The 144,179-nt window shown below is 40.7% G+C and overlaps 1 long non-coding RNA gene across 1 annotated transcript; it reads left to right on the top strand.

Moving 5' to 3' along the window:
- The first annotated feature begins 39,408 nt into the window (after positions 1-39,408).
- LOC125113966 (uncharacterized) lies at positions 39,409-126,660 on the top strand. Its single transcript, XR_007131652.1, has 3 exons — positions 39,409-39,497; positions 119,979-120,064; positions 124,745-126,660. It is a non-coding gene; the product is annotated as an uncharacterized LOC125113966 (long non-coding RNA).
- The last annotated feature ends 17,519 nt before the right edge of the window (positions 126,661-144,179 follow it).

Here is a 144,179-nt window from a genome sequence, read left to right as displayed (position 1 = left end):
GCAATTATAATACAGCCCTGCTTTCTTCCCAAGGTTTTTCTAAAGATCAGGCTACTTTTGTTGAGCATTGCCCAGTCTTTGAGGGACGTCATTATCTATTCCAGTTTAGTGCCTTTTCTACTCTATCAAGTAGTCATCTTTATTTAAGAGAAAGGGCTCTTAGGTAATGGGATTCAAGTCTTTCCATATAGGTACTAAAATCGTGATTCTTTTACACCCCAGTTATTCATGTTTTCCTCAAGATAATCTCTTCAAAGAAAATTGTCCTCTAGACCTTTTTCTTACACCCATGGAGGAGTCACCATGTCGTCCTGTGCCAGGAAAAACAACAGAAAGTCAAGGGGAAGCATGTGGTTTAACCTGACAATTCACTTGTACAAATAGACTCTGCAACAGGAAAAATGAAGCCACATCGAGATAAGTTCTAACTTAAATTCCACCCAGAAAGATTAGTTGTGCCCCAAGAGGGTACCTTCACTTGGGGACCGATTCCTCGTATTAGTCTATCAGCGTTACCATCATAAATCCCTAGAGATTGGGTGGTTCCAAGAATAGAAATGCATTTTCGCATAATTCTGGAGGCTAGAGGTCTGAGATCAAGGTGGCAGGTTGGTGTCTTCTTAGGCTGGTCCCCTTGGCTTGCAGATGGCTGCCTTCCCTCTGTGCCTCGCGTGGTCCTCCTTTGGGCTGTGTTTCCTGTGTCCCAACCCCTTCTTATAAGGATATCAGTCACACCGGATTAGGACCCATCCCGTTGGTCTTAGCGAACCTTAATCACTTCTCTAAAAGCCCTCTATTCAGACACTGAGGATTGGGACGTCAGCCTATGGGTTTGGCAGTGGGGGGCCGGGGGACATCACAGCCATCCCTAATGACCCCTTACCCAATTCTCCTGGGTAAATAACCTCCAATTCCTTTTTCACCAGCACTAGGAGTCTCCTGACTCACTCAACATGTGCTATTGAACACGAGATAATCCGCCGGATCGCACATCCAGCTCAAATTGTGCTGATGCAAAGCAAAGACATGTGCACACGAACAGTCATCTCGGGAAAGCAGAGGGAACGGGAGATGCTCCTTTCAAAACGGATCAGTTTGAAAACAAGTGGAAATTATGTTTGATGAGAACTTGGAGCAAACTCATTCCATGCTGAACGGGATTTTATTCTTGGCAACACCCAGAGAGAAGGAGTTGCTTGATAAATTATTGAGATATTGACCCAGCAAGCATCCGTGTCAATTACACTCAATGGGCTCAAACTCACCTCTGAAGTCTGTCCACAGAGGGTAAACCACAGCGTGGAGACCAGGCACAGTGACCCTGGTCACGGCGCCTTCCACTTAAAAGCAACAGTGCCTCTCAACACCTCCCTCTGCTATTTACAGTGACCAAAGACAAGTGTATTTACTTTCACAGATTGTCCGGTTGGGTTCCTTTTTCTGTCTACTTATTGACATTTTATTGGAAAAAAAAAAAGATCAAGCTTCCAGAGCTCCCTCTCTCAGGCCATCCAAAGCAACCACTTCTATCATTTTGCAGTTTCCAAACAGCAGCAGATCAGAGAGCCTTTATTCTGTACCCCAAGGAACAGAACAAGTTGTGCTTTCTCATATGTATATATATATATATATATGTACATTTTCCCCAAATATTAAAAAAAGTCTGTGTATATACACACACTTTTTTTTTTAATTTCAAAGAAGAAATGGAGGAAAAGAGAAGAATCAGTCTTCAGGTTATGCAGAAATTATTCAGCACAGCAAATAAATCAGCCTGAATTCTAATAAACCTCTTTTTTTGGCTGCACCTAAACGAGCTTGCACACTGATGGTTGTGGCCCTAAACTTGGTAAGAAATTGCCTAACACATCAGGTAGGCCAAAAAAGCACCCATAAATCAATCTTTACTAAACATAAAGTGAGACTTGGCAAGGCTGAGGAAGAAAAGGAAGAAGCCGAAACGTGTGCAAGAAATTTCCACATTAAAAACTCATCGCTCTTGCCTGGGTCCTGATGCAATTTGAAAGGAAACAGACAATTCTATAAATTTAGCAGAAATATTTATGGTAGAGTATACAAGTTCACCCAAACATTCTCTCCCAAGTTCTTTCAAAAATCAGCATTCCCTAGCAAAGGGGCTGCTAAAATAAATTTATTTTTAGTGCATTTCAGAACGTTCTGCATTCTAACCGCACGGAAACACAAGAAGGTCTATCCTTCCCACCTCCTTCAAAGAACACTTCAGCTGGGGGCCTTGGCCCCTCCCTCCTTCTTTATGCCCCACTTTAGAGGGAAACATGTGGTTTGGAATCAAGTTTCTTAGACTCAAGGTCAGTTGGTCAACATTTCAAAGGCAAGGTCAAACATCAGGTTGCAGCTTGAAGAGAAAAAAAAAATATATAAGGAATTTAAATCAAAACCATTGGTTTTAAATTCTGGCCCAGAGCAACCTCCATAAGCTCTAGATTTTAAGGATGCAATATTTGGGGGAAAACATATATGCGTTTGTATGGAGACTATATAAAAGAAAGATATAAATTATTTTTGCATTGTACTTGGTTATTATAAAGTGGCGGATCAAAGGGGAAAAGGCACGGGAAAAGTTTAAAGCATTTATTTGTTCACCTATTTTCACACTCAGCAGATATTTATTGAGAGTTTGTTTTGCGCCAGGCAGGTTTGCAACAAGTGAAGTCTCTGACCTCAGGGAGCTCAGGTGATGGTGAGAGAACCAGATGTGCCAGCTGGCGTTTGTGCCTCCACATAAATATGGGGATAGAAGGATGCACAATTGGTGAAATAAGAGACCCAAGGAGGAGAAATTATCCAGAAAGGAAAACGTTAACAGTATAAAAACAGTATTTTGTTTTTAGTTATTCAAGTTTTTAAAAGATTTTAATGAAATAAAAGAGAAATAAAAACTAAATTTCAGATGACCAAAGGGGGAACCCTAGGGTCGGGGAGGGATAAATTGGGAAGATGGGATTAACATACACACGCCACTATGTATGAAATAACTCACTAACATGGACCTACTGTATAGTGCAGGGAGGTTTACTCAATGTTCTGTAATAACCTATGGGGGTGGGCGTGGGGAAAAACGGATACATGTGTATGTGCAGCTGATCTACTTTGCTGTAAACTTGATGCTAGTACAACACTGTAAATCAACTATATTCCAATACAATTTTTTTATTTTTTGTTTTTTTAATTACTCAAATGAATTTATCACAATTTTTAAAAGAATGAATAGTTCCCTTTGGAATTTCTCCTACAAATATCATGTTTGCATACCTCTCACCGAGGACCTCCCTCGTTGCTCTGCGGACACACACTCACATTTTTACATTATGTTGTGGAGCGTTTCTAAGCGGGCCTCCTAATTCTTTCCTTTCTTGGACCTTGGGCCCTGCCGTACTCCTCTGGGCTGGAAGGTGAGTGAAAATTGTGACTGCTCCTAATTAATAGACCATGAAAAAGGTGATGAGATGGCACTTCCATACTTAAATTTCATGGGATGAGAACCTGCCTTGCTGGAAGATGCTCCCCAGGGCAGACTGAGATAAAACAAGCTGCTGTGTTGTTGTAAGTTAAGTAAGTTGCTCTACAGAAAGGCCCACGTGACAAGAAAGGGATTGCGGCCTCTGGCCAATCACCTGCAAGAAACTGAGGCTCCAAGTCTAACAGGCCACAAGGGACTTAATTCTGCAACAACCAAGGTGTGCCTGAAGTGGATCCTTCCCCAGTTGAACGTTTGGATGACACTGCAGCCCTGGCCAACACTTCGATGGCAGCCTTTTGAGGTCCTGAAGCAGAGGACCCAAATAAGCCCCATCACAGAAAAAGTAGTATCAGAAATATGTGTTAAATTGCTAAGTTTGTGATGATTTGCTACACAGCATGAGATAAATACTACCATATAAAATATAATTTATAAAAAGAGGGTATTTAAATACACAGACTCTCTCCTATGGGGATGTTATTCAATTTAGTAAAAATATTAAGGGCAACCTTTTCAGGGGAATGTGAATACCATAAGGAGAGATATACATCTTCCTTCTCTTAGTGTCTTTGTTGTTGTTGTTAGGGCCACACCTGTGGCATATAGAAGTTCCCAGGCTAGGGGTTCAAACTGGAGCTGCAGCTGCAGGCCTACGCCACAGCCATAGCAATGTGGGATCTGAGCCCCATCTGCGACCTACACCACAGCTCACAGCAACACCTGATCCTTAACCCACTGAGTGAGGCCAGGGATCGAACCTGCATCCTCACAGAGACTACAACGGGTTCTCAACCCACTCAGCCACAATAGGAACTCCCAGGGCAAGCACATTCTGACCTCAGAGTATACATATTGCCCTCTTTCTGGCTAACTCCTGGGCATCTGCGGATGGTAAAGTATTTCTCTCAATGTCCTATATCTCCTTTGGCATAACACGTTTCTGCAAGCAAAGTTCAGCTTTTCCCCCAGGGAACCTTGCAGCTGAAGCAAGGTGTGATTTTAAATTCCATGAATCCGACCAGTTCTTAACTTGCTTGTTTCCAAGAGAGAGAAAGCTCAGCAGTATGGTTAAATAAAGGTGAAACTCTATACCAGTAGCTGGCAAACCTGTAAAGGGAAAGACAACAACTATTTTACACTTTGTGGGCCATGGGGTCTCTGTGGCAGCTTCTCACCTCTATGGTGGTGGCATAAAAACAGTGCTAGACGATCTGTAAACAAATGAACGGGTCTGTGTTCTAAGAAACTTTAGTTGTGTACATCGATATTTGAATTTTATATCATTTTCACACATTAAGAAATATTATTCTTTTGATTTTTTTTTTAAAAATCTTTGAAACTGTCAACACATTCTTTACCTAGAGGACATACAACATCAGTAGGTAGACTGGATTTAGCCTGACCCCTGCTCTAAACCATCAGTTCCCAGGGGTGCTGTGTAACAACCCCCGGGACTTGTCATGATCTTAATATTTTCAAAATCAATGAACTGAATTCATACTTATTAAAACATTAGCATGGAAAGAATAAGGGGTGCTGGGTCTTTCAAGGAGGCGGTGAGGGAAGAAGGAAAATCCAGGGCGTAGACGGCATCTCCCATCAAACCCTCAGGGGCACTGCACTCACAAAGGGAATGAGCTGATTACTTCCTGTCATCCTTTTTTTTTTTTTTTTTAAGTTGGATTTTTTAATTAAAGTCTAGTTGATTTACAATATTGTGCCAATTTCTGCTGTACAGAAAAGGGACCCGGTCCTACATATACATATAATTCCCTTTTGTATAGTGTCTTCCGTCAAGGGCTGTCCCAAGGGACCGGAGAGAGGTCCCTGTGCTGTACAGGAGGCCCTCCTTGCTTCTCCATTCTAGATGGAGCAGTTTGCACCTCCTCTATTTCCTCCCTCTTAAAACCGAAGGGGAATATTCGATTCTATGTCAAATCTGAATCATTATGGCCACGTTGCCAGGGTAGGACGGAAAGAGTTCCACTTTATGATATTTGCTCTCAGGGGTACAGTGCGTTCTCTCAGTTCCCCTCAGGACTAAGGTGGGGTTTGGGAATGAAGTGAAACCCGCATTTGAGCAGATCACACGGACGAGCTGTACTTCTTGTGCCCAAGAATTTGGGTTCTCAGCCATGCTTTTCTCCCAGCATGTTCCATCCTGGTGCCCAGTTAATCAGACAGCAGGAGACAAGTGTGGGCACAGCCCTGAACGGGCAGGGGCTGTGCTGTTCTCCTGCTTGAAAGGTTGTTGCTGCCTTTTGGAAATGTGAAACTCGTTCTGAAATGCATGAAAAGACCTGTTAAACCTGGAAAAACATCACCAGCTACTGAGCAAACATAGCCTGTCTAAGGTAGATGCTTTCATGTTTCTTTCTGGGTCTCAGGTCACTCCTGTCGCTTTAGGCTTTGTCTTACATGAGAAAAGGAAATTGGTGGGGGAGGGAGGAGAAAGAGACAGCTCCTTTTTTATGGAAATCTTCTAATTAAATTTATTTTTTGTATTAAACCATAGTTGATTTATAATGGGCCAATTTCTGCTCCACAGCAAAGTGACCCAGTCATAACATATATATATACATTCCTTTTCTTATACTATCTTCCACCATGGTCTGTCCCAAGAAATTGGATAGAGGTCCCTGTGCTTATCCATTCTAAATGTAATGGTTTGCATCCACGAACCCCAAACTCAAACTGCCAGTCCATCCCCCTTCCTCCCTGCTTCCCCTTGGCAACCACCAGTCTGTTTTCTATGTTCGTGAGTCTGGTTCTGCTTTGTAGACAGGTTCATTTGTGCCATATTTTAGATTCCACATATAAGCGATATCATATGGTATTGTCTTTCTCTGTCTGACTTAACTTCACTTAGTGTGAGAATCTCTAGTTGCATCCATGTTGCTGCAAATGACATTCTTTCTTTCTTTCTTTTTTAATGGCTGAGTATTACTCTTAATAAAGGACCTTGAATAGAGGATCCCTCTGGCCCTAAACCTCCTTCTAGTTGTGAGAATAGAGCTGCTTCCCGTTCGCTTCTAGAATAACTCACTCCCAGATCTCTCTTCCCATTTTTAACGTGCCTAAGGCTCAGTAGTGCTTTCTGAGTGTTCATAAGTAGGGATGTTCCTTGTTCTTTTCTGGAGAATCCTCTGTATCGTCTTCTACTCTGGGCACCCACCCAAAACGCCGATATGAAGATCAGACTTTTTTTTTGGCCACACCTATAGCATGTGGAAGTTCCTGGGACAGGGATTAAACCCATGCCACATCAGTGACCCGAGCCACAGCAGTGACAATACAGGATCCCTAACCCTCTGTGCCACAAGAGAATTCCAGGAAGCTTGGATTTTTTTTTTTTTTATATGAAAGGAAGCTTGTTATATTTATTTAATTGCTATTCTAGCAATCCTTTTTATGGATTGATTTTGTTACATTAGCTTTTATGTGAATGCTAAATATTCATGAAATCAGAGAATATAAACATTTAATTTTAAAATTCAATTACTTTTTTAAAAAAAATTATAGTTGATTTACCATGTCGTGTCAGTTTCTCCTGTACAGCAAAGTGACCCAGTCATACATATATATATTCTTTTTCTCATACTCATTTTATCTTCAGAAGATAAGGTGAGGAGTTCAGATCTTAAGTTCCCCTCCCAAAGACTGAAATATTTAAAATAGCTGTCAAACAGACTCGGGTGACCGTGTCTTAGCGCATGCCAGAAGTTTGCCTTATAGCAATTACAGTGAAACAGGAGCAATGCTTTATTTTTGAGTGATAAGGGCAAAAATAAATAAGCAATCCTGGAGAAAAAGAAGCTCTAGGCAGAACTCTCAAGAACACCCTTTCATGATCTTTGATTCTGTGTAGACCTGTGCTCAGAAAAGATCTTCTAAAAGACAGTGGACAAATTTCAAAAAGCTGAAACTCTCGCTGGGAAACAAATGGAATCAGGAAGCCCTTCCTAAGGTTTATTTTCAACCTCTCTCACTGTCATTTTTAACAGGGGCTGTGTATGGAGACATTCGCAAATGACACCTAGCTTCAAATGGGAGAAACTTTGCCCTTCCTGAGATGAATGTTGCATGTGGCACACTCGTTACAGAAATTATTTTTGTCTTCATCTACCAGCTAAAATCCTGGCTTAGAAGCAGGATCCTAGGATCAAATTACAGATTCTTAAATAGACCTGGAAGGAACTTGAAGAGAGCTTAACTAGAGGATCACTGATCTTGGAAACAACACCCTAGAATGTCCTGGTGATATGAAGCAGCTTGCTCAGCTAGTTCGTGAACGTGCTAATTGGATCAAACACTGTGGGTGTGTTTTTTTTTTTTTTTTCCAGTAGTAGATTAATTGGGCTCCTTTTATTCAACATGGATGGGCCGTTATACACAAACAACAGACTCCTGGTGCAGGAGTAAAACAAAAGACAGGATTAATGCTGCCTTCCTTTTCCCAATGGTAGCAGGTGTGCTCTTGGTTCAGAGGGAATGGGACTTCTTTGTCTCACCTCTTTAAGCAGATGGCATGGGCTAGTAGTGGGGAAGGAGGGTGGACATTGTTCTCCAAGCCCATGGGTCCCCTACAAACTGGACCTTGATTTGCCTTTAATTATTAACAGGGAGCTAGTGATGCTAAAGGCAGGCCTCTTCAGGGCAACATCCATGGTAAGAAATGGGTGTGGTTTTGTCATCTTGTCGCCCAAGTATGTATGTACGTATGTATGCATGTATGTAAATATGTATTGTGTAAGTGTGTGCATGAATATGTATGTGTGTAGACCCAGCCCAAGGAGAGGTAGGCAATCATATCTGGGCTCCTGAGGTCCAGGTGAGCCACACATACTTAAAAAACTTAGTCCAACATAACTTTTTTGCTTTTTAGGGCTTGCACCTGCAGCATGGGGACATTCCCAGGTTAGGGTTCCAGTTGGAGCTGCAGCTGCTGGCCTACACCACAGCCACAGCAACAAGGGACCTGAGCCACATCTGCGACCTACACCATAGTGCACGGCAGCACCAGACCCCTGACCCCCTGAGCAAGGCCAGGGATCGAACCCGCATCCTCATGGATACTAGTCAGATTTGCTTTCTGCTACACCACAACGGGAACTCCCAAACATAGCATTCATACTCCACTTCAAAATGAACATTTTCCCTCAAATGAAACTGTTTTGTTATAATGTATTTGCAAGCATTGTTTTACATTTAAGCTCTGTAAATTCCAACGAATTTTATTTTCATTTTTTAAAGTTCGCAATGCCGTGCTCATTACTGAAGTATAGGTGATTCGCAATGCCGTGCTCATTTCTGCTTGTACAACAAAGTGATTCAGTTACACACATACACATATCCATTCGTTTTCAGATCTTTTCCCATATCAGTTATCACAGGATATTGGGTAGAGATCCCCATGCTGCACAGCAGGTCGGTCCCCGTTGATCACCCATTCTATACACAATAGTGTATAATCACTTTAAAGACAGTTTGCTGAGCAAAGGAACCCTCCTACCAAATAGGCAGAAGGAAGAGAAAGTGCCATAAATCAACCCCCCCAACTTTAAATTAATGAAAACAGGCAATACACTCTGTCACCTGTGACTCTCAATTATGTGGTCTCTCCAGGACACCAAAAGTTAAGTGCCATCTGACCCATCCTGTAGGCTAAAGCCTTGTTCTCACCCTTGGTCTTCATTCATTCATTCATTCTCTATCTTACTCCCTGGGCCTTGAGAATTTTACACAATGATGCATAAAAAGAAAGACAATAAATAGGAGGGAGAGCCAGGTCAAAAAATTAAGTATGACAATAAGGCCAAGGGTAATAATATTAACTTACATGAAAAAGGAAACCAAATCATTTTATATTAATATTTTATATTAATACTAGACATGAGTCATAGATTTGGTTCTAAGTTTTCTAGTCATTCTTGGATAAGCCACACGTAATGATTGCATGAATCTACATGAGGGTGTGTGACTCTGTGTGTGAGTATATGGGACCTTGTGTGTGTGAGCATGCATAGGCGTGTGTGCACATATGTGTGTATAACCAGGTGAGTACATGTAAGTGCCTGTGAGTGTGTGTTTTCCAAAGAAACACTGTTTTTCTCTCTAGATAGCTAAGGCGCAGGGTAACTGGTAGTCTTTGAATAAGTTTAGAAAAGACTGAGTTTTCAGTATTGATCTACCTACTTAGATTTCCCACTGAAAACTTGCCCCTGCTATATAAAACAATAAAAGACTTAAAACTTAAACCTTAAATAACTTAAATTTTAAAATCTGAGATCTGTGTTACTGCTTTTCTATGGAGCTTGATTTGCCTTATTGAAATATGGCTCATTCTAGGTAAAATAAGAATGAGCTTAATAAGTTGGGTTTATAGTGTCCAGGGCTTGGTGGCTATAAGAAGATATGATATAGAAGAGTTAAAAGTAGTTCAGGATATCCATTCAGAACATTTCTTACAGATCATTGCCATAATGATTAGGGCATCGTGAGTCGTTTTAGCTGAAAGATTACAGAAATTGGAATCATTCTGCATTTTATCTAAAGCCTCAGTTTCCTCATCTCAAACTTGGAAGAATTTGTATCTTCATTACTTTTAAAATAGGCATCCGAAATCTTTGCCTTGCCTCTTTTTACTGAGATGTTAAGTGGGCAACAGAATATGTCTTTTTTTTTTCTTTTTTTTTGTGCTGCACCTGTGGCATATGGAAGTTCCCGGACTAGGGGTCAAATGGGAGCTGCAGCTGTGGACTACTCCACTGCCACACCGGATCTGAGCCGCATCTGTGACCTATGCTACAACTTGCAGCAACATCAGATCCTTAACCCACCGAATGAGGCCAGGGATCAAACCTGCCTCCTTACGGACACTATGTCAGGTTCTTAACCCATTGAGCCACAACAGGGACTCCCAGAATGTCAGTCTTTATTGTTTCTGTTCTTGTCATTGTTTTCAGGACAATAACACTAGCACCAGATACAGTTAATGCATATGACTCTTATGGGGTATTTGCATTATACTAGACTCTATGCCTCAGATAATCTCATTTCATCCTCACATTAATTCAAAAAAATAGTTCTAGGATACTGTCCCAAATGAAGAAACGGGTTACATAACTTGCTAAGGTCACCCAATTAGTAGATACTTTCAAGGGTAAAATCAAGAACCAAAATAACTGCAGTTGGTTAATCCCACATTATTTGAAGCAATCCTTGACCACACATGGTCCACAGAAGATTAGAGAGTGACAGAGTTCAAGAGGTCTGTGGGCCTGTGGCTGCGATTTGGATGGGGGATTAGGTTAGTTCTGATACCACGGAAATAGCTAGGAAGTTGAAGAAAGCAGAAGACATGCATCATTTTGAAACGAGCGTTTCCCCCACGCTGAGCAGAGATACAGAGAACCCAAACTTGGAAGTGGAGAGTGCCATGCTGTGTAAGAGGCCAAGTATGCCATGTCCTGGGGAGAGCAGAGCGGGCTTTCAAATCTCTCGGTTTTAGGTACTTCTGTCGTCTCTTTGATAAAATAACTTAGTTCTTTGCTTTCACTCCTCCTGTAAAGCAGAGTGGGGTGGAAATAAAAGCTGAAGAATGAGAGGTACCCACTACCCATGATATTTAGAGCTGAAATGTAGAGCTGAAAATTATTGTAAATAAAGAGTGGTGTGGGCACAGGACGGCACTTGAAATGTCGAACTGATGTTTTTCCCTGTATGACAGAGATAGCAAATTGGCCAAAAACCTCAATTCATATGCATTTGTTGCCACTGTGTTTTTTCTTTTTTCTTTCTTTCTTTTTTTTTTTTAACCTCGACAAACGTACATGGATCCTAACCCTGAGCTACATGTTGGCATATGCACAAGCACATAGCTACAGACCTTCTAGAAGTCTCCAGAATCCTAGCTGCAAGAGGGTTAAAACGTTTGCTCCATGAGCCAACTTGCCTTTCTCCTCCATGATCTCTTTGGGAATATTTATCTTTTACGAGTTACAAAAAGATTCCTGGCCTTTAGAGGAAAGACAGGTGAACAAATTAACCCCTGTGGGATTATACTGGCTGCTTCTGGTCATGCTGCCTATTTAGACTAATCTTTTCTTTTCCTCCTCGTATTCCTAAATATGGGATCGGGTTTAATGAGGAAAACCATTATTAGCTGAATATTTATTGGGAAATCCAGAGGTCACTGCTACTCTTCCCTTTCCCCTTATTTCTGGATTGAAAGAAATAAAGACTGGGAAGCCCGATGATGTATTTAGGACACATCGTGGGTGTTAAGATGCTCATCCATGTTTGCTGAAGTTGTTTCTGTCACCTTCATCTATCAGCTTCAGCGTTTCTCACACATTTCAAATCACAATGGAAATAGCTGCAAACTTCACTGAGTAGATTCTCTACAGCTACATAGAATCCCTCGGACATACAACACCGTAAACCTAAAATTTAGGGTTCCTAAGATTAAGATCCTGTCTATTCTTTAGGCATGCTAAAATAAACAGAAAGGAGACCAAAATGATGATGCAAAAAATCCCATTTTTTAAAAAAATGTCTTTTCTGGCTTGAATTCAGCACTGGATGGAAATTCAGACTTATAAATCCCCTACTGAGTCACATAAGCTAATATTTAGGGAGATTTAGGGGCCTCCGGAGGGAACATGATATCGTTTTTTTTGCCTGAAGGTCTAAGGTCGGATGGTTCTGTACAAGAATTATATTCAAAATGATAATACCTGTGGACATCAACCAATCAGAATGGAGAGGGGCCATTGCTCTGAAGGGTTCTGGAAGACCTATGCTGTTCTAGATGCTATAACCATTTGTTTCTGTATAATGGAAGTCAGCCAGCAATCCAGCCAGGGTGGCTGGGGTATTGCAAGGTAGTCAGGGAACCCAGGACAATAACTATGTATGAAACGAACTGGATGTACTTCAATGTTTTAGCAAGAAATGCAAGTCTTCTGGAGCAAGAGTGTATGGAGAGTGTATGTAGCTAAGTCTCAGACAACTTTGCGACTTAGCTATATATACTCTCCTAGAATGCGACTTCTCTCCATAAAGTACTTTTCATCGAACACAAAATTCCTCAGTAGATTCATCTGAAATCTCCCTAGATTAACTCACCATCCATTCTATGGGCCTCTTTTTTTTTTTTTTTTTGGTTACAAATTTTCTTTTTTTTAATTTAATGAATTTTATTACATTTATAGTTGTACAATGATCAGCACAACCCAATTTTCTAGCATTTCCTTCCCAAACCCCCATCCCATCCCCCCACCCCCAACCTGTCTCCTTTGGAAGCCATAAGTTTTTCAGAGTCTGTGAGTCAGCATCTGTTCTGCCAAGAAGTTCATTGTGTCCTTTTTTTAGAGGCCACATGTAAGTGATAGCATAGGACGTTGGTGTCTCACTGTCTGACTCACTTCACTTAGCATGAGAATTTCTAGGTCCATTCATGCTGCAAATGCCATTATTTCTTTCCTTTTAATGGCTGAGTAATATTCCATTGTGTATATGTACTATGGACCTCTTCTTCTAAGAACTCTTCACTTCTTTGAAAAGAGTAATGGCTTTTCATTTTTCTCTTCTTTTCCTAACAAGGTGCTAGAGACAAGAAGCATTTGCGCTTTGGAGTGAGGGGTATGTGTTTTGATCAAAGTTACTAGCCATGTGTCTTAGCACATGTTTTCATAACTCAGAGCAAAAAGTCTGACTCTCTGAATAGTGTCTGCACAAAGTGGGTGTCCCATAAAGGCTTCATGTCACTCATTCATTCCATCTGTATGACTCTTACGTCACACCACAAGCATGGATCCCCAGGCCTTAGCTCCATTGTAACTTCACTGGCCAGTTCTTAGAGGAACCGTGTTTAGAGTATTTCATTCATTTCTGCCACGGCACCTAGAACAGGATCACTCACCCCGTTAATAATAAACAGCCACTGGACAACTCCCTTTGGCTTTTGTTCTTAGGATTTACTTTCTATCCTTTTAATCTGTTTTTCCTTTTTTCCTGGACGCCGTCCAGATTCTCAACATCCTTATAATATAAAGTTGTTAAAGTACCTTCCAGGGACACATGTGTAAAGAATAAAACTGGGTCACTGGAATCCATCGGAATATTTTAGAGTCTGATTTCCTTAGCTACTCTCCATAAATCTCACTCATCTAGGCTGACTGAGCCTTTATGTCCCTTGCTGATTTACTCTTCTTATGCACTTCAAATGTCACCACAGGAATCCCATGCACCCTCTCCCCATCCACAAACAGCTGTAGACACTGTTGTTACCCAAGAACTTTCTTTAATGACTGATTCTTTATATAGTCATGCTGAGAGGCAGTGCAGGACAATGGTTAGGGGTAGAGGCCCTAGGTCTCTGTGTGGGTTCAAATCTGTTCTTCCGTGGACTCGTTTTATGACTTTTAGAAATGTAATTAATCCCTCGAAGCCTCAATGTCCCCATAGATAAAGTAAGGCTAGAAAAATTAGCTACTTTACAGGGTCATTTTGTTTTTTTAATTTTATCGACGTATAGTTGACTTAAAATATTGTGCTTGCCGAGGGAGCGGCCCAAGAAATAGCAACAACAACAACAACAACAAAAAAGACAAAAGACCAAAAAAAATATTGTGCTAATTTCTGCTGCACAGCAAAGTGGTTCAGTTACATATATATATATATATCTGCATTATATGTGTATATATATTCTTTTTACTATTCCTCTCCATTATGGTTTATTGTATTATATTGACTATAGTTCCCTGTGGTTTACAGTTCAAGATTGTTGATTACCCATTCTGTATATACTAGCTTGCATCGGCTAATCCCAGACTCCCAATTCATCCTTCTCCAACCCTCTAGGATCATTGCAAAGGTCAAATGTTAGCAGTAGTTATCGCATGTTACCACACTTCCTTGCCCTTCAGTTTAAATTAATAATGCACACAATCCAGAGTTAAAGTTGCATACTCATGGAGTTCCCTGGTGGCTCAGTGGGTTGAGGATCCTTGTTTTCACTGCTATGGTGTGGGTTCGATCCCTGGCCCAGGAACTTCCACATGTAGCCACAGGGGGTGGCTTAAAAAAATTGAATAGTCAGATCATCTGGGAATTTCTGACACACACAAAAGGCTATCACAAGGATGTTTATTGTAGCCGTGTTAGCACTGTAGCAAATATTAGCCACAATCTAAATGTCCATTAATTACTAGACAAATGTCTAGACGTTAAGTGAACCAGGCATTTCCTACGCTGAAGATTATCATACAACCACTTAAATAAATTAAAATTTTCTAAGCTTATGTTGCTAAAAAAGGGAAGGCCAATTACAGAATATTATGCCACATAGGTAAAGATATTTGAAATGCAAACCATGTATGATATTTCTAAATTAATATATAGAAAGCAGTGTGGATAGGTCCATACTGAAGCAAAACTAGTGCTAATCTTTTGTGGAAGGCAGTGAAATGGGGTGAAGTAAAATATTCCTGTGGGTTTTTCTTTATTTCTGTACTTTACAACAGTTACAGCAAATATATTTCTTGTATAATGAAACATCAAAGTAAGAATAAGTGAAGCTGAAAACAGAAACCAAACCTAATGTGAGCAGTTTGGCCGTTTGGTTCAGTGGCATTGGAAGCTACTGACTTTTTTTTTTTTTTTTTTTAAACACTGAACTCTGTTTCTTTCCAGGATTGAGAGAAACATCATGAGAGAAAGTCAGTTTATTGACCAATGAGGCAACAGGGGCCGTGAACTCAACTCGTTTGAATCAATGGCATCCTTTCTTAAGCACGTTCATACAAACAGATCAATGACCGTTTTCAGATCAATATTAGGAGGACTAAGATTTAATGCTGGGACTCTTCATGCACTTTTGCAATCCAGCACCTGTACTTTAAGGAATTAAAAAAAATCCAGATTTACATAAATCTAAGGAAATCATCTCTGTCACTTCTCTGTCTATGGAAGAGACCTTACTCATTTCTGTGGTTCTTAGGTTTTAAGGTACTTGGAATCCATTCCTTTCTTTAGAATCTGGGACCTTCTTTCTCAATGGGGAACTTTTCCAAATTAAAAAAACAAAACAAAACAAAAAAACACTGTGTTTTGAGTTTGGGAAACGGTGACATTCTGACTTTGCTGATTTCTTTCCTTCGATTTTATTTTTGGAAAGAGCTGTAAAAACACACCCTGCTGTCGATCCCAAGCGTTCTAAGGCCAGCAGAGTGTTTATGTACAAGGACTGAGTCTGCGCAGCAGCAGGGGCATTGTCCTGCTCACACTGATAGATTGTAATCTATTTTGCGGACAGGAACTCTGGCCTTTGTTGTACTGAAAATTCTCATAAACTCAGACAAGGAAATGTGAGCCACCGCAATATGCAAGCCTCCTCTAGTGAAAACACCAGGTTTCCTGGGATCTTGCTGAGGTCTGAGTTAAGCATTGCCCCGCAGAATCAGGGGAGAGAAAAAATATTAATCTCATCTCCCATTCCCTGTCCAAAGTCTGTTATTGCTGCCATCCCCATATTGTTCCCTAACTGGGACGGGGCAGGCGGGCATGCTCGTGGTGTTAGTTACAGGTGGTTCATTCTGGAATTAGTGCTTGGCCACTGGTGAACCTTAGGTGCATCATTTCTTCCCCAAGCGATGGCCTGGAAGAAATGCAAAAGCACAAAGAAAGTCTGGATTTAGAACAACCAATGATGAGACTGGAAAAAATCCAAGTCTACCAATTCCAAATACTGGGGGAAAATATAGAATAGTGGACACTCTTATTACACTACCAAAAAGAGGGTGCAACAGACGTTATCATTTTGGAAAGTAATTTCATTAAAAGTTGAAAATGTGTACAATATGTGTGATAATATTAATTAATAATTAAGAATACCAATGCATTATATATTATTAATTTAGTGTACATTAATAAATAATGCTATTGATTGATATGAATATCACCAGGAATATTAAACATAGGTACAAGGAAACATATTTGTGTGTTTCTACAATGTAATCCCATATAGATGCTAAAAGGACACATGCAGTAACATGGAAAATAAACACATTGCTAATCTGGAAAACAACACACACATATAGATTTAAATTCCAGCTGTACTATGTACCAAGTATATAATTTGGGGGTGGTTTTGAATCTTTCTGAGTTTTAGTTGTCTTATCTATAAAACAGAATTCAGAGTAACTTCCTCAAAGTTGCTGTAAGACTTTAAAATAGCATGTCTCAGCAAAGATGATATGATATTACTTATATGTGGAATCTGAAAAATTGTACAAATGGACTTATGTACAAAGTGGAAACAGACTCACAGATAGAGAAAACGAACGTATGGTTCCCAAAAGCGACAGGAGGGAGGATAGATTGGGAGCATGGGCTTAACAGATGCACATTAGCATATAGAAAATAAACAACAAGGGTTTACCATAGAGCACAGGGGACAACATTCCATGCCCTGTAGTAAACTATAATGGAAGAGAGTCAAAAGAGAAATAGATGTATAAAAATATATATGTATAACCAAGTCAGTTTGCTTTCCACCTGAAACTCACACACAATACTGTGCATCAGCTACCCTTCAATAAAAGAGAAATAGCACATCTAAGAAGGATCTGGACTATGTAGAGATGCAGGGCTGTTATTTTTTCATCTGTAATATAATGCTAATGGAAGGGTGGCTAAATTAAAGAAGTGCGGTCAATGCGATAACGTTTTGATAAGGTAAAAGTTACTGTGCATCTTTAAGCAACTGTGATGGCATTTAACATGGGCAGTTATGATCTTACATTTCAACACCCTCACAGATCTCCTGAATCCCTATGTGGGAGCCCATTGTAATGACAGCATATTGCTCTCATTGGAATGTTGTTTGTAATGCCCCTTTATTGTGTAAACATTGCATCTTTGCAAATGCCACCGCCGATACATCTCAGTCTGTCTCCAAAGTAGAAGGACCGCATTACCCAGCCTTTATTTGATTTCTCCCCTAAACCAGGGATGGAACCTCAACAAACTAGGCATGCTGCTAGGTACAGGGATGCCGAGGAGATAGAAGATGTACTGTTTGACACCTAGTAGTTCACCATCTATGGCAGAGGTGGGAAAAGGAGGAACAACCAGAGAGGGGAGAAAAATGATACGGCAGGTGCCCAAGATGCACGTTGGGCAACAAGAATGAAAAGCAGCTGCTTTACCCTCTGATGATTCTCTTCCCTAGTTTGACTGAAATGCAGCCCCAAAATCTTCAGCTCGGGACCCAAGAATCCAGAATTCTCTTCTCACTCTAGCTAACTCATCATCTTCCCCACCTTTGGCCAATCCATTCTTCTTCTTTTAGTCTTTGGAAAAGGTGTTAGAGACACCTGGATTCTTAAGAATAACAACAGTAGCCATCTAGTCAATTATTTAGTGAGATGAACTAGACTCCTATATCCATTGGAAATGTATTTACCCTTCTAGAATAAGATCTTATCTCCAGTTTACACTTACCCCAATTTTCTATGATCTTCAATAGCATCTAGGTCAAAGCAAAAACTTTGTTTAACACTTTATTGTTCCCTAAATATTTTATGGTTTTCTTCTGAATTTAATTTTTTTATTTTATAGTACTGGGAAATTTTATTACAAGTTGCCTCCAGTGCACTTTTGCAAAAGGCTCATTTCTTAGACCTATGAAAGCAGAGAGTATTTCTCCTCCCCTGCCAATCCTATTCCTGTCCTGAAGTCCCACCATGCTATACCCAAGGCAGATGTAATGTTGGAAAACACGTGATTGCATTTTCTTATTTTGTTGTCAGAGTTTGCAGGGTGATTGAAATAGACTGAATGGAATAGCTTCCCTATTTGTGTCCGTGAACAAAACAGAACATAGCAGGAACAGTCTCTGCTAATATTACTATTAAAAATGAGCATTAAAAAAGTGAGGAAGTTTTTTTTTTTTTCCTTTCAGAGGCTTTGCAGAGATCTCAACTGGCCATCCTCTGAACTGCAAAAGAGAAAAGGGAGAAAACACGAGACTAAAAGTAATCCTTCCAGGTGCAATTTATTCAGTGCACAGCCACAGATCTATGTAGGTTTCTTAAAGTTTTCTGTTTATTAATTCTCTTCATCTGTCTCCACCAGCTTGCGGAGCTTTTCTATTCTCATTTCTCACTGCTGTGTGGGAGAAGAGCCGACTGTATTGAGCATGAATCAGCTACTAAAATAAGTGTCAGGGTAACTGGGATATGTCATTTGACCTTCAAATTCATTTTCTCTTGTCCTTATTTCATCCCTCTTTCTTTGCAACCTCTGCCTCTCTCTTTCCAATATACTTTTGCTAGAAAAACCAAAAAACAGAAGCAATACCAAAATGCCTTAGAAACCTATCCCTTCTGAGATCTCCAGAAACACCCATCTGGGAAAAAGCATGCTCTCACTTTTGTTGCTGCATAAACACAATTTGCAACCTAAACCCACCTGTATTTTTCCCTCTCTGATTTAGACAGAATCTCTGTCTCTCACTATTCCTTGTCAGAATGTTGCTTCAATTTCAAGTAAGGTGAGGATCAGGGAACAACACATACGTTTGTTTTACTTAGTCTCTTTGTAATATCAGATACACACATGGCTTACACTGGGCCAGAGCAGGCAATCTAGGTTGTGAGGTATTATTGCATCTTTAGTGTAAGTCATTTGAAAGCCTCAAAGATACCCACACTCCTCCTTTGAAATCCTCTAAGGATAGAGATGCTGCACACGCAGGTCTTGGCTTCAGAGTCTATTCACCCCTGTTGGAAAGAGTATCCTTTTTGAAGTGAGGAGACCGATGGGAATGAGGGCTTTGCTGTTGCTGCTGCCCTATCATTTAGGAGTGGGAACAGCAGATGGAGCTTAGAGTGACAGATATTTCAGGATGTGATGGGGATGGGCAGTCATCCAAAGCCAAAACAGAGGGGGCACCTGTGAGTCTAATGCTTCTCGATTTGCAGATTCAGCCTCTGTTGTAAAAGTGCTGCGGGAATAGCCGGAGTGAGTAAGAGAGAAGGAAAATGAAAGGGAGGGTGGGGAGGAAGGAAGAAGGAAGGAAGGAAGGGAAGAAGAAAAAGAATGACTCTCAGCTGGTGTAGAAAGGCTCAATACCTAGGAAAGGATACCAATTTTTGTTCTTTCATCCATAAACCATGAGTCCCTTTGGAGACATTATTCCTAATATATGAGGGGAGTGAATATGACAACCAGGACACAGGGATGTTTGTAATTCTCTTTCTCCCGAATCTGTTGAATGAAAAGGCAAAGACTAGCATTTGTCAAACACAGGTAAGGAAAGGAAGTATTCTTTATAGTTGACCTTTTCTTTGCTTCCATAAACCAAGGATTGGCAAGAGCCTCTCATACAGATGTAAAGGAAATAAATGTTTCAGAGAAAAAGCAGAATCCAGAAGACTCTTAGCTTGACTTCATCCCCAAAATAGGTGGGGGCTATATTTAAAACCTAGCACAGCAAACCCCCTCCCCAGTCACATAACCAGGATACTCCTCTGAAAGCTATGATCATTTCTCTAATTGCTCTATGACCCCCATACTTGGGGCCAATGCTGTCAGTTTGCCAAGGGGCAGATCAGACCTGTATTCCAATGAGTGTTTTGTTGTCAGTCGTACACTCATAAATGAAAGTGCACCTGCAACCTAAATCAACCCGATCTCGGTAAAGAGGCATAGGAAAAGTCAGTTTGTTTTTCCACTCTCTGGGGCCAAATGGACAATTAGAGGAGAAAACTTCTTTGTGTTGGGAGGGGGGTGTCTGTGACTATTTTGTGGACAAAAGGAAGACTTTGAAGACTGAAACACCAAGCGAATAGGGATCAATCCACTCAAGTGTGTTACTTTCTAAAAAAAAAAAGACATTTTTCTTCTGTTAGGCTCTAAAATTCCAGGGGGTAGGGTTACTCTAAAGATCGTCATAGCTTCGCCGCAGCATTTCACAAAGAACGTTCGCTCTTGGGCATCTATCCGGACAAAACTCTACTTAAAAGAGACACGTGCACCCGCATGTTCATTGCAGCACTATTCACAATAGCCAGGACATGGAAACAACCCAAATGTCCATCGACAGATGATTGGATTCGGAAGATGTGGTATATATACACAATGGAATACTACTCAGCCATAAAAAAGAATGACATAATGCCATTTGCAGCAACATGGATGGAACTAGAGAATCTCATACTGAGTGAAATGAGCCAGAAAGACAAAGACAAATACCATATGATATCACTCATAACTGGAATCTAATATCCAGCACAAATGAACATCTCCTCAGAAAAGAAAATCATGGACTTGGAGAAGAGACTTGTGGCTGCCTGATGGGAGGGGGAGGGAGTGGGAGGGATCGGGAGCTTGGGCTTATCAGGCACAACTTAGAATAGATTTACAAGGAGATCCTGCTGAATAGCATTGAGAACCTTGTCTAGATACTCATGTTGCAACAGAAGAAAGGCTGGGGGAAAAATGTAATTGTAATGTATACATGTAAGGATAACCTGACCCCCTTGCTGTACAGTGGGAAAATAAAAAAAATTTTTTTTTCTTAAGTTTAAAAAAAAAAAAAAGAATGTTCGGTACAGCAGGTTCTTAAACGTTTGTTGAAGGGATGTCTGAATGATTGACTGAGACACAATCCTCCATGAAAACACGCATTTCACCACTTGCTCCTGAGAAATCCTCTTCCAGTCCCTCCCCGTTTAGAGTTGTCAGGTCACACTGTCCTATATTTGGAATAATAAAGGGCTGTCAATGTGGCAGATGTCTGGGTTAGCAAAATCCAATTGCCTCCCTCTTTTGTAAATGCTGCCATCAAACAGTGGGTGAGTTCAAAATTAGATGAATCATCACCTCTTTTGTCACTTGGTTTGCCCACCTGCTGACAGGGAGCAATTCGCTCTTAATGAGAATCTCTCCTCATGAAGATAATACACTTCTCTCCTATGAGGAGCAGCTTACGGTTGACCCTGGGGCCAGTGGGGAGGGAATTGAGGGTGGATTACATCCTTATTTGATGCAAAGATAACCTGGGTTTGAAAACAATGGGCAGAAGTGGAAATTTAGCTGTGCCGGGTGAAATTTTTTATTTTATTATTATTATTCATTTTTTTTAACCAGTGAATAGAATAATGACCACAAAATTCAATGGGCTACTTCCTAAAACATTTAGGGAGTAAAAGATCTCATCATAGAATAAGGTCCCAATTCAGCAAGCCCTTCAGGATTTGATGTAATTCCTTGGCCTGCAGCCTTAGGAAACTTTATAATTCAGCCCCGATGGGCAGCCCCATTTTCTTGTACATGGCTCCCATTCCCCACTCTTTACAGCACTGTCTACACCTGCGTCCACTTTTCCTACTGGTTCATCAAACCTGTGCCCCAATCATCAGATTCATAAATATTTCCTAGGTCTCTGGCCATGACTATAATATCCCTCTCCTGAGTTTCATTACATTCATTTTCAACTTCACTTTATCATTTGCTACTTCTGAGGATTATCCATTACTGATTTTGTGAAGGAATAAGTGAAAGGTTTGCCTTGTGTCACAGCTGATTATGCAAAAAGCTTTATCATTCTCTGAGAGCAAAGATCATGCATTTTGGTTTTTCCTCATACTCAGGGCTTTGCATGATCCCTTTAATGAGGTGGGAATGCCATAACTACTAGATGAATTGAACGGTAAGGAACTGCTCTTACGCAGCTTTTCACGTAATTGGGGAAAAGATAAGCACGTTAAACACAATTGAGAGCACAGCAAAGTATCAGAATTAAAGCCACAAAATAATACTGGTAAAATCTTGAATATCTGAATCATGGAAAAATATAGTGTACAGAAGATGTTTCAGCTGCGTAGAGGTAACCAGGAAAGACTTTTAAGCTATCTTTTGTATTAATTCAGAAAAGATATGGTTGTCATTTCATCCTTAACCCGCTGAGCGAGGCCAGGGATCAAACCCACATCCTCATGGCCCCCAGTCGGATTCGTTTCTACTGTGCCACAACGGGAACTCCAATATATATTTATTTAATTTCAATAGTCTTTATTTTTGAAAACAGCTTTAGGTTCACAGCAAAACTGATCAGAAGGTACAAAGATTTCCCATATATCCATTATCTTGAAACATGCATGACCCCCCCCCCATCAACATTCATATCACTGTGGTATATTTTTTACAATTGTTGGCCCTCTGTGGACACATTATTATTTTCTGAAGTCCATAGTTCATCCTTGATGTTGTGCCTTCTATGTGTTTGGGCAAATGGAGAATGATAGGTCTATCATTATGAGAGCATATCGAGTGGTTTCCCTGCCTTAAAAATCCTCCATAATTCATCTTTTGACCCTCCCTCCCCTCCTGGAAACCCTTGGTCTTTTTGCTGTCTCCATAGTTTTGCCTTTTATCAAATGTCATAGAGTTGCAATCTTACAGTGCCTACCCTTACCAAATCAGCTTCAGATACTTAGTGAAATGCACGTAAGCGTCCTCCGTGTCTCCTCATTGCTTGATGGCTCATTTTAGAAAATAGCTGAATAGTATTCCATTGTCTAGATGTACCACAGTGGATTTCTCCATTCGTATACTAAAGAACCTTTTGGTTGCTTCCACGTTTTTGCAATGATGAACAAAGCTATGACACACATCGGTGTGCAGGTTTTACATAGACATACATTTTCTTTTTTTTTTTTTTTTGTCTTTTGTTGTTGTTGTTATTGTTGTTGTTGTTGCTATTTCTTGGGCGGCTCCTGCGGCATATGAAGGTTCCCAGGCTAGGGGTCGACTCGGAGCTGTAGCCACCGGCCTACGCCAGAGCCACAGCAGCGCGGGATCCGAGCCGCGTCTGCAACCTACACCACAGCTCACGGCAACGCCGGATCGCCGGATCGTTAACCCACTGAGCAAGGGCAGGGACCGAACCCGCAACCTCATGGTTCCTAGTCGGATTAGTTAACCACTGCGCCACGACGGGAACTCCAGACATACATTTTCAATGTCTTGGGGTTAATACCAAGGAGAGTGTTGCTTGATTGTCTGGTGTAAGGTTGCTTGGTTTGTTAAGACTAAAACTGTGTCCTTTTGCATTCCCATCAGCGATGAAGGAAAGTTCCCGTTGCCCCACATCCTCGACAGCATTCGGTGCTGTCAGTGTTTGGATTTTGGCCATTTTGACAGTCATGCAGTGGTAGCTCATTGTTTTAATTTGCATTTGCCTGCTGACATATGATAGGAAGCAAGTTTTCAGGTGCTTATTTGCCATCTGTGTATCTTCTTTGGTGAGGCGTATTAAGATCTTTAGTCATTTTTAATTGAGTTGTTTTCTTTTGGTTTTGAGAGTTTTTGGTACATTTTCGATAACAGGGGTTAATGAGATATGTCTTTTGCACATGTTTCCCCTGTCTGTGGCTTGTTTTCATTCTCTTAATAGTGTCTTTTGCAGAGCAAACGTTCTTTAATTTTAATGAAGTCCAGTGGATTGAGTCTTTCTTTTGGATCATGCCTTTGGTGTTGTATCAAAAAGGCATCATGAAGCCCAAGATCATCCAGATTTCCTCCTCTGTCATAATCTAGCTGTTTTAACATTTTCAGTTTTACATGTAGGTCTATGGCTGATTTTAGTGAATTTCATGAAGAGTGTAGGGTCTACATCTAGATTCATTTCTTTTTTTTTGCATATTGATGTTTAGTTGTCCAAGATTCCTCTGTTTTAAGCATTTTACATATATATTTACATATAATATACTCATATGTATATCATAAGCATTATTCCTGTTCTCACTGCCATCATGTTTAAAGGTTGAGCAACATTTTTGTCATCAGTATTGTGTAATGGAGCCGCTTTTGTTTCCTACCAAATGAAACAACAATTTTTTGCATGTAAAGCACTTGTATTTCAGATCATTTTCTTGAGGCGTATCTACAGAAGTGCCATTATCTGGTCAAAAAGTGTGATCACTCTAACATCTCTGATATATTTTGCTACTCATTTGCTGCTCACTGGTTTTTAGTAATTTCAAGGTTATGACATCTAAAGGCCTAAAAAAGATGATTTTCTCACATTGTTTTGCTTGTATGTATATTGGCCCTTTCTATCATGCTTGTTTGTTCATTGAATATTTTCCCTTGCAAAGACCTTTTCTTTTTTTTTTTTTTGCCCATTTATCTACCAGTGAATGGTTTTCCCTGTCAAATATTTTTATATTTTAATAAAGTTTTATAACTCCTTTCTTTTTCGATTTTGTAAAAATAGTTTCCCATTCTGCTCTTTGCCTTTTCATTTTTGTTATACTTTTAACATGTTATATATACATTTAAAATTTTTATACAGCAAATTCTAATTTTTTTTCTTTTGTGACTTCGGTCACTTATTTGTCTATTTAGAAACTTATCTCCCTTTCAGGCCTTTAACAAAAACTCACTTCTATTGTTGTTTCATTTTTCTTGCAAAATATTTCATATTTTACACACACACACATATATATGGATTTGATTTACTACAGGGACAGATTTGAGAGACTGAAGTTTTCATTTTTCCACTTGTTAACCATCCATTCTAATACATACTTCATTGTGAACTCAGGGACATTTTCAACTAACATAACAGGAGTTCACATTCACACCTTATTTACTATGGTCGAACTATGTTTTAAGCGAAATTCACAAGGCGATGGCTACTCTGATAAAAAGAAACAATTTTGTAAATACGATTTGAAACTTTTTTGTACATATTTGGCTTATATACATTACAAAGGTTTGAAAAGGAATAATATTTGTCCCCAAACTGATCGAGATTTACCAATGGTTATTTCGAGGTTTTTCGATTGTTCTATGTTGTTTCCATTGGTCCTCACCATTTTTCTGACTCACTGATTAAAAGGAGATGTTGGAGTTCCCATCGTGGCGCAGTGGTTAACGAGTCCAAGTAGGAACCATGAGGTTGCGGGTTCTGTCCCCAGCCATGGTCAGTGGGTTGGGGATCCGGGGTTGCTGTCCGTGAGCTGTGGCTCGGATTCCGCGTTGCTGGGGCTCTGGCCTAGGCTGGCGGCTACAGCTCCGATTAGACCCCTAGCCTGGGAACCTCCATATGCCACAGGAGCGGCCCTGGAAAGGGAAAAAAAATAAAAAAAATAAATAAAAATAAATAAAAGGAGATGCTGATTTTCACCTATTTCGCGAACATTTTGGTAAACTGATGAACAAAAAAGCATATATTGTTCTTTGCAGAGGCGAGGTGGATATAATGAAAAAATAAAATGTATGTTTCTCCTATAAATATGACAGGAAAAATACACAGAGTTTTGTTTGTTTGTTTTTTTTTTTTTAAATGGACCAAGTTACCACGACATGAAAAACAAAGATGATGGTGGCTGAAAGAACCTTGGGAGGACATCCGGTTCAACTAGCCCCTCAGATTGATACTAAAAAATAGCAGTGAATATTAACTAGATGTTATAGCCCAGAAACTGTACTGAGTGCTAAAGCATAGTCATCTTCTGTGTACTCCCAGTTTACAAATGAGGAAATTTAGGAGTGATGCCATGGTTTCAGCATCCTCGTGAAGAAACCGACCATCAAAGAAGAAAGGTGACTTGTCAAAAATTACAGCGTTGAGTCAAGACTCGCCAAAGCTCTGATAGGGTTGATCGCCGGTGCCATTTTTATTTTGTGTGGCTGGGGCAAGACAGCGCAGACGCACAAACACACATCCCTGTTTTCTCATCAAGGCATTTGTTTGTTTTTTTAGAGGACCTCTGCTGAATTTAATTTTAGGTACCCCCGATCGCAACGCACCTACACAGAAAGGTTTGAATACATGTGTTCTCCTCTTCAGGTCCCATTGTGTATATCTGAACCTCTCACAGTTGTGACAGAAGTACAATAATTCATCATAATTAACTGTCACGCTCATTCTTGTCCTCCCTTGCCCAATCTGTTAAAGGTAATTAGATGATGCTTCTGCCCCATTTTCCGGTGATGCACTCTGGTTCTGGCTGAGTTTCATGTGGTGTCATCACATCCTGCTGTTATCACTCTCATTGTCTCCATTAAGCCAACGTTAGCTCCCTGGGGCATGCCTCATGCCAGGTATATCATTCTATATTTTCTACCTGCTAATGATCCCAAGGAATGCATCACTCCTCCCTTTCCTCTCCACCAAACACCATTAATTGCTGTCTCCACACGTAGAGGGAGTACGTTACACTGGACGGCAGAGCTCTGTGGGTAATCAAATCCATGGTCGATCTTCTGTCTTGCCTGAAACTTTCTAATTCTCAGTTTACCTCTCTGAAAATGGGGCTCAGGAGCCACCAAGTCCTAGGGATGTTAGAGGTATATATTTATGGCACTTAATTGTTCCTCAAGAAAAGCTATGCCTTTTCCAATGGCAGATTTCTTTCCGCAGAAGCGAGGCACCCCCTGAGATCTTGGCTGCATTGTCTTCGTGGCCACCTTTTGACAGAAGCAAATCTCTTAACATAATTCCTCCTTCCATATTAATACTGGTGTTCCCAGTTAGATCTTAATCTGTTGAGAAAGGTTAACAACAAGTCCTGAGCATTTATATAACCCCATCTCAACTTGCTTATTAGTCTAGGGAAAGACAGCTATAATTTTCCATTCTTTTCTGGTTGTTTTTTTCCCCCTATTAACATTATTTGTTGAAGATGGAATTTCGTAGCAGGAACAGGGTTGGAAGGCAAAGAAGTATGCAGCTTATCACTGTCACAGAGCCATCTCTGAAAGCCTTGGCTTGACACTTGTTTGGGGCCAACCTTTGGTCTTCATTCTAACCTTTCTTACCTACCCTCTAGGATACAGAGAGCGAAAAAGTCAGAGAAACGACAGCAGATAGATTTTTACAATGGCAAAATCTGACAGAAAAGACTGGGCTCATCACTTTAAGAAGCCATCTGTGCCAGAGTAACTGTCTGTTACAGAGGGGAAAAAATAAATCATTTTCAAAAACCCCATTGCTCCAAAATCTGGTCCAACACCACAGTCTTGAGCGCCAAGTATTCCATCTGGCAAAAGCAAGTCATGGAAAAGCACAAAGGCAATTTACCCAGTTGGCCTGGGCAGAAAGTTTATTCTTCAATTATTATTTTTTTGGTGTGATCTTCCCTCCGAGTATGGCTCAGACAGTTCTGCGTGAGGATCAATGGCTGGGCAGGGCTCACGCAGGCGAAAACACAACTCAGGACAGGCAGCGGGGTAACTTGTAGCAGTTTAGTCTCCTTCCCTCTTTATTGCTCCAGTTTAGAATTTCTCCTTCCTCACAGGTTAACCCTATTTAAAACTGTGGTTTTCAAAGAGGAAATTCCTGATACAATCATAGAACCAGGCACAGAGCAAGCTCACATTCGCCATGAGAAAACATCAGGGACCTTAGATAATTTATAATCTATCAACCCCGGTTTCTAAATGCCCCCCCCTCCCCGGCTGTGGTGAATGCAATTAATTGGAGACTTCCTCACCTCCATGATTTTCTCTTATTTTTAGGCAAAGGCTCCACTTCAAAACATGTCCACCTTCCCTTAAGGATCTTTGGAAACCAATTAATCCGAGGGTGTTGCCGTGGTGGCGACGGGGTCTATTTCTTGGGAGATCATCATTTGGGGGATTAAAATTATCAAGGCCCAAAGAAGGCATTTTTTTTCCAACAGCAGATCAATGCATGTACCTTTCCGAGAATTTTCTAGAAATTTTCTTAAGAACAGCTGAGCGAATGTAATGTCATGTCAGGACTGGGACGCTCAACTCTGACAGAGGTTCTGACCAGCGTACTTTCAGAGCCATCGCCAGCTGGTTATTTACAGTGTGTGAAATGCATGTTCTGTACTTCAGAGACATGAATCACTGGGTCCATTAAAAATAGTATTCCTTAGCCATCACTTGCTCAAGAATGGGAGTAAACCGTGGGTGACACCATGACCATTTGTATTCTTCTTTTGGAAATGTACCGGCATTTTGGTGACAGTCTCTATGCATGTTGATCAAGTTGTTTCTCTGAAACATCAGCCCCATCAGATGACTACAGATTCTTCTAGGATTTCCTTAAAATTAGGTCAAGGTTTTCCAATGTGGGTGTCAAATACATGCTTCTTATTGTAGAATTTAGGGAGAAAACCAGATGCTGAGAGAAAAGCCTACTAAGGACCTAGTCATAAGCATTCTTCACCAAATTACATATGAGTCTTGTTTTATTTACTCAAAGCAAAGGAACTAATTACTATAATTACTCTATAGGATTAGAGTATGGAAATTAGCTGATCAATGACAACCTCCAAATTTCGCAATTCAGTTTGAAGAACCACTTTATCCTAATTATTGGATATGCCCATGCCTTCGATGAATGCATTTCATTTTTCAAAACTTTATGAGATCTCTCCAATGTGTCAGTTACTTTACAGAAGCTGGGAATACCCCATCGTTAGATCAAGCTTTAAAACATTCACCACTGTTTGCGGAAGAGGCACATGCACGAACACATATGAGAAAAAGCATATAAACAGCGAAGGGAACAGAGGGTGGATCAGCTCATCTTCCTGTACAGATATGCCTCTGCCTTGAGACTCGAAACATGAAAAAATAAGAACTAGGAAATGAGTGTAATTATAGATAAAGATAAGGAATATGCAAAAGGCTTGCGAAAGCTTGGGATGTTGAAGGAAATACATTAACGGTTCGACGTGATTGAACGCAGGGGAAAATGGTTGCAAAGGATATTGAGAGGGACCTTCTATGCCTGGTAAAAGCATTTCAATTTAATTGTCTAGGTTAGAGGTATTTATGGAAGAATTTTAAGCAGAGAGGGGCTGGGATCCTGTATGCCTTTTGGAAGAATGAGGTATAGCAAAGAGATTCTAGCGAGGAGAGAGAAGAGACAGTACAACAGGTTGGACAGTAAAAGCCCTGCCTAAAAAAACGAGAACTGTAGCTGAAATGAAAATTGAATCTTGGGCAGATGGAGCCAAGAGAAGGAAACTCTTTGCTAACTATTTGTGTATAAGAGAAAGGGTCAAAACATTTTCTCAGTTTAGTGATGGTGGGGCTGTGTATAAATGCTGATATCATTAACTGCAGATAGAGAAGACAGGAGCCAGGAAAGATATTTGCAATTGGCCCTACTCAATATTTGGGATTACTTCAACTACTTGGTGATTTGTTTACTAATATTCATTGATTGATTTAGACGGAGGTGTTCTAATAGGCAGCAGGAAGGAAGGACAGCGACAATGGACTTTTTGGTGGGAGGAAACACGCATTATTACCCTTTTGGAGAACTGTAGTAATTTCCTGGATTTCTGTTTGGGAGATTGGACTTAAATTTATTCCTACCATCTTGAATCTCTTCAGTGACTATTTTTGAATCAGAATGTTAGACTTTATATTTATTCTCTTAAATGTCACTGCTCCAGTCTGCCGAGATTATTTGGAATCTTGATTCTGTTGTGCCTTCTGTTGGATTTAGCTTCTAACTTTGTGTCATGCAAAGTTGTGGGGCAATATTTGTGTGTATTAAGATTTTATCCAAGTCCCAGAAACATTTTTTTTGACTGAATGGCACCAGGAACATGCTGTTGGCACAAAACTAATTACTTCACTCTAGTGAGACATCAAGGAGCGATAATTTCTTCCAGTGGAGTTATGCAGGGGTCGTAAATCCACTCCAAAGTGCTATAATTTAGAACAAGGCTATAAAAGGAGGCTATACTGAGTGTGTTTTGCTTAAATCAATATCTTGTAATTTCACATGCCTGATCTATCAAAATCCAGGGCTGGTGGCTGTAAATGTACTTCGCATTCTTGTTTGTTAATTATAGCTTGATGTCCTGACATGAAGTTCAAAAGGAGAGTTCTGCTTTCAATATTTTTCTGGATACAGTAAATAAGGGAATATCAAGCTTATTGTATTATTTCAAAAAATGGTTAGGAATTAGGAGTTCCTGTTGTGGCTCAGCAGAAAAACCAAACTAGTATCCATGAGGATTTGGGTTTGATCCCTGGCCTTGATCAGTGGGTTGAGGATCTGGCGTTGCTGTGGCTGTGGTGTAGGCGGGCAGCTGTAGCTCAGATTAGACCCCTAGGCTGGGAACTTCTATATGCCGTGGGTGTGGGCCAAAAAAAAAAAAAAAGAAAGGAAAAAAAGATTGGGGATAAATAGACACTTGTACTGCAATCTCAACTCAATTAGAGTCTAGTAATGTCATATTTTATTAGTTAACTAAAATTAGCTGTCATCATCATCAACTGAGTGCTGACTACATCACTCGTTAATTGCCTAAACTGTTAATTTCAGGTTATTCTTACTACAAGGGCATGATTTTAGTACCATAAGTACTCCTATCACCTGGATGAGGAAACTCACAATTGGAGGATAGTTTCTCAAATATTTTCGGTAGCTTAGTCTATTTGAACCCAGATTTGTGTATCTTTAGAACCTGAACATTTCACCAGCTAGGATCATGACACCTGTTAATAATTCATAGCAATAACAAACAAATACATTTATTTTTCAGAGATTCTGAACTTCAGAAACTTAAAAACACTCTCAAAAATCCAAAGTCTTATAAACACAAGATGAATTCACAGATGAGCAGATAATGGGCTAAAACACACTCTCCTAATTGGGAAATCTATTCAATATTCTGTAATAACCTACGTGGGAAAAAAAGAATGGATGTGTGTGTGTATATATATAGAGAGATATCTCCCTATATATATACCTGATTCACTTTGCTGTACATCTGAAACGAACACAACATTGTAACTCAACTATACTCCCATAAAATTTAGTAGTAATAATAACAAAAACAGTGGACAAATGACTGGGCAATAAAGTTCACAGATAGACATTTTCCAACAGAAAGAAGAAAATACTGGATTTTCTAGAGCCATTTCTTTCCAGTGGTATATTTGTGAAAAACACGCTTCCAGGTGGAGACACCTAAAGTACTTTGCCAAAATGGGCCATCTTTTGAATGCTTGTTCTGTATTTGGTCTAAATTTAGATTCAATATCCATCTCAGCAAGGATTTCACACTCGAATAACTGAACGGATTACCGCCTGGACTCCTCAATACATTGATAAGTCTCGATTCCTACAGGCCGAAACATCAGGGACGGTTTTCTCTGGTTCTACCCTTTACTTCTTATTGAAGAGGGGTTGGTGTAGACAGTGTGTGGATACTCATGGGCCAAGTGATCAGAATTCTCTCTAAGACGGTATTTGAAGCTGCATCCCAGAGCACAAGAGCACAGATCTATTTCCATTTAAGTGCAAAAACAATTCCCAGAGCCCCAAATGGTATAAATCTTATTGATACTCATTTTCACGAATCCACTCCTGTCCATTGCTCTCTTAGGGGAAACAAAAAAGGCCATAAGGGCGTTCCTTATTGTTAATCATTGTCTCTGAAATTCTCGCATGCATAAAGAACAGAGCAGTACCTGCCTTCCCAGGAACATGTTTATCTCAGTGAAAGGGGAAAAAAAATACCACAGTACATTTCCAGTTTTTCTTGTAACCGGAGAACTTAAAGGAAACATTCTCAACCGTTGTGAACCAAAGAGGAAGCGATGTTGAGAAATCACAGACTTTTGAGGCATTAAGCAATGACCTCCTAGAAAAAGAAAGAAAGACTCTCACCGGAGAGGGAAACTCGGGAATTGAAATGTATTAGGCAAAGCATCTTAGGGGGTAAAAGGAAAAAAGAAAATCAGCTAGTTTACCATGAGATTGAAAGAAAATCCTGAATGATGATAAAGAAAGAACATCCATTTCGGATAAAGGAGGCACTATGAGGCTTCATAGTCAACGTACTTACTGAGAGCAAACAGAGAAGAATAAAAAACCAAACCAAACATAGTCCCACAGCCCCAGTTCCAGCCGCTGTCATTGCTGTCACCTGCTATAGTTTATCAGAGTCACTCAAATGTCATGTGAGCAGCACCCTTGTCGCTTTGGCTTGGCCTCTACAGGGCCATGTGACATGTTGGAGACACTTCAGGCTGTTCTCAGCTTCCCTCTGCAACTCTGAAGCTACATGTTTATTAAGTAAGGGAGACATCTGCCCATCACATTCGCCCTGTAGATTCATAAACCTTTGTTCTTTCTTTTCTTTCTTTTTTTTTTTTTTAAAAATGGATTGACTTAAACAGGTCTTCAGATCTGGGCTTGTCACACACCCAGGATTTGTTTTGGTCAAGATACTCTGGCAAGCCTGGGAGGGGACCCCTCAACCCCTAAGGAAAGTCAGGCACCACAATCTTCCTTCCTGCAGGTACCATGTCTCTAAGGACCTCAGAATTGTGGACAAGTCAATCAGCTCATTCAAAAAGAGGCCAGACTTTATTCTTCAGAGGCAGCAAGGAACGAACCAAAGTTTCTGACCAAGAGTCACAGAAATAGCTTTGCTTCCTTCTGGACGACATGTTTCAAGCTCCCTCATCCCTCTTGACTTTAAGTTTGGCCTCCAAAAATGAGTAGATCAATGCTTTTCAACCTTAGCAGCACATCAGGCTCATACCCATTTGTAGATATAGCTATATATACATTAAATATGGAGATACACAGATATATAGATGGACCCATGGCCAGGTTGTCTTCCAAGGTTTCAGCCTTAATAGGACAGGGGCGGGGTGAGGTCCAGACATCAGAGGAATCTACATTTGTTAAAAGCTGTATAAGTGAGAATACGGGGCAGCCAGGGTTGAAAATCACTGATGTTAATAATACCTAAGTAACCCCCATTCTCCAGCTACAGAAAGTCCCCTTAACAAAATTCTTAGGGAGTTTTTAGGTCCTGGTGTTAAGGCAGTAAGAAGGAAAAAGAGGACATGGAGGAGGAAGGAAGACAAAGAGAAGAAAGGTAAATCATTCTGGAGCTTCTGATTCTTATAATCGAATAGGGAACACCCCACAATCCCAGCACCACAGCACAGGTTATGGTTAATCAAAGCACTTTATGGCCAGATCTGTACAAACATAAAAGTGAAATAAGCCATCCATAGGGTTTACAGGAGGAAGTAGGAATCAGTATGCATTAGAACTAGAATTAAGTTACGAAAGAGATTTATAGGCGGACCTGGGAGGTCAGGTAACAGGGGGTTGGCAGGTGTGAGAGATGGATACTCTAGATGCACTGGACGCTTTCTTTTTCGTTTGTTTGTTTTTTTGCTTTTCAGGGCCACACCTGAGGCCTTTGGAAGTTTCCAGGCTGGGGGTCGAATCAGAGCCGCAGCTGTTGCCACAGCCGCAGCCACAGCCACAGCAACGCGGGATCTGAGCTGTGTTTGCAATCTACACCACAGCTCCTGGCAACGCCAGATCCCCCACCCACTGAGCAAGGCCAGGGATTGAACCCACATCCTCGTGGATACAAGTCAGATTCGTTCCTGCTGCCCTGCAGCGGGAACTCCCGGACCCTTTCCTGGCCAGACACATCACGGACTATCGTGTCTCTCAGCCTTTGCACATGACAAGCTATCTGCTCAAGTTATGTCTCGCTCATCTACATTTAAGTGCTGTCTCCTTTTTGTCTATTTTTCAACCTCTTCAGATCGGATTATCCCTCATTTGCATTGCTAAGACTTACCCATATTCTTTTATATCACCCCCTCTATTTCATTATTGCTAATTTGTTTTCGTGCTTATCTCTGTCTGAGAGCTTTTTAAGAATTCTAGGGGCTCCTTCTGGAAAGCAGTGGGTTAAGAATCTGACTGAGGTGGCTTGGGTCACAGGGGAAATGCAGGTTCCGTGCCCATCTGGGTGAAGTAAGTTCAAGGATCCAGTGTGTTGCCACAGCTGCCTTGTAAGTCACAGCTGCGTCTTGGATTCAATTGCTGGCCCGGGAACTTCCACATGCTGTGGGTTGCTGCCATTTAAAAAAAAAAAAAAAAAAAAAGAAGAATTCTAAATTTCTCTTTTATGGTCAGCATGTAACACAGTATCTTGCCTGGTGAAAATATGGTTAAATTAAACTAAGCACAGTTGGGAGAACACCATGAATAAAATTTTATTTGGGAGCGATGAGAGAATAAATACGGATACAAGATGAGGCTGGAATATAAATTTTTGTGTATAAATACACTCCCCATATAAATGTTGGGTAGTGTCACATTTGAAGACACACAAAAAAAATGAGTGAAGTAATTTGAAGCTAATGCAATTAGAGTTCTCTGAGCAAGACGATGATAAGAGGTGAAGGTCTGACTAGAACAGAAGGAAAATAAAGACGAGGAATGGTCAGGAAGGACCATGAGGACTTGGTGACTGATTAGGAAAAGATGCAGATTTTCCTCCAGGTTTTGAAGCTGCGCAAACTGTGGTCTTATTGACCAAGATTAGAAAAGGGTACGAGTGGAAGCAATGTATAGGGAGAAATTAGGAACATAGGATTGTTTGCAAGATAAGAATGGCTTGTTTCTTTGGAGCATATAAAGAGAGCACAGGTTATCCATATACAAATGCTTTATAGACACCTCAGGGGTGGAAAGAGGGATTGAGTTTTGCGAAAAAATTGAGGCTGAATTGAGGGAATTGAGAGCGGTTAACCCAGGGGTGAGGGCTAAAGATGCAGAAACCCAGTGGAAAGAATTTAGGCAAAGCGGAGTAGGGGCCTAAGCACCCTGAGGAAATGACCAAAGCTGGGCCTGTGAGATGAAAGACGACTCACCCAATGAAACAGGAAAAGAGAAGTCAACGATTAAGTCACCGAAAAATACAGCAGGAGAGGCAGAAGGGAAGAGTTTCGAAAGGAAGAGGTGGTAGATTCTGATGCCTTTCCCAGAGAATCGGGAGAAATAAGTTTAGAGAAAATAGAGTCCATGGGTTTAGCAAAAAGAAAGCTTCAAAAACCCCTGGAAAGAACCACTGTTTCTGTAGAGAGGGGGAAAAAGCGGATCACAAGTAGGAAAGTGATTGCCTCCCTTTGCTGAGTCATGGAATACAAAAAAGGAGGAGCTGGGGGGGTGGTTAAACAAAAAGTGAATTATTTTTTGATGAAATGGTAATGAACGTTAAAAATAAGTAACAAAATAAAGATTGTGTTTTATTCATTTATAGGTCCGCTACATTCTCAATATCACAGGGTCGTACAGAACTCTAGAGTAAGCTTGGAAATATGTGTATAGTGTCCTCCAACTTTGCTTTTAATCTTCAAAATTGTCTCAATTACTCTAGATCTTTCATTTTTCCATATAAATTTTTGAATCAGTTTGTCAAATCCCCCCCCCACACACACACAGAAGGATTTTGATGGGGGTTATGTTCAACGTGTAGACTGATTAGGGGAGAAATAACATCTTGATGATATTCAGCCCTCCTTCTAATCAATGACTCTATTATATTTTTCTGTTCATGTAACTTGTTAAAACATGGCCCCTGGAGTTCCTATCGTGGCTCAGCAGTTAACAAACCTGACTAGTATCCATGAGGTTTCAGGTTTAATCCCTGGCCTTGCTCAGTGGGTTAAGGATCTGGTGTTGCCCTGAGCTGTGGTGCAGGTTGCAGACTTGGCTTGGGTTCCGCGTTGCTATGGTTGTGGTGTAGGCTGGCAGCTGTAGCTCTGATTGGATCCCTAGCCTGGGAACCTCCATATGCCTCAGGTGTAGCCCTAAACAGACAAAAAAGACCAAAAAAAAAAAAGGCTTCTCATATCAATGCTTTGTAGTTTTTTGCCTACAGATATTATATATCTTTCCTCAAAATTATTTGTGTTTATTTATCATAGGTTATTATAAGACATTGAATACACTTTCCTGTGCTATACAGTAGGTCTTTGTTGTTTATCTATTCTTTCTCTCTTTTTTTGGTCTTTTTGGGGCTGCATCTGTGGCTTATGGAAGTTCCCAGCTAGGGGTCAAATTGGAGCTGCAGCTGCTGGCCTACACCACAGCACATGGCAACACTGGATCCTTAACCCACTAAGTGAGGCCAGGGATCAAACCTTCATTCTCCTGGATATTCGTCAGGTTCATTACCAGTGAGCCACGATGGGAACTCCTAAGTGTTTCTTGATTTAGGTGCTATTATAACTTTTGATGCTATTTTCATTTCAATTTCTAATTGTTCCTTGCTATGTATATAGAAATGCAGTATGTTTCATTCTCCACCATTACTAAGCTTACTTATTCTTTTGTAAATTTTTTGTAGTTTTCTATGTAAAGGATTATGTTTTCTGTGAAGAAGTTGTTTCATATCTTCTTTTCCAATCTATAGCCCCCCATTTATATTTTTCATTTTACTGAAGTGGTAGAGCCACTAGTCCAATGTTACACAAAATTTGCAAGAGTAGATATGACTTTTCTTCATCTGAGGAGGTTTACGTTCAGTTATTCATCGAGGAGAATGCTTCCTGCAGGATTTTCATAGATATCATTTATCAAGTTAAGAAATTTCTGTTTATTCCTAGTTTGCCAAGAATTTTTATGATGAGTAGAAACTGAATTTTATCGAGTGCTTTTTCTGTGCTTACTGATTTTTTTTTCTTTTTCACTTTGCTTAAACTGTCCAGTATATTGGTTTCGTTAATATTGAGCCCAATTTTGCAATCTAATTTGTCCTGTTGTGTTTTCTGTTTTACATATTGAAGGACTTAATTTGCTAATATTTTGTGAAGGGTTTATATCTCTATCTTAATAGAAGACATTGCTTTGCATTTTTTTGGTAATATCTTTGATTAGTTTTGATAGCAGGGAAATGCCGCACTCAAAATGTGCGGAAGTGTTCTCTGTTTTTCTATTTTCTGTACAATTGGTAATATTGCTATTAATTTTTATTGTTTTGTAGAATTCACTGATGGAGCCATCTGGGCCTACAGTTTTGTTCTGTTTTTGGGTTTTGTGCGTGGGGGGAACATTTTAAATTATAAAATGAATTGGTTAAATGGAAATTGGTCTATTTCTTCTTGAGTAAGCTTTGGTAGTAGTGTCTTTCAAAAAATTGGTCTATGTCATTTACATTGCCAGATTTCTTAGCATAAATTTTGGGGGGTAATATTTCCTTATTAACCTTTTAAGTTCTATAAGGTCTGGAGTGATATGCACTCTTTCAGCCCTGATATTGGTAAACTATACCTTCTCTCTTCAGGTTTTGATCAAAATTTGCTTTGATTTCCTGAAATAGCTTTTGGTCATTGAGTTTTGATTACTTATCTGTTTTATCTTTTTAAAAATTTTTGCTCTTATTTCTAGGAGATTTAATTTGCTCTTATTTTTCTAGTTTCTAAGAGGGAAGCCTAGACCATTGGTTTGAACGTTTATATAATATTCTAGCATAATCATTTATTGCTATAAATATCCTTCTACATTCTGGCTTAATGGCATCCTACAAATGTTAATATGTTGTCTTTTCATTGTCACACAATTCAATTTTTTTCCTCTTTTCCCCTGTGAATTCCACTTTGACCCATGGCTAATGTATCTTTCAATTATTTCTAGTGTGATTCCTATGGTTTGGGGCATGTGTTTTGTGTAAATTTCTTTTAAAACTTTAAAGATTTGATCCACGGCACAAAGTTTCACCTTTGTGAAAAACATGATCTTGAAAAATATACTGTGCCTTCTGCTGTTGTTGGGTGTGGTGTTCTGCAGATGTCAACCAGTGTGGTTCAGATTTCTCTATCCTTACTTATGTTATGCTTGTTCTATCAATTTCTGAGAGAGGTATGTTGAAGTCTCCAACTATAACTCTACAGGGGTCTGCTTCTCTTCCTAGTTCTGTTTTTTGCCTCATACCTATTGAAGCTCTGATAGCAGGGGCCCACACAGTTTCCACCAGAATAGCATCTATTAAGCTCTCCTAAGGTATAGACATGCCAGCAATAAGTTTATGTATCTGAAGAAGCAAAATGCTTTATAGCGCCTTCAGTTTTTTAAATATACTTTTGCTGAGTTTAAGAGTTCTGGGTTAACGTTTTCCTCAAAACTTTAAAGAGGCTGTTCCATCTTTAAACTGGATTGCATAGCTTCTGCAAGAAATCTGTTATTATTTTCATATTTACCTTTTCTATATGTAATGGTTCTCTATTCTGGTACTGTTTTGAGAGTTACTCTTTATATTTAGTTTTGAGCAGCTTGGTTATATATATCTTGAGTCTTTTTGTTTGTTTTTAACCCACTGGGGGTTCACTAAGATTCTTCCATCTATGATTTGGTTTCCTTAAAATGAGAAAAGTCATTCCCATTATACCTTCAAATATCTCTTCTGCTTTGTTCTTTCTTTTTCGCTGAGGCTCTAATTGCATGTATGTTCAACCATTTGGTCTGGCATGGTACATGATTTTTTTTAAATTTTTTTTTTTTTCTGTTTTAATAATTTCTATGACCCCTCTTCCAGTTCCTTGAATCTCTTAGCATCACATCTGCTGATAAGCTCATGGCAGGAGTCTTTATATTTCTGATATTATACAGTTTAATTTCGCCCCTAGCATTTCCATGGGAATCGCTTTTATGTTTTCCCATCTGTCCGTACATATTGTCCACCTTTTCCATTAAATGTTTTAACATATTAATGACAGTTTTAAAAATTCCGTGTTTGGTATTTCTTACAGCTTCATCTCTGCTTCAGGCTTTGTTTCTGCCTTCATTTCCCCTTCCTTCCTCCCTCTCTTCCTGACCTCCCTTCTCCTTTCTATGACTCTTGTTGGAAGACTGGACATTGGTTACACATACCAGTAAAGACGGAGACAAATACCAGCACGAATGCCCTTAAATGAGCACACCTGTTTTTCTTCAACGTTGTTAGCCTGGGTGGTTAAGTCAGTCTGGGTGGTGATCAAGCAGATTGCCAATGGCTGTTGCTAATTGCCTTAAGTGACCAGAGACTTTAAATTCCTTCAGTGGTGGGCTGCAGCCACTTAGTGTTCTGGGCAGGCTCGGCGATGCCGGAGGCTCTTTCTCCTGTCCTGCTCCAACCTAAGCTTTCAGCAAGGCCCCGTGTAACGTCAACAAGTAAGAGCTCTCTCTTTATGTTTTTGTGCCTCTCCTGGTGATAAATTGCTGCTGTGTGTTGCTTGGTGCCACAGGACTTGTGGTGAGCTGGGGAGTTCTTTTTTTCTCCTGTTCCAGCCTCAGTCTCAGGCAGGCGTGGTGGTGTGCCTGCAGCTGGGGGATGGGGCATTGCTGGCATTCCTGCCCTCTGCTGTGACATCCAAACTGGACCTTATATGCGTGGTCGGGGAGGGGGTTCTTGGGGTAGGAGGACATTTTCCGTCTGTCCCGCAAAAGCAGGGGTTTGCTTCTCTTTCTATCTCAGCAACCTCAGACTGGTGGCAGGAATGCGGCGGCCCCCTCCCTCAACCGGGACCGTGATGCCCTGTCCTGGGGGGCAGGCCTCTTTTGTTTCCAAGGAGGTTTACCTTTGCTTCTGTTGCTTGTGACTGCGGGCAGGAAGGATTTTGATCCATCCTGGGACCTCAGTAGCTGATGCCCTTGTTTTGTTTCTCTCGGAGGAGGCAGTGAAGCTTTGACCCTTTGGGACAGAGAGGTTGTCGGCCCCTTCCCCGGTGATTTAGGACGTTGACTTTGCGTGAAGGAAGGTTCTAGGAAAGGGGGTGTGATTTCATGCTGAGTGCTCCCGAACGAGGCTCTCTTGGGTCTCGAGCCCTGAGCCCAGGGTGTCACGTGAACACCGTGGAAGTCCCTGCAAAAGAGGCGGTGAACAAATGTGGACCCCACGTCTGGGGCTCCCAGGCATGCTAAGCTGTCTGCTGGCCTGTAATTGGTTTTAGAAACTTGCTAAAAGGGTGGCTGCTTTCTGACCTCCTATTAAGGGGGCTGACGCAGCCTCGTGCTGCTCCAGGTGAAAACCTTTTGTTTGATGTCTCCTTAGGGTTGCCGTGACCCTTTCAGATTCTTTTTATTTGGGAACTCTGTCACCTCTGTTCTCTGATAAGCTCCAAAAAGGTTATGACTTTTATAAGTCATAAAAATCACATGGCTTTCCTCCCCTCATTCTTAGGGAAGGAGTAACATTCGCTTATATGTTTATTCTGAGCAGAGGCAGACCCCTGAGAGGTTTGGCTCTCTACGTTTAACGTTTGTGGTTAAGATGTGTCAGACCAGTCAAAATTTATTTTCATGTCTCTCTGGATTGGTTTAAACGTCTTCCATCTTCTGATTAAAAAGTATTTCTTTTGACTCTGGAAGTTTTATTTATCCCATTGTATCATTGAGCTGGATTTCTTTTTCTTAATGGTTAACTAATGGGTTCACGCCAGTTTATCATCTAGATGAGCTTTCCAAATTATTTGGATCGTACACTTTAATACTTACTGGATTCCTACATGTATTCCTCCCACCCCCACCCCAGCCCCCGTGTTTATATTTCTAGAATTCATGGGATGATATATGTGTTCAGTTGTCTGCAAAGATAGATGCCAGTAATTCCTCCCATTCTTCTCTGTGGATGTGGCTCTTCCTCCAGGAGAACTCTTTCTCCTTCCCTTGAGTATTCTCTAAGCTGAGAATGGCTTTGGATGCTGGAAGGTGACAAGTCATAGACACCATGTCTGGGCTTCGGGCTCAAGAGGTCTGGCAGAGTCTTTCTTCTCTTGCGTAGTCTCCATCCACCATGTAAATAAGTGTGGCTACCCTGCTAGAGAGACCAGACGGAGATGTCCTGAAGGGAGAAAGTCTGCAAGGAAAGGAAGGACCAAAAGATGATAGGCCGTGGGGGAAGAGAGGCCTCGGTATCCCAGTGAGCTCAGGTGACAGACCAGGTGTGTGAAGGACGCCACTTTGGATCACGCCCCTGACCAAGCCCAGTTGCCAACCCAAGAAGACCGAGGCTTTCCTAGATAACCCTTGGCAAACCAACCCCCCGCATCCTAAGAAAATGCAATGATGGGTTTTTTGTTTTTGATGCCACTAAATTGTGAGGTTGTGGTTATGCAGCCACAGATAATTGCTATGACCTGAATATTTTTTGGGGGGATGGGGGTGAAGAACAAAAACATTATCAAAAGTGAGAGATGGTGAATTAGTTCTAGGAAATGGGGGAGATTTGGAAATATTTGTTCATAGTCATGGGGAATTTGCTAGAGGAATTCAAAAAGAAATAAAGCCATCTTTCAGGACTGGCGAAAGCTCATGAAAGATAAAATTCCTTTGTAAAAGACAGATCAATGCAAATTTGGGGATAGAGTTATACCAACCTAATAACAATACATTGTAGAACATCTTGAAACCCTGGGCATTTGCCCTGGGTTTCATTTAGCAGAAAATGGCATGGATGTTTTTATGTTCTGATATTTTGTCGGCAGGGTCCCTTCACAATTTGAGGTCTTGGCTAACCCCCGACTTGTCCTCTAGGTAACTGATCACAGGTGATACAGGGATTTTCTTCCGACAAGACTACCCCATGGCCACATCAGGCCTCATTCGCACAGCCACGGGCAGGGAGCACTTTACTTCTGCTCAACCTACTGTTTTTTGTTTTGTTTTGTTTTGTTTTGTTTTTGCTTTTTTTTTCTTTTTTAAACCACCTGAACCTTTGTGTCCATAGAGCATCAGACAAGATGTGAGTGAGGATGATGAGAACAGAACAAAGCCCCGTTAGAACTCAGCCGGATGGAAGGATGGGGAGGCAAAGATGAGTTTATGAAGGCAGCTTTCAGCTCATCCACTTCTCTCCCTCCCCAAGGTTTCTTTTGAAGCAGCAGCCCTTGTGAGGCCAACCCCAGGCAGCTGCTGTCTGTCCCTGGACATCTGGCAGCTGAGCTATCCTCTGGCACCAAATCACTTTCTTTACCCCCAGCACAGCCCAGAACTCTTTGGAGGCTGAGTGTCACAAATACCTGTAGTCCATGTATCCGTCTTACTGCACAGCCACCCTAGAGTCACGAGGGAAGAAGGCTCTTCCGTGGGAAGTATTCCAGGGGCTGCCTGAGATGGGAGAAGGGAGGTGGGGAGGCGGTGATGCTTAATATCACTCGGGACTTAGTTCCCATTTTTACAAGCCTGCGATCAGATCCGGTTCATTTCTTCCACCCCAAGTGACACGACAGGAACAGAGACTTGTAATGGAAAATGTTTTCTACCTGGGTCTTTTTACGATCTCAGCAAAGATATAAACATCCTCATTTTTCACAGGAGAATGAAAACTGTGAAACATACATCCAACGAGGCTTTGCAGCCTTTCAAGGGCAGGAGGAGCACAAAAGTCGCTGGCTTCAGAGGCTGAATCTTTTCAACCTAAAAGCAGACACTCGGAGGTCATTTACTTTTCATGTTACTGAACGCCTAGGTGAATCTTTAAAAAGGAATAAAATTCAACTAGCACCCACTGGGGACTGTGAAATAGGCTTTCAGAGCAGGTTGATTCATTTAATTTCAGTCATGTTCCGATTAAAGAGAAAGTAAGAGAAGGAAGCCAACCAGAAACGCCGAGAAATGGCTGATTTGCGAGAAAATGACCTGCAGGTGTCCTCCCCCTTAGAAGGGCTTCTCCCAAACCCGTGATGATAGACATAAAAAGCAGTGCCATTGGGGAAGGGGAAAAAAAAATCTAGTAGAGCACACCCATACCTAAACCTCTCCCAACAATCACAATTTCTGCATCTTAATATTCCCTTTTTCATACAAAAGTGGAAGAGTTTTGTGCATATGAAGACCTGTCATACTGTGCTGCTTTTCTGAATGAGTTATGTGAAAAAGGAAAAACCCCAGCCTGAGGCATCCTTACCCTCAAAGAAAATTATAACCCAAAACAGTCTGAGATGATGATCTACACAGTTTCAAGTTAGTTTTTAATCATTTATCAGCTGTGTCCTATGATGTTTGTAAACATAACTTTTCAGCACAGGAAAAACATTTTAATAAAACAAAATTTTTTTTTTTCTTTTTTAGGGCCACACCTGCAGCATATAGAAGTTCCTGGGCTAGGAGTCAAATCAGTTGCAGCTGCAGCTGCTGGCCTACGCCACAGCAACCCTGGATCCAAGCTGCATCTGTGACCTTACGCCATAGCTCGGCTGGATCATTCACCCACTGAACAAGGCCAGGGATCAAACCCACATCCTCATGGGTACTAGTCCGGTTCTTAATGTGCTGAGCCACAACGGGAACTCCTTCTCCCCACCTAGAAGCTAAGGCCTTGGTTGTGAACTAAATTTCCCAGGACTTGGAGAATAGACTTGTGGTTGCCGAGGGGGAGGGAGTGGGGTGGTTTGGGAGCTTGGGGTTAATAGATGCAAACTATTGCCTTTGGAATGGATTAGCAATGAGATCCTGTTGTGTAGCCCTGGGAACTATGTCTAGTCAGTTATGATGGAGCATGATAATGGGAGGAAAATAGAATGTATACATGTATGTATAACTAGGTCCCTATGCTGTATAGTAGAAAAAAAATACGTATTGGGGAAATAAAAAATAAAGTGAAGTAATACATAAATAAATAAATCTTCTAGCTCCACGTGGAAGCTGCAGATCTAGGATTTGACGTTATACCAGCAAACCGCACAGCTAACTTACTTCAAGGTCGTGGCCACATCTCTTCCCTTTATGTGACATTCTGCCATCAGAGCACTGTGCTGGGAGAGAGTCCGAATATTATTTTAAGATTCAGAATTAAAACCCCCCAAAAAGAGGGGGACTGGAAGACGTGTGATTTAACACAGTTGGCTAAAGGAATCTCAACTCAAGGAATTGTTAAATTGCCGGGGCTTAGAGGCTCTTTTTTACTTCTAGCTCTACATACCATGAAAATAAAGATACCCCCTTCAGGCTTACTTCCTTATTGAGGGAGAGGTGTTTACGTTCAAAGTCATGGAGAAAATAGAGAGCACTAGACCTTCAACTCTCTGGTGTCCTCCTAGTTCTTCCACAGGAGTCGTGTGCTCTTCCTTCCTTCTGTAAAGTTTCTGGCTTCCAGGACAGTACTTTTACCACATAGAACGCAGACTAGATACGGTACATAAGTTCCATAGGAGCACAGAATTAAGCAGTCAATATGGACTCAAGAGAGCAAGGAAAAGTAGTCATATATATGAAGTATAGAAGGGGCGTCTGGTCTTATGCGATCAACGTTATAAATAGGACTTTCCTTTAAACTTCAGCAAAGCCCTGACTGTTATGACCAACCTAGAAGCAGAGGAAGATTATTGGATTTTTGAGGTTAGCTGTTAAGTACTGCAGTACGTGGAATGCAACTTGCACATATGTATAATTTGGGATTTTGTCCTAGGTAGAATAATGTTTTGAAATAAATTTCAGTGTTATTAAATTTCATAAAGGCAAAAGGGATTCCAAAAACACGGGCATACAATCCCCCTGTCAAATAGAGGGAATCCATTGTTGAACCTGTGAGTCAGGCGAGGGAATTTATTTGAGAGCTTGAGGTTGCAGAGGCAACCGTGGACTTTTCTAGGACTTGACATTGTGGCTCAAAGTCACTACAGGTGTTTGTCTCATTGTCTCTTCAAAGAAAGTCCCTGAATCACCTGCTATAGAGACGCATGAATTTTAAAATGTAGACCATGCTCCTGTGGTCAGAAGGCTTTCTTTTGGCATGCATCCCCCCAAATCCTGTAACCCTGGGGTCCTGTCTGCTTGGAAATAGAACGTGTGTTTCACAGGGTGTGAAAATGCCATCCGAAACTGCTTTCTTAATTTTGCCCACCTACTTTTTTTAAGAGGGTGCTGACAACCCTGCAGAGGCAAGATTAACAGCGTGGGCTGGCAAGCCTACTTTCTATGGCTTTTTCATGCAGTGGTCATGCAGTGTGTTCATTCAAACTGAATTTTGCCTTTGCGTTCCCTACCAACCCTGAGAGGGCTGGGGAGCAAGAGGGTATCTGACATCTATTTATCTTTGTCAGTGGTTGTCATGGGAGCCAAGGTGATATTGACTTGAGTGAGGTCCTTTGAGGAGAGGTGGCGGGGAACTGGATATATCTGCTCGGTTCTATTTTCATGTCTCTCCACTGTTTGCCAACAGGTTAAGTTTCTCCCACCTCTCTGTCAGCACTTCCCCAACCTTTTCCCTCCAGCAGTGCATCTGGTAATACCAAAGGACCTGGGGCTTAACTGGTGGTAGTGGTGACAACGGATATGGCAGAGAGGTACCCTTTGGTGTCCACCTGCTCTAGTGCAAAGTTTTTTTTTTTTCTTGGGCTTTTAAAATGGATGTGGGGAGGTGGTGGTTTAGAAGGAGAAGGCTCGGTCTTTTAAAAGAATATGTTTAGAGTTCTCAAATGTGAGAGAGCAATAAAAGCAACAGATGCCAAACAAATGTACAATAGAATCCTGAAGGAAAAAGACTCAAAGGAGCCTGGGCAGCCTATTGGGACAAAAGCTGGAGGCATAGGACAGCAATAGTTTATTGACCTATGGCTTTGATTTGACGTCTTTGAGATTTGAAAACTCCGATATGGCTTTATCCACTACTTCAGTACCTTGCTGGGAAAAAGTGAGACATGTGCTTAAATTGAGTTTTTAGTTTTCAGTTCCCGCTTTGTAAATGAGCTTTCCAGTGCTATGTTTCCTGGGCTTGAGAATGGATAAACAAACACCCTCATTTTCTGAAAGCAAATACCTAAGATGATTATAAAGACAAAGACGTTCTGGAAGCACTCTGGGCTTATGGACGTGCAGGTGTGCACGTGAATGCATTCACACCTGTAATTGCTCTTCTTTTCCTTCTTCCCCGTCAAATTTTCATGCCTACTTCTAAAGTTTGAGTTCTTAATAGGCGCCAAGCACTATGCAAAGTGGGTTACCTGGCTCCTCTCGGTCTACACAGTCTGTATCCCCATTTTACAGATGAGGCACTCAAGGCATAGAATGACAACATTGCTAACGGTTGAAGTCCGTTTTTCCCAAGCCTATGCTTTAACAACCATACGGTTGTCCTTCCCAGCTAAGAAGGCTAAACAATAACAATTCATACCCCATTCTTTGCATTTATTTTCATTCATAACCACATTTTAAAAAAATCTGATTTTTAAGAGATTGCTTTTATTTATTTATTTATTCTTTGCCTTTTCTAGGGCCTCACCCGCAGCATATGGAGGTTCCCAGGCTAGGGGTCTGATCAGACCTGCAGCTGCCAAGCCTACGCCAGAGCCACAGCAACATGGGATCTGAGCCGTGTCTTCAGCCTACACCACAGCTCACAGCAATGCCAGATCCTTAACCCGCTGAGCAAGGCCAGGGATCGAACCGGCAACCTCATGGTTCTTAGTTGGATTCGTTAACCACTGAGCCAGTTCGGGAATGCCATTAAGAGATTGTTTTTAAATACATCCATTTACCAGTGAAAAAGTGGGGTTTTATCCAGACTCTTCCAGTGATGACTTTTATACTAATAAACTTCTTGTGTGAATGGTTAGGTATACAGGTATGTCAGTTTATAAGTACATAGCTCTATATAGCTATTTGGAAGTAATTGAGCCTCCAAAGGATCAAAAATTAAATAACAAGGATGAAAGTGAGAGGGTTAATCTGTTGAATATACATAGTTATATTATCTAATCAGAAGCAAATTTCAAATCCAATCAAACAATAAGAACAGGATCAGAAATTTATTCTCCTAGAAGAATGTTGGCTTTCAAGTAGCTAAGAAATTACTTGGGATAATTTTGTGTACTATCAATAAAACATTATTAGCCGCATTCTATTTCTTTTCTTGCAACTTGGCCCATTCAAGATGAATTCAATTCCCAACGATCAGTTCATTACCTTTTAACTCTTTTAACGTGGGCCCTGCTTTCTTACCCTTAGACAAAAATAGTTGGGTTTTCTTTAAGTGCCTCGATGTTTACAATTCTCCAACGGAACGCATGCTTTATTAAATCTCATGCAAAAGTGCAAGCTTCTCAGTTACAAAGTTCAATTTGAGAAGCTGGATTTCAGCAAAGCTCTACCCAACAGACTGCACCTTATCCTCTGAACGCCTGTCCACTCACTAGTTCTTTCATTCTTTTAGCTTGGCACCGTGCTAATTAGGTTCTTTTCAGGTGCCTGGTCTCCCTCCAGTCATGACAATATATGGAGAGTGATGGGAGCAAAGGAAAGCATTTCAACAGACAAACACAAAAGCAGTTCTATTAATCTATTAAATTCCAGGAGTCCCAGTTGTGTCTCCCTGGGGATCAAACACTGGGCATGGCAGGCTCTAGAGCTGCATCGAATGCCAGGCATTCTTTTAGACTCAGATGCAACTTAGCTGAGGTTTCTATTTGATCACTGAATCATCCTTTTTCAGGCCAGCTGGAATTTGGGGTTATAATAGGTAAACAATATTTGCCTGAGTCATGCAGTGGCCACTGTAGACATCTCACCTGACTAACTCGATCTGTTTTTCTGTTTTGTTTTTAAACTAGTTGATCACACATTCTTGAATATGGTTGACCTCTGTTGTGCCTATAGATGCCTAGGGAAATACACATCAATAAAATATGCTCCTGGCCGGAAAAACAAATGGTATGTGTGACTATCACGGGCGGTCCTCTGTAAAAGGGCTAAGACTCTGGGCTCTAGGATTCACTGCCTGGATTTGAATGCTGGATTTGCCCCTGGTTAGCCCTGTGTCCTGGTATAAGATCATTAAATCTCTCTAAGCCTCAACTGACTCCGTGATAGAGAGGGTTTGTTGTTAAGGATTAAAGCAGACAGAGTGAATAAAGCTCTTAGCACAGAATGTGGTCTCTGGTAATCATAAAAACATTAACTCTTACTTAAGGGGTTGACATTCTTGATGTACAGAAAAGGCCTACAGGCAGCAGGCTGCAGTAATGTCAACCTATGCTGGGATCATGGAGAAATTCCAATAGCCACTCTGTAAGGGTGGGTTGGAATCAGAAGGTCCTCGGATAGCTCTGCCTTCTCATCTTAATTCCAGCTCCGTCCTCACCCAAGCCTTCTGCTTTCATCAGAGGCCTCTCCTGGGGCTCATCTGGGAACTTCCCTTGGGGAGAAATGTTATCCCTTCTTAAAGCCAAGTCATTCCAATTCCTTCATCCTACCAAGCCAGTTCCAATTTCATATCGGAAAAGCTCTTCCTAGGAATTGTATCCATCCGCAAATGCCAGTTGCATAATTACTTTTGCCACTCATTTCGATATTGGTGTTCTGGGCTGTGGTGACACATGACCACAGAGTCTGTGGCTTTAAAGAATAGCAGCTTCTTAGCTTAGTCTTGTTGGTCAGGAGTGTGACCTGGGTCTCATGTGACCAAGACTCAGGTGTCAGCAGTGCTTTTTCCTTTTTGTGAGGAACACCTTTTCTTGCCCAGTCACGTGTTGGCAGGATTAATTTCCCTGCAGTTGGAGGACGGAGGTCTCCCCTTCCTTCCTGGCTGTTGGCTGGGGGTGTCCCTGAGTTCCCAGAGAGCTCTCACATTCCCTTGGACGTGGCCTCTTCATCTCAGAACACTAAGGGCTTCTCATTCTTCTCGTGCTGCCACCTTCAGGTTTCCTGCTCTGCCTTTTCCAAGTCGTAGGACTATCGTTAGATTGAGCCCACCGGGGTTGTCCAGGATAGTCTTCCCACCTCAAGACCTTCACCTAAGTCAGATTTGAGAAGTCTTTTTGGCCTTGAGGGCCTGGACATTTTTGAGGACCTGTTAGACTGCCCCACAGGTGGTGTGTCACAGTCCATCTAGGATCTGAATTACCCAGCATCATGTCTGAATTACACGGCCTTTTTCCATGGTGTGTTTTGCTTCCCTGACAAGATCCTGGATGGTGGGTAGCGACGAGGGGTGTCTTGTGTTTCTTCTGTAGCTCAAGCCTGACCCACCTTAAGGCTCTCAGGGATTGAGGAGGCACTTGGGCAGATAGCCGAGTCCTTGGCTCAAGAGTCTTCAGGCTCTTAATTTGAGATCTTAAAGAGTCAAGTTTATAAAGGATTGTTTTTTAAATTTAGTAACTTTTTAATTAGAATGTAGTCGATTTACAGCGTGCCAATTTCTGCTGTACGGCAAAGTGACATAATCCCTTTCTAATATTATCTTCCATCATGGTCTGTTAAAGGATTATTTTTGCACTGGAAGAATCATCTGAGGTTCTGGAGACTTTTCCTGATGGCATTTTCCTTAGGCAAATGCCATGAACTTAACCATGCTGGGACTAAGTAACAGGTGTCATGATCTTGAAGCAGAACTTCAAGGTTGAGTGTATTGGCTTAGATGAAATGTTTTTCCTAGCAGCATTTACTAAAATCATGCATTGCAGCTGAGGCAAAGGAGTAGAGGACTCATTGCATGACAGTCATTTTTTTCTCCAGGAAACTGTATTTCAATGTCCTGCATGTTTACATAATTGATAAGTGGGGCAATCACTTTATCTCAGCCTGAGTAATCTATTAAAATATTAGAACCTCCCTTCTTAACCTTTCCTTCTATCCTGTGACTCTAAATATGTAAAATAAAAATTGAAAATTCCCTTGTAATTTTCCCTACTAGCCTATTAACCTAAAATATATAATTTTTTTAAAATTTCAAGCCTTTACACAAGTATTGTTTTTCTAGAATTTCATTTCTCCCCGTTTCTCACCAGGAAAAGCTTCTCATTGTCTGTTGGAACCCCACTGAAATTTTCCTGCAGGAAAACCTTCCTTTATCCCTTGTCACATGCGTAAAACACAAAGCACATCAGAGTTATTTTGTATTCCTGAAAACTATTGCCATATTTGACACTATAAATACAAAATATGTGCATATATTGACGAATAGCTACCATTGTCAAGGTCACACCTCCAGGCTTTTGCGAGAGAATATAGTCCTGATTAATTGTTCTCTTCCACCAGTATGATTAATATTTGATTTTATTGAGCTTTTTTGCTCAATGTTCATAATGATACTTTAGATAATGGGGCCTGATTGACAACTTTGAGTTTGGAGAAAGTGCTCTTCTGGTGAAGATCTAGTAAAAACACCGTTCTGCAATACTCTCCTGTGGCACAAGTGAATCCTAGATCTATTTGAGGACACGAGAGAGTGGAATTATTTATCTCAAAGCTGATAACTCTCATGTTCAGCTGACCTCATCTGTAACCCTAAGCGTTATTAACATTCTGGATCCCACCTTCTGCATAAAGTAGAACTGGCCCGAGTCATTTCAAATCAGTGTTTATTTTTCTGTGACCAGTGGAAGGCCATGGTTTACCATGACATTACCTACCTGTGGCATCAGTTTAAATTTTTAAAAATGTCTTTGACCTAGTGCTCCATCATGTTGCATCTTCCCAATGCAAAGCAGATCCACCGTTGGACGTATTAATGACATTTTAAATTCCCTCATTAAGTTAGTAAGCTTTGGGAGGTAGAATGGGGAAAGGGTCACCCTATCTAAAAAAGAAAAAGCAAAAAACTATTTGCATATCAGTGTCTGTGGAACATTCTGTTCCAAGGCAAATCCTCAATATAATAAAATCATTTAGGAAAAAAACAACTACCGCTAGCTTGCACTTGGCAAGGGACCATGGATCCCAATATTGTATTCTCCCGGAAACCAGAAAAAGCAAAATGATCTCAGAAAGGCCTGTTGTTTTGGCAAGCAGTGAGATGCAATCACATTTCTACATACTGAGTAGCAGTTGGTATTTTATAAATGGTTAATGCTGGTATGATTCCAGGAGGCATTAGAAATATTAGTGGGTAGCACATTACAGCTCAGCAATTCTGCATGTAACCAAGAGTTGGGTAGCATCCATAGAGAGTATTTATTACGTAGCCAGGCACTTGAGAATATGTTTCTGGAAGCAAAATGAGATGATGAGGGAGATTATGTAATGAACGATGCCAAAATAGGCATAAAGGAAAACAATTCGCCGGGAGAAACAAATGCATTTGGGCATGGAAGACTTTTCTAAGGGTCTATATACTTATGGGAAGTAGCCCTTTAAGAGGTCAAGAAAAACCAGATGCTATTAGCAAGAGTACAAGAGTCCAGTTGATACTTGATACTTCTCTCCAAATTCCTCACTCTGGAATTTAGTTAGACACACACACCTGTGTGTATAGGTGTATACATATGTACGTGCCTGTATGCGCCAGTACATAATTTTAATCTTTTTCATGAAGACTCATTTTTGCCTCCTGTTGATTATTCTTTCTACAGTCCCCCGAATACAGAGATGCACCGAGCTACGCGCCTTGCCCTATTATTCCTTTGGCTGGCTTGGCAGCTCAGCTGTTCTCATGGCTTCGCTGTCAAGGGTGCCAAAACCTCAGTGTTTTTTTCCTTGGGGACCTAAGCGCTCCTCACTGCTCTGGTTGTCCACGTTCCACTGCTTGTTTGCCATCTCCGTAATAGTTTCCCACCATCTTTCCTCCTTATAGAGATTTCTACTCTGGATTTCTCCATTTAGCCTCTTTCTCCCTGGCACTCAGGGTCAGAATCCTCAAGTCATCTTTGCTTTTTCCTTTCTGTCTTACATGTCTGCTCAGACCCGGGACTCTGCCGAGAGCCCTGGTACTCTCCCTTACACCTGTCCAATTGCTTTCATTGCCGTGACTCCAGTGTATCCCTTCAGTCCTCAACTAGTGTAGCAGTCTGATTATTGGTCCGCCTGACTTGACTTCTTCTCCCTCTTACTTTAGGAATCACTACCCAATACTAGGCAATCACATGGAGCAACACAGGTTAGAAAAAAACAAAAAACACAAACAACAACAACAGCAGAAACTTTGGTGTTTTCACTTTGCTTACAGGATAAATCTAAATAGCTTTGCTTGACATTTATCAAAGGTACTCACTGAACTCTCTCCTTATTTGATATTCTTGGGGAGGGGCTTCAACATTCTTTACCTTTGCTCACAGTATTCTTTTCCGGAATATTCTTCCCCACACATCTTTATCAACTAGTTTCCATAAAATGCAATTCCAGTCTGATCATGTTGGAAGCCCAAAAAATGAATTGGGTATAAATTGAAAAATATTTTTGAGAGTTGAACTGTTGTTATTAATCAGCCCCTTCACGTAGGAAACTTTTTGCATTCAATGGAAGCAAACTGTGAGAGAAGCCAGGCGGGGCAGTTGTTGTCTGCATATTGATGTGGGAGATGAGTAATGAGGATGGCATTTCCTGGATAGTGGGTGGCAGATGACCAATTGTGGGTGGCTTTGAGAGCAAAGCCTAGATCCTTGGACTCCCAGTCAACATCTTTTCCTCTATAATGCAAGTGGAGGCATCATGGCACACTCATTATGCACAGATGCATAGCCATTATGTGGTCTGGAATCCAAATCTGGCCCTGCCACTTATTAGGAATGTAAAGTTGGACACATCACTTAATAAGCTCTTCCATTTCGCAGTCTGTAAAATGCGCCCAACAGGTTTGTCATGAGGTTAAAACAAGGTAATGCAGGTAAAGCATTTAGCACAACACCTGCCATGAAGAAAGCTCTCAGCAATGCAAGCAGCTGTTCCTGCAACATGATGACTGGATAAAATTGACTTCTCCGAAGATTAGAAGAATGACGTCCCCAACACCAGTGGCCTAAAGGTGGAGTTCTTTTCAATTTCATGATTACGTCCATATCTTAACTAAGAGCAAAGGTGTTTTTTCCTCCCACCCTAAATGAAGTGGGTTAATTATACCTCCTGCAGTCAACAATTACACAAGTCCGTCAGTTCATTTTCTATTGGGCATGCATTCCTTGGGCAAACATCATTTCGACAGTATTTTCTTGGTAGTTAACAGTGGTTTATTCCTATAATGAAGATGCTGTCTTTGCCCTGTGTGTCTTTTACCAGGCCAGGCAAACGAGAACCACAGTTCACACACACTTTCAAAAAACCCTGCTTCATACCGCAGATTACTGCTTAGCCTGGAAAGCCCACAATTTAATTATTAGACGAACCACACTAATCATCTCCTTAACCAGCTGCCCCCTTGCCAAATTGTACCAACAGAGAGGAGGACCGTTCAGCTTTGGGAGAAATTCTGAGTAATTCCAAGCAATTAACAGCAAGCAGTATAGCAGTGGCTAAAGACTTCTTTTGGATGCACTCTGAGCTGAAATCGCAGCTGTCATCTGGCTACAGTGGGATTTTGAGCAAGTGACTCTGCCTTTCTGTACTGGCTTCTGTTCCATTTCTTATCTTGTACAATTACTGAGATGTAGAAGTGAAGTGTGTATGAATCACTCAGCACAGTTTCTGTAGTATAACCTTGCAAAACCTAAATGTGGTTTTAGTAACATTAGAACAGTGTTACATGATCATTTGTAACATTTCAAAATTGTAACATTGCCTTTTGGAGTTTATAATGTATGTAGATGTAATACAAATAATAGCCACAGCATAAAGGAAAGGAATCATGACATTGTCAGTATGATGATTTATCCAAAGATATGCCATCTCTGATCACAGCTACTGAATTCTTTTCCTGCTCCCTGTAGACTTGAGTTTCTCCCTTTATATTTTCCCCAAGAGGACTAAAAAGCATTTGGCAGAGTTCCAAGTGGGTAAATGCCAGTCTCTTGGAAGACAGAAGGGGCAAGATGTGTGTTGGTGGGTTGAAGGTCTTACCAAAAAATGTGCACAGTGAGGAATACTAGATATGGAGCTAAATGACTTTACAGTCTGAGTGAGTGCCTGTATACCAAATTGTAACACCTCTTAGGGATGGTACTTGAACAAATATCTACTAATAAATGATTAGCATGTACTTTGCCTTTCCATAAAAGGAATCTTGTTAAGTGAAGTGGCCAGCTCTTGGGAGTGTAATAAGACTTGGCAAACTGATGCCCTTCTGGAGAACATAACTGCACTTTCTGGAGCTGGCCCATGGGCACTCAATTATTTAGAGAGACTCCCAGGCACAGAGCCGATCAGCTCTTGGAGGGTGCTTCAGAAGTCATGGGGGTTGCCTATCAGAGCTGCCAAAGAGGGGAATGTTCTATGTCAGGCTTTAAAAGGTGCAGCGCATAAGGCTCTGAAGTCACCCCGATCATGCGCTGGTCTAGACTTTGCCTTGATTATGTAGAGATACACAGACAGGAAGCAGTGTAAATTCTGTATTTCCCTACCATGCGAAATTGCTCCTAATTCACATAGGGCCCTTTGGTAAAATATATTTCTATGGGACTCTCTGTTGTACTGAACCTGTACTTAGAACTCTGACATTACAGGGAAAATAATTATTATCACTTATACACATATTGTTGACCCACAAAACCCGTGCAGATGAGTTCACTTGATCCTTGGAATCCATCTGTGCTATAGGACTGGTGACTTGCTAAAACCATGCAGGCCAATAAGTAGCAAACCAGGACTTGTGACTGCAAATTGGCTATGCTTCCTAATTCTTCTTTCTACCTAAGTTCCTACATCATGTCACTCAGAGAACTGCAAGTGTAAACCAGACCCTAGGTCTGTAATTGGATGTCAGTTTTCAAATACTTAATAAAGAATGTTCTGGAGCAAAGAGTCTGGGCCAGTTTTAAGCATCTGTCCTTCTCCCCCATTCTCGAGATCTCCATTTCCTCTTCTACCGCCTTTTCAGTGGGCCGAGACACCCGAAGCCTTGTGCCTTACGGTGTGTCATAAAATGCAGTTGTCCAGGACTTTCTCCCACAAGCTTGTGATCTGGATAATGCCACTTCCTAAGAAACCTGGCACTCAGTGCCAGCGCCAGTAACTACTACTCTAGACCTTGGCCTCCAGGTAGATGCCTGAGCCAGCTGTTTCTCTATGACCACTCCTCTTGACCGCTGTGCCCCTGACCTTCAACAACACAAACATCTAAACCTCTGTCCTCCTCTTCCTCCTCATCCCACCTCCTGCCCTCCTCTTTATCTCTATTCTTAAAATATATATATGTATAGATAGATATATAGGAGTAGAGTTGACTCACAATGTTGGGATAGTTTCAGGTGTGCACACAGTTAATCAGTTATACATAGACACATATCCATTCTTTCTCAGATTCTTTTCCCATATAGGTTATTGCAGAATATTGAGTGGAGTTTCTTATGCTATGCAGTGGGTCCTTGTTAGTCATCTATCTCGGATATGGTAGTGTATTTTCTTTCTTCCTTTCCTGCACCTGCAGCATATGGAGGTTCCCAGGCTAGGGGTCAAATCGGAGCTACAGCTGCAACCTACACCACACCTCACAACGATGCTGGATCCTTAACGCACTGAGTGAGACCAGAGATCGAAGACCGCAACCTCATGGTTCCTACTCGGATTCATTTCTGCCGCACCATGATGGGACCTCCGATTATTTCTATTCTGATGTAAAATAAAACACTTCTGACAAAGAAATCCAAACCCCACCTGTTACAAGCAAAACTCTATCAGGTCAGCGTCTTAGCTTATTAATTATAGTTGATTGATGATTGGCTCGAGAGTACCTTCTTGTGAGGAGCTGACCCCCCTCTTTCCTGAGGGCTCTACCATTTCCTCCTGAAAGCACTGATACTCTAAGGCTTCCTTTTAGGTTCTTTGGGAAGGTCCAGGGGATATGCAACATTTAATGGGCACTGCCCCCTACTCAGAGATGCATGAAAGTGTCAGCCTTATGCTCAGACCACTCCCAATCCTGGTTACACAGTGTCCAAACCAGAGATCTGTCATGTATAAGAAAGTATAAGATGTTAACTTTTTAAAAAGCTGGCCAAGTGTCCTTTCCGTTCTCTTCCATGACTGTTCATTAGTCGTTCAGCTCAGATCATTGTCCTTTATCTGTGTGTGCTGCCAGATACTAATTAACAATGTTGAATAGGCATCTCGTGAACAGAAATCACAGATGGTCCATCTGCAGGTTACATCTCATGTCATTGCCAAGTTATGGTCAGTTGAAGTCCAGCGGCAGCTTCATCTTACCAGCTGAGGGGATTTAAAAGCCGGGGGACTACAGACCTGATATTAGGACATCCCAACATGGGCTGTGAGCATCTCCCTGCCTGCTGAGTCGCAACCAAGCCCTAGCCTGACAGAGGGACTTGTGATTTGGCTAGGTTTCTGCCTGCTTATCCCAGCCTGATACCCACTGCAACTATTTTGGACTTTCCTAATGGTACCTGATGACTGGAATGTGAGATGCTGTACTTCTGACTTTGGCTCTAACCTACAGGCTAGACTCACTTTTTTTGGTGGTTGTTTCTTCATATGCACCTGTGGCATATGGGAGTTCCTGGGCTAGGGGCCAAATGGGAGCTGCAGCTGAAGCCTATGCCACAGCCATGGCAATGCCAGATCTGAGCTGCACCTGCAACGTACATCACAGCTTATGGCACAGCTTATGGCAATGCCAGATCCTTAATCCAGTGAGTGAGGCTAGGGATTGAATCCATATCCTCAACAGAGACAATGTTGTGTCCTTAACCTGCTGACCCATAGCCAGAATGCCCATAGAATCCCACTTTTAATGTCTCAGTAATCAGATGGGACTTCATAGACCAACCTGTACCAGGCCAGTGGCCTCCATGTTCCTCCCTGAGACATAGCATACATTTAAGAGAGTCTAGCTGTCCTTGCTGGGTCATGTTTTAGACCCAGGTTAGCCACCTTGAATCCTTACCCCAACCAGCTTTCCCCTCCTTTCCGAATACCTGAAGTCTCAGAATCACTCTCATGCAGTTATACTGAATTTTGAAGGAAATTATTCATCTTTCACCTACATCATTGGTAGACACTAATTTTTTTTTTTTAAACTAAAGATAGTCTTGTAACTGGGATTTGATTTCTTCCCTCGGGCAAAGAAGGACCAAAAGCTTGGCCCAAGCTTATGTTCCAAGAGCCAGAGGGGGGAATGACATACATTTGATTGGCTGACCGTGAGTAAGAAATATGGAGCTAAGGGCACGTTAACATATGGCCCAAGAAGATGAGTGACAGGCTAAGTCTAAATCATCTAGAGAGACAGTGGAGTTGGTGACATCCCAGAAGGTCACCTAAAACACATGGCTGGCTAAAACAAAAACCAAATTGTGACCTATGGGTGAAGAGCTGGGTTCAGAATAGGATTCAGGATTTTGAAGACAGAGCTGAAAAGTAGGAAGCTACAAAGCACAGAGGGTATCAGCCTTTTTACAGAAGGCTCACAGCCGAGCCCTTGATCTGAGGGGCATTATCCAAACACACTGAAGAATTCTGGATTACTCTACTGCCACAGAAGCATCCAATCATTCTAGAGTTTTTCTGGCAACTCGTACAAACCAATCTATTTGGCTGAGCAAACCATGCCGCTTGCCCTGGCAAGGGTACTCAGAAAAGATCATTAGGGACATAGTCTGGACTGTTTGAGGAAAGAATTTCTGTGATTGGCTAAACTTTGACCCTACAATCTTCTTGCACTTTGGTGATGATGTCCTTGGTTATTTTCAGCGTAGGTTTGCTAAGATGACCAGATAGGTCTACTTTTCTCCTGCATTCAAGTCAAATGCATTTAGCACATCTGAACAAGTTATTGTTGCTAAGAGTATTGACTTCCTGTCATCTTGAAAAATATACCAACAACAAGCAAAGAATTAAAACACAGGAGCCATTGATCTCAAGAGAGACCCTTTTTGGCTGCCTGTTCCCAAAGGGATTTCCGCATGAGGAATTAGGAGGGAGCTGCTAGTCTGTGTATGGCTCAGTTGCTTTGTTTTGACAGCTTCTGTCTACACTGTATTAATTTCTTCACAGTTGTGCTAACCATTCCGATTTTACTAGTGAGCGCTAATGAGAGGCCCATAGCCTAAGCAGTCCTTTATTCTGTTCAAAGATCTTTATCACCAATCATGCTCATTTCTTGGGCGGATTTTTAATAGATGTATCTCACGTCACTAAAGTGAAAACCCACGGGAAAGTCACCAACACTCTTACACTTAGGTCGTTTCTAGTCTCTTCAACTAATTAAGAAAAATGGAAAAAACAACAGTAAAATAAACAAAAATGGGAAGCAACAAAGATATCCAGGACAACGAGCCTGTTCATTTCCTATTGTTATCACAAACTGTCACACATTTAGCAGCTTCAAACAACACAATCGATCATTTTACAGGGCTGGAGTTCAGAACTCTAAAATGAATCTTTTGGGTGAAAAATCAAATATGGTGGAACTGCAGTTCTTAAGACTTGAAGGGGTACTTGTTTTGGTGACTTCTCCAGCTTCCAGCAGGACCCACCTTCCTTGACTTACACCCTCCCCTCCTTCACTTGGGTGCAAGCTGCGCTTCCATCTTCACACTGCCGCCTCTGCTTTTGACCTTCCTGCCTCTTTGATCTTCCTCTTGTGATGGAAGTGGGCCTACCAGATATTTCAGGATACTCTCAAGAGCTCCATCTCCTTAATTCTATCACATCAGCCAAGTCTCTGACTATGGCAGGGAGCATAGCCACAGGTTCCTGGGATTAAAATGTGGGCTAATTTTGAGGGGCTAATTTTCCATCCACCACCATGAGATGTTACATTGCAAACTGTTCTGGAGCGTGTCCTTGGCTTTTGTAAGATTCACTCTTCTACTTTTCATTTAATTCCTTTGACACCCATAAAGTCCATACGCCAGAACTATCACCAGGACCTTGGCAGGGCTCAATGTTCGACTTACACTAAACCATTCTTTTTGCATTAAAATATGGCTCCATCATATGTGAGGGTCTTTGCACAAGAATATTACCTTGGCATAGAATGTCCTTCCCACTTCCCAAATTGTTAAATTTCTAAATAGTCTTTCAGTTGCCGATTAACACTCTTTTCTGTAGTTTACCCTATCTTCTCCTTTTTCTTCCCCAGAAAGAGCAGTGCCGTATTTCTCAGAGCACTTTGGCAACATCCTCATATAATACTCAGATGTGAAAACCCCATTACCATCATACATGACTCCCAGTACCCAGTTAAAGCAGGATTTATCATAATGTTCCCAGCAATGGGCAAAAATCCCCTCCTTACCACAAAGTTATGACATAACATATATTTGATTTTCACTATCTTTAACCCCATTCCAGTTTTCAATTTTTTTTTTTTTTCTTTTTAGGGCGGCACTTGTGGCATGTGGAAGTTCCCAGGCTAGGGGTCTAATCAGAGCTATAGCTTCTGGCCTACACCATAGCTCACCTCAGTGCCAGATCCTTAACCCACTGAGTGAGGCCAGGAATCGAACCCACATCCTCATGGATACTAGTCAGCCTCATTTCTGTTGAGCCACAATGGGAACTCCCAATTTTTGATAATTTATTTTTTATTTTTTATTTATTTATTTTTTGTCTTTTTTTTTTGCCATTTCTTGGGCCGCTCTTGCGGCATATGGAGGTTCCCAGGCTAGGGGTCTAATCGGAGCTGTAGCCACTGGCCTACGCCAGAGCCACAGCAACTCGGGATCCAAGCTGCGTCTGCAACCTACACCACAGCTCACAGCAACGCCGGATCCTCAACCCACTGAGCAAGGCCAGGAATCGAACCCGAAACCTCTTGGTTCCTAGTCGGATTCGTTAACCGCTACGCCATGATGGGAAATCCAATTTTTGATAATTTTAGATGACTGTTTTCCTAGATTGTTTAAATTTTTATTAGAATATATTATGTTTTCAAGTTAAAAGTAATAAAAATACTTTTCAAAAAAAATCTATTCAAACTCGAATAGCTTCTAAGAAGTCTTCAATTCTTCTCACAAAATTTATCATATAAAACTTGAGCGATGTTACATAGAATGCACATGCAATACTAAAACCTGAGAGGACTCGTGGTAATATATGGTAAATGGAATGACTGGCCAACGGGGACCTGCCTTTTAGCACAGGGAACACTACCCAAAGGTCTGTGATAATCTATATGGGAGAAGAATCTGAAAGGGAATGGATGTGTGCATGTGTATAACTGAATCGCTTTGTTGTGCAGCAGAGAAGACCACAACTTTGTAAGTCAACTAGACGTCAATAAAACTTGAAACAAATGGGGGAAAAAAAAACAAGGATGGAAGAACGTGCCTGTGATGCTAAAGGCAGTTCCCGGGTCTCTTTTAAAGAAGACCCCAGGAAAGTCATAGGCCATGTTAGCCTACAAAGGGAGATAACCAAGCTAGTTATTTTTAAAGAATGGCCGTCTTCGTGATGCTCACAATTCAAGGAGGATAGTGGGAGATATATCTCTGTAGTTTTATATATTTCACTTTGTATTGAGTCCAAGCAATGGACATGAGCATGTGGCACAATCCACTTTGCTGGGAAACTTGATCGATGTCTTACTCTGTCGATACCTTGCCATTGAGACTTCCGTTTTTCTTCCTATTATCTAGGTTGTCCAGGCAGGGGCCAAAAACACCTCTTCCTATCGATGTGAGTTTCCCCAGCTGCATGAAAATGGATTTAGTGGGTGAAGACAATTACCATTTTGTGGCAGTTATATGAAGAGTTTTTGAAGGTGGAATCATGGCAGTACAACAGAACTAAATCCATGTATTTGCTGAAATTGCTTAATGCCAGGAATGGAACTAAACAGAAAACATTCTGATGTGTTTTAAAAAAAGCATAATAACTTCTGAGACTGAGCCTTAGCCAACAGTCCCTTCTGCTCACCTGTCATTTCTTGGATGCGTAGCTAGCTGCCTGCCTATGACAGTAATTTAAAATTTTAACTGATTCCGTTAATTTTTTACTGCCACTGTTTGTGAAAACCAAGAAGCAGAGCAGTGTGATATAGATACCTGATGACCCACAGCACAAAGATAGTCTTAGGTCAGCTGCAAGAGCAGCTCAAGTATTTAACTGTGACCTGCATTCCAAGGGCTGTGTGCCAGGAGGAGGTCAGAGTCCTGAAGCAAACACAGGTCTCTCTCTCTTATAGGAAGTTCATGTTTTCACCACTAACTGCGAGTGGGGGAGGGGCTTCTATTTTAAGGTCCTTGCTTTTTTTTTTTTTTTTTCCTGCCCATTCCCTGTTACTAGATAGATATCAATGGATTGACTACCTTCAGATGTCTGGTTTTATTCATGAAAAAATGGGGATTGTCTTTGAGATTCTAGTTCTGTAAAAAATTTTGCTTGTATATAGGGAGTTCCCATTGTGGCTCAGCAGTAACTAACCTGACTAGTATCCATGAGGATGTGGGTTCAATCCCCAGCTCTGCTCAGTGGCTTAAGGATCCGGCATTGCTGTGAACTGTGGTGTAGTTTGCAGACGTGGCTCAGATCCAGTGTTGTCATGGCTGTGGTGTAGGCCAGCAGCTGCAGCTCTGATGCCACCCCTAGCCTGGGAACTTCCATTTGCCACCGGTACAGCCCTAAAAAGCCAAAAAAAAAAAAAAAAAAGCTTATGTAGATACAACGAACATAACTAGGTTTAGCCTTGAGTTGGTTTTCTGATACAGGTTCTTCTAGAATGGTGAACTACCGTATTTTATTACTTCACACCTAGAGGTTCAGCTCAGGGTGTAGATAATTGCCACTGACAGGAGGTTAAAGGGAACTGAAGTTCTAAACCAGGGTCAGGTGTTAGTCAAAGCGATGGCTGGTCTAATCCAAGGCAGCCAGAGAACCTGCACCACTTATGTGTATCGGCTACAACTCAAACAAACAAATATGTGCACTGGATTTCCTGACATCATGGAGAAGGGTTAGCTTGCTTCATGCCCGGCCGTACACAAAGCAGAGGAATTAGCCTCCCCATTGTTAACACTCTCCAATTTCCTAAAAGAGGAAAACCTCTTGCCTTGGAACCTGTAAGGATTCCATCATTTTGGAAACGATCCTAATACGTGCTGGACACGATGTAGACCCAACTTGGCTCTTTCTGTTTTGCTTCCCTGTCTCTTCACATGGACGCCTTTTTACGTGTCCAGTTGCTCTCAACTCATAGAGCAATGGAAGTGACAACAAGAAGAACGAACAACAACAAAAAAAGATGAGCAGACAGGCAAGGCTCATGTTTTTCACCTCCTTTCCTATTGACCATACACTGCATGTAGCAAGTGGAAGGCTCTGGTTGGTAGTCAAGAGAATTGATAGGGCTTTGAGTTAGTAACGAAAGCATAGTCAAGACCTTTCAATCGTGATAACTGAATAACTTTACAAAAAGGAGCTTTCTAGTGGAGGAAGATGGTCGGAAGGGAATCTTCTCTCCATCTCTGGCGGCTAGGATGGCAATGATGTTTGCCTGCTCTTAGAAATGAGATGCTTCTACCACTGTTAGAGCCTTTAAATGATGATGCAGGTTTAAATCTTCTAACTGAATTGGCAAGTTGCTCATTTAGAAGGCAAACAAGTATAGAGATTTTTTACTTGGTTCATTATCCACAGTGAATTACCTATTCAATTGAATAGTAAACATTGAAAAAAATCTCCTTGACTTACCTTTTCATCAAGTTCATCAAATTCAATCTGCCGCTCTGTGACGGATTATAAAATTAAAATCAGACGCACGCTTCAGGGAAGAGCAAAAGTTTGGGTAGGAGATGAAACGTTGATAGAATCTTGCCGAAATGTGGGCGTGCTCTTGGTTAATTAAAAAGCCTCCCCAGTCCACTTGAAAATGTTACATCCTGAAGCAGCCTGTATCCACAGATATCCACAGTTTTAAGAATTATATTTTAGGTAAAATGCTAATATTCAGAAGAGTAACAGGAGGCTACAGATCAGAGTTGGCCATATCTGGCCTGCCACCTGTTTTTATAAAGTTTTATTGGAAAAATGCTATGGTTGTCTGCTTAAATATTAGATTTATTAAAAAAAAAAATTTCCCAGTAACTCCTATGTCATGTAGAGCTGAATGGAATTTTAAGAAAACCTGCTATATTTACTGATTGCTGTGGATTGGTGTGGGAAGGTTCTAAGGAATTTAAGGGTGACAGGGACTAAGTCAAGACAGGGCACTGTTTCCTCTGAGTATGTTTAAACTTTTCTGAGTTTGTGGCTGCTTTTGCACTACAGTGGCAGAGTTGATGAGGTATGACTGAGATGGTATGACCTGCAAAACCTAAAATATTCATAATTTAGCGCTTGACAGAAAATGTTTGCCAACCCCTGTGCAGAGTACTTGAGCTGGTAGCACAGTGTTTATTTGCAATTCCTCTTTTCCTTAGCCATGGAAGATGACAGCAAAACCCCTAGTATTGTGAACAGGAAGTTTGGAATTGAGAATATAATTAGTTGCCCTTAGAGTAATCAGCCTTATTTTAGATAAGCAACTCCAATGACATATTTAGCCTGAGCCAGGATCATCAGGTATTTACATCTGTGGTATGTTTTTGTTGTGTGTAATAAACAAGCAGAACATCCAGAGAGGTTCTAGATCATGGCACATGGTCAAGTTCAGACACCCAGCAGTTACCTCTTCCTAAAGTCAGGACTTCTTTCCACTGTTTCACAGATGTGGCATGGCACACCAAGGCTCACAAAATTGGGTAATTGCTGACACTGTTTTAAACTTTTAGATCTCCCCAGGAGGACTTCTCTTTCTCCACAATTTTCTTATGGTGACTATTATGGAAACTTCCAAGCCTTATTATATACATACAATGAAGCAATTACGGTTTCCACCTGCTCTACTCCAAGTCTCAGAATGGTTGGTTAAACTGCAGAGTATGAATTGGTCACTAAAGCTGAACCAACAATAAACTCAGATGAGAGATGACTCTGGGTACCGGGAGGGATGATCATTTTGTAATAACTGGGCTTTTTTTTTTTTTTAATTTTCTTGCAGTATAGTTGATGTACCATGTAGTGTTCAGGTCTGCTGTACAGCAAAGTGACTCAGTGGTACATATATACACACGCATTCCCGTATAGGTTATCACAGAATAGCGAGTAGATTGCCCGGTGCTTTGTTTTTAGTAACTTAGAAGCACATTCACAAACATTATCTCATGGAGTCCTCACCGTAATTCTGCAAGGGGAGCAAAGGTCAACATGGGATCAGCTCATGGGGTGTTTATTTCCTCACCAACACGTGAATGACGAAGAGTCAAAACCCTAGAGAACATTCATAACTCATAGATAGAATCAGATTTTCACAACTCGTAGGTAGAATCAGGATAAACAACAAGAGCCTATTGTATAGTCCCGAGAACTATATTCAGTGGCCTGTGATAAACCTTAATGGAAAAGACGATAGAAAAGTGTGTGTATATATGTGTATACATTTATATACGTGTACCTGAATCACTGTGTTGAAAGTAACACCGCATGGTAAATCAACAATGCTTCAAAGAAAAACAAAATTAAAAAAAATACATTTGATTTTCTGCAATATCCTACACGAACTTCCGAAGAGAATCCACTCACAAGGAGTCACATTAGATGCCATTTGTCATTTGTCCATAGAACTTCGTTGATAATTAATCAGTCCCATGTGTCGTTTAGTCACTGTCTTAGTTTCCCATTGCCACTTAGAAAATTGTCAAAAACTTGATGGTTTAAAAAATAATAATCTGGGAGTTCCCGTCGTGGCTCAGTGGTTAACGAATTGGACTAGGAACCATGAGGTTTCAGGTTCCATCCCTGGCCTTGCTCAGTGGGTTAAGGATCTGGCGTTGCTGTGAGTTGTGGCGTTGGCCGAAGATGCGGCTCAGATCCCAAGTTGCCATGGCTCTGGTGTAGGCCGGTGGTTACAGCTCCGATGAGACCCCTAGACTGGGAACCTCCATATGTCACGGGGAAAGCCCTAGAAAAGACCAAAAAAAAAAAAAAATCTTAAGACTTTATAGTTTGGGAGGTCAGAAGTCTGTAAGTCAGTCTCCCTCTCCCAGGACTGAAACATGGGGTGGGCAGGGCCCTGCTCTAGGGGAAAACAGTCCCGGCCCACATTCCTTGGCTCGAGGCTCCCTTCCAACTTCAAGGTCGGCAATGGCCAATCAAGAGATGCTCACACTACACCCTTCTGATGCCGACTCTTCCCTTTCCTTCTTCCAGCTTTAAGAGGCCTGCTCGGATGACCCATGACAGTTCCCCTTTCCTAGTCATTTCATTAGTAAACCAAAGTTGTTCACTGATTTCCCTTTTGCTGTGTAAGGAGGCACAACAGGCTCCCAGGATTAGGATGTAGGCATCTGGTGGTGAGGGAGGCGTGGCATTAATGTGCCTGCCACCATCACCGTGTCAAGCACTGTCCTAAAGGCTGGAGTGACCTCAGCCAGCTGGTGCTCCCAGATGTGCTATGATGACTATTCTTGATCTGTTTTACGGCTGAGAAAATCACCTCTGCCAGAACTGGCTTCTCTCGGGTCACGACTGGTCCCTGGCAGAACGGGGTTCTGCCTGCTTCCTGCTGCCTGCCCCTGAATGCTTTATTCTTTGCATGAGGCCCTGAAGCTTCCTGTGTCTGTCCTCGTCCTTACCAGGCACTGACCCCAGGGTTTGTCCAGTTCACTGTGAAATGTATCTGTGCGGTTTCCTGAGACAACAACCCTGGGGACTCAAATACTCAAGCCGACTCCTATGTTCAAGTAAGAAACAGGAGGAGCCCTTGGACAGAAATACAAAAAACCCCAACCCCTGATTCGTGACAATGGAAGCCGTTTTAAAGACTAAGTGGAGTGATGGTTTTGAATGCACACATGGCTACTCGGAAAGACTTTTTCTTTTGTTTCTGAATGTCCGCGTGATATTGGAGGATTTCTTGTGTGAGTGAAATCATTCTTCTCTTTTATACTGAATTCTGTTGTAAATGACATTGCTATGTACTTCAATGCATTTGACTCATTTATGGAGGTGTTTCAAGCCCTGTTTCATGAATCAGATGTTACCGTGTTAAGATATATGCCAATAAAATTCTAGCTCTGGAAAAAGATGCAGGAAAAAAACCCTTTAAATCCAATTGACTCAGTGATATCTCACAAGCAATCTAAACCCAGCTTCGTAACCCCCCTGTGTGTTTTTAAGTGAAATCTTCCTCCTACACCTACAAGGGGATTCGGCAGATGACATGAAGTTTGCAAGGTTCACGGTGACCTCCGGGCAGTCACCGGGCAGAATTAAAGCGTCCCTCCTCCCACCCAACCCATTAAGATTTCTGTTCTAATTCCTTTATCGAAGTTTCCTTTCCCAGGGTGCAGATACGGGGCTAAACGCTTTGAAGACAGACTTTGTTTTAGTCCCTAGTTCCTGTTGCCCTTGAGATTGGGGGGTGTGGTAAGTACAGAGATGAAAAGCCGTCAAGGTCACAATTATTCCAATGGACCTTCAAGACAGGTTTCATCTTTACTTCAATAAGTTAACCAAGGAAAAATAAGATTCTTTTCAGGTTTTGGGGTTTTTTTGGTTTTTGTTGTTGTTGCTGTATTTTTGGAAAAGAGAAAGAAAGGAATAATGTCCCACTGCACTGAAAAATACACACGTCCTCCTGGGATAACAAACATAATTCATTCTCACTCTGGTAACCGGTGAGATCACTTCCTGGTAGCAGAGCTTACAGGTTATTGCAACCACTGGGATTTCGTGAAAAATAGCCTTCTAATACATCTGTCCTTTCTTTTTAATTAGGATAATGTGATAACTGTCTTAGGGGTTGTTTTCTCCCTCTTAGGACAACTTAAAAAAAAAAGATTTCCCAGTAACGCCTTTGTCATGTAGAGCTGAATGGAATTTTAAGAAAACTTGCTGTATTTTCTGATTTCTGTGGATTGGTGCGGGAAGGTTCTAAGGAACCTAAGGGTAGTGACAGGGGCCAAGTCAAGACAGGGCGCTGTTTCCTCTGAGTACGTTTAAACTGTTCTGAAAGGCTGCGCAGTCTTGAATTAAACCCATCTCTTTAAAACTTATCGGAAGGGGAAAACACGCCATTTTCTCATGTTTTCAGGGTAAACATAGGTGTGGTTCTCATTCTACACGTTAGGATTATTCCAAGTAGTGTTGAAGCAAGTCAGTCCCAACGTCCTATAGGAACGTGAGGGTGTTTTCTTATTTAAAGGGGGCAGGTGGTGAAACAATGCTGATTTCTTGCAGTCACTGGAGTCCCTCCCTGTAAGCAAGTGTGGCAGCTACAGCATAATTCCAAGGCCCTGAACCTGCCCTCGGTGTTCCCAATTCAGCTCCTCACAATGCATCTCCTGGGACTTAGGGAATGTCTAGCCCTGGTGACCTGAAGTTTCTGCATCCAGAAGAGGTGACTGATGGTATCAACATCAAGTCTTTGTGGGATGTGCCTCCATCTATTCATTTCATACTGAGCAACCACTTAAAAAAAAAAAAAAAAGGAGTGGCAACTAAGCTTTATCAGGCTCCTTCTGTGCAGGAGGCATAGCCATGGCCTAGAATGAGTACACCTGGGCTCCGATAGCCATCTTCTCTGGCCTCAGGGACGCCAGCATGCCCAGACAACCTGCCTCTAGCTATAAGCAGCAGCTCTTCAAGACACTGCTTGGTATAAAGATTCCCTTTCGCTCAAAGCACAGAAAGACTGGGAAGCATAACTGTCAATTAAGTTGATTACCAGGCAGTTTCCAGCCAAGCACTTGGAGGCATAGACGAGGTAGCTCCATTGGCCGAAGCTGCACAGCAGGTTAGAGGTAAAACTTCATCTGACTGTAGGTTTATCTGATCGCGATGGTTAATTTCACGCGTCAACTTGGCTGGGCCAAGAGATACCCAGATAGCGGGTGAGATACTGAAAGCACTCGTGTAGACACACTCAGAAATTAGACGGGATTGGCAATTGAATCTGTAAACTGAGTAAGGAAGAACCCCCGATCAACATAAGTGGCCATCATTCAATTCCCTGAGGGCCTGATCAGAACGAATAAGGTGAAGGAAGGGCCAACTGTTGCTTTCTCTGGTTGAGCTGGGGGGTCATCTTCTCCTGTCCTCCTACGTTAGAGCTCCTCTGATTCTACAGCCTTTGGACCCTAGCACTTACACCAGCAGCCTTCTAGTTCTCAGGACTTTGTCCTCATTATAACAGGGATTTGCCTGGTTCTCCAGCTTGCAGAGGGCAGACTGTGGGATTTCTTGGCCAATTCTTAGAGCAAATCTCCTTTTACACATCAATGACTCCTATTGGGTCTGTTTCTCTGAAGAACCCGAATACACTGATCAAGTGTATGCTTTTATTTACCAAACACTATTGTGATTATCACTGGTGACACCTAGCAAATAATTCTAGCTCACTGTTGGTTTGCAAAGAGGCCCTGGACGCACAGAACCAAGAAACCAAAGAAGGAGACAACCACTCCAGACTGGTAGGTCGTAGGTTTAAGAAGGGAAGGAACCACATACAGGGTTTATCTTGGGTGCTGCAAGATGAGGAAATCTCTGCACCTACCCACCAGTCCTAAGCGTTTATATGGAGGCTTATAACTGGGTTTGGTCAAGTAGACCATTCCAATGGTCTCAACCCCTCACTCTTTTGTTGTTGCTGTTGCTATTAAAGTATAGTTGATGTACAATGTTGTGCTGACTTCTGCTGTACAGCAAAGTGGCATGTACACACACACACACACACATTCTTTTTTAAAATTTATTTTCCATCACGGTCTATCCCAGGAGACTGGGTATAGTTCCCAGTGCTATACAGTAGGACCTCATTGCTTATCCATTCTAAATGTAATAGTTTGCATCTACTAACCCCAAACTCCCAGTCCATCCCACTCTCTCCCCGCTCCCCTTGGCAACCAAAGTCTATTCTCTGTGAGTTTATTTCTCTTTTGTAGATAGGTTCATTTGTGCTATGTTTTAGATTCCACATATAAGTGGTAGAATGTGGTATTTGTCTTTCTTACTTCACTTAGTATGAGAATCTCTAGTTGCATCCATGTTGCTGCAAATGGCATTGTTTTGTTCTTTATTATTTTTTAAAATCTTTTCTTAGGGCCACACCCATGGCATATGGAAGTTCCCAGGCTGGGGGTCCAATCAGAGCTGTAGCCGCTGGCCTACACCACAGCCACAGCAATGCGGTATCTGAGCCGTGTTTGCAACCTACACCACAGCTCACAGCAACACCAGATCCTTAACCCACTGAGTGAGGCCAGGGATCGAAACTGCATCCTCATGGATGCTAACTGGATTCGTTTCCACTGAGCCACGATGGGAACTCCCAATTTTGTTCTTTTTTGTGGCTGAGTAGTATTACATGGTATATATGTATCATATCTTAATCCATTCATCTGTCGATGGACATTTAGGTTGTTTCCACATCTTGGCTATGGTGAATAGTGCTGCTATGAACATAGGGGTGCATGTATCTTTTTGAATTATAGTTTGACCCGGATATATGCCCAGGAGTGGGATTGCTGGATCTTATGGTATCTATTTTTAGTTTTCTGAGGAACCTGCCACACTGTTTTCCATAGTGGTTATACCAAGATACATTTCCACCAACAACGTAGGAGGGTTCCCTTTTCTTCACACCCTCTCCAGCATTTTTTATATGTAGACTTATTAATGATGGCCATTCTGACTGGTGTGAGGCGGTACCTCACTGTAGTTTTGATTTGCATTTCTCTAATAATTAGTGATGTTGAGCATCTTTTCATGTGCTTGCTGGCTATCCATATATCTTTGCAGAAATTTCCATTTAGGTCTTCTGCCCATTTTTCAATTGAGTTGTGTGAGTTGTTTGTAGATTTTGGAGCTTAAGCATTTGTCCCCTTATTCTTTCAAGTCTGTGTCCTTGGAACAGTTTCCACTATGGGAACAGTAGGCAGAAGTACCTTCCAAGGACAGGGGAAGGGGTGAGGAGCCTCTGATTGCCTGGGTCCATCAGCAATCACATCTTCTTGTTGACCTTCTCCAACATTCACCCTTTTTAAGGGACACCATGTGATTTTACTTCCTTGCCCTCTTGAGGTTAGGTGTGGTCAGTGACTTGCTCTGGCCAATTAAATATAAGAACAGACATGACTCAGTTCTGGGTAGAGGCTTCAGGACTCATTGTGGCAGCAATGATGGAAGGCTGTGTCCAGATGACGCCTCTGTCAACCCAGCTGTCACCCAAACAGACAACACTGAATAAAGCCAATTTATGTCGTGCACATAATGTGACCCAAAAATACACTTGGGTTGTTATGACACCATGACTTGGAGGATGTTTGTAACTGCAGTAGAACCCAGTCTCTCCTGAGACAATTATGTTGTTGCCAAATATATAGTAAACTGTCAGTGGTGTGCTGGTAAGTCATCTCTCTCGGAGGGTGGAAGGAGCCTTCATTTGTGATGCTGAGTGGTTGCTAGGATGCAAATACTCCCACTGTGGCCGATTTCAAGCTACTGACACAACGGTCCTGAATGTAGAGTTGAGACAAGATGGAAAAAAATAAGCTCTGACAAGCCAGGAGGAGGCCAGCTCTAGTGTACCACTGCCTTGGGGCATATGGCCGTGAGTGAAATAGATGACTCACTGGTTTCTTTGAGCTTGGAGCCTGGAGAAGCAAAGTTAAATGGGATAGTAGAGGAAGCTGTATATGCATCTGCTTTATCAAGAATATAAGGACAGAAGTTGGGATCTGTTATATCCTTAAGGACAGACCATTCTTAACCTGGCATCCACCAAGAGGAAGGTGTTAAGGGTATTGTCACATTGGAGTTCCCACTGTGGCTCGGTGGAAACAAATCTGACTAGCATCCATGAGGACGTGGGTTCGATCCCTGGCCTTGCTCAGTGGGTTAAGGATCCGGTGTTGCCGTGAGCTGTGGTGCAGGTTGCAGACGCAGCTCTGATCTGGGATGGCTGTGGCTGTGGCATAGGCTGGTGGCTATAGCTCCGATTCGACGCTTAGCCTGGGACCCCTCCATAGGCTGCGGGTGTGGCCCTAAAAAGACAAAAAAAAAAAAAAGGTTATTGTCACATGACCTTCCAACACCTTTTAGCCTACATCAATTCCAAACCATAAGATTCACATCTTTTGAAAGAAGCCCCAATCACAAACTTAGCTAGTTCCAATACAAATGGAGAGTGCACTGATGCACACTGCTGTGGTTACTGTTTTATGACACCAAATTCTCTTTTGGAGGCAGCTAACTTCTCCTCGACACTCTCATCCAGATAATATTCTGAAATAAGGAGTTTAGGACAGATTGGAAATCAATTAACACTCAGATGCCTATGATGACTAAGAGCCTCTGTAGCCGAGGCTGGATCAGTACTCGTCAGTTTCACTCTATTTTTCTGGAGATACGAGAAGACTACATTTTCCAACCTCTCTTGTGATAAGTTTGAGACAAGGAAGGAAGAGGGGCCAGCTAGATCCGGCCATCAACACCGTTTCCTGCTCTCCGTTTGTGAGTGGACAGGCTGAATGGTGAGGATCCAGGAAAGGGCTCCAGGGAGAATCTGGGAAGGAATGGCACCCCCAGAAGAGAAAAGCCAGGCTTGCAAGATCACGGGTGTAATGAGCCCAGCAGCTACATTCCTACCGGATGTTGCACTGAGTTACTTAACCCTATTGTTGTCGTTAGAGCAGTGAGGGTTCATTACCTTCACTGGCATATCTCTTATCTGAGCATCTGTGTGCCTGGAACTAAAGGGTTAGGGTGCAGTTTTGGACTTTCATGTGGATAAAGAAACCGGAGCACAGACAATTACAGTAAAACAATTAGGCAAGTCATGGCACCATGTAGATTATCTCAGGAGACACAGAGGTGACTCCGAAAGGGTTAAGAGCATAACCTGGCTTTATTCAGAGAATCGGTGATTACGAAGGTAGAGATGAATCATTGTTTCATGCATTTTTCCAAGTCGAGGAGGTGAAGGATTTCCTCCCCCTTCATTAACTTCTAAAAGATAGCTGTGGAGCTTTAGAATAGGAACTTATTTTTAGAGAGATTTCGTCTGTCAATGGTTAGAAGAACATATAATGGCTCATTGTTGAAACCAGCAAATTTTATTTAGATTAATCTAAATGCTCCAATTCTGAGTGTATCAACTGCTCACAGGCTCATGTTCAGTTCTCTGCAGGCTCACAAGAAAAGGCAAATGCCTGCTAAAACTTTGTGCCAAAAGGATTCTTTGGAATCTAATAAATAAGAGCCTGTGACAGACAGTGTTGCACCACCCAGATGGCCCCTCAAGGAAGGGTCTGCTGTCCAGCTGAAGATAATGTGATCAGCAGAGGCCTCCAGCCATCAGCTCCTTCAGTGTCTGCTATAGCTGCAGGGAGCTGCCTCACCCCTAGCCAGACAATGACTGAATATCACTCATCCAATGACCCATTGTGGCTGGAATGGCCAGCACTCTTCACTCTGAGCTCCCCCGGGGGGCTGGCTGAGGTCGTGTACTGCTGGCGTCCTTCCTGACTTCTCTTTTTCCTGGTCTTGCCTCTTTTCAAAGAGGTGAATGAATCCCTAAGAGGCATCATTGACCCGACCTTCCATCATAGCATCATGTTATGGAGAAACCTGATCTTTGACACAGACAATTGAGGGACTAGAAAACTGATCCGAAGAGGTATTTGTGCAGTTTCCATTGTGACTCAGCTGGCTAAGAACCGGACACAGGGTCCATGCGGATGCAGGTTTGATCCCTGGCCTTGCTCAATGGGCTAACTGTGGCATAGGCCTCAGCTGCAGCTCTAGTTTGACCCCTAGCCTGGGAACATCCATATTCTGCAGGTATAGCCCTAAGGAAAAAAAAAAAAGTATATTTAAAAATCCACGTTTAAAATGTTTCGCACATAGACCTCTACCCAATATTCAGTGATCATCTCTGGGGGAAAAGTCTGCAAGAGAATGGATGTGTGTATATGTGTAACTGAATCACTTTGTTGTACAGAAGAAATGAGCACAACGTTTTAAATCAACTATACTTCAATAAAACTTTAAAAAATTCCAAATATCAATAAAATTCTTCCTCCATCAGAGGACGCACATTAGTCATATACTGTGATTGCTTGCTCTGCAGTGAAGGCTAGAGATTTTTAGTCCTGTTTCAAAACTTGACTGCTTTTTTTTTTTTCTATATCTGTACTTAGAAACTAAGGTATAGGAGCCTGTTTAAAGAGTTTTTTTTTTTTTTTTAGCAAATAACACTATTTTCTTCCCCTACTTCAATAGAGGAAAGGAAATTAGTTGACTAATTCAATGCAGTCCGTGGTTGTCAGAAATGATCAGAGTCTGAAACAATAAATAGTATGCCTGCATCTCATTAATTTTTTGGTTTAAAAAAAAAAAACCCTTGAGCCTATATTCTAGATATTGATGAGAATCATTTTCACTTAGATCTATATTTTGCTTTCGTTCTTTCCCTCTCCCTGTGGTGACTGGATGTAAAAATATAAGATAGACATGATCTAATAGATCTTTCAGTATTTCTCTTTACTGCAATTTTAAAGCTCTATTCATATAATCTCATATGATGGTTACTCTTGGAATTATAGCCACTGAAGCCTGGTTTGATTATTTAAAATAATCTAGTTTATCCCAGATTCTACTGGTATATGTTGCTGAAGATTATAGCTGACACCATTCTTACACAGAGCTGAGAAAGTTATCACAACTATGTTAGGAAAGGGAGGGCATATAAACTCTCCCCTTTACAAAAGTACCTCTGAATTGTCCGTTGTAGAGACTGGCCGTTGCCATTAATGACCTAGTTCTTCAGATTATAAAGAAGAATTCGTGTTTAGTGTATATTTTAATCACGTATATTGTTCAGTGTATATTTTGTTATTATGCATATTTAGTGTATATTAACGGTCACTTGCTATTATAAATATCTTGCATGAATTATCTCAAGGAGTCCTTAAAACTGCTCTATAAGTAAGATGGACATTCTTAGGGTCATCTCATTTCACAGGATGAGGAAACGGAAGTCCAGAGAGACCCAGTTATGTATCCAAAGCCATGGGGTTAATACAGATACGGGAGTTCCCGTCGTGGCGCAGTGGTTAACGAATCCGACTAGGAACCATGAGGTTGCGGGTTCGGTCCCTGCCCTTGCTCAGTGGGTTAATGATCCGGCGTTGCCGTGAGCTGTGGTGTAGGTTGCAGACGTGGCTCGGATCTTGTGTTGCTGTGGCTCTGGCGCAGGCCGGTGGCTACAGCTCCGATTCAACCCCTAGCCTGGGAACCTCCATATGCCGCAGGAGCGGCCCAAGAAATAGCAAAAAAGACAAAAAAAAAATACAGATACGACTAGGATTCATAGCAAGCAGCCTCTTATCCACTAGATTGTACAGCTAATATATAAGGTACTGGTTACTGGGAGTCCTCAAGTAAGAGTAAATACCAATTAAAAAAAGGACAACTCACTACATTATTAGTTGCACTTTAACAAAGGTTTGTTAATTATTGTCATGCTAAGAAATTGATATGCAAATGAGAATTATCAAATTATCTAGCTTTGCCTTGAGAGGCTGGATCATAGTAAAATAGGATACAATTGGGGTGGGGGAGGCGTGAAAAGGAGAGGAGGGAGGGGTCTAGAATATGAAGAGCTTTCTGGAAAGGGCAGTTTGAATGGGGAGCCACACTGAATGGGTTCCTTGGGGCCAGGAGAGAAAACAGAGTGAACGTCTCGTGATGTGGAGGTGCGATTCATTCACTGCACAGAAAGAAAAAGCCCCATACCAAGAAATGATTTTCCTTCTGGCTGGCTGTTTTCAATATCCTTTTAATTTCTTTTCATTGCACCGAAGGTGCAGTGACAGTATAATAATCCACTTTGAATTTTTTCTTGAATTCAAATATTTTTGGAACTCTGAAACCATTGAACGACATTTATCTTAAAAAAAAAAAAAAAGCTAAATGTAAAGATATTTGCCTACAAAGTGATAGAATGATAGAAGATAAGGATGCAAGTGACTTTTCCTAGGTAGATAAACCGGAGGTTGGTTACTTTAATGAGCTGAGTTTCTGATCAAAATGCAAGTTCCATGGATTTTTGTCTTTCCTTATTCAGTATATACTCTTTAGGAGTCATTTCTGTCATTCTTTGAGTTCTAGCGGTAGCTGAGTCACCCCTTTTACTGAGATAACGTGTTAATTTTCCAACACGCTAGATCCTTGGAAAACAATTGAAAGTGTGATTCCCCCCCCCCTTTGTTATCAGAGAGAACCCAACCTCAAGATTCTTCTAGAGTGGGTTTTTGTATCTCAGATCATCACTTACCTAACCTATTCTGTTCAAGTTCCGCTTTCCTCCAAACGCTGTTATGATCAAGCAAGTTCTTGAGTAACTGGCTTTGTCAAGGGGGGGAAGCTTTTTTGTATGGGTCCATTACAGTGTTTACGTAAATTACTTTGAAGTTTGGCAGATCTCTCTAGAGACAGGGACGCTTCCTGTTGTTATTTTGCCAAGATCTGCTTGACTCTCTGATCTTTGTATTATAAAAACAAAAATGCCTATCCTGAATCCTGGCACGTCATCAGCTTGACAGTGCGAAATTACCTTTCAAAAGCAGAGAATGTTTCAGCCTGTCTTCTTCACAAATGTCTGTTCTAATTTCTTAACTGCTGCAAAAGAGCAGTTCGCACATCAAGTGTGACTCACGGTAAGAATTCTGATGCCTTTCTCCCTCCTCCCCCTGCCCCTTGAAAAATGGATCTTGTATCCAGGCATTTTGTGACTAGTTGGAAATGGTATAAAATTCTTGAGCAGGAGGGGAAAGAGCATTCAGCTCAATTTTTCATGAGAATTCACTCACCCAACCATTCCGAGAATGACAGGGGCAGAGTGTTCCGAATTGTAATGTGTAATGAAATTTCAAGGTATACGCTGCTCATCTCCCATCAATTAATATCTGTACAACTGATTTTCTTTAAGTGGGTGACTGGGAAGCCCACCGTGGGTCAGGTTTAGTTTACCACAGGGATAGCTCTAAACGTGGGTCTCCAGGATAGAAATTCGCATATGTGGCAAATAGTTAAATCCATTTCTCTCCCTCCCCTCTGGCTATTCTGTCCAGAAGTACTGACAGCTGTTCACATGGACAGCTGCCTTTCTCCTAATCAGGGGAAGTGTGGTATGATGGTTTAGGAATGAAATTATATGTATGCCTCCCACAGTTCTGGAATGGGTGGATAGGTAATCAAAGCTTCTTAAGAGGTCTGCCCCCCTATTTCAAATAGGAATCAGTGTGCCTTATCTGACCTTGGATCAGAAAGCTGGGTATGGCACATAAATATGCTCTCTCCTTTTTAATGTCAACATGGCCACACTTTAATCTGATGTATAATGGATACAACTCCAATATGTAAAATTTAGCCAATACTTAGTACTGATTGTGTGCCAGTTCCTGGGCTTTGAATCTCTTGACAAATATGTAGGAAAGACATATCTGGCCTCAACTTGAAGAATGTCCAAGGATGTCCCTTCCCAAACCTGCTGGATCTATCGAAGGGGCCATAAGCAAGGAAAGGACCTAATCTGTGGTTGGATGGGGGGCATCTGTCAATGTTTAGAGGCAGTTTTGATTGTCACGAGTGGGGAGGGGATTGGTGCCTCTGATATCTACTGGGTGGAAGCAAGGAATGCTGCTAAATATCCTATAAGGCACAGGACAGCCCCTCACAATAAAGAATGATCTGGCCCCAAATGTCTTAGCAATAGGTGGAGAAAACCTGGCATAAAACGACTCCATAAACAGTGGGGGTGATGTGAAAAAGAACATCGAGCATTTCACTAAATAAGGTTGTTCTTTTGAAAGAATGAAATACTGATCTTGGACCGAGAAGGTGATAAAGGTGCATAGATAGTCCTGCGTATAATTGAGAGGTTTTCACCTGTGTGTAAGACCATTTCTAGAGGGTCTTACTCCCTGCTTTTAGGGACCACCATTGTTGCAGATAAAACAACACTCACCATTTAGTCCAATAGCTACAATGTCAACACCAAGAGCTCACCCCAAGTAAAGTGCTTATTATGCACCGTTCGAGACAGTTCTCATATTAACTCCATAACTACACTCCTGGATGAAGCGGGTACTAGTCTTATGCCTGTTGGATGGATGAGGAAACTGGGGACCAGCGTGGTTAACAAGGGGTCCTGTGGTCACTCAGGTGGAGTGGTAGGGCCTTGATTGGGACCTGAATGGTTTGGATTCAGAGTCTTTATTCTGAACTGCAAATAGCTGAACTGCCTCCTCCTAGGTGAACTGCTGAATATCCATCCCATCTCAGCCAGCTAACATTCCAGGTATGGGATCTTGGACAGGTTCTTTGTGCTTCACCACCTGTAAGACAGGTCTGTTTGCTTTTGGTTGTGGTAGGTTTTCAATGAGTGAGGGCATGGGAGGCATTAACAATTAAAAACTATAAATTTTACCTCTAATGATAATTATTCCCCGTGATGTGTGCATTTTAGGGTACCCTGATACAGAGGGGCGAGCATGCATAGGTTTTGGAGTCAAGTATATTTGGCCTATATCATGTCACTGCCTGTAATTAGCTATATATTGAACAGTTAAGGTCTTTGGGGCCTTGATTTTTTTGCTTCTTCTTTATTTTTAAAATTTTTATTTGTTGCTAAATGAAAACAGTCCTTTGGAAAAAGTAAATGTAAATTTGTGGAACTGCATATTATAGTATCAGAAATAAAGAGGAATAAACCAAGAGAAAGGGAATCTAAAACACTGAGAGCCACTGAAAATTCTCATTGCAGATTAGCTTTCCCTTGTCACTGGACCCACGCTATGGAAATGTATTTCATCCTTTTGTAAAATCACCTGTTATGAGACTATTGCCTTCTGTACTTAGATGGCCACTGTGCGGTCATTAAAAAGTTTTGCACACTAGGAATAAATCGGGGGGGGGGGAATGGAGGGAACAAAAGCATATGCACATATGAATAGGCAAGGCATATAGAAAATAAAAGATTAAGGCAAGGACTTCACATACCTTGTCTGCTTAAGCCTATAAGCATAAACCCTTTTAACAGACCCCATTAAAAAGGGCATGATATAAGGCTGGACGGTGAAAAGCTTCTTCTGGTGGATGATTTGAATGCATAGTAGCTGTCATAGGATGCACTTGATTGGAAACAAGGTGTATAGAAACATTATCCTCCGTTTTTATTGTTAAAATGTCCATTACCCAGCATTTGTTCTGTCTTCGATTACTGATATTTTTCTACAGTTTTCTTCCTCTTAAACACTATAGCTTTCTGTTCTTGAAAGATATTCAAATAGAATGGCCTCTCACTCCTCATGTATCTTGAGCAAACTCGTTTTTAGGAAACCAACCCACGGTCGACCTTTGAACAACACAGGGGTTGAGGCGCTGACCCCCAGCAGAGTAAAAACATCTGCATGTAACTTTTGACCCCTCCCTAGAACGTAACCCCTCATAGCCTACTGTTCCCCAAAAGCCTTGCAGAGAACGCAAATTATCAGTTAACACATATTTTGCATGTCATATGTATTCTGTCCTATTCCTTAAAGTAAGCTAGAGAAAAGAAAATGTTAGGAAAATCATAAGTAAGAGAACATTCATTTACGTGTATACATGGATTTATTGGGGGGGAAAAAAAAAAAACTTCATATAAGTGGACCTGTGCCGTCAAACCCGTTTCGTTCAAGGGTCGATTATATATCATTAGGATAAAAGTATGTGACTTGGAATCAGCACGTACACAATGAAAAACACTTGGGAAGGGAAGTCACCGACTAATCATACTAGCCTTTTTGTGCATCAGTTACTACAGCAGTGACAAGTCAAGGACAAGACACAAGTTCATGTTCTCTTGGGTCATTAAGCACTGCTTTGATGCACTGACTGTTTCCCCCCCAAAATTACATTTTTACAGGGATAACAAATCAGTTACTAAGTTGGGTCAGAGGCTCCATCTGTTACATTTTTATTAATAGTTGTACCCTGTTTTTGATGAAAGGCTGGGATTCTTAAGTCTGACTTCTGAAAATCTTTTTTCTACTGTTTTTTAGAAGAAGAAACATGATTTACTTATTGATTCTATTCCAATGCCCAAGGTTTAGAGAGAATCCCTGAAGCAGCTTTGTTGCATAGTTTGTGATTTTTTTTGGGTAAACCAGTCATTTCTAACTAAAATGGACCAATGAGTGGGTCAGTACAATGCAGAAGAGGGCAGGGACCTTAGATGTATTGGTTTTCTTCATCAGTTTTTTGTTTGGCTATCCCATCCTCTAAGTATTCTTCTGCTCCTAGGCAGGAATCATAGAAGACATGAGATGGAAGGGAGGGAACAGAGTATCAGATCTTCCTTATAAGCTGAAGTCTTGCTTCTCCCAAAACTCTAATTAGAAGGATTTCCTGTCTTCCTCTAGGAGTCCATCAAGATAAAGAGCATCCTTTATCCAGGATAAAGGAGTCCATCAGGATTGGGACCTCCTTGAGGGGTCCCAATCACCAGTAGAGGTCCAGCCACACCCCCCACCATCATTCAACATTACCTCCTGTGTGTCTGTGTATATATCTATATCTCTGTCTATATGAAATATACCTCAGTCTCCCTTGGTTCTATTACCTTTTGTATGTTTGCCATTCACTCTGACTTCTGGAAACGTATGCTGCCACCAGTAAAACTCCTTGCATGTTAACCCTTCTCTCTAAAAATGCTGTTTATGCTTTGGCTTTGACACAAGTGCTTTCCAGACTCAAGGGTTTCCAGAATCATCCAGACTATTCAAGCACAGGTTTAAGGGGTCTCAACCCCAGAATCAGATTCAAAAGGGCTGTGGTAGGGACCCAGAATTTACCTTTTCATCAAGTTCCCAGATGATGTTAATATTACTGGTTTGGTGACCACACTGATAACCAGTCCTTTAATGGAAACTTGGTTACCCTGAGGTCTCTGTTTTCCCTACCCTCCTCTCAAAGGATGGCTGTGGTTTCATTCGCTCTCCAAGTGCAATTTAAGATGGTTTTGGTGTTTGCTTTGATGCTGACAACTGTTTTCATACCATTCACTCCTTCGTCAAAGACCCTAGAAAGCCACCAGACTATGTCACCTGTACCATTCTTTGTGACGGTTTCACCTAGCCTTGCAATCTTTTCCCCTTCGTTGAAAATGTTTAGCATCTGGCTCTCTTGTAGTACACCTGACAACATTCTTGGTGCCTTTATCATTTACCTACATGACCCATGACCCCATCACTATTTCCCTATCACCCCATCCACCTTACTCTTCTTCTCAAAACAGCTCAGATTCCAGACCTTGAAACTCTTTCAAATTTCTCGTCAAGCAACACCTTTCTATATTTTCCTTGCAAAAATGCTAACCCTGGCTAAACCAGACTCTGCGTGTTCTAGGCCCAGACCCAAGAAGCCCTCCACAGCTGGAAAAACAAAACAACACAGAACCAGGCTGCCAATTTCCACTTTAAATATATGATTTAAAAAAAAAAAATCTCAAGTGGGCTTTTAGCACTATTGTAATTCCGTTCTCTGTTTTGGCAATTAGGAAATGGGTAAAGGCTAAGGAGGATACCCAAAGTCTCAGAAGGAAGCTGAATAAAATAATAGTTGCAAGTTTGGATTCTGTTTTTATTATTATTATTACTCAAATGAATTTATCACATCTGTAGTTGTATAATGATCATAACAATCTGATTTCACAGGATTTCCATCCCACAGCCCAAGCACATACCCCTACCCCCCAAACAGTCTCCTCCGGAGACCATAAGTTTTTCAATGTCTGTGAGCAGTATCTGTTCTGCAAAGAAGTTCAGTCTGTCCTTTTTTCAGATTCCACATGTCAGTGAAAGCATTGGATGTTGGTGTCTCATTGTACGGCTGACTTCACTTAGCATGACCGTTTCTAGGTTCATCCATGTTGCTAAAAATGCCAGTGTTTCGTTCTTTTTATTGGCTGAGTAATATTCCATTGTGTATATGTACCACATCTTCTTGATCCACTCCTCTGTCGATGGACATTTAGGTTGTTTCCATGTCTTGGCTATTGTATATAGTGCTGCGGTGAACATTGGAGTACTTGTGTCTCTTCGAGTCATGGTTTTCTCTGGGTAGATGCCCAGGAGTGGGCTTGCTGGATCGAATGGGAGTTCTATTTTTAGTTTTCTGAGGAATCTCCATACTGCTTTCCACAGTGGTTGCACCAATTTACAATCCCACCAGCAAGTTTGGATTCTGGAGTCAAATATATCTGACTCTAAACCTGTTTTTTACTTTTATCAGTTGGGTGGCCTGGGGCAAGATATCTATCTCCTTGCAGCTTTGTTGCCTCATCGAGAAGATGGGAAAAAATGATTGTTTATAACTTAATAAGGTTTTTGTGGTGAGGATTAGATGATACAAAACATATAATGCATTTAGCACAGTGTCTGACTACCAGTAAGCCCTTGGTAGATGCTAGCTCATGCTGTCAATTATGTCACTGAACTTCTAACCCACATCTTCATTTCTTACTGAGGCAGACTCATCTTTGCCACTTAAAGTATTTACTAATTAAGATTCTTCCTTCTTTCTAGCTTTTCCAATACTGATTGCTATACATGGTGTCTGAGTAAGTAGATTATTTTCAGTGATAACATAACTGCATTATCAGAAAGCAGTTCCATGGTTTTCCCTGCCATGATTGACATTTGATGGGTTTTAAAAACCAAACTGATTTTGAAAATCTCTTTTTCCTTTTTATGGCAGCGCCTGCAGCATATTGAAGTTCCCAGGCTGGGTCAAATCGGAGCTGCAGCTGCCAGCCTACACCATAGCAACAGCAATTTGGGATCCAAGCTGCATATATGACCTAAGCTGCAGGTTGCGGCAATGCTAGATCCTTTACCCACTGAGCAAGGGCAGGGATATCGAACCTGCATCCTCATGGATGGAATTAGTGGGGTTCTTAACCTGCTGAGCCACAACAGGAACTCCTGATTTTGAAACTCTCTTATGGCCCAAGTAATAAGAACATCCAGTTTGTAGTTTAACTCCATTTAGATGTTTTATAGACTCTAATGGAAATCTTTGGAGAGGCCATACCAACTGTGGTCACACTGCTAGGAGCACTTCCCATTTCCTCTTCGGGTGAAATGGATTTCAGTGAGCCATTCAAACATATAGCAGTACTGATTGACCAAAATAAAATTAAATTCTCGGTAAAAAAAAAAAAAAAAAAAAGAAATGTGTGTTGTCAGAGGGTGGATCTGATGGGCTAACAGAAGGATTTAGGCACTCGAATGTTCCATAAACTTGGAATAAACTTTACAACTGGATTTCAGGAGAGCTGGTCTATCAGCACACATACATATGCTTTTCCTGGAAGAATTAGATATTTCCCAAGTCCAGCCGTCCCCCACCTTCCAACAGCGTGAAATGAAAACAAATTAGAGGAACCAGTAATGCATGAATAAGTCTGTCTTTATGTGGCAGTAAATTCTGGTTTCCTTAACAACCATTAAGCGCTCCATTCATGAAATAGAGTCAAATCATTAAGGAAAGAGCTGACCGCAGGTGCAAAACTTTGTTTCCAGAATTCAGTTCTTCAGAGACACGATCCGATTATTTAAGCCAGTTAATAAATGACAGGAAAATGAGGGAGGGATCTGGGTACAGCTAAGAGTGAACAGACATCAGGCAAGAATACTTCTTAAAAATCATCAGGGGAAAAATAAAAAACACTGAAGGACAAAGCACAGGTAAAATTGCAAAGGGTCACCACCAGGCAATCCCCATTAGCGATGGCAAGAGAAAGATGAGGTAATGATTAGTGATAATGGCTATGAATTTACCAAGGGCTGTTCTCCCATCTGTCCCCAGTGCCATGGAACCACCATCATCTAATTACACTAAGTTTAATGTCTTGATAAAAAGCCCTTGTTTATTCATTTGTAATTCCAGAGAGCAAATGTTTTACTTGAGCAAAGGTTAGTATAAAACTGAGATCACTACCGATAGCTTCGTTAAGCAGCAGGTTTTCTCAATGTGTCCCGGAGGGAAACAAACCAAAAAAGCAGGCAATTGTAATGAGCATCACCATATAATAATCTATAGCTACGATGTGAAAAATTCCTGGAATGTACACATAAATGCCTTCTCTAGTCCCCAGACAGAAAAGAACATAACATACCAGTTAATAAATGACATAGGAAAATGAGGGAGGGGGAAGAAATGAATGGGCTAATGAGAGATTAGCCAATGCAGGGATGCCTATATTCAGATCAAAGCATTTTTAAAGCTACTGCAGAATCAGAGATAGGGTTACCAAGAAATGGAAAGGAGTTTCAGAAATGGAAAGGAGTTTCAGAAAACAATTTTCCTAATGGTAAAATCGCTTTTGTAAAGCGCATTTCTTATTTACGGTCGTAAATCATGTTTTTATAAATTTTTCAAGAGCCCTACATACATTGAATCAGTACAAAACTAGCAAGCAGCAGGGTCATTGCTATCTTCTGAAGGCTGTGCATATATCACAGGAAGATGGCAACGATAACAAGTTAATGTACGTAAGTGATTCGAAAGCGCTGGTATAAATAAAGTGCAGGATAAATGTTATTTTTAAAAAGTAGCCACTGCGATTTTCACGATCATCATCATTCACTGTAAACAACATATAGGTTCTGGCTTATCAGATACACCGAACAGTTACCAGCTTTTACAGCTTATGTAAGTGTATTTTTCCCTTAGCCAAGGCATTTTTAAAAATTCAAGAGATTTAAGGAGGGACTGGTCTGCCAGACAATAAACAATGTCCTAGAACTTGTATGGATGATACGATAAATACAGAGAAAAGAACAATTTGCTGTCAAGAGATTCTATCTACAGCATTTGTTTTTCTCTAAATATCTTTATTTTGCCTGTATTTTTGAAAAGTTTGCTCAACACAGAATTATAGGTCAACTTGCACGGAGGGTCTTGGGTGGTTGTCCTCTTTTTCTAGTGAAAAGTCAAATATCAAACTTACTGTGTTTCCATTGAAGGGAATTTGTCCATTTCTCTAGATGACTTTAAAAATTTATCTTTGGGAGTTGCTGTCATGGCTCAGTGAAAATGAATCTGACTAGGATACCATGAGGATGCAGGTTTGATCCTGGCCTCGCTCGCTCAGTGGATTAAGGATCTGGCTTTGGAGTGAGCTGTGGTGTAGGTCGAAGCCGCAGCTCTGAGCCTGTGTTGCTGTGGCTGTGGTGCAGGCCAGCGGCTACAGCTCCAATTGGACCCCTAGCCTGGGAATCTCCGTATGCCATGGTGTGGCTCTAAAAAGACCAAAAAAAAAAAAAAAATCAGTCTTTGATATCAAGATTTTTTCATTTGATATGACTGTGTGGTTCTGTTTTTATTTATCTTGTTTGGAGTTTGCTAAACTTTGTTCTTTACTGAAGTGTAGTTGATGTCTAATATTATAAGTTACAGGTGCATAGTACAATAATTCACAATGTGTAAAGGTTATACTCCATTTATAATTATTATAAAATATTGGATATATTGTCTGTGTTGTACAATATGTCCTTGTAGCTTATTTTGTACATAATAGTGGTGGGTTGTTTTTTTTTTTTTTTATCTTTTTGTGTTATTAGGGCTGCACCCATGGCACGGAGATTCCCAGGCTAGGGGTCCAATCAGAGCTATAGCTGCTGGCCTACACCACAGCCACAGCAACGCCAGATCCCAGCAGCATCTGCGACCTACACCACAGCTCACAGCAACACTGAATCTTTAACCCCATGAGCGAGGCCAGGGATCAAACCCGTAACCTCATGGTTCCTGGTCGGTTTCATTTCTGCTGCACCACGACAGGAACTCCTGTACATGATAGTTTTTAGCTCCTAATCTTCTATCTCTATATTGCCCCCTTCCCCCTTCTCTCTCCCCACTGGTAACCACCAGTTTGTTCTGTCTGTAAGTCTGTCTCTTTTTTGGTATATTTACTAGTTGGTTGTAATTTTTAGATTCCATATACGAGTGTTATACAGTATTTGTCTTTCTGTCCAATTTATTTCACTTAGCATAATACCCTCCAAGTCCATCCATGTTGTTGCAAATGATAAAAATTTCATTCATATATACATGTGTGTGTGTGTGTATAATCACTTCTTCCTTACCTGCTCATCTGTTATTGGCTACTTAAGCTCTTTCCATACCTTGGTGAGTATACATAATGCTGCTAAACTTTCGAATCTGTGGGTTGAAGTATTTAATCATTTTGGGAAAATTACTAACCAGTATTTCTGCAAATGTCTTTTCTGACCCCTTCGCTTTCACGTGTTACTCCTGGAATCAAATTACATGGATTTTAGACTATTCCACCAGGTTCCTTGTCTCTCTTATGTCTGTTTCTGTATTTTCTTCTTCTGGATTTTAGTTTGATATTTTGCCTATCTTATAGTTGAATCATTCTCTTGTATTCTACCTAATCTATTGCCATCTATTGGGTAGTGAGTTTCAGGGTTTTTTTCCTTCAGGTTGGGGACTCCTATTTTATTTTTAAAATAAGTTCCAGCTCTTTTTTTTGAAATTATCTAGTCTGGCATCTAGCTTTCTTAACATAATTATCACTAACTTAAATTTTCTATTTTGACACTCCAGTGTCTGGATCATCTATTTTTGTGATTTTTTTTTTTTTCAATTCCTTCTGGCCTTGTCTTTTTAGTCTTTAAAATGTTTGAATTCTGGAGTTCCCATTGTGGCGCAGTGGGTAATGAATCCGACTAGGAACCATGAAGTTGCAGTTTGATCCCTGGCCTCGCTCAGTGGGTTAAGGGTCTGGCATTGCCATGAGCTGTGGTGTAGGTCACAGACGCGGCTCAGATCCCGCGTTGCTGTGGCTCTGGCGTAGGCTGGCGGCTCCGATTCGACCCCTAGCCTGGGAACCTCCATATGCCGTGGGAGTGGCTCTACAAAAGCCAAAAAGACAAAAATAAAATAAAAAGGTTGAATTCTGTAATTTTTATTTTTGTGACTTTTTAGGATCCTGTATTATGGCATGCCTCTTGGCTTTGCTTTTTATTGGATATCAGCTATTGTGGATGAAAAATGACTGAAGCTTTGGAAGATACTCTTTCTATAGAAAATATTTACTTATGGCAGGCTAGGTTTTTAACATTTATCATTGTTAGTCTATTTCTAAAATGCCTTTTCTTCTCATATGCAGCCATTATGGGGTCTCTACTGAAAGCTAGCTTAAACCCCAATTATTAGTTCACATGGTAATGAGACTACCAGTAGCTGTGCTATCTAGCCTGAAACTGCTATTTTATGCTTGGTTTCTCAGGCTCTCCCTCTGCATATATTTGGTGTAAGCCAGTGCCTACAAGGAATATTGATGCACAGTGTTAGATCTCTGTGTCTCTTTTCTCTGGGATCTTGATCCCTGAAGTCCTTGCCACCTTGGTAGCCCTGTGCTCCAAAGTGTGGCTCCTATTTTCATACCGCAGAAAGTTCTAAGCTGCTTCTACTTTAAGTCTTAGCCCCTTCACTGCTTATGGAGGAGGCTCAGATGGAAAAGTAGCCGTGTGTGTCGGACTCACCTCGATGTATGTTCTTTCTCAGCATCTCGGATCTTCAAGCCCTTTGTACATTGCTTGCTTCCTGAACACCTCAAAGAGCATCGTTGTTGTTAAATGTTATATGTAGCTTTTGTAGTTGTTCTCGATATTGATCAGTTTGTAAGAATAGTTTTGCTCTATCAGAATATACACTCTCTCAGAGCAATGCCTGTTAACATTTGTCAGGCCAGAGGAGAAGCAAATATTTACTGAACATATGAGAATTTAAAATCCTGGGCTATTAGTATGAATAATAGCTTTACTTTAATGCCCAAGGAAAGCTATGTGAAGTGAATTAGCTATGCGAAATGTAGTGTTAAAAACCCTGAAAAATTTCAATGTTATAGCAGCAACTGCTATAAATAATGGCTAAGTGTTGATTCCAGTCTTTCAGTGCCTTTAATTGTGCCAACATAAATTCAACTCTTCCAGAAAGTACTATGAAAAAATAAGTAGGCATGAATGAGTATCTGTTCTAAATCAATGTCATAATGCAGAAGAGTGTACAGGATATGGTCACTTATGATGGAGCCTGACAATGTGAGAAAAAAGAAGGTACACATGTATGTGTGACTGGGTCACCATGCTGTACAGTAGAAAATTGACAGAACCCTATAAACCAGCTATAATGGAAAAAATAAAAATCATTATATATATATAAAAAGAGTGTACACGATGAAGGACATGTCAGATAACAGGAAAGGGTTATTTTATACAGCATTCTAAGACAATTTGTGTTGGGGCAAAAATAAGTGGAAATACTATATACCAAGATGGATTTTATTTATTTATTTATTTTTGTCTTTTTTTTTGCCTTTTTTCTTGAACCGCTCCCGCGGCATATGGAGGTTCCCAGGCTAGGGGTCGACTCGGAGCTGTAGCCACTGGCCTACGCCAGAGTCACAGCAACGCGGGATCCGAGCCGCGTCTGTGACCTACACCACAGCTCACGGCAACGCCGGATCCTTAACCCACTGAGCAAGGCCATGGACCAAACCCGCAACCTCATGGTTCCTAGTCGGATTTGTTAACCACTGCGCCACAACGGGAACTCCCCAAGATAGATTTTAAATAAAGAATAAGATATATAGGGAGTTCCTATCGTGGCGCAGTGGTTAACGAATCCGACTAGGAACCATGAGGTTGTGGGTTCTATCCCTGGCCTTGCTCAGTGGGTTCAGGATCTGGCATTGCCGTGGCTGTGGTGTGGGTTGCAGACTCGGATGGGATCCCACGTTGCTGTGGTGTAGGTCTGATTAGACCCCTAGCCTGGGAACCTCCACATGCCACCGGAGTTGCTCAAGAAAAGGCAAAAAGACAAAAAAAGAAATACGTAAACTTGGATATAGATTTTTTAAAAGATAACTATCAAATTATTGCAGCAGGGATTACTTTCTGCACTTAAGGGATAGATCATTTGAAACGGTGAACAAATAGAACTTTTTTTTTTTTCTTGGCTGTATATAAGGCGAGGAGAAATATTTACAATATGTATAGAGTTCTTACAAACGAATCATAAAAAAAATTCAGTGGATAATAAGATAAAGGGTGTGAGAGAGGTATTCTCTGCAGAGAGATCTATTCACTGTTGGAGGGACAAAAAATGAATGCTTATCATTTTAATGTTCTAAAATTCAAGCGTTCTTTATCAACAAAGAACATCCTACTCTCAATTTATCCCAATGCTACTCTCAATTTATCCCAATCCTACTCTCAAATTAGCAAAATCTTTAGCAGGAGAGATGAAAGAATGAATAGCCATTGTTAAATGTATGATGAGATATTAAATAGTCATTCATACAGGAAAGTGTACAAATATCTCTTAAGGTTCAATGTAGGTATTTTTTAAGAAAAACTATAAACCATAATTAAATTATGTAACGAGATAGTGGAATATTATAGTCATTACAATAGCAGTTATTGAGACTGCCATATAATACTCAAGCTATATTAAAAGCAAAGTATAGATCTCAATTATATAAAATTTGTACAGGAAACATAACAGCTAGAAATGTACTGAGACAATGCACTTGTCTGCATCATCATTTATTTAACCTCTATTACATTTTTGGTCCTTTTCATATGTTCCATAGTTATACCATATGCAGTTGTATAAGTATTTGTTTCCATGTCAGCCTGCCCTCATACAGAGTACAGTTCAGTGTTCATATGCAGGTATATGTGTTCTCCTGATGAACATGGGCGGCCAGAAGGCTGTGTTCCACAGAATCTGTGTTTAGCATGCCCTTGACCTTAACTATAGGTCGTCTTGGCAGGGAAGAGGTGGGGTGAGCAAGTATTTGCTCCCAAGGCATGGGCTTTCTGCAGTCCTCCAGGAAGAGGCACTAAGTCAGCAGACTGTGCAGACTCTGGGGCTCAGAGTCCAGGGAGGGAACGTACTTGAATGCATTCACCTAGATGGTCCATTCCAAGTTTCAGGGTCCTGTGTATGTCCCTTCAGGGCTTTGGGTTTGGAGACATGGTTAGAATGGCCAGGGTCCTTGAAATTCTCCTTCTCATACAGGGTTGACCAGGTATTCAGCTTAGGTGCCTTCCCAGCTAGAGGCAGTGGGATCTCATTAAATGCTGACACGGAGATGTTTTTACTTTCACGCCATGTTGTTAAGTTGGTAATTAGCTGACCTCAGTCTAACAGTTTTGTCTCTTCAATGCAGCAATAGAACTGAGCGACATCCAACACATTTCACATCTACTTTCCCTTCCCCCCATGCCTCCCAAATGATCCAAATGTTACACGGCTATGCAATATGAAAAACTCAGTTCATGTAACCATAAACAATATTTTAATGAATAACCTGATTTTCCCAACAAAACATTAGCGAGAAGGTGGGCATTGTTTTTGCTTTTTATTTTTGACGGGGTGCGGGGGCAAATGGTCAATGTCTGACTTGGTTGAAAACATCTGTGTTCTCATAACAGCGTCTGTCATCAATCTGATATATGTCGGGAGAAGCATGCAAAGAAAATCACACTAATATGTGATTGGAAAAGGGAGGATACTTTTAATAGCCCTCGGAGATAATTGTGAATATTTCTGATACTCTACCAATGTTTGACAAGTGGTAATTTTTTAAAGATGGTTTCCAATGCAGAATTTGAAACCTTGTCAATGAACATTTTGTGGTGTTATATGAAAATTCATTGGCCTATCCCACACGTTAAATGTGTCTTTTACTTTTGCATAATTTTGTATCATCATGTGTTGGTCATTTAGAAAACAATGGTTCACTGAGTTATGCAGATCTTCCAAATATTGACACATTTCATTCCATCATATAAAACATTTCTCTTTGTTAATGTTGCCATCAAAATCGACAAGGTCCTAACTATTGTTAAGCTCACAGTGGCCAACACAAGGTTTCCAAAATTCCAGTTTTCTGGCAAGGGCTGAAAATGTATCACTGGCAGCCAATCCTGTCAGTTCAGTTCCTTGAACTGACAGGCTTCCTTTTTTTCATTTTCAAGAAAACTTCTGCCACATACCAAAGTCTGAATAACCATAGTTGTCTGTCAATTGTTCTTTCAAGTAAAAATAGTGTTCGTGAAAAAAGGAGCTAGTTCAGCTCATCACTCAAACAATTGCATAATAAGCTTCAGACAACCACTGTACTTCAGGAGGTTCTGAGAAGTTTTAGGAATATTTCCAATTCCATTACACACAGCAATTAAAAATATGCATGCCGAATGGTGGGAATTTAATACAATCAATAAGGTGTACTGCCTCAAGGATGTTCCTAAGTGAAATGGGCATTTTTTTTTTTAAACTGCATGAACAGGTGTGGTGATGAAATGCAATGGCTCCAAGAACAATTGAGTATCCCTACCTTAACTCTTGCAGCAGCAGTTTTACCCCCATGGCTTTTCCACCATCCGTGAAAAACAAATAACCTCTTAGTATTGTTATAAAAATATTCTGATCTCTTGGACTTCATGAAAGGGTCTTGGGGGTGCTGAGGAATCTGCTAACCAAACTTTGAGAAACTGCTAAAATAAATCACTGAGTTCTATAATAATGCTATCCCTATTTTATAGGTGTGGGAAGTGCTATATATGGAGGTTTGAGCAAGCCCAAGTCACAGCATAATGTCTATAGCTAGCAATATGGTCCCCTGCACCTCAAAATCTAAGAGGGTTGATCTCTTGTTAAGTGTTCATTTCTTTCTTTCACTTGCACGTGCGTGTGCACACACACACCCCCACACACACACAAACGGATACAACACAAGGCAACTCTGGGAGGTGCTGGATGTGTCTTCTATCTTGATTGCAATGATGGGATCACAGGTATTTTTTGCACATGTCCAAACTCATCTAACTGTACACTGTACACATATGCAATTCCTCAGGCATCAATTATAGCGCTAAGTAGATCTAAAGAAAAAAAAAAAACAAGATTTTAATCCAGGAAGTCTGGCACCAATATCTGTGCCATTAACTACTTACTGAACTATGTTACCACTCAGAATAGAACTAAAGGTTTCAAAACCGAGTTAAGGAATTACACGTTTCGGGGGCAGCTTGGGGCCATAGCTCTCAAAGATAACGCAGATGATGATTAGAGGGCTTGGTGTAGAAGAAAAATATGAGCTAAAAGCTGAAACAATGGAGGAAGATAAAAATGTGTCTTGGAGCTGGGCTTTTCCTAAGAATCGAATGTCTAAAGGATATTGTAGCAGAAAACGTAGACTTCACAAGAAGAAATAGGATTGGGTTGGGGCCATGGAACAATTATTTACAAGTGGGCATAAGACCTGGGTAGACCTCTCTTTTCCCAAGAAGATTAGGGGGTAATAAAAAAATAACTTCATTAGAGAGCAAATTTTATATGAGATTTTCTTTGGACAGGGATGTTCCGGGTGTCATTTAAAGCAGAAAGAGTTGTGGAAAAGGTTCTGGGCAAATGATCTGCACATATTGGAACAGGATATAAATTACAGTGGCGCAGTATACTGTACATTACAGTGAGTGTATTATAGGAAAGATGCGCGCGCGCACACACACACACACACACACACACACACACACACACACACTTGGATTTAACCCTCCAAACATATTTCTTCTTGGAAAGTTGACCAGCACTCTACACCCTCTGCCTTCCAACATGTGATGGAAGATTTTGGTTTAAAAGAAAATAAGCAAAAAAAATATTTAGCCTTAAGGAAGAGAATTTTCCTAAGATTTTCAGTATCTTAAAACACAGGCTTATTGGGGTTAAGCAGCTGGTAAACCAGTTCTCTTAATTATATATAAACGAGCTCCTAATTACAGTCCAACTTAATCCCTGATAATCTTAGTAGATGTTTCTGCTTATGGAAGGTAGACTACACAAAGGTACCGCCTTTTTTTTTTTTTTTAAAAGAAAACAATGACTCAAAAAAAAAAAAAAGATTTGGAAATTCTCAGTGATCTTCTGGTTCCCTCATTTATTTTTCCACAAGCTGTGTCTAAACTCAGAGTTATCAATTTACCCTTTAATGATACGGTCACTTAAATGTATCACAATCCTAACAAATAGCCCTTCATTTCAAGCTTATGTTACACATACTTTCCGACAACTTTTTTCCATGCCCTGATGTTTCCAATATTGAGATTTTGCACACTTTAGACTCCAGCCCATGGTTACAGACCTGTATACGCTATCATCGGGACACTTTCCCCAGATTTATTTTCTTTAAATTCTATGTGTGCTGTATCATTCCAGTTCAAAACTTAGAGCAAATTCGGTTTATTGATCTGTAAGATGTCAAATTTTCCATTGGGCGTTTAATATCTGCCGTAAGTTTCCCTTATAGAATTAAAAACGTCAGCTATGTCTTTAATGAACCTTTTTTACCTAACATCCTGCCTTTTGTTCCCTCAGTGTCCCATGAACCCTCATTGACCCTTCAGGTGCATGTTTTTCTCCCATTGTGGCCCTGAGAGCAGTCGTCTTCACTTTACCCCTCGCTCTCATCATATTCTCGCGTTCTCCTTCACTTTTTGAACAGTTCCATCCAGGGACATCCAACGATTTTCATTAAGACCTCACAGTTTAACTGCATGCTGCATTCTGTATCTCCTACATTTTAAAACTTGCCTTTTGTAGTTTCCATCGTGGCGCAGCAGAAACAATCTGACTAGAAACCATGAGGACACAGGTTCAATCCCTGCCCTCACTGAGTGGGTTAAGGATCCGGCGTTGCCCTGAGCTGTGGTGTAGGTCACAGATGGGGCTCAGAGCTGGTGTGGGTGTGGCTGTGGTGTAGGCTGGCAGCTAGAGCTCCGATTTGACCCCTAGCCTGGGAACCTCCATATGCTGTGGGTGCAGCCCGAAAAAGAAAAAAAAAAAAAAGAAAACAAAAAAACCCAGAATTGCCATTTAAGCCCTGCCACATGTGGGCACCTTTTGGAGTCTCTGTTCAGCTCTCATCCTCACTCTCTTCCGATCCTTGCTCCTGAAGGGCTTGGGTCCCTATCAGTCCTGCCACCTTATGACTTCTATTCCCCAGTCACAGTTGCTTGGATTGAAAGGAACCCTCAGGCCAGACCAGGCCAATCAGATTCTCTCCCCAGAAACTCTGAACGTTTACTGAAATAAGCTAGTTGGTTTGTGATGCAAATTCCATAGCTACAAGAGTGGCCATGTTTAATCATGTGTATACTAAAAAAGGACAAGCTGGTTTTCAAAGAAAAAAAAAGAATACATAGATAATCAGACATGATGGATAACACGGCAGAGCCACTGGGGATTTTTCCAAGTTTTGTCCGAGGCCTCCTTGAGTCAAAGGATTTGTCCTACCCTATGCTTCTATGGTATGGCATGGAGCACAAAGAATTTTTCAAGAGAAATTCTGTGACTTGACAGCATGTTTTTGCTTTCTATCTTGTTTTGATTGAGGGTGAAAAGAGATAGTGTCCTTTGTGGTGTACCTCTTCTGTGTCATTAAGTTGTTATGCTTGTTTTCCAATCACACTGAGTGGATGTTCCTTATAGATACTTAAAGTCTGGAAAGGAGAAAGATGAGACTTGTGTTACAAAGGCTGCGTAGGGAACACGCGTGAGCTTTGGAGTGAGAACACGGGCTGGAACGTCTGATCTGCTTTTTCTAGCTGTGAATTCTTAAATCACTTGATTTCCCTCCCAATTCTTCTAACCTTTCTTCTGGCGTATCCTCAATCTTCAGCACCTTGGCCATCTGAGAGCATAGCAGACACTCTAACACAAGGACTTTTGATTTCCCAAAGACATTTGGGGCAGAAATAAGCACATTGAATTTCCTGGCGTATGTTGTTTATTGGGGGAAAAAAATTTAAGCGGGATTTGAGACATCCCCACAAGTTTCTGTGGATGACAGTTTAGCAAATGGCCATGGAAATGGACAAAATGATATGGAAACGCTCCCCTCCCTCAGAGAGTACATCTTCATGTAAACTTAAAGTTAGCTCTCCTTTTGGTACTGTTTTTTTTTTTTTTAAAATACCAATGTAGGAGTTCCTGTCGTGGCGCAGTGGTTAACGAATCCGACTAGGAACCATGAGGTTGCGGGTTCGGTCCCTGCCCTTGCTCAGTGGGTTAACAATGCGGCGTTGCCGTGAGCTGTGGTGTAGGTTGCAGACGTGGCTCGGATCCTGCGTTGCTGTGGCTCTGGCGTAGGCCGGGGGCTACAGCTCCGATTCGACCCCTAGCCTGGGAACCTCCACATGCCGCAGGAGCAGCCCAAAGAAATAGCAAAAAGACCAAAAAAAAAAAAAATACAAATGTATAGGGGTGGAATCTCCTCCTTGGGAAGTGGTATCCTGAATGACCATTTATCTGTCCACAGACATGCAAGGAGATGTCGCTTGGTTTCTTAAATGTTTGTGAAGTGAACCTGAACAACCACGTTCTCTGATAAAGATTTGCCCTGTTGTATTTTCTTTTATGAAATTCAGTCTCATGGAATGGTGGCTTTTTTTTTTTTTTTTTTTCTTTCCTCCACTTGTCATGACACATCCATTAGTGTGATAATTTCTTAATGGCCACCCAGGCACCGCCATTAGACTGTGGGCTCTGTGAAAGCAGGAATTATTCCTGGGCTTGTTCTACCTTTTTGTCCGTGCTGCCAGAGGACCAGAAACATGAGAGGTATTCACCAAAAAGCTGTTGAATGGATGGATGAACGAATGAATAAGCTTTAATTTGGGGGGGTGACACTACATCTTTTGCCCCCCCCCCCACCTTGAAAAAGGCATGAAGGTCAGAGATACGTATGTAATTCATTCAGATGTATCAAACCAGTAACACCCACCTAGAACAAAATCCTTGCTTTTTAAAGTTGGCCGCAAGTAACTTTTCCCAGAATGGAAATTTTAATAATTAGTTTTATTTCATGTGTCTGTTAGATATATTTGTATAAAATGGTATATACATTTCAATTTTTAAAATCCACTGTAAAGTCACATTTTAGCCTGTGTTAGCTGGTATTAACTGCTTAAATGTTTCACTCTACCTATACTGAAAATTATGGCTACAATGAGTTTTTAGACACCATATGTTCCCCCCCTCCCCTTTTTAAATCATTTTAAAGGAAAGTTACTGAATGATGAATGAATTAAAATAGTTTGAACCTGTAGTTGAGAAAAGAATGATGAAAAAGAAAATTGTGTCTAGGAAGGGATGGAAACAGCAATAAATTAGCATAAACAGATATAGAAAAATGTAGTTGATGCCAAAAACATGGATGGGAGTTAAACCATTATTTTCAATGGTCTAGAGCCAAAATACCATATAAAACAGACTTCCAGATTGGCAGATTTATGAGAGAGTCATAAAAACTAGTGATCATAACGTTGTTAGAGGGGCAAAAAAAATTCTAAACACCATTCACGTTGATTAGATTCAGAATTGAACTGAACCAAGTCTCAGAGGGGAAGAGGAATTTTGTGGTCCAGTAAATATCTCTCTATTATTCTCAGACTGTACCAGCCTTTCTGGGAAAGACAACTAGTGGGAGATGTCATTTAATCACCCACTTCCTTAAAATGATAGTAACTAAGAGCTGATGCTTAATGAAGTGTGAATTCCAGGCCAGGCCCTTGAGTGATAGTTCTGTCTGTATACCACCGCCTCGGCATGGACTCTTATCACCTCTTGTGTGAATTACTAGACTGGCTTTCAACATGTTCCTTGCTTCTGCCCAGCCTTGTCCCCTCGATCTATTACCAACAAAACAGAGGAACCATTTGGAATCATAATTCAGATCATGCTTTTGCTGGGCAAAAACTTGCCATTGCTTTCTGTTTTCACTTAGAGTAAAAATCAAAATCTTTTCAATAGCAAAGGGGACCAGAAAACATGATCCCCAAATATGTCAAAGTGGCATGTGGATTATTTTGCATGAAAGGCAAGTGAGACCCAGCAAACTCAAGGGGGAAAAAAAAAAGTTTACCTTTAAGTACCTAGAGTGGGGGCCTGGCTCAGGGGGCTATTAAGCAGAGATAACTTTTACCTGGACCCTTATCAATACGACAGGGAAAACTACTCACCCAGCATCTTCTGTTATTGGCCTAGGAATTACCCTCCTCCTCTTCGAGGTCTCCGACCCCTACCCCATTCCTTAGCTCAGCTGGCGTGTTAAGCCTCAACTACCCAACTTGCCTACAGGGGCTCCTGTGCATAAAGATGAACTTTGGTTTTCTCTCATTAACCTGTTTTATGTCAATCATCAGACCAGCCAAGGAACCCAGATGGGTGGAAAGATAATCTTTGAGTTTGGTAGCCTTTGAGTTCTATCTAGTCTGACCCTCCTTCCATTCTTTGATTCCCTCTCCTACTTCTCTCTCCCTTGGCTCCAAATACCTTGGCCTCCACGCTGTCCCTCAAACAGTGGGAACGTGTTTTCAACTTAAGATCCTTAGCACTCATTATTTTCTTCACCTGGAATGCTTTTCCTCCAGGCCCCTTGACTCTTAACCCTCTGACCTTAAATTTGTTTTGCTCAAACGTCACCTTTTCTAAGAGAACTGTTGCTATTCAAAAACTAATATGCTAAATTAATTAATTTAAGTAACCGAGCAAGTGGTAACCAAAAACTGGGTTTGCCTCTTGGTAGGTGTCCAGCCAATAGATACAACCAAGTCAAAGATTGGGAGAAGGAAGGATTTATTATCACTTGCAGCAGGTAAGGAGAACACTGGGGGTCTTTTCCCAAAGCCCAACCCCTCCCCCCAGCCCAACAGCAGAACTGGGCAAGTTTTAGGCTAAGGGTACATGCATAGTCATAAAGAGGCTTCAGCAGAGGAGAATTCAGCATAGAATAGGAGCCAAGGGGAACAGAGCCCAAGTCGTGGTTGATTGAAGTCAGGAAGGTCAACTTCATCTTCCATCCTCTACCTAGATGGGGGTGGGGACCTTCGTTCCGAAAGAACTCAAAGATTATATTTCTTGAGGAGGAACTAGGACTCTGCTTTACCACTGTGCTACTGTTTGTTTGCCTCTTCTCTTCCAGAGCTCCTTCGTTTCCTTAAGATAACTGATTTTTGAGACCAGTTCAAGGGCAAGCATCACGGCCAGGCTTAGATCACAAAATGGCTTAAGCCAACATGGGTTCGCTTATGTCAAGAAAGCTATTCCTGGTTCTCTTTCTCCAAGGATCCCCTAACCTGTCTGTTTATACAAAGGCTCCTGTACCTGAAGCCCCAAAAGCCAGACTCTGACAAGGGGTGTTTGCAGCAAAGTACAAGTTCATGCGCAGGGTACCAGGCAAGGAGGATGGGCATCTCATGCCCCAAAGACCCAAACGCCCCCAGGGCTTTTTAGGCAAGAGTGTTTAAAGGCAGTGCCAGTGAAGAGGATCAGAGGATGCCTGGTTGGCTTGTGGACCTTCTTCTGATTGGTTGTTGGTGAAGTAATGGAATGCCTCAGGAATCTCAAACATCAACCTTCTGGTTCCAACCAGTCTGGGGTCTACCTGCCTGTGGTCAGCATGTAGTTACCATCCTCCACCAGGTGGGGGGGTGGTCTTGGTTTCTACAGAGCAAGTCAAGAGTGGCCAGAGACTGCCATCTACACCCCTTCCTGAGGAACCTGGAGTCCTGTGATTCTATAGTTCTCATTCTTCAATGCTTGAACCTGCTCTTTGGGACACGGGGGGAAAGCCTAGGAGACGAAAGCCTTTTTTCTGCAAACAGGGGACATGGAGGGGCTTTTGTACGTGAGCAGGTTCCATAGGGTTCTACCTGGTTTCAGTGCCCCCCTCTGCTTTGATACATCTCAGTCCTGAGGGGAATAGGAGTGGGACAAGAAAGGGAATACAGTTTTGGGTAAAGAAGTTAACCATAAACGCAGCAGGGGAACTCGGTTGTAGGGGGCCTTGGTTTCACTTATTTCTTAATTTATGTTTTGCTTTCCAACCCTCACCAGAATGTCAGTTCAAGAACAGGGAATACATTTGTTTACAGACGAATCTCTAGTGCTTAGAATAGTGCCTGGTACAGGGGACCCACAAACATTTGATACATGTTAAAATTATCTCATTGAATCCTCACAACAGTTTTTTGGGCTAGTATTATTGTATCACGGACGGTTAAGAACCTGCAGTTAAGATTCTTGACTGCTGGATGATTTTAACATTAACGTTGCGTAAAACTCACGTACACTACTCCAAATTATTTCTATAATGTAGTTTTTATGAGAAGAATTGGATCCGTTGAAGGAAACTTTTGTAACAATGAGATGGCTTGATTATTTAATGATTTTTTTTTCCATAAACAGATTGAAATGGGCTGAAGCAAATATACTGTCTTTTTATTGACATTTTTGCTCTGAAAACTGTAATACCATGATGAAAATTCCTCTCAAAAGATTATAATCAATCTTCCATCCTTGTTTACCTCTGAGGATTCCAATTCATCACTTCTATAAAGGCTGCGGTCCTTCGGTCCTAATTGGGTTTCCTCTGCACTGTCTCAACGGCAGGGCAAAGCTGCTTAAAGCAGCTCATTACAGGGGCAGAAGGCAGGCAATAAACATCTTCTCTGGCCTCCATTTCTGCCAGGAAAGGGCTTTGCTCCTCTGTCTAGCTAATGGTGTTCTAGGCTCCTAATTGTCTCCCATCAAATATCTCCAAATCCTTTAGTGTCTGCCTCAGAGAAACAAAAGCTACCACAATGTCAGGCCCATCCTGTACTCTAGAATGAGGAAACCTGCCTGGCTGGGCAGCCCCAGGGGGATGCAGAAGAAGCATCTTAGAGCTTGCAGCGATCTGGGGAGATGACCTAAGCAGAGGGCCTGATCGCTGCAGCCCCACTGGCTCCACTTTGTTTTGTGCTTCCCTTCTCTTCCTTCCCTGTGCAGGCAGACTTCGGTTCACGGCACTTCACTTTCTTGCACATTTCAGATACTGCATTTTTTTTTTTTTACAAACTGCAGGTTTGTGGCAGCCCTGTATCAAGCAAGTTCATCAGGGCCATTTTCCCAATAATATTTGCTCGCTTTGGGTCTTCGTGTCATGTTTTGGTCAATTCTCTCAATATTTTGAACTTTTTATCATTATATTTGTTAAGGATCTGTGATCAGTAATTATTATGACTCCATGAAGGCTCAGATGAGGGTGAGCCTTTTTTAAATTTTTTTAGCACTAAAGCATTTTAAAATTAAGGAATGTACACTGCTTTTTAGACATCATGCTCTTGCAGGCTTAACAGACCACCATAGGGTACCAATATCACTTTGATGTACTGGGAAATCCCAGCATTCATGTGACCTGCCTTACTGCAATATTCGCTTCTTTGTGGTGGTCTGGAACTGAACCCACACCATCTCCAAGGAAGGCCTGTAATGTAGGTAGTTTTTTTTTCTTCCTCAATTTTACATTGAGAGAATTGAAGCTTACATCATTATGTAGCTTACTCACGGTCATTCCACATGAGGGTATCGGTCCCATTGCTGTAGTGTTGCATTTCTGTAAACTACAGATTTGGTCCATGGAGGCATCGTGTTTGGTTCACAGATGAAAATATTGATGTTTCGGAGTTCCCGTCATGGCACAGTGGTTAATGAATCCGATTAGGAACCATGAGGTGGCAGGTTCGATCCCTGGCCTCGCTCAGTGGGTTAAGGATCCAGCGTTGCCATGAGCTGTGGTGGGTCTCAGATGCGGCTCGGATCCCCGTGTTGCTGTGGCTCTGGCATAGGCAGGTGGCTACAGCTCTGATTCAACCCCTAGCCTGGGAACCTCCATATGCCGAGGGAGCGGCCCTAGAAAAGGCAAAAAGACCAAAAAAAAAAAAAAATTGATGTTTCAACACTGAGTCGGAGTGCGCAGTCTTCATTAGGATGTCATTATGGTCACTTCCTGTTACATACCCTGTTGCCCTTCGTCCTTTTTGTTTAATTACCGGCTTCTATTTTCAACCGATATTTACTGAGGACCTCCTGAGCGCCAGGCACTGTTGGAAGGGTGGCAATTATATCTTTTAACACACCAGGGGGAAAATATATATATATGTGTGTGTGTGTGTGTATACATGCTTTTAAGGAGTTTGCAAGCCTCTGTTACAGTGAGCTCTTCATTTCCCAGTGGGGGTATATACTTACAAATATTTAACAAATGAAGACAACACTGAATATGTACCTTTCCCATTTAAAATTAGAGCCTGGTCTGAGTTTCTCTACAGCTCCTCTTAAACCGAACGCATGGTTGGCTGGCTGAGGTCTAAATTGGGAAGCATCAGATAATTTTTGTCCTAAAATAGCTTCTGGACTTACTTGTATGGCACAAAACATCAGCCCTGCAAAACCACTTCGTTTGGTTAATGCAACATCTCTGGTAAGAGAGTGCGGAAAATGAGCATTTGCGAAAAATGTTACTGTTGAGGTGACCATGTTATCTATGCATGGTCCATACATACAGATAGGTATGGGGGGGGTTCTGAGGATTTAATTGTGGCATAGTAATTATGATCAGTTTATGATAATGGGGCTTTATACTTGCAAAACACTTTTTTTTTTCTTGCTTTTTATGGCCACAACTACAGCATAGGGAAGTTCCCAGGCTAAGGGGTTGAATTTGGAGCTGCAGCTGCAAGGCTGTGCCACAACCACAGCAATGCAGGATCTGAGCCCCATCTGTGACCTTACACCATAGCTCATGGCAACACCGGATCCTTAACCCACCGAGTGAGGCCAGGAATCAAACCTGCATCCTTATGAACACTAGTCAGGTTCGTAACCCACTGAGCCACAAAGGGAACTCAAGCAAACACATTTTGGTGGCAGAACTAGATAGGGAGATCACAGGCTAAAATTGGAGAAGCAGAACTCTTGAGATAGCTTGGAGTTGTCAGTGTGGGACCCATGACCAGCTACAGACAGAAGAATTGGAGCAGGTATGTTTTGTGCTTCTTTGCTCTCTCTTATATGACTGTAGCTGATGGTAACTAAAGTTTGGGAGGGAGTGAAATGATATTATATATGCCCCAATTAGCATTGCCTATGGGGACCACTGAATGGATCTTGTGGGTTGCTTTTATTAGGGCCACATGTTTTTCACTGGGACAGTGACAAGGATGGATGCTGAGATGGGCTGGATGGCTTCCTTTGGCAGCCGAGCTCCATCCTTCCCCAGGACACGCCTTGCTCTATGTATGCCTCGGGAGGATGTAGCCTTCATCCCTGTTTCTCCTTCATCCTTTGATGTCCAGTTGGGGTCAGCCTCGGGCATCAGCTGGTGCTCAGAGGGCAGGAAAAGAAGGTCAGCCGTTCCCATGCATGTCTTCCTGCCGAGCTGTGAATAAAGTACCTGGTTTCCTCTTCCAAAGGCCATGGCTCTTGTCAGTTAGTTCTGCCCCACAGCTCCATCTGGTTTTCTGGAACCTCTCCTTCGTCTTGCTCACTGAAGCCCAAGTGGGTAACAATTTCATGCTGTACTGAGTCCCAGCGTGCTTCACCATCTCTGGGGGGGTTCGCTTAACCTCATATATTTTCATAAATACTCTTTTTTTCTTTTCAGCTTTCCTCCGTTTCCCCATTTGTTTTCAGGCTTTGTCCCCAGCTGATTCATACCCTATTAATAATAGCTATGCCTTATCATTCAGCTACAAAAAAGAGTGAAATAATGCCATTTGTGGCAACATGGAAGGACCTAGAGATGATCATACTAAGTGAAGTAAGGCAGACAGAGAAGCACTATCAGATATTGCTTATATGTAGAATCTCAGATGTGACACAAATGAACTTACCTATGAAACAGACTCACAGGCAAAGAGAACAGATTTGTGATGACCAAGGGGGTGGAGCTGGAGAGTGAAGGACTGGGATTTGGGATTTAGGGTTTAACAGATGCCAACTATTATTTGTGAAATGGATAAGCAACAAAGTCCTACCGTATAGCGCAAGAAACTATATTCAATTCCCGGGGATAAACCACCATAGAAAAGAATATGAAAAAAAGAATGTATAACTGAATCACTTTGCTGTACAGCAGAAATGGACACACATTGTGAATCAACTATACTTCAATAAAATAAATTAAAAAAATAACAGGATCACTTCCCGATCATGCCCTACTCCTGATAATAGCTAGTAATACCAATGAAGCAAATGCAGTTTGCTGTTTCTTCATTGTCTTTCCCTGAACATTGCTCTTTTTGTGTTGTCTCATTTCACTCTCATAACAGCTAGTGGAAAAAAAATTTGTTTGGCTTCTTCACTTTCCATCTGATTAAACTGTTAACTAATCTCTCCAAAATGTAACCAGATTGTGAGGCGCAAAGGGTTGAATCCAAGAAGTTTTATTCCAAATCCCCTCTGATTTGTAGAAGACTTTGTAGTGAGGGAGGGATAACTCTAAAAACAAGACTGAAAATGAAGGGACCAGGGCCAGCAAATGGTGACCAGAAAGAACTAGAAAGGAACAGAGCCTAAATTTATAAGACAAAGGAAAAGTATCCAACACCCTGCATAGATAGGAAAATCCATAAATTTGCATTAGAAGGAATCACTAAGAGGTGCCCAGGTGCCAAGTGCTTCTGGAACAAAGCCATCTCTGAGTTGAAACATGATTGATTACAAAGTACACAGTTTCCAGAAAGACATCATTGAGTTATCCCAGGATTAAAGTCTTATTTCTGTGCCATCTTCACATTTTTGATCTCTTTAAAAATATCGTCTTACATTCTCTACTGATCTCCAAACATTTTCTCTCTCTCTCTCTCTGATGAGAGGAACATTGAAAAGGAAATAGAAATGTCTCCAGATGTAATTCAAATTTAAATAGTCTTTAAAAATTTCTTCTATTGTTAGTGATACATAACATGAAACACATTTTACTCAACTTTCTATTACAAAAAAAAAAAAAATGGAAGCATTCTGATGAAATATCTGGGCCTTTGGAATAAAACCTGATAAAATCAAGATGCCCACAGAAAGGAAACTTTCTATTTAACAAGAATTAAGAGGCAGCAGTTCTACTTCCTTTCCGTGAAAATATTTTGTCACATACAAATGATCGTACCTCCATTTCAGTACAATAAGCACAATTAAATCTTGTTTAACGTCTGAAAAAAAGCTTAGCATTTTAAGAAAATCAGTTTGGACTCTCATTGTTCTATCTCACTGTTTTATCTCATGTTTTATCTGTTATATATCACTGTTATATATCATTGTTATATCTATTGCTAAGCAAAGCAATATATGTAAATGCTATAAGAGACAGATATAAGCTCTAAAAATACCACTGAATATCACTGCAGATTTTTTGGTTTATTTGGTTGTGTGTATGTTTGTTTATTTATTTATTTAGTCTTTTTAGGGCCACACTGGCAGCATATGGAAGTTCCCAGGCTAGGGGTCAAATCAGAGCTATAGCTGCTGGCCTATGCCACAGGATCCAAGCTGCTTCTGCAACCTACACCACTGCTCACAGCAATGCCAGATCCTTAACCCACTAAGCGAGGCCAGGGATCGAACCCCTGTCCTCATGATACTAGTCAGGTTCATTAACTGCTGAGCCACAATGAGAACTCCTGTTGTGTCTGTTTACCTTTATTTATTTATTTATTTTTATTTTCCCTATACATTATTATTATTTTTTCCTACTGTACAGGATGGTGACCCAGTTACACATACATGTATACATTTTTTTTTCCTCCCATTATCATGCTCCATCATAAGTGACTAGACATAGTTCCCAGTGCTACCCAGCCCAGATCTCATTGCTAATCCATCCCAAAGGCAATAGTCTGCATCTGCTAAGCCCAAGCTCCCAATCCATCCCACTCCCTCCCCCTCAGCAACCACAAGTCTATTCTCCAAGTCTATGATTTTGTTTTCTGTGGAAGGTTGTGTGTGTATTTAAATGATCATTGAAATCCAGAATTTCATTTATGAAAGTTTACATTAAAAACTTCTTATACTAGATAATAAATACAATAACAAACCATAACTTCATTTACAGTATAATATTAAATATAATTTGTATGTTACTTCATATGAGGTGAGAAATACTTTTGTGTCTATTTCATTCTCCTTGTAAAAGCTGCTGACTAAATCATCATCGTATTAGAACTAATTTTGGTTTGTTTGTTTGTTTGTTTTTATGGCTCACCCACGGCATATAGAAGTTCCCAGGCTAGGGCCTGAATCAGAGCTACAGTCGCTGGCTTGCGCCACAGCAACGTGGGATCTGAGCCACGTCTGTGACCTAACCACAGCTCATGACAACACTGGATGTTTAACCCACTGAGCGAGGCCAGGGATTGAACCCACATCCTCATGGATATTACTCGGGTTCGTTACCACTGAGCCACAGTGGGAGGTCCTATCTAATTTCTTATGTAATTTTTTTCTCTCTCTTCTCTTCCCTGGGCCCCAGATTTATTTTCCTCTTCTTGTGTTCTCTACATGTGCTAATTCCAGCTAAATGGACATACTTTGAGTCCCAGTTGCACAGTCTATGCGGAGAGAAATGGACCTACCCAGTTTGGGTCAAGGGATTGCATATGGGGCTCATTTAGGGTCAGGTCACATAATACAAACACCACCAGTGAAGGAGGACCTCTCAGGAAACAGGGACGTTGATAGAGAAGAAGAGGTTTGGGAGTGACGTGGGAAGTCACACAAATCTTTCTACCCGTCTAGGCATTCATGGTTTCTGAACTCAACCACTGCCTGTTTGTTTTAAATGTCCTGCTTTAAACATGGTTTACTGCCTGTCATTGAAAATTGCTTTTGAAAATAAGTGGACTATAAACCTTTTAAAAGCAAAGGTTAAATGGGATCTTCTTAGATTCGAAGCAGAAATATGTAAGGAACGTGATCTTAAGTGGGGAATTGTCGGGAAGGTGAGTGCGTTTCAATGGCTGATTAGTATTAATCACCCTGATTTATTGTAGTTCGTTTAAGTGCTTTAAGACGCTTTTCTTCTTTATCCCCCCACAGGACTGAATACCATTGAAATGACATATAAATCTTTCTATAAATCTTTCTCTGTAGATTTTGATTTTTTGTTTTTTTTGGTCTTGATTATCAAAAGTGTACATACTTGATTAAAACCATGAATGCTTTTAGCGAAGAATTCCAGAAATATGTCCCCTAAATTTGTGGCATCCATGCATGCGTGTCTATTTTGCTACACCAGGGTATCATGACTTTTCCCGAAAGGAATTTAAATCATAAATTAAAATGTCTTAATTTGCACGTCTATTTTTAACAGGTCCTACTGGATAATGGTTTACTAAATAATTTCAGAATTTGCAAATTTTATAACTTTGTGTTTTGAATAAGTCATGAGGGATTGGGCCATGCTGTGATAATGTATGAGCCCTTCAGATGTCAGAGGCTTAACATGTAAATATTGATTTCTCACTTATGGAAAGCCATCTTGGATACACCTGATCTCTTAGGACCTTCCTTCCAAGGAGGCCATGGAGCAGGCTATTTCCAGCTTGCAGAACTAATATTTGGAACCCATGACTTCCAGGGTTGGTGTGTCAGCAAGAGAGAAGGGTCCCTGCAGGGCTTTATGGCCTCAGCCTGGAAGAACCATCCTTCTCTTCTTCTCATAGTCCCTTGGGCAGAATGAGTCACATGGCTCCACCCAGATGCAAAGCATAGGAAGGAGGCAGATGTTTCTGAGCACCAGCTATTTTTAACAATCATATTCTTCATCCTTTCCTAATAGGCAACCTTATGAAACACAAGCTACTGACTCTCCTTTAAAATTTTCTGTCTTGCCCTTTCAATTTGTATTCTCTCCTGAATTTGCCAAGAGAGCGTTCTATCCCAAGGACTGAAATTGGTTAGGAAGAATCAAGAAGTGTCACATGCTATTCGCAAAGAAAATGTCAAAGAAAAGCATGTCAAACTTTCAGTGAGGGTTTCTTGAAAGAATCTCATCAGGAGGTAGAAGATCTAGTCAAAAAGAGCTGATTGACGAAATCATGAAGGAAAAGGGGAAAGTGCATCAAACAAGCACTTACTGAATCTACCTTTTGACCTCAGGGTCTTATGATTTGGAAATGAACAGTTCAAGGGCTTAATTGTTCTGGTTGGTTCTAGAACGTGCCTTGCTTTCATCATGGCTGCAGTTTTCCCGGGAGAGCATTTGGATTCTGCCTTCTCGGAAGAAGGGCACCCACACAAGTGAATTAAAATATAAGCTAAATTCAGCTTTGTTCAAATGTGCCTCCACATCGTTTTTCCTCTGCTCCTCATCCTCCACCCCACCCACACCCCCAGGAAGAAAGGAAGGCAATACGAACTTATTCATGCTCAGAAGTAAAATGAGCTTTGAAATCCGTTTACTTCCTTGATGTCTTTACTGACTGCTACTAACACTGGTTGCACTGAAACCTGAACCCTGATTAAAACTCTTCAGTACCCAACAGGGCCCTGCTCTACCCAAGAGTCTGTGAAAAAAGAATCTGAAAAAGAATGGATGTGTGTACATGTATAACTGAATCCCTGTTGTACAACAGAAATCATCACATTGTCAATTATACTTCAATAAAACCTTAAATGAAAAAATAAAAACAAAAAACAACCCCCAAAACCCCTCTTCAATAGCCATGAATTTATGATCTGATGCAAACATGGTTATTTCTATATCCTATAGATTAGCTTTGCTAAAATACTTCTCCATGCTTTTTCTTCTATTCCTTCTCTAGTTCCTTGCAACACACATTCAATGTAACCTGTATCATCTTCCTGCAAGATGTATTATGCAGTTCGAAAATCACATGCCATTTTTTAAAAAATGAAAACAGCCGTTTCAGCTGAAAGCACCCAACGCTTTTATCCCGAGGTACTTTATAGCAGATTTTTGACCTAGAAAACTTTTAATTAATTTGAATTTAGATTAAGCTCTTTGATTCTGAAATCGCTTCCTTGTACTTTTTAATGGAATCTTTGCCTTGATGTCCATCACCCCTGCCGTTTCATTTGATGATTCTAGAGAGTTAGAGTAACTGAGGATCAAATGTCTCTACCCTGCTTCCAAAGGCAACTCATCACTGACTCTGTTTTGCCAAAGAATTGATTGTTCAGTAGGAAAAAAGGAATAAAATCTCAACGAGGTAATGACTCATCCCAGTAAGTACAAACTTTTACCCGGCAGAGTGAGCTGATTAAAATCAGACTTGCTATCTGCTAGTAGGAGGTGTAGGTAGGAAGATGGCAGTTTCCCTAATAAAATAGAATTTATTAAGTAGTTAAGTCTTATAGAATCTGTTCTCCTGAAATATCCTCTCTGCATGCAGTTAAAGAGAAAGTGCCTAGCGATATTTTAACAGAAGAAAAATCAAAGCGAAATCTCCAAAGGCTAACAGATTTAGGAGGATGCAGGTTTACAAACTTCCGGATTCTGACTCTTCCAACTAGGATCCTAGATCTTAATGAGGTTTAGAGGCGGCAAAGACAGACTTAAGAGGAGGAATCTCAGGTATGTTCATTTTTCAGATAGGAGACCCTTTCCCTGTGATGTGAGTAAATATGGGTGATTTTGTTATAAAATACGATTAGGCTCTCCTTAAGATCATGAATACAGTAGTACTAGCTAGTTTTTTAATATGGAGGAATCCATCCAAATGGCAAATGCAACTGTCACCGAATCGGGGTAACCCAATTCTGCAAAGGCAGGTCATAGACTTGCAATTCACATAGATTAGGTTGAGGAAGCTCATTAAGATCTAGGATCCTAGTCGGAAGAGTCAGAATCCGGAAGTTTGTAAACCTGCCAAATTCCTAAGTGTTTTTAGCTCTTTGGTGGCAGAGGGGAAGAGAGTTTTGTTCACAAACATATGGCCCAAGTTGATAAGATCTAATTATATGTTTGCAGCTGTTTCGAATCTGTAAATATCTGAAGTTGGTCAACATTATGGACGCATGACAAAAGCCGTATAAATAAAGGAAATTAGCTAAAAATTGAAACAACAACAACAATCCCTTTTGAAGGGAGGAAATTGGGGGCTGAGCTTTCTAAGTGTGATTTAAACAGGATAAAGTTGGAAACAACAATGCCCCACATGCATAAAAGTTTACACCTCATTAACAGTTCTGGAAACAATTTTTGCGTACTAGAAAACCTCTGACAAAAATCTTACAGTTTGGATAGAGTTAGCAAATTTTATTTGTGTTATTAAAGGACTGCTTGGGTCAATTAGATCATTCAGATAACCTTTAAAAATACAAGTGAAGGTTTGTAATAGACTCTTGCCGAGTGGCTTTTAATAGAATGTAAAATAAAAATGTGCAGACTGTGCAGTGAAAGATTATATTCTGTACCAACTAAATGTGTGTAGATAAGCAAGAGTGATAGCTCCAAATGTGAGACTATCCATTTTCCAAAGAACTTAATCATCAGAAGCCTAAAGTTTCAAAGAGGAAGCCATGGGTGTGTTTAAAGGCAGGAATACGGATGAAAAGAGTTGAAGGGGTGGATGTTGATCATTCAAATTTTAAAATAATTTTCAACAGGAAAATGAGGTCATTTTTTATTTGATTATGAAAAATATTTGAGGGACCAGAGTAACCTCTATTTACTTTTTCTCTTAATGTTTCTTATCATAATGTTTCCCCATCTGAAACAGAATATTCAGTACATTTGCCAAATAAAGGTAATCGCACCATTGCACCAAAATAATCACCATTAGAGTTTAATGCCATTCATTGCTGTAACATTGTATGTCTATACAGACATGCACACATGTGCAAACACCTCTTTTTAGTTGTGGGAATATCAGGTGCAACAACTTGCTGTTTATGTGAAAGGGGAAGAAGGAAAATTCTGACATGATTCAGACAGTTGGCCTAATGATGCAATTCCCTGAATACCTGTGGGTTTACCTTCCTTCTGTCTGCTGGCACCCATGTCTTACTAGGTCCACGTGAACCCCTCATGTTACCCAGGTTCCACTGGCATGTCATTCTCAGTACAATTGGCTAGTGTGACATCAGGAAGACCAAGGGTCACTGAGGATAATATCATGGAAGACAGAATCAGAAAGTGTATTAAAAAAAAAAGCAAAAATCATACACAGTCTTCATATCACTAGCTGGAGACCAAGGGTTCATCTGCTCCTATGAAGATGGGTCATTCCATCCTACAATGGTGATCGAGTCTCCCATTTGGTTAAATTCATGTTGGTCCATTATACTCTTACTACCGTTAGATTTCCACAGGACTGGACTGAACTGGAGCATAATAAGGACCACTAACCTTATTTATGTCCTTGAAGGCTAGTGCTAATACATTTTTCCAACATCTTGGCTAAGTGGGGAAAGATGTTGCGGGGATTTCCACTGGATGTGTCCTACTGTCAGGGCTCTTCTGCAGGTGGAGGGTTGTATCAGCAAGTAAGTACATCCATTCCTACATACCTACTTGAGGCCAGGGGAAGTAATCATAGCATGGGTCTTGTGACCATTTGCTCTCCTGCCAGATGGACGGAGGGCATAAGTTTGTCTGCCTCCATAAACCTTTGCTCTAACAAAAGACAATGATGGGGTTTTGAGTCTCTGGCCACCAAAATCAATTCAACCCTTTCATCCAACATGCTTCAAGAAGTCCAAAATTTGCCTTCTTCAGGGGGACCAAACAATGGATTCAAGGTCTATGATGAACTGACTTCAATCTAGAAACATGATAGTGACATTTTTGGTTCTTGAATTTTTCTGGTTATATAAGTCAGTTCATAGAGTTTGGTCCTCCATCTATCTCACCCTCTGCACTTTTGTCTATTTGTCACCATCACCAATATCTGTGAGTCAAATAACGTTGTGGCCACTCTGCTCTCATTGCCTATTGCATTAATCATGTCTAACTGGCCTCTACTAGTATCTTCCCTTGGTAGTGAAGAGGCTGGGTCCCTAGCATCTTCTACTTCTGACTGTGGAAATAAGCCATCTCACCCAGCTTCTTAAAGCTACCAAGGATCCCTCACAGGTACCTTTGCCAGTGGATACAAGAGGATACAAGCAGTGGATTTTTTTAGCTCACCTGGCAAATAAATTCCAACATAGCTATTTCCCTGAGATTCTTGAACCCTTCTTCTTCCAAAGCCACACTGGCCTCTTCATCTCATTTACCTTTCACCCTTCTAACGTCTCAGCTTCAAGGAGACATTCTGACAGTTACTTGGTACTGCCTCCAAATACACTTGCCAGAATGTTAAACTGGAAGTCTCCGAATAATTAATGACATGTCAATAAGCTATGTCTTCTCTAATCGTATATGTCTCAATGCAACATCCTCAAGGTACAGTCCCAATTATGTACTCCTGGATCACGTGACGACATTAGCCAAGTCCTGGGATCCTTTTGCTGCACTTCCTCCTAGAGCAGAGACTGTGATTCCCTCCTTGGCTATGCTAAGACCCAACAAATGCTAAATATTGGCGGCAATAAATGCAGGTGGAAAAAGGCTCCATGGAAGGCAGGCATAACAGAGAACCCATTTCAGGTGAGATCTTTGCATTGTCTCTGGCAAAGGGAGGCTGATCTATAAAGGGAGAAGAGATCTTTCTCTGTCTCTGAGAGGTCAGAGGAATCTGGGCATTCATGACTTTCCAGTCCCTACATCCAACTGCCCTGATCCCAGGTTTCAGAATCCCACTCTTTTATGACTCTTTATTTTTCTGACCTTGGCATAGAGGTCTTGTTGAGTATGTGATTTTAGTCTCCTTGCGGTTCTGTTACCCTTATAATTAAGTCCTGGATTTAAAAAGATAAAAGTCAGCCCTGAAGACATAATTATTTTCATAATATTTAAATCTGTTACTGCAAAACCCAGCATTTTACTTTCCATGTGTACTTCAAATAAAACCTACCTGTGGGAGACAGAGTGATGGCTCCCCAAAGATGTCTGCACCCCCCAAAAAGAGACTTTGCAGACATGATTAAAGGTAGGCATGTTTATTTATTTTATTTTTATGATTGCATGCATGATTTTATTTAAGTGAATCTATAAATATATATAAATGCTTTACATAAATGGTATTAATACCTTTATGCAGTGGCTCTTTTTGCTAAATGTTGTTTCTTTTTTTTATATATTACTCAATGAATTTATTACATTTATAGTTGTACAGTGATCATTGCAACCCAATTTTATAGCATTTCCATCCCAAACCCCCAGTGCATCCCCCCACCCTGCAACCTGTCTCCTTTGGAAACCATAAGTTTTTCAAAGTCTGTGAGTCAGTATCTGTTCTGCAAAGAAGTTCAGTCTGTCCTTTTTTCAGATTCCACATGTAAGTGATAGCATTTGATGTTGGTGTTTCATTGTATGGCTGACCTCACTTAGCATAGTAATTTCTAGGTCCATCCATGTTGCTAAAAATGCTGTTATTTTGTTCCTTTTAATGGCTGAATAATATTCCACTGTGTATATGTACCACATCTTCTTGATCCACTCCATGTCAATGGACATTTAGGTTGTTTCCATGTTTTGGCTATTGCAAATGGTGCTGCAATGAACACTGGAGTACATGTGTCTTTTTGAGTCATGGTTTTCTCTGGATAGATGCCCAGGAGTGAGATTGCTGGATCAAATGGTAGTTCTATTTTTAGTTTTCTGAGGACTCTTCATACCGTTTTCCACAGTGGTTGCACCAATTTACAATCTCACCAACAGTGTAATAGGGTTCCTTTTTCACCACACCCTCTCCAGCACTTATTGTTTGTAGACTTTTTGATGATGGCCATTCTGGCTGGTGTAAGGTGGTACCTCATAGTAATTTTGATTTGCATTTCTCTAATAATGAATGATGTTGAACAGCTTTTCATGCGTTTTTTGGCCATCCATATGTCTTCTTTGGAGAATTGTCTGTTTAGATCTTTTGCCCATTTTTTGATGGGATTATTTGACTTTTTGGTATTGAGCTGTAGGAGGTGTTTATAAATTTTGGAGACTAATCCCTGTCGGTCAATTCATTTGCAAATATTTTCTCCCATTCTGTGGGTTGTCTTTTTGTTTTGTTTAGGGTTTCCTTTGCTGTGTAGAAACTTTTAAGTTTAATTAAGTCCCATTTGTTTATTTTTGCTTTTATTGTCATTACTCTGAGTGGTGGATCTGAGAAGATGTTGCTGTCAGTTGGAGAGTGCTTGGCCTGTGTTTTCCTCTAAGAGTTTTATAGTATCTGGTCTTATATCTAGGTCTTTAATCCATTTTGAGTTTATTTTTGTGTATGATGTTAGGGAGTGTTCTAATTTCATTCTTTTACAAGTGCACATGGAACATTCTCTAAGATTGACCACATCCGGGGCTACAAATCAACTCTCAGTAATTTTAAGGAAGTTGAAATCACATCAAGCATCTTTTCCAACCACAACGCTATACGAATGGAAATCAACTACAAGAAAAAAACTGCCAAAAGCACAAATGTGTGGAGACTAAACAACACGCTACTAAACAACCAATGGATCACTGAAGAAATCAAAGAGGAAATTAAAAAATACCTAGAAGCAAATAACAACAAAGATACAACACTACAAAACCTATGGGATGCAGCAAAAGCCATTCTAAGAGGAAAGTTTATAGCAATACAAGCCCACCTCAGGACACAAGAAAAAGCTCAAATAAACAAGCTAACTTTACATCTAAAGCAGCTAGAGAGAGATCAGACAAGACATAAAGTTAGTAGAAGGAAAGAAATCATAAAGATCAGAGCAGAAATCAATGAAATAGAAATGAAGAAAACTATAGAAAAGATCAATGAAATGAAAACCTGGTTCTTTGAAAAGATCAACAGAATTGATAAACCCTTAGCCAGACTTATCAAGCAAAAAAGAGAGGACTCAAATCAATAAAATTAGAAATGAAAAAGAAGTAACAATGGACAACACAGAAATACAAAGGATCATAAGAGACTACTAATATGCAACTATATGCCAATAAAACAGAAAACCTAGAAGAAATGGACAAAGTCTTAGAAAAGTACAATCTTCCAAGACTAAACCAAGATGAAATAGAAAAGATGAATGGACCAATCACAAGTACTGAAATGGAAACTGATTAAAAAACTTCCAACAAGCAAAAAGTCCAGGACCGGATAGCTTCACAGGTGAATTCCATCAGACATTTAGAGAAGAGCCAACACCTATCCTTCTGAAACTATTCCAAAAAATTGCAGAGGAAGGGACACTCCCAAACTCATTCTATGAGGCCACCATCACCCTGAGGCCATCATCACCCAAAACCAGACAAAGATACCACAAAAAAAGAAAATTAAAGGTCAGTTTCACTGATGAACATAGATGCAAAAATCCTCAACAAAATACCAGCAGACTAAATCCAATAATACATTAAAAGGATTTTACATTATGATCAAGTGGGATTTATTCCAGGGATGCAAGGATTGTTCAATATCCGCATATTAATCAGGGTGATACACCACATTTTACAAACTGCAGATTCTATGTCTTAGCTATTGTGAATAGTGCTGCAATGAACATGCGGGTGCATGTGTCTTTTTTAAGTAGAGTTTTGTCTGGACATATGCCCAAGAGTGGGATTGCTGGGTCATATGGTAGTTCTATGTATAGTTTTCTAAGATACCTCCATACTGTTCTCCATAGTGCTTGTACCAGGTTACATTCCCACCAACAGTGCAGGAGGGTTCCCTTTTCTCCATACCCCCTCCAACATTTGTTATTTGTGGACTTATTAATGATGGCCAAAATGTCCACTGATAGATGATTGGATCAGGAAGATGTGTATATATACACAATGGAATACTACTTGGTCATAAACAAGAAAAAATAATGCCATTTGCAGCAACATGGATGGAACTAGAGACTCTCATCCTGAGTGAAGTAAGTCAGAAAGAGAAAGACAAATACCATGTGATATCACTTATATCTGGAATCCAATATAAGGCACAAATGAACCTTTCCATAGAAAAGAAATTCATGGACGGAGAATAGACTTGTGGTTGCCAAGGGGAAAGGGGAGGGAGTGGGAGGGACTGGGAACTTGGGGTAAATAGATGCAGAATGTTGCCTTCAGGATGGATTTAGCAATGGGATCCTGCTGTGTAGCACTGGGAACTCTGTCTAGTCAATTATGATGGAACACGTAATGTGATTAAAAAGAATGTATAAATGTATGTGTATCTGGGTCACCATGCTGTACAGTATGAAAAATACATATATAAATGATAAAAAACAAAAAAACTGAAGAATAAAAACCATATGATCCTCTCAATAGATGCAGAAAAAACCTTTGACAAAATCCAACACCCTTTCTGATAAAAACCCTTCAGAAAGCGGGCATAGAGGGAACTTCCTCAACATAATAAAGGCCATATATGACAAACCCACAGCTAACATCATTCTCAATGGTGACAAGCTGAAAGTATTCCCACTGAGATGAGGAACAAGACAAGGATGTCTACTCTTGCCGCTACTATTCAACATAGTTTTGGAAGTCCTAGCCACAGCAATCAGAGAAGTAAAAGAAATAAAAGGAACCCAAATTGGAAAGGTAGAAGTAAAACTATCACTATTTGCAGATGACATGATACGATACCTAGAGAATCCTAAAGACTCTACCAGAAAACTGTTAGAGCTCATCAATGAATTTTGCAAAGTTGCAGGGTACAAAATTAATACACAGAATTGCATGCATTTCTATGTACTAACAATGAAAGATCAGAGAAGTTAGGGAAGCAATCCCATTTACCATCACATCAAAAAGAATAAAACACCTAGGAGTAAACCTACCTAAAGAGACAAAAGACCTGTACTCTGAAAACTATAAGACGCTGATGAAAGAAATCAAAGATGACACAAATAGATGGAAAGACATACCATGCTCTTGGACTGGAAGAGTCAATGTTATCAAAATGAATATACTACCCAAGGCAATCTACAGATTCAATGCAATCCCTATCAAATTACCAAGGACATTTTTCACAGAACGCAAACAAAATATTTTAAAAATTTTTTGGAAGCATAAAAGACCCAGAATAGCCAAAGACATCCTTAAAAAGAAAAGTGGAGCTGGAGGAATCAGGCTCCCTGACTTCAGACTATACTACAAAGCAAGAGTCATCAAAACCATATGGTACTGGCATAAAGACAGAAAGAGAGATCAGTGGAACAGGATAGAAAGCCCAGAATTAAACCCATGCACCTACAATAAACTCATCTGTGACAAAGGAGGCAAGAATATACAATGGAGAAGAGACAGCCCCTTCAGTAAGTGATGCTGGAAAAGGTAGGTGAAGAGACTATCTGATTTATCCAAGTGAGCCCAGTTTCATCACAAGAGTCTTTAAGGTGAAGAAACGTTTCATCTGTGGTCAGAGAGATGTGATAATAGAAAGAGAGGGGACATGGAAAGGACTTGACTTGGTTGGACCTGACCCGTCATGTTGATGGTTTTGACAATGGAAAAAGGAGCCATAAGTCAAGGAATGCAGCCATTTCTAGAATCTGAGAATGGCCTTCTGTTTACAGCCGTCAGGAAAATAGGACCTTGATCCTATAATCACAAGAAATAGATGAAGTGTATGAGCTCCCCTTAGCAAAGGAAAAAGAGATGGTGCATGCAAATTGAATTAATAGATGATATACACACATATATGTATGTGTATATACGTATATGATACACATACATATGCATGTGTGTATATACACTTTAAGGAGAAGGAAATCAATCCAAATAACATTTTTAAACCTCAATTTTATATATTTAAGCTTATACACACACACACACACACAAAAAAAAAACTTTGTAATGTCCACAGGATTTTTATCAAACACACTAAAAACCCAAAGAAACATCAATACATTCTATTAAATATGTAACTAGTGTTCTCTAACTAAATGTAATATACCTAGAAATTAATAAACTGGTTACAACTACTCCCCAAGTTTTTAGAAATTAGGAAGTACTTGTAAATAACGTTCATATCACTGGGAAAATAAAAGCTCCAATCACAGTCTATTTAGGGATTAGCAGTGAGAAGACTGTGGGCTGCAGCCAAGGTTTAAACTCACAGCAGTAAGTTACTTCCATGATTATTATTAACCACAAAGTGAAAACAAATCAATAGGCACTTATTTGTAAACACTAGGAAGAAAATAAAAGGGGTACAGAAAGAAACTCAAAGTGAGAAACTAACAGTTTAGCTAATATAAAAAGTAGACTTGCTAAGGAAATCCCATTTTTTTTTTCACTTTTGGTACCCCCAAAATATAAAATTTTAGGGACAAGAGTGATGGTAAAACTACTGGTTAAAAATATTTTTAAGAAACATAAGGAACCATGTGTGACTTCATTGGAAAAATGCAGTTGCATAGCATTATTGCCCAGAAAAAGGTTATATAAAGTATGTAATTACCTCATTAAAATATGAAATGATATTAAACATGGAAAATGAAAAAGCGACATGGAAAAAACAAAACAATAGAGGAGAGAGCAACAGATACCAGATCAATTTTCCTCTGAAGGAACTAGCCTCAATTTAATTTCTAATGAAGGTGTATTAAGACCAAGGAATATGTAACTTGAACACTATTTAAAACTTCCATGATTCAAAAGTTGGATAATATTCAAGTCCTAGCCTCTCAACGACGGAGGCCTTTGACGTTACACATTGGGAAGATGGCTAAAATCCTCTTCAACTATTTTCATCTCCCCGCCACGAGTTTTTTTCCCTTGCAGATAGCATAACCACCCAAGTCTGGATAAATACAGAAGGTGACATGGAGACCCTCAGATACATGAAAGATGCCAGCTCAGGGAAGGAAGCAACTTTTATCTTTGCTCGGAGGGGTCATATCTTCTTCACTATCGAGTCAACAGTCATTCACTTATTAAGTATTGAAGTGTGTATAATGACCTGACACTGTTTTCAGGGCTAGAGGATTTCCCCAGAGAGAATTAACTGGAAGGGTGCTTAAACTGCATATGCTACCAAGAAATAATTTATTCTCTCTTCTTGAACTAAGTTTCTCCATAACTCTTATGTCCTAGGACTTGAAGCATGGGATTGCGGCTCCACAACTGGACGGGAATGCCCAAGGGCATACGTAGGCTAGTGGAAAGTATAGAAATCACAAGCATTGGGGTCTCCCATTAGCAAATGGGAGAGGAGGCACATGCCAGTGAGGTTACTGGAAGAGTGTAAAATGGAAGAAGGGGGCTCTTTGCAAAGGTGTGAGTAGAGTTTAGAAGAAATAAATAGGGTTGCGATGTACTCTGAGGCTATGAGAGGTCCATAAACATAGCTGGACATTAAAGGATAAGGGGTGGGTGGCTATCGCCAGAACCTGAGTTAAGAGGAGTTAAGGTGAGGCTCCTGGAAGAAGCTGTGGCCTGCAGTAGGTGAAAGCACCCAACCTGTAGAAACATGCTAATCAGAAAGCAGTGGCCCTCACTCCCCTCCCACTCACATCCAGTAAATAAATAAAGTCAAGACTACCCAGAAGCCAGACAGCCACATAACCCGTCAGTGTCTGGTCTACGTGGGTTGCCCTTCTAGAGTGTGCAGCAAGTGGGACCAAGGGGTAGAAGGCAGGCCTAGGGGATCAGACGGTCTCTCCAAAACAAAAAGAAATATTGGAATTGTGTGTTTTTTTCTTAAAATGCGAAACCAGCCACTACTGGTATATTCTGGAAAGTACTATAGAATTTTTCTAATTTGACAACTAAACTAGCATTAAGTTACATATAGCATAGTTAATATTTAATGACTTTTTGGAAAGACTGTTCTGCCCTCCCATTGTTTGGCCACATGACATAAAGAGCTGGTTTATACATTTCTAAGTATTAGTCCTTAGCGATAATCTGGAGAGTGTGTCTTTGATACCAAGCTCATTTCTGACATTTGCAAGGCCTGGAGCAAGAGTGAAATGGGAGGCCCACATACCACACGTCAAATATTTAAAAGTTACATATCAAGCAAACAAACTGTTAAACATAATCTACTCTATTCTCTATTTTTGACAAATATATCTTCATAATTATAAAACTGAAAGAAATGTTTAAAGGTTTGGCTTTTTTATATGACTGAAAGCTGGCAAAATACCAAAGATGAGTAAATTTACTTAGTACTGTGCATGCCTGGTGTTCTACTCATAAACCAGCAGTCTTCATATGAGTAATGGAGTAAAGGTATAAACAATTCAAAAGTGATTACACATTTTAAAACATTATTTTTGTCTTGAGTCTAGTAAATTAGTTATTAAGATCAGTTTTCACCTACTTGGTATACTGTTGATTGATGTGATTTAAAGTCTTAAAATTAAATATAGACTAGTGCAAGTATACAAAATTACATGTGAAATATAATTTTAACTATTTTAGTAATAACTTTATATTAACATAATCAAATGTAGATTTAACAAAATGAATTTTCTTACACATTTCCAAAAATTGTTTTTCTTCCAACATATCCAAAGTATGTACTGAAATTAAAAGGTAAAATCATTTATAACGAGTAAAGACGACAATTTAAATCAGAATGGCTTAAACAAAGATAAAATTCAAATTTGTATTCTGAAAATTTAATCAAATGATGTTAAATGTATCTTAAAGACAAAACTAGGAATTCGGTATTCAATGTCTATTTGGTGAGGTAATCCATTTTCAAGGTTCATAACTGCATCTAAGATATAGCTACTTAGTTGTTCAAAATAACTTAGAATTATGTAACTGTTATGACTCTTTCCAGGATCATGAAATTGAAGCACAGGAAGCAAGACCATAGGATCTTGGCATTAGGGAGAAAAAGATGCTTTAATCCATAACTGATTGCTCCTATGCTGTCTCCAAAAAGAGATTTGATGCAATGATTTGTCTCTGAGAAGCATTTCTGTCATTCAAGCCCTCTCTTTATTCTTTAGCAGTATCCGTCTCCCATGTCGGTCATGGTCCAAACCCAAAGATCGATAGATTCGAACACAGTTGACCTTTGTTATAAGAACAGAGTTCAAGAGATGGGGAGGCTATGCCACAGTGGGCCCAAAGGTGTTAGTCGTGAGCATAGATGTTTAAGACCTAAAGATTGTTCTGCCTGCCAAGTGCCCATCTCTAAATGATGCACCCAGGTGTTCTTGAGCAAATCCATTGTGTGTCCTTGTGATGTGCAGAACCCTTGGAAGCAGAGACTCAAGCAGATCTAAGGGGGGTGCTATTTGACTTTTAGGGAGAAATGTAAAAAAAAGACCAGATGTGCCTAAAAATGCACATGGCTGTGTCTATCCGTGTTTCCTCATATCCCTACTATGTGTCTAGCAAGGTTTGGACACTTTTCATCAGCATTTCCATGCAGAGGTATCTGACAAGTATCCTTAGCTCTACAAATTTAAATCCTATTAGGTAATTCTTGAGCTGTTAGAAAGATGGTAATTACACAATGAGTTTCCATCTCAAGCACGTTCCTGACTCAGTTCAATTACTAATGGTCTTAAAGAGAGAAATAGAGTAGTACTTGTGAACAGGAATCTCTCGTGGTAATTGTCTGCAACCTGAAGTTTCTTTGCTAATGATGAAGTTATAAGTGATCCTCTTTAAGAAGGAAAATTGATTCATTAATTTCCTAATGATGGAAAGATTTTGTCACTGCAAAGCTTTTTAAAAAACAAACAAACAAAAAACAACCACTAGAATTGCATTCTCCAAATTTGCAACTTAAAATTCACATGTTTAGAGTTACACCTAAAATTCCATGTCTCACAGGGTTCAATTTAGTTTAAGCCAAATGAGTTTCTTGTTTTTGTTTTATTTTTTAGGGAAAAGCTATAAAAGTTGGCATGAGAATCCCATTCTTCTTTCCTCTCAGAAATTTTCTATATTACACAAAAATAAAGGGGCACAGGTATAAATGTTTCAATCTTTAAATTTATGTGTTATAAATACAAACATTTTTGTTTGAGTAAGTCTCCAACTCCAAAAGATTTGGTAATTTCCTGAACTTGAAGTAAAACTATAGTCCTTCATTTTTTTTCTATAGAACTACAGAAAAGAGCCCAAGTTCATTACTTCCTTTTTAAGGGCTAATTCTATTTTTTTTTAAGAAGAAATTACAAGATATACTACCAAACAAAAATTTTACATAATCAGTCCTTTAGCTGTGGCAATGAATTCACTTAATCTGGAATCCCACATACAAGGAGTTCAAAAAGGTCATTTAGGGATTTAAGAATGACTCAAATTTCCTATTAAAACCCTACCCTTTCTCTGGTATTACTCTCCCTCTGTTTTTAAATGGGAAAAATTAAACTAAAGAAAAATAGAACCGATATGATGTAAATAGCCATCTATAAATCTCAAAATCTTTTTGGGATGGTGGCACAAAACATAAATTACACTCATGAATGAAGACAGTGGAACAAAACTTCAGAGTTGCTTTACGGCAGAGTTCATGACCAGGAGCTGTTTAAATTCCCTCTATTATGTAAAGGAGGTGGGTAGCAAAATGAAAGGAGAGAGAAAAGTCTTTTTTTTTTTTTTTTTTTGGCCAGGCCAGGGATCGAACCCACACAACAGCAGTGATCAGGGCTGCAGCAGTGACAACATCAAATCCTTAACCCATTGCACCACAAGGGAACTTCAAGGGAGAAGTCTCCCTCCCCCCCTCCCCCCCCAAGTCCACACTTGTGGCTTATAGAAGTTCCCAGGCTAAGGGTCGAATCTGAGCTGTAGCCGCCAGCCTACTGACAGCCATGCCAGCGTGGGATCCAAACGTCACCGGTGACGTATGCCACGCCAGATCCTTAACCCACTGAGCCAGGCCAGGGATCAAACCTGCATCTTCATGGACACTTGACACTATGTTGGGCTCTTAACCCACTGAGCCATAATGGGAACTCCCAAGAGGCAAGTCTTATTGTGGGTTTCCTCCCTGACAAATCAACTGTCCTAGACTCCTAGGCATTTATTTATATGCAGGTGCATCGCTGCAAACAACACAAACTCCATGACAGTGGAAACAGATCCCTAGTGTTTCAGAATGAACCAGGTGGTACTTGACAGCATACAGCAAAGATCTCTATCAGCAGCTGGGCATTTGTGTGATCCCAAAAGACACAGACATTTAGAGGAAATCAAATTTGAATTTAAGAATTATATCTGTACTGCTTATAAGGTTGTTTTTGTTTTTGTTTGTTTGTTTTGTAGGGCTTGTATGGTTTCTTTTCCATGTTCTATACAAGTGACATTCACTGTAAATTTTGAAAACCAGCAATCTACTGGTCAAATTTGTCCAGTATTCCAATTTTGTTTGTTCTACCCAGCTTTAAAAAAATAATGAATCTAAATGCCTTTAAACAGTGCTGCATTCCTTTTTATATAATACCATGCTCACTGGTTAGTCCTAGCATTTTTTAAAAATGTTGTAAGTTTTGTTTTTCCACTATTTCCTTCATTCTCTTTTTATGAAATCCTTTATCTATGATTCGCTCCTTCAAGTTTTAAATGGTTGCTTTTTTTCCTTAATCTTTTGTATCTGTCCTGCATCGAGAGTGAAATTCTCTGCCCTGTCCTTCAAATCTTTGATTTTCTCTTTGAAAATATCTATTTCAGAGTACACCATCTATTGAATCTTTCATTTAATGACTGCAGGGGTTTTTGTTTTCATGATTTCAAATTGCTTATTTTTTTTTTATAGATACTACCTCATTTTGTTTATGCCCTAATTTTCTCCCAAGAAAATGTTTGTGGTTATTATTTTACTTCCTCTCTGCAAGAATCCTCAATTTTTGGGGTCGGACTAACCCAGATCCTGGATTTATACTGGCCATTGAGCTGCCCTACTGGAGCGAGGGGGGACCTCTTCCAGGCTGTGGAGATGAGCCAGTAGGGAATTGGGCCAGAGTACTGACTTTCAGGCAAGCCCAGTGTTCCTTCTAAATATTCTGTGCTGCGTATGCTATAAATTTTGCATGGAACACTTTAAGGCCATATTTGCACTCCACGCATGGAAGGTCCCATCTGTCTTTGCCTTGATACTCACTCCATTCCCCTTTGTATATGTGATCTCAACAAACATTTGAAGATCATGTCTCTTCTGGGTCACCTTTTCTTTAAGCTATTGCTAGTTTTGTTTTGTTTCCCCCTCATTGTTCTCTGTGTGGTCATTTCTGATCTAACTGGTCTCCTTTAGAACCATTTGCGTATGCTGATAATATTGGAGGTTCCAGAAACAATACACATGAATCCCGAAAGAAAAATCCTTTTGACAAATAAGTGGAGTTATTATAAATACTACGTTTGTAAAATGTGTTAGAGCATACAATGTATTAAAATATTCCAGATGTGGCTTCATTTATGAACATGTGGGATGTTGGTGAGAAGGGGCCTTATTGAAGGCTGATCATAGTACATGTGACCTCAGGCTTCATGATTTATAAGCAGAATTAATGATATCTGCTTATCAGAAATGTCACCACCTTCAGTGTTTCATTTCTCGGATGAGTAAATCTCAAGTCCAAGCAAGTTAACTGGTGACAAAGCCAGAAGCAAAACGAACGCCTACTCGCTTTGAATCATTGTTTAATTTAAAGGAGCAGATAAATTAGATTTAATGCTCTATATTCAGACAAAATGTCTATTCTTCATAGATCTCAAAGGACATGACAAAACATGCCTTTTGATGTGGGGCTTCCTTACTTTCCATGTCTCTTTCACAACCTCCAAAATATGACTTAGAATTTCTTACATTAACATGCAATGTTTGAAACCAATATCTTCACTCAGTTTCTGATATTCATTCTTGAATATCAGAAATGAGAGATGGAGTAGGGGTTGGAGATGATTTGAAAATCAGATTTGTAGGGGGAGTTCCTGTCATGGCTCAGTGGTTAACAAACCCAACTATTATCCATGAGGATGCAGGTTTGATCCCTGGCCTTGTTCAGTAGGTTAAGGATCCGGTTGCTGTGAGTTGTGGTATAAGTCATAGACATGGCTCAGATGCCACGTTGCTGTGGCCGGCAGCTACAACTCCAATTCGAGCCCTGGCCTGGGAAACTCCATATGCGTGGGTACGGCCCTAAAAAGACAGAAAAAAAAAAATCAAATTTATAAATTTTTTCTGGTGTTAACCATACATATATACCTTAAAAACTTACAGAGTAAAGGTCTTGGTGAGAGTAGGATACCAAAAATTGAGTCAATATAAAAAGTGTCTTGTCGAAATATCATGTCTGTGACTTTTATAAAATATGACAAAAGAATTTTAATAATTAAAATATTGGTGATTCACCAAAATTTCTAAAAACAATGAAATCCAAATTAAAATCATCACATGATTCTACTACACATAACTTCCAGAGGGCTAAAATGAAAAAAAAAAAAAATTTAGAAATTTAGATAAAATTCCCTTGGAAGAAGAATGGAAATATGTATGCATAGAAAAAGTCCTATCATATTTCTAGGCATTGAAAAGCTGGTGCATGTATTACTGGAGTAGATAACACTGCTCACCAAATACCTTTGGAGGTTAGATTCTGGAGATTAAAGAGTGGGGTTAGGATTTTAAAATATCTATTTACAATACACTGAAAATGTATTCTATACTACTATTTAAACTTTAGATGAAGATTTAAACATATCAACATGTCTACTTAAAACTGTGAGAGAGAATTCCTAGTTCTTTAAAATGATGCTTGAGCAAATCATATTAGCTGAGGCTTGAGTCCAGGGGCCGGAGCTTGGGGAACCCCCGGCTTGCTTTTAAAGGCTTCCTTCTAGCATCAAGCCCTCATCAGCAACTCTATAGCCTATCAGTTGCCTATGTGAACCAGGCGGGCAGATGCCCTTGAGGGCCGGAAGAAGCCTCCTTGGTATTTTATTGACGATAAGTCAAAGCTTATTAACATCCAGATGGAGAGGGACCTGCAGAATGTTTAAGCCCATCTGCCCAATTGGGTACTGCACTATTTAATTGCTTGCATTTCAAGCATAATTCCTTCCCCTTGTCCTGCTCTGATTTTCTCCCAAGTGTTTATGTAATCTTTCGGTTGATGCCTCCCCATACTCTCTTGAAAACTGGTTCTCATGCTCATCTGTGAAACACTTAGGTTCAATTTCTATGTATATCATTTTTACTATTTGTATATTGGTGTTAAATGAACATTGAACCATGAAGAGGCAATCGGGTGAGTCATTTATGACTCTTTATATCTAGCTCTATTAAATTAAAAATGTCTGGTTTTTAATCCAATAATGCCTTCCTAAACAAATTAAGGCTATTATGTACACATGGCATGCCATCTCTGAAGCTTGGGTGACTGGTGAGAAAATTCCATGTTTGCAAATATTGTGTCCATCAACTCATACCTATAGCTTACCTCATGTGAGGTTAGTCAAGCAGGCACTACTATTTATAGTTTTAAAAGCAAAATAATTATAAATAAAAAACCACTCATTTTGTCCCATTTTCCAGGAATGAGACCTCATAATTCCATACAATCATCAGCCTTATTATCATCATCCAGTGGCCACTGAGTCAATCCCAAATCTCTCAGCTCCTACTTTCTCTTAACAATTTTTCCAGGAGTTCCCGTTGTAGCACCGCAGAAACGAATCCGACTGGTGTCCATGAGGATACAGGTTTGATCCCCGGCCTCATTCTGTGGGTCTGGGTCCAGCGTTGCCAGGAGCCGTGGTTTAGGTCAAAGACGCGGCTTGGATCTGGCATGGCTGTGGCATAGGACAGGAGCTGTAGCTCTGATTCGACCCCTAGCCTGGGAACCTCCATATGCTACAGGGGCAGACCTAAAAAAAAAAAAAAAAAATCCAAAAGATCTGGCCATTCATTTTATGTTTATTCTTCTACTGTCCTGAATTACTTACTCTTCCTGACAATGTCTTATCTCCCACAGTCAGAAGCTTCTGTTCTTCTGTAGCCCACACAGCCTGTGTGCTCTATGCTTTACAAACTGCATGAAGGTGCTCTGCTGAATAGGTTTTCATGACATCTGTTTCTATAATAGCTCATACGATTGCTCCACAAGGGTCACTTGATAGCATGTTTTTTGAGTGAGTGTGTGTGTGTGTTTTTCACAATTCTATCACTAGGACTTACCCCCAGAGTCATCCATACAAGCCAAATGCTTGCCTCTCTGACATTTACTGAGTGAAGGGACATAGGCAAAAATCGGATTTGGGTCGATTTCCTTGCATCACTATAGACAGATGACTGAGTCTCCTTGAACGGACCTCCTTGGCCTTCTTGACTATGAACATTTGGAGGATGTACTCAGAAGGTAGTCTTTCTCAAACCACAGAGAGAAAAACAATCTCTTATGAAATCAGTCTAAAAACTCATTCCATTCATTCCTAATGCTGACATGGCACTGATGAAAGATACATCTTAAAGTAACCTCGAAGTCTTAAACAACTCACAGGAATGTGGTGACAAGAACACTTGAATTTAAAAATGTAAAGAGCTTACTGACCTAAATGTCACTTTACCAAAATTGCTGAGAATGAGGGGGGAAAAAAAATGGTATCTCGAAGAGACAGCTAAAATAGACTAGAAAGGCAGCAAAGTCTTTGCACTAAACTCACAGAAAATGAAAAGTTAGCAGTGAAGAAAAATAAAAGTGCTTGAAGAGAATTGCTAGATAACAAGCATATTGGCCACAGTTGGAAATTTTGATTAACTGCAATTATGTTGGCAGACAGGCACGATTTAATTTTCCTAAAGTGATAGAATTTAGGAGCACAGCATCTCTATCTTCAGAATGGAGCCTTTTCCTATGGGATCACAGGAGTCAATGAAGAGTCAGGTCACTGATGTGATAAAGAACTAGGACCATATGTTGATATGTCTCTCAATTTCCCCCAAACCTCCATAACCAGGTGCTATGACTGAACTGTGTCCTCCACCAAACATATATATTTCTCTCTAATTAAAAACATTTTGGTTGATCCTTTGAAGATCAAACCTTGGCCATCACTTAAATCATTTGTTGTGGTGTTTCTAGTTTGGAACTCTTAGTCTTGCTAAGAAAATTCTTACACATCTTGTCCTTTGGTGGTATCTGTGTTGTTACACATCCAGGGGAGAAATTGCTGGGTCACATGGAATGCTTATGGTCAGCTTTAGTAGTTACTATCAAAGAGTTTTCCAAAGTGGCTTTACTAATTCATTTGCCCAAAGCAGTACAGCCAAGCCCTTAGCATCCATGGGGGATTGGTACCACAACACCCAGGGATACCAAAAGCCATGTATATTCAAGACCCTTAAAAATAAAGTCATGTAGCACAGTCAGCCCCCACAGTTATGCCCCAGAGGATTCAACTAACCTCAGATCAGATCCACAATTAGTGATTAGTTGAATCTGCAGAAGGGGAACTTGTGCATCAGAGGGCCCATGGTATCTGCTTCCCACTGAGTGCTCTACATCATAGCCAATAGTGGGTATTGAGAGTCCTTTTTTTAAAAAAAAAAATTGCATTCTGGTGGGCAGGTAGTGGTACCTGAGTTGGGATTTTAATTTCTCTCTCCTTCATGACTCACAAAGTTAAGCATAACTTCATGTCATCCCCCTTTAGCATCCTCTTTTGTGATACACCTGTTCCAGGCTCTTACCCACTTTCCTTTTGGTTTCTCTGTCTTTTCCTCTTTGATTTTAGTTTCTCTCTTTTCCTTATTGATTTTTCAGAGTGGTTCATAATCTGTTTCACATTCCACATTCTGCCCAGGCACCTCGTCTAACACTCCAGGGAAATTATCGGGAATAAAATAAATGATACAATAAGGGTGATATACCATACTGCATCCACACAGAGATTTCCAAGGATTCAGTGTGAATTTCCATTTATTTTGAAGTTCATAAGGAGACATAGAAGCCCAAATATTACAGTAAGTCTATAACTCATAGGTCAATGTCAAAAGACAACGTAAAACTAAAACGTCATCTTATGCCCAGTCTTGGCCAGAAGGTTTTACTTTGCTAGGAAGATAAAGCAGGCGTTCCTTTGGCTGCTGCAGTACAGGATTTCTTCGTTTGAAATGAGTACAGTCCTTCAGCGCTCCAGATGCTTCATAGATGAATTCACAGCCCCAACTGAACACTCACGCAACACAGTAAACAAGCTAACTGGCAGCCCTAAAGCTGTCAGTGCAATGAGAAACCAAAATGGTACTGTTTCATCAGATGCCCAAGGTCTAACGCTATGGAGAAGACTTGAGTTGGAAGTACAGAAGCAAAAAAACAACTTGTCTCAGATTCTCCACGGTGTACAGAGACAGTCAGATGAGAACAGTCTCACGTTCTTGAGTTGGAATTAAATCCCACTGGGAGATATATCTACCTTCTGTTAATTAGGACACTATATGTAATATGTGCGTGGGAAAGGGCTGATAAAAAATTAGTCTATGCCTACCGTTATCTTGCTCAGAGGAGCAGTTATAGGAAATAATATAGTTCACTTATAATGGGAGGCAGACACTATGTGCCTTATGTGTTTGGTAATGACCCAAAAGGGAAGGTGGTTGTACTCATCAGGGTTCTCCAGAGAAACAGAACCAATAGGATATGTATAAAGACATACATAAGAGGATATTTATGATGAGAATTGCCTCGTGAAATTACAAAGGTGGAGAAGACCCAAGATATGCTGTTGATAATCTAGAGAACTGGGAAAACCAATAGTATAATCCAGTGTGAAGGCCTATGAACCTATGATGGGGTAGGGGGGATGGGGTGTTGGTGGGTCCTGGGCATCCTTTAGTCCAGTTAAGTAGAAATCATCGCAGGGGTACCACTGTTATCAATCCTCTTTTATGAGTATAGAAACTGCGGTGAGGGATGGTTAGGATGCTCAAGTCCTGACCACCCTGGGTGATGGATTTTAACTGAGGTTGCCTTTTTCCACTTGGCTTCCAAGCCGTCTTCCTGGCGCCTCGATGCTGCACTGTGTACTCTCTCTCTAGGGACATGCCTGCACTTCCTCCACGGAGCAGGCATTTTTAGATTCTGTGCCACAGTAGCCAGGGCTCCACATTTCTGCGTATTCTCCAGCCCAGGAAACATACTCGAAGCAACCTGAAGCAAAGGCTCGCTCTCTCCTTGCCATCGTTTGTTTGGCTGGAGAAAAACTGCCCCCATGGATTCCTGACATCAGGCAGCTGGGGAGCTGTTTTCATCCCTGAAGCCTTTTAAGAACCAGTATTTCTGGCCTGTGCTTTATAGAACACTGGCTCTCCTCACCTTTTTGAATATCCTAAGCCTTGAAAGCATGTCTTCCTGCCATGCCTTTCTTCGTGGAGGTGGTTGAAGTTCTTTTCTATTTAGCGATGAGCCCAGCACACTAGATTCCTTCTTTTATTTTTTTATTTTTATTTTTTGTCTTTTTACTATTTCTTTGGCTGCTCCCGTGGCAAATGGAGGTTCCCAGGCTAGGGGTCGAATCGGAGCTGTAGCCACCAGCCTACGCCACAGCCACAGCAACGCGGGATCCGAGCCGAGTCTGCGACCTACACCACAGCTCACGGCAACGCCGGATCGTTAACCCACTGAGCAAGGGCAGGGACCGAACCCGCAACCTCATGGTTCCTAGTCGGATTCCTTAACCACTGCGCCACGACGGGAACTCCCTAGATTCCTTCTTTTAAATTCATCCTTTCTCCTCTTCTTCTCTCAGCTTCGAAGTGAGAGTGGCCAAGATATTTAACATAAAAGTCTTAAAAAAAAAAAAACCCAAACACATATTTATATTTAGAGATATAAGTTGGTGAAGATGCCCAATCCCAAATGCCAAAAAGGGGTAGGGTGAGTGGCTGCAGGGTGATGCGAGGTTGAAGGATTTGTTGTTTTATAAGACTAGAAAAATGAGAATGCATAAACGCAGATGAAAATAAATCAGTGGACACAGGTGGTTCAACGGAGAGGAAATGGGTGATGTAAGGTTTCTAGAAAGGTGACAGGTAAACAGGATACCAGGCGGAAGTGAATTCAGCTCTTCCAAGTGTCAGAAGGGAAAGGGGGCAGCATAGGGCAGACAGAGGGAACCTGAGACGTTTTCCATCTCAGGGCTTCCGCTCTGTCTGTAAAGCAGCAGGTGAAATTGTCCACCCAAGGAGGAGTAGAGGTGGGGCTCGCTGATTTGGGAGGGATCACAACATTTTCAATAAATCCATTTTGACCCCAAAGAGGACGGGAACCCAAGAAGCCCAAGTGGAACTGATCATGAAAAAAAAAAAATCAGAAAATGGTAGGCTGCATGAGAGCATGGGGACTGTTGCATAACTTGTACCCAGTGTTCAACTGCATTTTAATTAACTTTATTATGTTACTCGCTTTCAATGTGTTATCTGTCAATTCTTCATCTTTGAATGCTGTCTTAGGTTTCTTTGATAGCAGATGCTGGAGGAACTATTAGGAGATCATTCTTGAATATCCAATTCTGTGTGTCAATAGAACTAATTACCTTCAAAAAAAGAAAGCGGTGACGGACCCCAGGGGCTGAAGCCATCTGTCTGAGGCAGCGGGAACATATTCTTTTCTTTTGCAGAAAATCCTCCCCTTTCCTTCTTTCCCAACATCCATTTCTGCCAAAGAGAATCTGCCCTTTACAGCTGGGATCTGATACCTAACTTTGTGTTTTGCTGGTTTTCACCTGAGGTACCACATCTATTTCTGTTCTGCCTCATCAGGGGTTATGGCTGAGCTCCCGGGCACGCTTCAGCTAAATTCTGAAAAGCAGTTTTTGAAGAGTGATGCAGAGAACCAAGCAGCAGGGGCAGGGGGGTCTGCCTTTCTGCTGCTTGCTTTGCACCCCCCTGAGAAACCAGCCCAGTGGACCACAAGCTGGAAGTACCTACAATCCACCAGCTTCCTCGGTGGTGCTGTCCTTTCTGTCTACGACAGATACAATGAGGATGACGCCCTGCGCAGGGCTTTCTAAAAGTTCAGGCTGCTCTCCTTTTAAGGGGAAGTTGGGGAGGGGATGAGGGAGGGTGGGAGAGAGAAGAAAAATCCCGTCATTGTCATTCGACAGGTGAAGCCTAAAAATTTCACTGGAAAAAGTTATGGAAGAGGTAACAGCTGCAGGCCTGTCTGGAGAAAGTCAGCTCAGTAGTTTCCATTTGGCATCTGTTTCATCTGCAGAAGAATTTTTTTTTTTTTCTTTTTAAGTAAAGCTGGAGCTGAAAGCCCACTTTATTTAGGAGATGTTAAGTCCTAGGATAGCGAGGGCTTTGCAAGCTGCCGACATACCCTCCCTGGCCCTTTCTTATTCACCTCCCACCAGCCCAGCATCGCATTGCTCGGTGCAAAGGAGAACATCCAGAGATTTCAAAAGCTCTGGTGCAAGGTGAGAACCTTCAAGCTGTGCATAGCCTCAATGAGGAATATCAGCAGCGGTGCATCCGACTAGATGGAAAAGGTGCCAAACTCTCCTTTTGTAGTCCACACAGAGGGCCGGGCGCACAGAAGACAAGCAGCTTCTGTATTTTGGGGTAAATCAGTGAAAACCAACCAAGAAACCTCTTATTTTATATGACTAGGAGGAACGAGCCAAGTCAGTTTGCAAAAGTAACATAAAATTCTGGAGCCTCAGGGTAATATTGCAAAAAGAAATGGAACAGCATATTAGATGATCTCTCCCAAAAAAAGGATGTTACATAAGAATACCCTGGCTTCAAAGTTCAATATACAAAAACAAATCCAAACTTGATGCAGTAGGGGGTTAATCATCACGAAGCTAAAATAGGCCACAAAAGAACAAGAACATACTTAAAGAAATCAGGTCTCCCTAAGAAACAGACACTACACTATAATTTTCAGAATCGATGGAAGACAAAACCTATCTCATTAACTTAGATAAAATAGAGAAATGTAGTTTTTCTTTTTTAACAGAATCAAATGATTTTTTTTTTTCGATATGTCCGCAGCATACAGAAGTTCCTAAGGCAGGAATCAGACCCGCTCCACAGCAGCTACCTAAGTTGCTGCACTGACACGGCCAGATCCTTAACCTGCTGCAGCACAGGAGAACTGCAGAAGCAAACTATTTTTATGGTTGTCTTCCACTTGAAAATTTCTTTTTCTGGGGTAGCGCAATGACAAATGCCTCACTGGATCTTGGTTAGGCACAAAACTTTATTATTGCTAAAAAACGTGGGACAAGAGAACAGCAGAAGAGTAAGGTTAGAGATAAAACTCCATCAGATATGCTATGATACATATTGACTTAGAATCTTCAAAATCAGTTTCTTCTTGAAAAATGAGTTGATTTCCGCTTATTCTGAACAGGATTCTCTATACCGGGGATATTAGAAATACAACTTCCCCATTCTTCTCTCTCTAACCAAGCCTGTATATATATATATATATATATATATATATACACACACACACACACACTGTGCACAGATCAGACTGCAAAACACTTCAATTAGGATCATCGAGCTAAGGTGCTTCATAGCTTCTTTACACTCCTGAACTGCTTCTAAATCTCAAGAATATCTTTCTTGATTTGCTAGGATCATAATTCTAGGTCAGTGAGTAAGACAGAGGAAGAAGAACAATTAATGACCAGTAATTCTTTATTCAGTACTTAAGAGGCTACAGCAGGCTTGCTGAATGACAATGATAAATATCAGACATCTATTTTTGAAAATTGCTCCTGGGAAGACTATTATATTTGTTTAGAAAATGTCTTTTGGAGTTCCTGTTGTGGCTCAACAGGTTAAGAACCCAACACTGTCTGTGGGAGGATGCGGGTTCAATCCCTGGCCTTGCTCAGTGGGTTAAGGATCCAGCATTGCCGCAAGGTGCAGTGTAGGTTGAAGATGCTCCTCGGGTCAGGGATTGCGCTGGCTGTGGCGTAGGCCTCAGCTGTAGCTCTGATTTGACCCCCTGGCCTGGGAAATTCCACATGCTGCAGGTGCGGCTGTAAGAAGGAAAAAAAAGGAGAGAAAATGTGTTATGATAAGTTGTCTAGAGCTGTGACTGATACTGCAATTGCACACTAAAATTAAAAAAAAAAAAAAAGCAGCTGAGGAATATTCAAAAGAGCAATGTTCCTTCCTGGCTCTGTGTGGCCACCCTATTCTGGGATGCAGAGCCATGCTTCTCAAACTTCACAGAGCATAGGAAACACCTGGGCATCAGTTAAATATCCATTCCAATTCAGCAGGGCTGTGGTAGACCCAGGGATCTTAATTTCTATAAAGCTCCCCGTTATGCTGATGTTGTCTGGCCCAGGGACCACACTGAAGAGCCACTTTGCAGAAAGCAGATTTAATTTCCTCTACACCTTTTGTGGGAGACGTTGGAAGAGACTGAGTTATCCACGGTGGCAGATTACTTACTCTGTGTACGAGAAAAGGTAGAAGTCAGAGGTATCTGGGTGACGCCCCCTGTAACAGAAGGATTGAAGAGACACCACTGGGCAACAGAGGTCCCCACCACTGTTTAAAGGGTTGCCCTGCGCCATGCAATGGAAAATCCTTCACCGCTCAGAAAATGTATTCATTAAGGGTTGCCTGCAAAACTAAGTTCTCAGATTTGCATCCAGATAAACCTGGGAGAACCAAGAATGCGAAAGTAGGAAGCTAAGAAGTTCAATGATGGTTGAATGGCAAAAACAAAGTGACATTTATCGAGCATTTTTCTGTGTCAGTCACCCTGAGGGCTTGGCCTCTTCTGCCATTACTACTGCTTTTTGCACACAAGAAAACCTAAGGCTCACAGAGGGTAAATCTACGCTCAGGTTTGCTGACTCTTACCTACCAAATCCAGTGACTATAATTAGTTGAGCTGAAATGTATATCTTCCTTCTCAACCTGAATAAAGGAAGGTCAGTCTTCTCTCCTTTCTCTCTCCTGCTTCCCTGCTCTTTTCTCTCTCTCTGCCTCCTTCCTGGTCATTTGAGAGGAACTCTAAGAATTCCTGGCACCTCCTTTTGAATTCATATTCCTTCTTCTTATAGAACATCTTGATTTTCTTTGTCTACAGTCACACCTTCCAACTGTATTAATGCACCTTCACGCTGAGTTAACTCACACTTTTAGTGGCTCACAGGCTCCGAAAGCGAAATCAACAAACGTGATCATAAAGGAATGATGGCATGTTTTCCAGACGCCCTTCCATTTGAAAAAGCATACCTACCACTCCAAGGAAGAAGGAGAGTATTACCAAGAGCTCTGAAGGTCCCAAATACCTCTTTTCTGACAGGGGACCACTAACTACCCTGAGTCCTTTATTCATGAGTCCATTGCTTTTCTATGTAGCTTGGACATAAATCTGTGTGTTCCTCAAGTGAGAGTTTTGCATTTTTGATGTGTATAGAAATGACATTGCCTTAACTATTTTCTCTTGCTGTTTTTGTTTTTTGTTTTTTCCGATCAGTGTTGTTTTGGTAAGCCACACTGATATTGACTTGCGTAGTTGGAATCCATTCCTTTTCTTCACCACTGAGTGACAAGGCATTGTATGACCATAAGAGTTGAATAATCCACTTGTTATCCTAATACATGAGGCTTGTTTCCAGGCTGGTCTACTTCTGTTCTTACAGACATTTTTTTTTCCTTAAACCTGTGAATTATTTTTTTTTTGGGGGGGGGAGGGGCATGCCCACAATACCCGGAAGTTCCCTGAGCCAAAGTGGTGACACCACCAGGTCCTTAACCTGCTGTGCCACAAGGGAAATCCTTGAATCTGTGAGTTCTACAGTCCATTTTCTACTTTCCATGTTGTATGAACTCTCACTTTAGTTCAATAGTTCTCCTTTTCAGCGGCATCTTAAAATCAACAGGAGGATTTTTAAAAATCCTGATACCCAAACACACTAGACCACTGGTATCAGAAACTCTAGAGGAGGAGCTCAGTCATGAATAGAATGTAAGGTTTTCCAGGTGCTGACAATGCGCAGATAAGATTGCATAGCATTGTGTTAATTCCACCTCATTTGAATGGAAAACTTGCTTTCCTGGTCCCGGCAGCACGCAATATAATTTCCCAGCAACCTGTCCTCAAAAATCCAGAGCTCAAATGCCCTATCACAAACATAGAAATCCATCCTCATTAGTTGTTTGTTTTTGTTTTTGTTTTTTTTAAGTTTTTAGTTCCGTGGTTTGCACGTCCATCTATTTGCTTATGTCACAAGGGCCCAGTGGTAACATAACTGTCTAATAAACATGTAAGCACTGGCTTCTTGAAGAAGCATTATTTTCATGGTAAGCTCTGGGTAACTTTGCAAAACAGATCTCTTGTTAACCCAGGGCCCAAAGGTTAAAGTCCAAAATTTGACCCAATCCTTAAAAAATCTGCTTTGGGGGGAAAAAAAAACAAATCATAGCATTTTGCTCTGAAGTCAAGAATGATTAAACCCAGAGTCATGTGATCTGCCCTGATTCTTTGCAAACCACCGATACACCATCCTCTTCCAGGAAATATGTTCTTTTGGCCACGGGCCCTTTTTTAAAGCAGAACCCTTGGTGGAGGATGAGTCAAGAGGGTGAATGGTAACTCAGGCTCCAAGTAAAACAGAAGAGTGAGTTGATTTAATGCCTTGAGAAGTAGCTTGTTACCCAATTATGCAAAATGTAGCTTGATATCCAAGAAAACCATTATCCAGCATGATCCACGGGCTGGAGCTAAACTCTTCATTACCCCAGTGGGACGGCATTAAATAGAGTTATTATTCACTCTTTAGAGAGCTTGATAATAACAACACAGAGGTAATTTGGAGCCATAAGCAACCACTATGCTCAAACAGCAGGGCACAGCACCATAAATCAGCTAGCTATGCCCTCTTTCCTTGGGAGTTGGGGTTTCCTTCATGCTCTTGGTCAACCAGGGTTTTCCCAGATGGCTGAAAGTCCACGAATCACTGGCATTAAGAATTACTCTTAATCCCTTCTACCTCTCCCAAGCTCTTTCTTCTTGATTTCTAAGACAGTCTTTTTTTAAATCCATTCTTATGCTCCCTTATTTTCTCAGGAACAAAAAAATGTAGGAAAAAGAATCTGCAGCAAAATATCATTAAGACCTAAATTATAGGTACATAGCTCTATCGGGTTATGTGACATTCACAAAATATTTAGGCCATAATGAATCTCATACCCAGCCAAGGAGCTTACTCCAGCAGCAGAGGTTACACTGTTGATTATTAGTTTGATTATTATTTAGCATTAATGAAATAATAATTTGACTTCCTGGCCCAGTGATTACATTCTCCGCTTTTAAGTTCTCTCAGATACGGAGGTTTGCAGACTAGAAAAAGGATATTTACTAAAATTTCCTAATTTCTGCAATCAGAATGGCATGTAGCCTTTGTTTTCTCTTGGGACTATTTGTATCATCGGAATCATAGATAAGCCTTGATTAAAGGCGCACTGATGGGCATACATAAATCTGTTCTTGGGCAGGGGAGTTTTGAATCATTTCTACACACTCCAAAATATTAGGTTCCTTGATGACTGGCACACAGACAGAGAATAAGAAAAATAAAAATAACTTAAAAGAGGTTAGGCCAAAGGTTTTGTTTGCTTATTTATTTTTCCATGATGTAAATTAAATAGCTTGATTATGAACAGTCTGCTCTTATGAAAAATATTGGCAGGTATCACAGTTTTTCTTCTTTCTCACACATCTGAATGCCTCAGAACTTTCAAGAAAGGTGCAGCATAATGGCTTGTATGCTCCCTATACTTTGGGTGAAGGATAAGAAAAAGCTATATATATTAGATGCATACTCTTTATATAATTTAATTATCCAAAAGATAGATTTTTTTTTGTCTTTTTGCCATTTCTTGGGCAGCAACCTCGGCATATGGAGGTTCCCAGGCTAGGGGTCTAATCGGAGCTGTAGCCACCGGCCTACACCACAACCACAGCAACGCGGGATCCTTAACCCACTGAGCAAGACCAGGGATCGAACCAGCAACCTCATGGTTCCTAGTCGGATTCGTTAACCACTGAGCCTCAACAGAAACTCCATAGAGTTTTATAAGCTCCAGTACACGTTGAGGGTCATTTATCCACTAGGAAGCGCGTGTGTGTGTGTGTGTGTGTGTGTGTATTGAGGTGGAAGGAGAAGAAAAACATTCAAATAAATCAAAGGAAAGAAGAGCGACAACCCCCATTCACTCATTTTTCTCTCCTTTTTCTTTATATATTTCGTCATTTCTTTTAAGTAGTTTCTGGTTTATACTGTTGGTAGAGAAGCTTAAAGAATATTCCAGTCTTCTGGAAATTTATTTATAAGTATTAAGACTAAAGGAACCCCTACTCATATTTTTACCTGGAGGCTTTAAGATTTAAACGCTTACCACCGGCCATAATTTCTATGCAAAATGAGCAGAACGGCAAAGTATGTTTGTGTCCAGAGTTTTTTTCCATTCAGATGTTCTGGAGATCTGCCTCTCTTTTGCCCTTCGGTAAAGGCTGGATGGTGGAGTACTCACATAGTAAGCCATGGCTTACATCATTTTAATAATATTTGATGTACTACATGGATGCCATGTGATCTAAATTCTGCTGGGAAGATTGAATAATAAGGGTAGTATTACCCATTCAGCTTCATATTTTGAGATCAGCTATTTGCTAAATTGTGTTTACTGATGTAGTTTAATGGCAGAAGGTATAAATAATAGCAAGTGATATGCTTTTAACTGCCTGTATCCAGCTAGCTTAGTTGATTAGGAGAACATACTGAGTATAAGCTTGTAATTTCAATCCATGCATATGCTGCAAATTTTGCTCTATCCATGGCCATAGGTTTACCCCTTCCCCCTATCAGATGCCTCTCAGATGCAGCCTTTGTTTTCTAAGAGGGTCTAAAAGAGTAAGTCTAGAATTAAGCACCACACATGCAAACACACACTTCCCTTAAATTAGGTATTTGATCCCATGGTGGACCAGAGTTCTTATCCATTTGTATATGACAGCACTGTTGGTATGTGTCATGCACCATGGGTCTGATTTAATAAAACACTCCTTTAAAGACAGAATCCAGCAGGCCCTTTTAATTTGCTATCCTTGGATGTTTAAGACACCTTATGGAAACCTGGACAAAGTCTTTAAAAGCAAAGTAAAATGGAAAATTGAGACTGGTTCCAACAAAATACATTGATCCTGGCACCAGTATCAATGTGAGGGTTCCTCTAGGCTTTTCCTAATATCATGACCCCAAGTAATGCTGTTTTCTCTTTCCTTCTTTCTTCCTTCCCACCTTCCATCTCTCTTACTCTCTCATTTTCTCTTTTCCCCTAAGGCTTGCTACTAGTAGTTAATAGAAAATACATATATTATGTTTCAGACATTGTTCTGTCCATATATTAATTTATGTGCACTTCGTGCTCCCATCTTGAAGTAGATGGTGCTTCTACCATCCAATATCTTCACAGATTAGGGAGGCGAGATGCAGACAAAGCAACATTCTTAGTGTTTAACTGCGAGCTAGTGTCAGAACCAGAACTTAAATTCATGCCACCTGATTGTGTCCGTAGCCAGTGCTCTTAATGCTTACATTTTCCTGGATAAAGACAAGATTTGAAGATAAAAAATCCTACATAGATCACTGACATGGATATGTTTTCAAAGTTTGTGCCTTGTTATAGTGTGGTCATTTCAAAGATACGCAGTAATTTCTAACTTTGCAATATTAAGTACAGATAGCAATTGCTAAAAGGGCTACCTGCTACTCCTACTTTAGATAATAATTTTGAGACTATAGTCCCTGGGGGTATGTCAATGAATGTCATGAACATAAATTTTAAAAACTAAGCCTTTGTGATGGAGATCAAACATCTCCGTCATCCGCATCCCAGCTTTCATGGCAAGATGTCCCTGCTGCAGAGTATGCAGGGAAATGTTACCCTAGGCTTCCTGAAGTTTCATAATTTCTTAATTAGCAAGGTCCAAATAAATGAGATTTAATCATTAATTTTGCTACTGATGCGTTGAGGAGATCAAAGTACATCAGAAAAGTTACTTATAAAATTCAACAGTCACCAGGTATCTAGAGAAGCAAATCCATGTGAAGCTTTAATGATGACCTATAGATAGACTTTGGAATGTTTGAGCGATTTTCTATGTTGCTGCCTATCCTTTGTCATATTTGTTGTCACAAAGCAGTATGCTTTATATGTGGTGAGCAGGCAAGAGCTGTTAGGGGATTTCTTATTGCCTCTGTGTTAAGGAAACGAGATGGCCATTTGAAACAACATTCAATTTTTTTATCCATAAGTTAACAGTATCACATGTAATGCAAATGTATCCATTCCTTTCCTGTCCCTTGGAGCATGTATCTTGGAGCCACAAAACCGCTTATTACCAGGGAGGTATTGGTGTTTGAAGTCCATATAATTACAGGAGAAGTTTAACTCACTCATCTTGAGTTGGTTTTATGCATTACAGCAGAAGATGATTATAATTCTCTTTAATTAGAAGAGTGAACAAAGTAGCCTGGATAATATCTTCTGGTCTTTGCTTGGGGACCATTGTCCATGTTCCAGCATGGTGACTGAGTGTCTCTTGAAACGTTATATGCCAAAGCGATTACGTATCATTCCGAGAGGAAAGTTTTACAAAGGCGAATACCACAACCGATCATGTTCCTTCTATGGCGATGAAAGTGAAGGCCCTCTGACAGCCTCGATGGTTTTTGTTTATTAGGCACAAAGAAGCAGGTGCACTACCCTAGAATAATTCATCTCGTTTATACCTGAGACGTGTAATTGAAATCACCCTACCACCCGTATTCGTTATTGAGTTTCAAATATGTGGTAAAGCTTTGGAGGGAGACAAAAATCGGCCTATCACATTACACAAGGATACCAGTCTCTTTCTGCGCAGCCTTGAAGGGCCTAAGCACCTCCAGGTACTCTAAATATATTCCCTGGGCAATGCCGCCCCTGGGGTCTAATTAGAGGCCATTCTGTGTATTGACAAACAGGAAGCAACAAGGCTGTGACATCACGTTCATCACTCAGAGGCCTCCTTAATTAGCTGGAGGCACTGGGCATCTTTGGGAATGGGTCATTGCAAGTTCTCTATGTCACAAATGCAAATGACCTATTTTTTTTTTCTCAAAGATGACAATCATTTGATTGTGTTCCTATCATTAACTTGACAAATAGAGACCCTCTCCAGAAATGTTAACAACCCAATTCTAATCGTCTTAAAAAGTGGGTGATGATAAATTAGAGATTGAACATCTGAAATAAAATTGAATAAGAAATGGATACATAATGGCATAGCCAAGGTCCCATTATATCAGCATCCATGTAGACATAGGTAATAGGTCCTCAAAGAAGGCATATTTTCAAGGCCCCCATGCTGTCGAGTAGAAAATTGACAGAACACTGGAAACCAGCTGTCATGAAAAATAAACAAATAAAAAGATGAAAAAAGTAGAGTCCACCTGTAAATCGAGAACCATTATACAATTTTTGGAGAAATGTCTGTGTGGGTAAATATCTCTGTGAAAAACTGGGATTCTGAGATGAGTCCAGAGAACAGAAAAGATTTCCTGGCTGTTTACCGCCGCCCAGCTCTGTTTTAATAGCAGCACCTTCACTTCTCCACAACCTCAAATATTATTACTATAACAACTCTTAGGTCACTAGGAGAAATTTTATCTATACTTAATTTTTTTTTTTTCTTTGAGGCCATCGCATCTCTAGATATTGTTTTGGAAAATAGGTTTTGTGCTTTTTTGGGGAGGTTAGCAACAGGAATATTGACTATTGATGCACAGCAAAACTTGAGTCAGCACTACTACTAGTGATTATTAAAACAGCCCTCTAAATATCAGTAATATTTATTCCACGTTACTGATGGTATCCCTAGTAAAATCTGCAAGTCTTCTTAACGGGGTAGTCTTTCTGTTCCACCCAAAGTAGAACAAATAGTGACAAACCCTTTCCAGCTCTTCAGCATTAACTTGGCAGGGGTTAGTTTGCCTACCATTTAAATAACCTAAATACCTATCTAAGATTGGATTTGGTTACAGGAGGCAATGCTGGAGATACGGTGTTCTTCAAAAATACTGCTGACAGATAGCAAGCATAAACACTTTTTCAATGTCAACTTGGTCTTTCACAGTTGTATTTGTTGAAATTCCATGATCCCCGAGAAGGGCAGTTAGTGAATCAATTTAATATTCAAACACACTCTGCATGTCCCCCAGCTCTGACTTTTTAGCAGCTTAAGATACATGTGACACACAAAAAAGAAATCTTCAATTATCAATTTATCTTCTGTTGCAGGAAAAACTCGACTATGCAAACCCATGGACCACATCTACATTATTTTCTTTCTTCTTTTTTTTGGGGGGGGGCCACACCTGCAGCATTTGGAGGTTCCCAGGCTAGGGGTCGAATCAGAGCCTACACCACAGCCACAGCAATGCGGGATCCGAGCCGTGTCTGCGACCTACACCAAAGGTCATGGCAATGCTGGATCCTTAACCCACTGAGCGAGGCCAGGGATGGAACCCGCAACCTCATGGTTCCTAGTCGGATTTATTTCTATGGCACCACGATGGGAACGCCTACATATTTTCTTTATAAGATACAAGTAATTGGTACATAGAGATACTTAATTGGCTTAAAGATGAAGTTGCTGATGAAGATAAATTTACCATTTCCCAACATTTCTATGAATTTTATTTTCTGTTGTTGCTTTTGGGGTTTTTTGTTTGTTTGTTTGTTTGGCCTCATCCGTGGCACATGGAAGGAGATTTTTTCATGTGGGGTTTCTCTCTCTCACCATTCATCTTAACAAGAGTTACTACAATTACCCGTGCTTTAGCCATGAAGAAATTCTAGAGAGAATAAATAAATAGCGTCCTCAAGGTCACCCAGCTAGGAAGAGGCAGAGCTATACCTGAACTTGAGGCAACGCACATGTCAATCTCATTTTCTCGATCACTGTGTTGTCCTGACGGCTATTTTAGTTGGTTTTTCTCAAATTCAATTGCTCCTCTCGGCACTTGAGTATTATTTAGCATGCTATGAGATTTACAGAGTGATCTTTCCGAAAGGCCAAAAAATTCAGGAGGTGCAAAACCAGAGAAGGAAGAGAGAGTGGCAGCTGTTGCTAGGCTTTAAGAAGATGCAAGGGAATCTGATGTTAGATGGAAGAGGTTGGCAGAAAAAAAACCACAAATCAGGAGAAGAAAGATAGGTGCTTTGGAAATTCAGCAGTGCTGCATATAATGAGGTATTCATATCCCTACAGATGAAACACACACTTCAAGCTTTGGATGCTCGGAAAGTTTTAAATGGGAGCTAGTGGTAGGGTTGAATCCAGGGAAAGGTGATGAAGGATTTGGAACAATGAGGATTGTTCCCTGGAGTCACAGGAAAAGGGAGAGGGGTCAAAATGACGTTGTTACTACATTCATAGAAATCAGCTTTTCTCAGTGTTCTCCTAAATTAGAGAAAGATACATACCATCTAATCTGCTTAACACAATCAGAACTGTTCCTCACAGTTCCCACTAGAATTGAGCCAAACTGGATATAGAGGTTATGAGTCTTTGCGATTCTCTTTCTTTCTTTTCTTTCTTGTCTTGTCTGTCTGTCTGTCTTTCTTCTTTCATCTATCTATCTATCTATCTATCTATCTATCTATCTATCTATCTATCTGCTTTTGCTTTTAAGGACTGCACCTGTGGCATATGGAGGTTCCCAGGCTAGGAGTCAAATCGGAGCAACAGCTGTGGGCCTAAGCCACAGCCACAGCAACTCGGGATCCGAGCCACGTCTGCAACCTACACCACAGCTCACAGCAATGCTGGATCCTTAACCCACCGAGCGAGGCCAGGGATCAAACCCTCATCCCCACAGATCCTAGTCAGTTTCATTAACTGCTAAGCCACAGAGGGAACTCCTGATTATGCATTTCTATAATCATCACAGTTTGGACACTGTACATTTTAGGACAGTAATTTATTTAAACTCCCAGGTGGCTCCTTTTTTAAAATTCAGAGTCTGTAGAGCAAAAGCTTGATAGAAACTCTCTTCATCCTGTGATGGGTGCGTCAAAGTATAAATTAGATTAAAGGGTATTTCTGGAAAGCATATAATCCAGAGAACCAATTCATGAAAATTATTCACTGATCTATTTTGTGTTTATTTTGGATTATGTTTTAGGAGTTGGGAAGGGCTTGAGAAATTTTCATCTGTTTTTGTTTTGGTGGTCTGCTCACCTTCATGTTGATGGAGTATATGAATTATAAAATATTTCAAGTCGTGCATTTAGCGATTTCCAAAGAGTTACTGAAGGGACTTCAGTGAGTGTTAAGGCTGGAGAAATAAGAGTAAGTTGGTTTAGTGGATGCTGTTCTTTCTTTGGGGCCCTGATGGATTACCATGGTTATCTATAGGGAGGTAAGGGTCACAGCATCCTACCCCCTAAGTTAGGTACCTCTAGACCCCCAGAGATGGTCATTTTTAGCACTCCAAGGATTACAGAGCCTAAGTGAGAGTTCCACATTTTTAGACTCTCCCATGAACTTTTAAGGCAGTGTCAAAATAAGGTTTTGAACAGTGACACGAACAATGAAATCTGGAGAAAGTTCTTTTTCCAACCAATTTCCCTTGAGTGCCTGAGATCATGCAAGAGGTCCCAGCTGAGGAGAGATGGTGAGATTTAAATCTAGAGAGTTCTGGAGTTCCTGTTGTGGTTCAACAGAAATGAATCTGACTGGCATCCATGAGGACACAAGTTCGATTCCTGACCTTGCTCAGTGGATTAAGGATCCGGCGTTGCCATGAGCTGTGGTGTCAGTCGCAGATGTGGCTCGGCTCCTGTATTGCTGTGGCTGTGGTGTAGGCTGGCGGCTAGAGCTCCGATTGGACCCCTAGCCTAGAAACCTCCATATGCTGCGGGTGCGACCCTAAAAAGGCAATAAATAAATAAATAAATCTAAAAAGTTCTTCCAGGTATTAGAAGGGAGAAAATGTGATGAGGAAACAACTCTAAAACGGAAGAAACCATACACATTTTTTTCATATAAAGAAAATTCTATGTCAGTAACTGAGGCAAGTTATAGGCACTATTTGAAGAGGAAACAGGGAAAAAAATGGAAGAGTAAGGGAAATGTGGTAGCATGATTTGAGGAAGGATTTATGGACATTTGATGTTGAGATAATGCTGGGTTTTATTTATACTCTGTTTGGAAACCCAAGCCTCACTGGCTCCGGTGGCCTCCCCCCGGTTAGAAAAAAAATCATTTCAAAATGCTCTATTTTAACCCCTAAGGTTAGCACTATGATTAATAGGAGTTTTTTTAGTATAAAAAATAACAACATCAACAACAACTAACTTTTCCCAGGCTTGTTTCGAATGAATTGAAGCAGTCAGTGAAAGGGAAAACAGAAAAATAAAAGGAAAGCCTTATATATGACCTGTTGGGTATTTCCATTTGAAAATTCCCTTAAAACACTGAATGTAACATATAAATCATTTACAACAGGGCATGCTTTATAGAAGGAACTAACCCCCCCTTTCCATTCTTTACCTTGGAAAATAATGAGCCAAGGAAAACATTCTTTATCCCTTTTGCTTGTCTCTTATTAATTCTTAATTGTGTGTATATAGCTTGTGGTTGCAAGTAAAAAGGGTAATTTTGAAAGTGGCTGTAAGAACCTGATTCTGAAACCCAGTTGAGGGACCCAGAAGAGACCTGTCAGCAAATTATAGTGATTAGTCGGTGAGTGGGCTCAACCGAAGCTTCAAAACCCAAACTGGAGTTTGAATTGCAGTTCTTCAATTTACTAGCTGTGGGTCCCTTTAGGCAAAGTAACTACGTTAAGCTGCGGGTTAAAATTGCAGCTACACCGTGTTATAGCCCTGTGATCTTTGGCAAATCACCTAATATTTGGGCTCCCCAGTGTCCTCATCTGTAAAATGGATACATCATAGTTCTCATCTGACAGATTTGTTATGTGGATGAAACAGAAGGATAAACCAGAAAACACCGAGAACAGTAAGTTCTCCACAATATGAACCTATCAGG

This window comes from Phacochoerus africanus, chromosome 14 (assembly GCF_016906955.1).
Source record: "Phacochoerus africanus isolate WHEZ1 chromosome 14, ROS_Pafr_v1, whole genome shotgun sequence".
NCBI lineage: Eukaryota > Metazoa > Chordata > Mammalia > Artiodactyla > Suidae > Phacochoerus > Phacochoerus africanus.
Note: the sequence above shows the minus strand (reverse complement) of the source record. Positions and strands in the feature narration are given on the sequence as shown.